The 104,062-nt window shown below is 46.8% G+C and overlaps 2 protein-coding genes across 6 annotated transcripts; both read left to right on the forward strand.

Moving 5' to 3' along the window:
* The first annotated feature begins 24,770 nt into the window (after positions 1 to 24,770).
* On the forward strand, positions 24,771 to 55,028 carry LOC144670437 (integral membrane protein GPR137-like). 4 transcript variants are annotated; one of them, XM_078532927.1, is made up of 9 exons: positions 24,771 to 24,853; positions 31,003 to 31,717; positions 33,060 to 33,488; positions 37,125 to 37,174; positions 46,055 to 46,280; positions 48,580 to 48,726; positions 49,285 to 49,413; positions 50,812 to 50,933; positions 52,133 to 55,028. In XM_078532927.1, the coding sequence occupies exons 3-9, from the start codon at positions 33,117 to 33,119 to the stop codon at positions 52,302 to 52,304; spliced, it is 1,218 nt and encodes a 405-aa protein (XP_078389053.1). In that variant the 5' UTR covers positions 24,771 to 24,853; positions 31,003 to 31,717; positions 33,060 to 33,116; the 3' UTR covers positions 52,305 to 55,028. The 4 variants fall into 4 exon arrangements, with proteins under 4 accessions (XP_078389053.1, XP_078389051.1, XP_078389052.1 ...); XM_078532925.1 differs by having other exon boundaries at positions 31,003 to 31,682; XM_078532926.1 differs by having other exon boundaries at positions 24,784 to 24,853; positions 31,006 to 31,682.
* Positions 55,029 to 61,270: 6,242 nt separating this feature from the next.
* On the forward strand, positions 61,271 to 95,375 carry LOC144670392 (uncharacterized). Of its 2 annotated transcripts, none has more exons than XM_078532876.1 (15): positions 61,271 to 61,341; positions 68,138 to 68,335; positions 70,233 to 70,429; positions 71,199 to 71,314; positions 74,217 to 74,308; positions 75,686 to 75,998; positions 78,400 to 78,602; positions 79,260 to 79,385; positions 80,936 to 81,064; positions 82,447 to 82,569; positions 83,700 to 83,835; positions 84,486 to 87,535; positions 89,214 to 89,385; positions 91,473 to 91,994; positions 93,666 to 95,375. In XM_078532876.1, the coding sequence occupies exons 2-15, from the start codon at positions 68,174 to 68,176 to the stop codon at positions 93,806 to 93,808; spliced, it is 5,484 nt and encodes a 1,827-aa protein (XP_078389002.1). In that variant the 5' UTR covers positions 61,271 to 61,341; positions 68,138 to 68,173; the 3' UTR covers positions 93,809 to 95,375. The 2 variants fall into 2 exon arrangements, with proteins under 2 accessions (XP_078389002.1, XP_078389000.1); XM_078532874.1 differs by lacking the exon at positions 61,271 to 61,341 and adding an exon at positions 65,218 to 65,371.
* The last annotated feature ends 8,687 nt before the right edge of the window (positions 95,376 to 104,062 follow it).

Genomic DNA, 104,062 nt, shown 5'->3' on the forward strand with positions numbered 1-104,062 from the left:
CAGACACACACATCCACTGGGCAGTAACCTGAATTTTAATGTAATTTCCACAAGTTTTTATTCGCACATTGAATTCCTCTGGGAATGCATCAGCACAGAAGTCAAACAAAGAATTAATAAAGGCGCAGATTAAAATAAACCTGATTAAAATAAGCCCGTTTGCTGATTTAAACATTTTGTTGTGTGTTAAACATTATGCTATAAGCCATAGTTGAAGAGGAATCAATACCTTCCACACTGTTTGAGTACCAATTAGTCACAAATCTCTCAGATATATTCAATACAGAAGAACCAAGTGGGATTTATATAGCTGGAGAGATTTGTTAACATTCAGTGTGAGGCAGTCACTGAGGCAGTTTTGCATTTGAAGGCTGTGTATATTTAAAAACTATTATATGTTATTGACTTAAAGGAACAACAATAATTATGATATAAAGCCGTGTTCCCATCAATTCAAGCCTTAATAGGTAAAAAGACACTCTATCCGAGAAATCTCTGTCACTGAACCACTGGACTCTCTCAGTAGGGACACCTGACTTTCAGATGCATCTCCCGAACCACGTTTTGCACATGACCTCCATGCGGAGAGCAGATTTGAGTCTTTGTCTGCTGGCTTTGGTGTTTATGTCCCACTTAAAGCAGAATATGGCTGCTGCCAAGTTCCTGATCGAAAAAGAAAATCCCCAGTGCAGAGTCTTAAACTCATAATCCAGGCTGACATAATCCAGCGCAGTACTGAGGGATAGCTGCACTGTCAGCGCTCTTTCAGTTTAAGCAAGCCCCCATCTGCCCTTTCAGGTGAACACTATTTCAAAGAATAGCAGGGGTGTTCTCCCCAGTGTCTTGGCCAATATTTATCCCTCGACCAACAGATGATCTGGGCCATTATCACATTGCTGTTTGTGGGAGCTGCTCTGCACAAGTTAGTTGCTGTCTTTTCTACATTACAGAAGTGATTACACTTCAAAAAGTACTTCTTTGGCTGTAAAAGGCACAATAAAAAGGAAAGCCTTTTTTTTGAGAAGAGTTAAATTCTTTGCATGAGACAGAGGCAGGTGAGGTTTCCCCATGTATAAAAGAATTGGCCTTGTCAGAAGCAGTCTCGATTATTTATCTCACCGCTGCTCCCAGGGCATGCGGCAGATCACATTACTGACTAGCAATTTCTATCAACATCTCCCCATGCATAAGCACAGGGCAGCAGCCCTAAGACTGCAAAAGAAATTCTTCTCCCAGAGAGCGGGCTACTAGATTCAACCAGGGCAGGTGCAGCACAAAAGCATGTTGCTATTTCAGTTGTTATGATCCCAGGTATGAGAATACTGGCCAAGCCAGATACTTGTTAGGATCTGTGCTGTACTGTCCTGTTGAAAGGAGCAATATTGGTCATTGTGTAGGCACATTGTGAGTTATTATAATGTAGGGACATGGTGCAGCAGTAACAGATAATGTAGCAAAGTAATTCTATTACTGTACTTTACGCACTAGTAATCCAGGGATGATGAATTCAAATCCAATCATAGAGGTTTGCAAATTTGAATTCATTTTTTAAAAAGAGTTGGGAATAAAATGCTGGTAACAGTAAAAGTGACCACAGAGCTGTCAAAACACCAACTGGTTCATTAATGTGCTATAGGGAAGGAAATCTACCGTCATTACCCAGTCTGGACTTTTATGTGGCTGCAGAAACAAATGTAACCTGGTGCTTCATCAACTTCAGGCATCCCTAGATGTGGGAAACTGAAGAAGTGGCTGAGCAAGCCACTAAATCGCTACAAAGTGTAGAACTGCAGCGGCTCAAGAACAACACCTCCTCAGGGCAACCAGGGATGGTAAATGACCATCAACATCCACGCCAAAGAACCAGTTAAAAAAAAACCCTTTGTATGGGAATGGGGGCAAGTACAATACAAATAACTGAATTTAAACCTTTCTCGGGCTGTGAGATTCATTTATGTGATGTTGGGGATGTCAGCAAGGCCACATTCCACACAGGGGTTTGTGCTACAAAAATCTTGGTGGATAATTATTGGGCAGATGGGGTCTTAGTTAAACTGACAGTGCAGCTGTCCCTCAGTACTGCACTGGATTGTCAGCCTGGATTATGAGTTTTTTATTCTTTCATGGGATTTGATGATCACTGGCAAGGCATTTATTGTCCATCCGTAACTGCCCTTGAAGGTGAGTGGCTTGCTCGGCCATTTCAGAGCCAACCACATTGCTGTGGGTCTGGAGTCACATGTAGGCCAGACCAGGTAAGGATGGCAGATTTCCTTCCCTAAAGGGGCATTAGTGAACCAGATGGGTTTTTACAACAATCAACAATGGTTTCATGGTCACCATTACTGAGACTAGCTTTCGATTCCAGAGTTATTTATTGAATTTCAATTCCACCAGCTAGGCATGGTGGGATTTGAACCCGCATCCTGCGGAAAATTAGCTTGGACTAATGGATTAACCAGTCCAAGGTTCAATACCACTACTCCACCATCGCCCAGCAAATGTGGATAACTGGAGTGTGGATGATGGAAATTCTATTATTGGCTCATTGTTGACACTGTGCAGGTTCTGTATTGAACTCTTAAAAATAATTTTATTAATCCTAATCAGGTGCTAAATATTCAGTGATGTGCATGATTTTGTTTTATTAGAATTCAGCTTCATGCAGAGAGGCCGGTCTCTTTCCCCACACCCCTCGACATTTGGGTCACGTCGGCCCTCCTGGATTTGCCAATGGCCAAGGTTGGCTTCAGATCATTTTTTTTTGAATTTGTATTTCCTACCTCCGGTCCTTTGCTTCTGCCAGCCCGCTAATGAGCCGCCCTTGTAGGATCATTATGAGAGATCACAGGGCCTCTTTAGCCCCATAAAACTCGATAACCTGGCTCTCCACAGCCCAGGGATTTCAGGCCAGTTGGAACGGCAGTGAGGCGTTTGGCTCGAACACGAACGTACTTTTTTATGTGCCGATAAAAAGATTACGCGGCCCACTTCTCACACGCTGACAGATCAGATCCCATTGTTTTCCTCAAATTTTTCCACTTTTCAGAAGAATCGAATCCCCAATTCTCTGAGGCAATAATCCTCAGATTTTCCCAGCTGGAACTGACTGGAATAGTCAGAATCAGGTGCGCAGATCAATTACTATTGCTGTGTGTTGGGAGGAAGAAAAGGATTAGGCCAGAATAGGCCTGGGAGAGCTTTGAATGGAATTTCCGGAGCTGGTAGTGCACTGACTTTGTCCTAAAGCTGCCCTTTTACTTCCTTGCTGCTATGGTGAAATCAGCCATACATACTGTGCACAAAAGGCCACAGACCCTATTAGTGAGGCAGAGCAAAAGACACTATCAGCTAGGTCTTGGCTTTTCACTTCCAAAGCCTGGCATTTGAGTAATAACATTTCAGACCACATCCTGCCGCTGTCACTGAGAGTTTAACGCAATTTGGCTATCGCAAAACTGTTTTTCTCCCCTCCGATTCTTTGCCCCTCCACAAGGCTCACGTTTTGATACAGTTCTGTAGACACTGCCTGCATATCAGTACTTTATCACTTAACTGCTAAGAAGCCACTTCAGATATTGATAAGAGTCAACCGTGTTGCCACAGGACTGGAGTCGTGGAGAGGAACTTTCAAGAGGCACTTGGACATGGTTTAGAAAATAACTGATTTGCAGGAGGGTGGCACAGTGGTTAGCGCTGCTGCCTCACAGCTCCAGGGGCCTGGGTTCAATCCTGAACTCGGGGGCCTGCCTGTGTGGAGTTTGCTCGTTCTCCCCGTGTCTGTGAGGGTTTCCTCCCGCCATCCAAAGATGTGCTGGTGAGGTGGATTGGCTACGGTAAATTGTCCCTGAGTGTGTGTCCTGTGATGGACTGGCGTCCCGTCCTGGGGATGTACTGTGCCCATTGCCTGTTGTGATAGGCCCCAACACCCCACGACCCTGAATTGGATGAAGCAGTTCTGCAAAAGTAAGGGATTTGCAGGGTTATGGGTAGAAAACTGGGGCACTATTGGACTACTTTTTTGAAGAGTTAGTATTGACACAACAGGCCGAATGGCCTCCTTCTGTGCTGTAAAATCCGATGTCCAGATTGTGGAAGACAGCAGGTTATCTTTCCTAAACAACGTTAACGAATTAGTTGGGTTTTTACAATAATCTCACAGCTTCATTGTCACTTTTACTGGTACTAGCAATTTTTTTAAATTTCTAGGTTTTAAACTGAATTAAAACACTCAGACTGCTGTGGTGAGATTATACATCCTGGCCCCTCTAGTCCAGCAACGTAACTACAATATTGCATGACCATTGCCATTTAATGATATGCTTCCTATTCAGATTAACTCCAGCTGTCCATTTGAGGCATTCCTAAAGTAAATTCTAAGTTTGCAAACTCGTTTCTTATCTACATAACTGATCTGGATGCAGAAACTAATTAGCAGATAAATGGTGAGTTCACGAGAGACGGAGAATGTAATTAAGATTTGACAGCAGGATAAGAATCAGTTACACAAATGAGCAGATGAATGGAAGATTAAATGCAACACTGAAAATGCAAAGTACTGTACATTAGGTGTACAATCAAGGGAATAGAATTCATAAAGGGAGATCTTGAAAGGGAGCTGGGAGTGACAGCAGGATCACCACTGTCACTGTCAAAACAAATGTGGGAAACGAGTAAAAAAGGATACAGAATATTGACTCAAGTTTGCGGTGCCATAGTCCTACCTTCAACCTGTGCTCACATATACCCCTCACAGCGGTATTACCCTTCAAAATCACCCTTCCTAAGCCTACAGATCTTATGCTATGGTATTGAAATGCACTGGTCAGAGATCACCAAGAGTACTGAGTGTAAATCAAAAGAGATATCTGTGCAACAGAAAGGACGTAGCAAAGAACAAGAGTTGACCCCATGTGCTGGAATGGCCAAGTGTGGCACCAAGCTCCATGAGTTAGATTAAAAACAGAAAATGTTGAAAATACTCAGCAGGTTATGGCAGCACCTGCAGAGAGATAAAACAGAATTAACATCTTTCATCAGAACTGGTAAAATTTCGAGACGTAATAGATTTTGAGCAAGGAGTGGGCAGGGGCCAAAGACAAAGGGAAGGTCTGTGATAGGGCGGAAGACAAGAGAGATCGAGAGATTGAATGACAGAAGAGTTACTCTGACAGGACCAAAGGGAATGATGACGGAACAAGGCAAGAAACTAAGAAGCAAAAAATGCATCTAGAGCTGGTGTGCTACCAAATGAAAGCAAAATTTAAGAGAAAAATCGAAACAAAATGGGCACCAAGGTTATGGACTGAAATTGTTGAACTCAATGTTGAGTCCTGAAGGCTGTAAAGTGCCTCATCAAAATATGAGGTGGTCCTCAAGCTTACATTGGGCTTCACAGGAACAGCGCAGCAGGCCAAGGACAGAGATGTCAGTGTAAGAGCAAGGTGGAGAATTAAAATGGCAAGCCACTTGAAGCTCAGGGTCACACTTGCGGACTGAACAGAGATGTCGTGTTGGACGTTGATATGGATGAGATGGATGTTGGTCTGGGTGAATTGGATGTTGTGTTGGGTGAGTTGGACATTGAATGCCAGCCTGAGCGAGCTGGATCGTTGCCTGGATGTCATAGAGTTTTACAGCACGGAAAGAGGCCCTTCGGCCCATCTTGTCCATGCCGGTCAACAAGCCCCTATTTACTCTAAATCCATTTTCCAGCACTTAGCCCGTAGCCTTGTATGCTATGGTGTTTCAAGTATTCATCGAAATACTTCTTAAATGTTGTAAGGGTTCCCGCCTCTACCACCCTTTCAGACAGTGAGTTCCAGAAACCCCCACTCTCTGGATGAAAAAATATTTCCTTAAATCCCCTCTAAACCTCCTGCCCCTTACCATAAATCTGTGCCTCCTGGTTATTGACCCATCCACTGAGAGGAAAAGTTTCTTCCTATCTATCCTACCTATGCCCCTCATAATTTTGTACATCTCAATCAGGTCCCCCATCAGCCTTCTCTGCTCTAAGGAAAACAACCCCAGCCTATCCAGTCTCTCTTCATAGCTGAAATGCTCCAGCCCAGGCAACATCCTGGTGAATCCCCCTGCACCCTCTTCAGGGCAATCACGTCCTTCCTATAGTGTGGCGACCAGAACTGCACACAGTACTCCAGATGTGGCCTAACTGATGCTTTATACAGCTCCATCATAACCTCCCTGCTCTTGTATTCAATGCCTTGATTAATAAAAAATATTCCATATGCCTTCTTATCTACCTGTCCTGCTGCCTTCAAGGATCTATGGATGTGCACACCAAGGTCCCTCTGATCCTCTGTACTTCCTAGGGTCCTACCATTCATCATGTGCTTCCTTGCCTTGTTAGTCCTCCCAAAATGCATCACCTCACACTTTTCAGGATTAAATTCCATTTGCCGCTGTCCTGCCAATCTGACCAGCCCATCTATATCATCCTGTTGTCTAAGACTTTCCTCCTCACTATTTACCACACCATCAATTTCCGAGTCATCTGCGAACTTACTGATCAAGCCTCCTACATTCATGTCTAGATCATTAATGTACACTACAAAGAGTAAGGGACCCAGCACTGAACCCTGTGGTATGCCACTGGACATAGGCTTCCAGTCACAAAAACAACCTTTGACCATCACCCACTGCCTCCTGCCACTAAGCCAGTTTTGGATCGAATTTTCCAAATTGCCCTGGATCCCATGGGCTCTTACCTTTTTGATCAGTCTCCCATGCGAGACCTTGTCAAAAGCCTTACTGAAGTCTATGTAGACTACATCAACTGCACTACCCTCATCTATACAGTTAGTCACCTCCTCGAAAAATTCAATCAAATTTGTTAGACATGATCTCCCCTTGACAAAGCCATGCTGACTATCCTTGATTAATCCTTGCCTCTCCAAGTGGAGATTAATTCTGTCCCTCAAAATTTTTTCCAAAAGTTTCCCTACCACTGATGTTAGACTCACTGACCTATAGTTCCCTGGTTTATCCCTACCACCCTTCTTGAATAATGGTACCACATTAGCTGACCTCCAGTCCTCTGGCACCTCTCCTGTGGTCAGAGAGGATTTGAAAATTAATGTCAGGGCCCCTGCAATCTCCTCCCTTGCCTCCCACAGCAGCCCTGGGATACATGTCATCTGGGCCTGGGGGTTTATCCACTTTTAAGCCTGCTAAAACTGCTAATACCTCCTCCCCCTCAATGCTAACTTGTACAAGTATATCACAGTCCCCCTCCCTGATTTCTATACCTACATCGTCCTTCTCTATAGTGAATACAGATGCAAAGTACTCATTTAAAACCTCATCTATGTCTTCCGGCTCCTCACATAGATTACCACTTTGGTCCCTACTCTTTCCCTGGTTATCTCCTAATGTACTTATAAAATACCTTTGGATTTTCCTTTATTTTACCTGCCAGTGTTTTTCATGCCCTGTCTCCGCTCTCCTAATTTCTTTTATAAGTAACCCCTTGCATTTTCTATACTCCTCTAGGGCTTCCGCTGTTTAGAGCCTTCGGTATCTATCATAAGCTTTGCTTTTTTACCTTATCCAATCCTGTATGTTCCTCGACATCCAAGGTTCTCTGGACTTGTTGGTCCCACCTTTAACTGGGTGTCCTCGGGCTGGCATGGACAAGATGGGCTGAATGGCTTCCTTCTGTGCTGTAACTTTTCTATGGTTCAGTGGTTCACCTTTATGGGAACATGTTGGCCCTGCACTCTCACTATTTCCTTTTTGAATGACTCCCGCCACTCTGATATAGATTTTCCTACAAGTAGCTGCTCCCAGTCCACTTTGGCCGGATCCTGTCTTATCATATTGAAATTGGCCTTCCCCAATTCCGAACCTTTCTTTCCAGTCCAAATACTATCATAACTACCTTGAATCTTACTGAGTTATGGTCACTATCACCGAAATACTCTCCCACTGACACTTCTACCACTTGCCTGGCTTCGTTCCCTAGAACTAGGTCCAGCACGCCCCCCCATCTCTTGTAGGACTTTTTACGTGCTGGCTTAAAAAGCTCTCCTGGATATATTTTAAGAATTCTTCCCCCTCTAAGCCTTTCACACTTTGTCTATCCCAGTTAGTATTAGGGAAATTGAAATCCCCTACTATTATTACACTATTGCTTTTACACTTATCTGAGATTTGCCTAAATATCTGCCCTTCTATCTCTCCCTGACTGTTTGGGGGTCTGTAGTACACTCCCAGCAATGTGATTGCCCCCTTTTTGTTTTTAAGTTCTACCCATATGGCCTCATTTGAGGAACCTTCTAAGATATCATCCCTCCTTATTGCAGTAATTGACTCCTTGATCGATATGGCGACACCACCTCTTTTACAGCTTTTGAGGGGAGGCGATGATGTAGTGGTATTGTCACTGGACTAGTAATCCAGAAACTCAGGTTCGAATCCCACCACGGCAGATGGTGGAATTTGAATCCAATAAAAAAAAATCTGGAGTTAATAGTCTAATGATGACCATTGCTGATTGTCATAAAAGCCCACCTGGTTCACTAATGTCCATTAGGGAAGGAAATCTGCCTTCCTTACTTGGTCTGGCCTACATGTGAATCCAGACCTACAGCAATGCTGTTGACTCCTAAATGCCCTTTGAAGAAGGGCAATTGGAGATGGGCAATAAATTCTGGCTGCGCCATTGACACCCACATCCCATGAATGAATTAAAAAAAAACCCATCCCTTCGTCTCAGCTGAAGATTCTATACCTCAGAATATTGAGCTGCCAGTCTTGCCCCTTCCTCAAGCATGTCTCTGTGATAGCAATGATGTCATGGGCAGGACCTTGAGGTCGTCGGGCAGGCCCGGGAGCAGCCGGGAAACGGTCTGCTGCCTGTGATTGGCCCCCGACCACAATTTCCTGCTGGCGGGCCAATTAAGGCCCACACAACGTGAAATGTGCCTCATCACTGGCCGGGAAGGGCCAAGCGGGGACGGGTCCAAAGGCAACCTGGCCGGAAGGACTTCTGTTCTGCGTTCCCAATGGAGTCGAGTGTGGCTGGACACGGCAGGCAGGAGGGCAGGCCTGGTGGGCATTCAGCCCCCTGCTATTCCAACAAGTGCCTTGCCGTCCTCCTAGAGGAGGTGGCTGCCAGGAGGGACACCCTTGTCCCCAGCGATGGGAGGAGGAGGCCACCGCACCTCACCAAGAGGGCATGGGAGGAGGTGGCAGCACTGGTGAGCAGCCATGATGTGGTGCAGCGCACATAGGTGCAGTGCCAGAAGCGCTTCAATAACCTGCTGCACTCTGGAAGGGTGCGTAATGTGTTGGCATGGGTCAGTGTGCAGAAGTGGTCTGGCCGTGGACATCAGGGGTGCTAGAGTCTGAGTGCCAACTGTCAATGATGCTTGAGCTGGACAAGGGGGTGAGCCCTGGCTGCTTGGACTGAGTGGCTTGCAGCTCGAGGGCCACAACTCAGACTCACCTGTGAGGTGTTCTTTAGCTGGGGTTGGCCAGGCTGCAATGGCGCTGCAGGTAGAGAGTGGACTAATCAATGCTCCTCTGTACTTTCAGGAAAAGACGAGCCATAGCCAAGCCGAGAGGGCAGGTACAGGTGGAGGGCTGCCCAACCTCCTGCTGCTCAGCAGGTTCAAGCAAGACGCCCTGGAGCTCAAGAGCCGGCACACTCCGCGTGCAACTAGAGTGGAGAGGCAGGGGTGCCAGAGGAAGGTAAGTGTGCAGTGCACAGAGGTGAGACTTTTGGCTTGTGCAACCATTCTAGCGCAGTCACTTCATTGATGGGAGCCTCGAACCTGGAGTCCCCATTGATCATTGAAAGACAATGGCGCCATGATGCAGATCTCCATTGTCTCACCAAGGGTGCCTGGCATGCGCAGTGTCAGTGTGGTGACTTGAACTAATGACATATCCTTGTTCTCCCTTTTAGGTTCACCAGCAGGCGTTCGCTCTGCAGACCCCGAAGGGCCACCCCTAAAGCTGGAGTACCACCAAGCTTCTGTTGCACCTGCCACACCCACTCTCTGAAGCAGGCACCAGCGCAGATACCAGCACCTCAGTGGGCAGTAGACCAGCAGCTAGTATCTCGGTGCACATTGGTGAGGGCACTTCACAGTCGCTTGAGGTGCACGTGGAGGCAGAGAGTGCCCAAGGCACCGGCAGTTGGAGGACTGCTGGAGACCAGGACGATGCCCAGTCGAAGGCCGATGATGAGCCTCTGGAGTCGTCCATTGCTAGATGCCCAGCGAGATGGGCGGGAGGATCTGACGGAGATCCATGAGGGTATGTGTGCCATGGTCTCTGTGATGGAGGAGTCCATGCGGAGCATGAGCACTGTGTTGACCATCATGGCCAAGTGCAATGCTTCCTCCATTGAGTGACTGGCGATTCTCAGGGAGAGGCAGCTCCAGGAACAGGATCAGGGGTTCCTGGGGTTGCGCTCAGGCCAGCAAGCCATCACACAGGCACTGACCTCGGGTGGTCAGTGTCCATGTGGGAGATGGATGAGGCACCCAGTATCTCAGCTAGGTGCCCATCCATCAATGGTGAGCAGGGAGGTCCAGGGCGACCTCACATTGGTGCATGAGCTGCTTGTCGACTCTGCAGGCTCCTCTCAGGACACTCTGGATGACGGCAGTGGCTCCTCCGCCCCTCTGCCACTGACCGTGGCATCTCATGAGGCTGTGATGGTTGGGGAGATGCCTCCAATACTGGTACCAGTAATGGGGGAGCACCTGGACGTAGCACTCGCAAACATAAGTTAAAGGCACCATGAGCACAAGAGGGACAGTTCACGGGTGATTTTATGTACATTTATGTTTACTTTATCTACACGGGTCTGGGAATGAAGACTAGAGAAGTTTACGTAAATAATTTTGAATTGTGAAAATGAAATAAACTTTGTCATCATGGCCTGAGTATGCTTCACCTTTTTATTTTATTGGTGCAGGGTACGCCAGTATGTAATGCTGGACATACGTGTCTCTGAACTTTATTGCACAGGCACTGAGTGTTCTTTGTGTTCAAATGAAAGGGTCATTTCAGACATCCGAGATACAGGCGGCAGCCCTGGTGTGAGGTTGAAGCTGATCTTTGGTAGCCTAGCTGAAGGAGCATTGGATCCCTGCCTCCCTAGAGGTTACCGGGGTCTGCCTCCATGCCCTCAGCGTTCTCTTCACCGTGCTCCTCTTCTGACTCACTACATGACTCATCCTCTGTGACCTGTGGAGCTGCCTCAAGATTCTCTTCCTCCAGTGGGTCCCCCCTTGCCAGTGCCAGATTGTGGAGAGCGCAGCATTCAACCACTATCAGTGACACCCGCTCTGGGGGGTATTGTAGTGCTCCCCCTGAACGGTCCAGGCATCAGAAGTGCATCTTGAGAAGATCTATGGTCCTCTCTATCACTGCCCTTGGGGAGGCATGACTCCTATTATACCGCTGCTCAGCTTCTGTTCTTGGGTGGCGGAGAGGTGTCATGAGCTACCTCTTTAACAGATAGCCCTTGTAACCCAGCAGCCATCCCTCCAGTCAGGCTGGAGCACTGAAGAGCCTCGGCACCTGGGAGTGTCTCAGGATGTACGCGTCATGGGAGCTGCCAGGTTACCTTGCACAGACCTGCAGAATCTGCATCCTGTGGTCACACCCTACCTGAACGTTCATGGAGTGGAATCCCTTCCTATTGACGAAGGCACCCGGCTGACCCACTGGCGCCTTGGTGGCCACGTGTGCAGTGGATGGCACCCTGGACACGGGGGAACCCAGCAATCGCTGCAAACCCTCTGGCTCGCTCAGCCTGGCTGGCCCCGTCCGTACGGTAAAGAATAAAGGTCAGTACCCACCTGAACAGAGCTTCTGTCACCAGCTTGACGCAACTATGGACAGCTGATTGGGAGACTCCACACAGATCCCCCCACTGACCCCTGGAAAGATCCGGAGACATAAAAGTTGAGGGTCACTGTGGCTTTCAGAACCACTGGCATGGGGTGTCCACCCAAACAGTCAGAACTGATCTCAGGCCCAATCATCTGACAAATGGAGGTCACGGTCTCCCTTGAGAGGCAGAGCCTCATTTGGCATTGCACCTCGGACATAATGAGGTAGCTGGATCACCGCCTTCTTCTGCGGCCCCTTCTACCTTGGGCTTCCTGCTGGCCCTGCGCCCCTTGTGCCTGCGCCTCTCCTCCCACTGGTCGTTCCCCTGGAGGCTGCATTGGGACACCCGGCCTCCTCTCCCTTCTGCCCCTCTCTTCCTCCTCAGAGGAGGTGCCACCAGCGGAGACCACAATCCCCATTACCAGGGTGACGGGAGGCTGTCTGATACCTGGAAGGGTCCACAAGGGTCTGAATCCTCCGGGGTCCTGGTAGACAGCAATGAGTCCTGAAATGAAGCCTGGAAATGCTAACAATGAAGCCCTGAACAGAGATGAAGCTGCCAATAAGTCACCTGCAGCAAACTATCTACCAAACTCCTCACCACTCACACTGGCAATGCTGCTGACCCCTTTTATCCCGCCCGTGGGTGAGGCTTTTGAAAATGTTGGCTGGTCACCTGCCCATTTTGCCCGTGTGACGAGGGCGAAATCGCTCGGACAACGGAAAATTGCTGTCAGTTGGACTGTTAATGACCTTAAGCGGCCTCTTCATTACTGGCAGGCGCAGCTCCAGCACCCGCTCATGCCCACTGAGTGAAATATTACGTGCTATTTCACGCCCGATTGGGCTGGGTGCCCGTCCACCTGCGAGACGTAGGATTCTGCCCCATATCCCCATGTGTTATTCAACACCCTCAACCCAGCTGCCTCACTCACAAGACTCCTTGCATTAAAATAAATGCCATCCAGCCTTGCCATACTCCCTTGTGCCTTAACTTGACTATATATGCTCTGCCTTCCAGACTGACTTGGTTTTTCTTCTATACTTGTCTGTACATCACCCCCTACTGTCCCTCCGCTCTGTATCCCATCCCCCTGCCAAATTGGTTTAACCCCTACCAACAGCACTAGCAAATCCCCCCGCAAGGATGTTGGTCCTGTTCCGGTTCAGGTGCAACCCGTTGGACTTGTCCAGGTCCCACCTTCCCCAGAAACAGACCCAGTGATCCAGGAATCTAAAGCCCTCCCTCCTGCATCAACTCTTCAGCCATGAATTCACCTTCTTTATCCGCCTATTCCTATACTCACTAGCACGTGGCACCGGGAGGAATCCAGCAATTACAACCTTTGAGGCCCTGCTTTTCAATCTGCTACCTAGCTCCCTAAATTCTTGTTGCAGAACCTCATTCCTCTTTCTACCTACGTCATTGGTACCAATGTAAACTATGACCTCTGACTGTTCGCCCTCCCCCTTTAGAATGCCCTGCAGCTGTTCAGTGACACCCTTGACCTTGGCCCCCAGGGAGACAACACACCATCCTGGAGTCACATCTGCAGCTGCAGAAACCCCTGTCTGTACCCCTCACTATTGAGTGTCCTACCACTATTGCTCTTCCTCTCTTCCTCCTCCCCCCTTGTGCAGCTGGGCTCTGGCTGCGCTCCCCAGAGGAACCGTCACTCTCACCCTTTTCCAACCCAGAAAAACTGCTCTTGAGTGAGATGCACTCTGGGGCTTTCCTGACTACCTCCCTTCTTCTGACTGGTGGTCACCCATTCCTTCCCTGACTGCACTTCCTTAAGCTGCGGGGTGGTCACATCTAAAACCGTGCTACCCACATAACTCTCAGCCTCGCGAGTGCACCTGCTGTGCCTCCAGCCGACTCTCAAGCTGCGTCACCCAGCGCTCAAGCTGCTCAAACTGGTGGCACTTCCTGCAGCTCTGGTCTTTTTTTTTTGCAAAAATATACTTTATTCATAAAATATCTTCAACCACATTCCAAACCATTTCAAAAACACCATTACAAAGGTACAATCAGGTTCAACTTTTACAACATGTATCACCAGGTGCACCAGTACAAACAATATTACAATCATTTGCAGACATTCATTTTGAGCTGTACAGCCCGAGGGGATTTAAACAGTTCCCAGTCCCTCGGTGTACTGTGGCAGAAAGGTCTTAGGCAGCAACCCTTCCCCATTGGGCCTTTGCGGCAGCTGCCCCAAGCTTTAGTGCGTCCCTCAGCACGTAGTCCTGGACCTTGGAATATGCCAGTCTGCAACACTCGGTCGGGGACAACTCTTTGCGCTGGAAGACCAACAAGTTTCGGGCAGACCAAAGAGCGTCTTTCACCGAGTCGATGATCCTCCAGCTGCAGTTGATGTTTGTCTCGGTGTGTGTCCCTGGGAACAGCCCATAGAGCGCAGAGTCCTGTGTCACAGCACTGCTCGGGATGAACCTCAACAGAAACCACTGCATCTCTCTCCAGACCTTCTTTGCAAAGGCACATTCCACAAGGAGGTGAACAACGGTCTCTTCCCCACCACAGCCACCTCGAGGGCAACGTGCCGAGGGGGTGAGACTCCTGGCGTGTTGGAAGGATCTGATGGGGAGGGCCTTTCTCACCACAGCCAAGCTACGTCTTGGTGCTTGTTGGAAAGTTCTGGCGATGAGGCATTCTGCCAAATGACTTTGACAGTCTACTCGGGGAACCATCCCACAGGATCCACCCTCTCCTTTTCCCTCAGGGCCTCGAGGACGTTATGTGCTGACCACTGCCTGATGGACTTGTGGTCAAAGGTGTTTTTCTGCATAAATTTTTCCACCAGGGACAGGTGGTACGGCACGGTCCAACTACTTGGAGCATTCCGCGGCAGCGTGGCCAGACCCATCCTTCGCAACACCGGGGACAGGTAGAACCTCAGCACGTAGTGACACTTGGTGTTTGCGTACTGAGGGTCTACGCACAGCTTGATGCAGCCACACACAAAGGTGGCCATCAGTATGAGGGCAATGTTGGACACGTTTTTTCCCCCCTTTATCTAGAGGCTTGTACATCGCGTCCCTGCGGACACGATCCATTTTTGACCTCCAGATAAAGCGGAAGATGGCTCGAGTGATCGCCACCACGTAGGAGTCTGGAATGGGCCAGACATGCGCCATGTACAGCAACAGCGAGAATGCCTCACACCTGATGACCAGATTCTTAGCCGCAATGGAGAGGGAGCGTCACTCCCACATGCCCAGTTTCCTTTTCACATCCAGCCTGCCAGGAGCGTCCAAGACTTCCCACATTCTGCAGGGCCATGCAACAGTCAGGACTGAGCTCCTCTGCCACACCTTTAGTTAAAATACTCCTACCCTAAATTTAAGTCAAGTAGAAAATTAATTAAGTTCGTTTTTTTTTTAAAAAGCTAGCACTCTTAGCTTTCCTTAGTGTAGCTTTAAAGTGGAGAAAAACTACTTATCCACTACCTACCAATCAGCTCTCTGCTTTGCGCTGACGACACTTTCGTCAGGCTTTTCGAATTCTGGCGGGGTTCCTGTTGGGGTTGTCTGCTGCTGCTCCGACTGGCTCGATCTGGGCCTTGACCCTCAGGCTTTGATTGAGAAGCTCCGCTGGCTCCACTCCCACTGCTGCTCCGACTGGCTCAATCTGGGCCTTGACCCTCAGGCTTTGATGGAGAAGCTCCCACTGGGCTCGTTTGATGTTAGGTCGGTGCGAATGGAAGGTGGGCCTGAGCGAGTTCAGTCCTGGGCTGGGTGAGCTAGACGGGCTGGAGTACAAGCGGGGCAGTCTCAAGCAGCTGAATGACTTTATCACACATTCTCACGTCCTGAATCAGAGCGGCTTCACACCAGTATATCAATTCACATCTGTTCGGTGCAGCTCCTGCAGGGTGAAGAAGATTGATGTGCATGTGCAGATGAAGATTGTTTTTTTTTTTAAACAGCTTGGTACAAACACATTATTGAATCAGTATTGCTACAGATGGGAAGACTGAGGGACTCCCAGCCTGCCCTGACTGAGGCAAGTACATTAAAAAACTGGAATAGTGTTTTCTGTGAAATTAGGTTTTAAATACTGCATCGTTTGAAACTTGCGAAGAAAGATTTCTCCAGGGAGAGTGGGACTAATTGGATGACACTTTCCAAGAGCTAGCACAGGCATGATGAGCTGAATGGCCTCCTCCTGTACTGTAGATTCTATGCCTCAGCTCATCTGCTGAAACCCTCATCCATGCCTTCCTTACCTCTGGGTTTGACCATTCCAACGCACTCCCAGCTGGTCTCCCACACTCTACCCTCTGTAAACTTAAGGTCATCCAAATCCCTACTGCCCCCAAGCCCTAATTCACGTCACGTCCCGTTCACCCCTCACTCCCTGTGCTCGCTGACCTACACTAGCTCCCGGTCAAGCAACACCTCGATCTTAAAATCCTCATCCTTGTTTTCAAGTCCCTCCATGCCCTCGCCAATCCCAATTTCTAAAACCTCCTCCAGCCCCACAGCCCTCCGAGATCTCTTCACCCATCTCGTTCTGGCTCCTTCAGAATCCTCGGTTTTAATCCCTCCACCTTTGGTGGCTGAACCTCCAGTTGCCTGGGCCACAGACTTTGAAATATGCTACCTCAGCCAGCTCTCCGCCTTTGCCACCACACCTCCCTCCTTTAAGACGCTCCTGAAAACCTCTTTGGCCAAACTTTGGCCACCTGCAGTAACATCACCTTATGTGGCTGTGGGGGGGGTCAAAGGTTTGCTTCATAAGGCTCCTGTGAAGCACCTTTTGACATTTTATTATGTTAACGGCGCTATGTAAATGCACGTTGTTATTGCTGTTGTCACCGAAATTTTTTAAAACGGGGGGAGAAACATTCAGATTCCACGAGAGGAAACAGATGGAAGTTGACGTGAGGTGACTGTCAGAAAACTGCCAATGCCCATAGCACGTGCTTTGTAAGAAGATTTACTTCAAATGCAATTCAGGAAAAATCTTTCAGTGTAAGGAAACTAACGAAAATGGCCAAAAAAATAAATTTGACGTTGCCGCGAGGTTGTGGATAAAGCAAGTGAGTTCCAGCAAGGGGGTGAATTACATTAAGACACTTTGGTACTGACGCTTGTTCAGGTCAGACTGTGAGCAGTTCAGGAGCCAGCTTCCTGCCTTTACAGGAGTCAATCCAACTCCCTTTTATCCTGGTGGTAGAATCGTCGGCCCCTGCAGCAAAAAGTAATTTTATCTCTGGCAACAGGAACGTGTGCACCGGAGCCAATTTTAACGGGATTTCCCCTCCTGCCTGGAAAATCCTCCTCCCACGCAGCTGGGCCAGGCTGTTTCATCTGGCCGGGAAATCTCAGCAAGTCTGTACAACCCGTTTTGGATGAGCAGTGCTTGGAGTGGGACCGTTTGGACAGCCATTTTTAAAGAGACAGTGACAGGCATGAGGGGCCGAATGGCCGCCTGTGCTGCAGGATTCCACGATCCGCGACACTCCCATCCCTCACTTTGATGAGCAGGAAAATTGGGAACACCGTCGCCCGGAAGTTCCCCTCCGAGCCACTCAGCATCCTGCCTTGGAAATATATCGGCCGTTCCTTCACTGTCACTGGGTCAAAATCCTGGAACTCCCTCCCTAACAGCACTGTGGGTGTACCTACACCATACGGACTGCAGCGGTTCAAGAAGGCAGCTCACCACCACCTTCTCAAGGGGCGATTAGGGATGGGCTATAAATGCTGGGTCCAGCCAGCGAAGCCCACATCCCGTGAAATGAATTTTAAAAAGTTAACCCCTCGTACCCGCGCCCCACCCAAATAAAAGCTAAAACACCTGTGCCCCTGGAGTGATTTGTGTCTTGAGGGGGGGGTATGTTGTGAAGAGACTGTGAATTGTATAAGAGTAAACTCTTTACAGACTCCAAGGAAATAATTGGATTCATTCAGGCACAAAGATCATAAATTGGATTTATTTCTTAAACAGTTGTCAAGAATCCTGATGAAAACAACACTCAGCAGAGTGTTACCAGATTGTACTGTGACAAGAATATATTTGTATATGTATGTATATTATGTGCCAGGCAATGACTACAATATAATATTCTTCCTCACAGACAAAAGTAAACACAAAACAATTCTTTTGATGTCTTTCTAACTCCTTAATTATTTCTGATCACCACTAGGTTTCCCTTTATCTTTTACATTTTCTGTTTCCATTGTCTCAGGGACATATGACAGTCCACGTTAACAGTTCAAATTCCCAACTTCAGATCTCAGATTCACTGTCGGAGGGTCACTACTGAGGGAGAACCGCACTGTCAGAGGGTCAGTACTGAGGGAGCGCCGCACTGTCAGAGGGCCAGTGCTGAGGGAGCGCCGCACTGTCAGAGGGTCAGTGCTGAGGGAGCGCTGCACTGTCGGAGGATCAGTACTGAGGGAGCACCACATTGCCGGAGGGTCAGTGCTGAGGGAGCGCCACACTGTCGGAGGGTCAGTGCTGAGGGAGCGCCGCACTGTCGGAGGGTCAGTGCTGAGGGAGCGCCGCACTGTCGGAGGGTCAGTGCTGAGGGAGCGCCGCACTGTCGGAGGGTCAGTGCTGAGGGAGCGCCGCACTGTCGGAGGGTCAGTGCTGAGGGAGCGCTGCACTGTTGGAGGGTCAGTATTGAGGGAGTGCTGCACTGTCGGAGGGTCAGTGCTGAGGGAATGCTGCACTGTTAGACGGACAGCACTGAGGGAGCCCTGCACTGCCAGAGACGCTGTCTTTAAAGCGAGACATTAAGCTGAGGCCCTTTCTTTCCTCTCAGGCACTCAGGTGGAAATAAAAGACCCCATGTCCACTATTTGAAGCTCAGGGGAATTCTCCCCAGTGTCCTGGGTGCAATACTTAACCCTCAATAACATCATTAAAACAGAATGGTTATGGGCCCTTGCTGCATGCAAATTGACTGCTGTTCACAACAGTGACTACACTTCAAAAGCGCTTCAGCAGCTTTATTTACCTCCACCACTGAAGGTGGGTGGAGGTGATGATATCAACCCTGTAAATCTGTGAACAACGTATCTGAAAAACTAATGGATGGATTTCAACAGAACTTGGTAGGGCATGACCCAAGAACAAATTAATTAGATTAGTTCAGGTGAAGATGCAGATCCAGTTCCTTTGAACTGAAAAGAAGGATCCATTCCTTTTAGTGTCCCCTCTGGTACCTCATCCAAGCTCCCATTCTTCGTACATGAGTCCAGGCAGTGAGTGTCGTGGGTTATTCAGCCCAAAAAAGACCTCCCAGCCAGATGCAACCCTGCGCGCACATACCGGTGGGGCGTCAATGTTGTGGATTGCCTCAGCGAAGGAGGTGGAATTTATCACAGCTGTCAAAACGTGAGCAGAGTTTTCGGAGCAGGTTCTTGGACATGGATTGGGCCTGAAGCCTCCTCAGTGAGACGAGAAAAAAAGAAGAGTTAAAAAAAGATTTTTTTTTTGTCTCACCTTTGTCGTCACAGAGCATCGACCAGGCAGGGAAACGCCTCAAGGAAGAGCTGTGTAATTGTAATAACGTCGGGCTAACACAGCGTGGCGGAGATATGAGCTCCGCTGAATGCCCTCTTCACTTGTCTGTAAAGCACTTTGGGATATCTTGAGGTTATGAAAGCCTTTCTTATTTTCTCGTCTTAAGCCATTGGGACAGTTTGACAGCATTCTCTAAATATCACAAAAGGCACAAAGCAAAACAAACTGGGGGGGGTTTGGATGCAACCATCCGATAGAGCTGAAAGATTTAAGAGACGTACATTATCTTTTAATGAGCCAACTTCGCTGGGGCCAGAATCTTTGAAATGCAGCCAAAGTAGTGAGAAGTTAATTTTCCACAGATAATTGCCTTCCAATTCATTTTTATTTAATTACCAGAAGAGTTGGCCACAGCCTGTTCCCTGGGGAGGATATCTCATTCCGATCTTCAGGAACCGTTCAAAGGAACCAGTACCACAAAGAGCATGAGAAGTGGGAGCAGGAGTAGGCCAGGCCGCCCGAGCTTGCTCCGCCACTCAGTAAGATCCCAGCTGATCTACTTCGAATCCACTCTCCCGCCCTATCCCCAATGTCCATTTGAGTTCAGAGAAGGATCCCCACACACCTGATGGTCTGGTGAGTAAAGGCACCATCCCTTCCCCCACCCTCCCCCCCCACTCCAGCCCCCTCCCATCCCCCACCTCCAGCACCCCCACCACCGCCACTGCCGTAACTAATTTTGAACTTTCGTTCTGTGAGCAGTCAGCTGACTTCAGTCAGAGCAACAGGCGAAGTCCCAGAGTCCCTGCTCCTGACCACTGACACCCGCTGGAACGTGCTCACGCGAGCGCAGGGTTGCATTTGGCTGGGAGGTGCTTTTTTTTGGGCTGAATAACCCACGACACTCACGGGCCTAGGCTCATGTGCGAAGAACGGAAGTTTGGATGAGGTACCAGAGGGGACACTAAAAAAGAAAGACTTGCATTTCTGTGGCGCTTTTCACAGCCACCCAGACATCTCAAAGCACTTTACAGCCAACGAAGTACTTCTGAAGGGTGGTCACTGTTGTGACGTAGGGGAACGCGGCAGCCAAATCGTGCACAGCAAGATCCCACAAACAGCAATGTGATAATGACCCAGATCATCCGTTTCTTTGATGTTGATTGAGGGATAAAATATCGGTCCCCAGGCAGAACCCGCCCCCCCCCCCCACACCCACCCACCCCCGCTCTTTTCAAAATAGCGTCACAGGATCTTCAATGTCCACCCGAGAGGCAAACAGGGTCTCGGTTTAACATCTCATCCCAGCGACGTCGCCTCCAACAGCGCAGCACTCCCTCAGTTCCGTGCCAGAGTGAGAACCTTGACCTTGATTGTGGTACTCGGGTCCTGGAGCGGGACTTGATCCCAGAACCCCGTGACCCAATGGCAGGAGTGCTGTTAACTGAGCCACGACACTAACGCTCGTGAAACAAGACCCCAGGAGAAGGGAAAATCTGAAACCATGTTAAAAAAAAAATGAACAATAGCTTCTTTGATCTAAAAAACCCAGCTGGGTTCAATTACCCTCCTTAAAATTTATACTTTAATTCACCGCTGCACACCCCCGCCCCCTTTACCATATCAACTTTGAGATATGTTGGACCAAACAATTAAGGAATGCGAGATGTAAAGAAAGATTAAGAAGGTTTGCAGGTTTCATTGGTTTTCCTTGGAAACAATGTTGATGTTGAAGTGACCTCATTTAAGTGTTCAAGATTCTGAAAGGAAGTGACAAAATTGATTCAGGCAAATTGTTCACTCTGCCTGGGGTTGGAGTTCAAACAGATGTTAAAAATTGGCTTTTAGAAGGGAGGTTGAAATTTTTTCACCCAAAAAGGTCTTTTTCAGTTCAACGTAAATTGGCTGGGGGTTCAGTTGAATGTCTAAAGGGAAGAGTAACGGAAAAATGTGATTATGAGATTTGCTTTGCAGCGCATGTAGCAAACTGCTTAAACTGTTCTATATGGATTTATCATCGTGTTAAATATAGCATATAGGGGAATCGTTCAGGACAGGTACGGCACAGGGTTACATACAGAGTAAAGCTTCCTCTACACTGTCCCCATCAAACACTCCCAGGGCAGGTACAGCACGGGGTTAGATACAGAGCAAAGCTCCCTCTACACTGTCCCCATCAAACACTCCCAGGACAGGTACAGCACGGGGTTAGATACAGAGTAAATCTCCCTCTACACTGTCCCCATCAAACACTCCCAGGACAGGTACAGCACGGGGTTAGATACAGAGTAAAGCTCCCTCTATACTGTCCCCATCAAACACTCCCAGGACTGGTACAGCACGGGGTTAGATACAGAGTAAAGCTTCCTCTACACTGTCCCCATTAAACACTCCCAGGACAGGTACAGCACGGGGTTAGATACAGAGTAAATCTCCCTCTACACTGTCCCCATCAAACACTCCCAGGACAGGTACAGCACGGGGTTAAATACAGAGTAAAGCTCCCTCTATACTGTCCCCATCAAACACTCCCAGGACAGGAACAGCACGGGGTTAGATACAGAGTAAAACTCCCTCTACACTGTCCCCATCAAACGCTCCCAGGACAGGTACAGCACGGGGTTACATAGTGAAGCTCCCTCTACACTGTCCCCATCAAAAACTCCCAGGACAGGTACAGCACGGGGTTAGATACAGTAGATACAGAGTAAAGCTCATTCTACACTGTCCCCATCAAACACTCCTAGGACAGGTACAGCATGGGGTTTGATACAGAGTAAAGCTCCCTCTACACTGTCCTCATCTAACAGTCCCAGGGAGGGTACAGCACGGGGTTAGATAGAGTAAAGCTCCCTCTACACTGTCCCCATCAAAAACTCCCAGGACAGGTACAGCATGGGGTTAGATACAGAGTAAAGATCCCTCTATACTGTCCTCATCAAACGCTCCCAGGACAGGTACAGCACAGGGTTAGATACAGAATAAAGCCCCCTCTACACTGTCCTCATGAAACACTCCTAGGGCAGGTACAGCATGGGTTTAGATACAAACTAAAGCTCCCTCTACACTGTCCCCATCAAACATTCCCAGGGCAGGTACAGCATGGGGTTAGAAACAAACTAAAGCTCCCTCTACATTGTCCAATTAAACACCATCAAAACGTGTCATTGAGTGGATTCACACAGTACTTTCGCCATCATTGCCCAGCCTTGTGGTTGCAGTGTGATTCTATGGGTGCCACAGTTACTCTATATGGTCTGTTATTGTGTCAGCTATGACTGAGTTGGTAGGAGTTTCACCTCTGAATTGCAAAGTTGCTGGTTCAAGTCTCACTCCAGATCTTGAATACAAAAATCAAGGCTGACACTCTGGTGCTGTACTGAAGGAGGTCTGACTGTCAAAGGTGCCGTCTCTCAGATTAGACATTAAACCGAGACCCCGTCTGCCTGCTCCAGTGATGTAAAAGATCCCATGTCACTATTCTGAAGATGAACTGGGGAGTTCTCCACAGTGTCCTGACCGGTATGTATCCTGAACCAGCAGGTCAAAAACGTTATCTGGGTCATTATCTCATTCTTATTTGGTGGGAGCTTGCTGTGTACAAATTGGCTGCTGTGTTGCCTACATTACGACAGTGACTACACTTTAAAATGACTAAAATGCCATATCTGGTGGTCGTGAAAAGCGCTATTTAAATACAAGTATTTTTTTTCTTTATGCTTGCAGAGCTTCATCCCCACCACTAGAGGACAGCAAAGACTGTAAATTTGCTGCATAGCTCTTTTGCCCCATCCAGTAGCGAGAGCTCATACTGCAACAAAACTCCCCCCACAACTACACATTGCTGTTGGATATTTGCTCCCCATATATTATCCTCAGATCATTGCTGACTATCGAATAAAACAACCACAGCTAGTTAATTGTATTCATAGCGATGGTATTGACCTGTTTAAACTATTGGAGTTGAATCCTGAGTTAGAATCATAGAATGGTTCCAGTACAGGAGGAGGCCATTTGGACCATCAAACTCCTGACAAGAGTCATTTAGTTAGTCTCACTCACCCACCCTTTCCCCGGAGCCCTTATACCTTTTTCTTCACTTTTTTTAAAAACAAGGATGTAACATTTGCAATTCTCCAGACCTCCAGCAACCCTTGTGTCCAAGGAGGGTTGGAAGATTATGTCCAGTACCTCTGCAGTCCCCACCCTCAGCATCCTCAGATGTATCCCATCCCCTCCTGGCGACTTATCAACTTCATGTACAGCCAGCCTTTGTCATCCCTTGTCTTTTTCAATTTTTCTTCCAATCGTTATCTCAGCGAATGCAGTCTCAGGACAAGGGGTGATGCATTTAGGACTGAGACGAGGAGAAATGTCTTCACTTAAAGGGTTCTGAGTCTTGTGGAATTCTCTACTCCAGAAGGCTGTGGATGCTCAGTCAGTGTGTTCCTATATTCCAGACAGATAATTTTTTGGACACTATAAGGGAATTAAGCAACATGGGGATAGTGGTGGTAGGTGATCAGTTGTGACTTTACTGAATTGTGGAAGGCTCCAAGGGCTGATCCCGCTCCCATTTCTTATCTTCCAGGTTCTGAATTCCCTGCAAATGCTTTTCCCCTCCCGAGGAGGGGGGTGCCCAGCCTCCAGTTCATTCAAACTCCACTAAAACTGACTGCAGGGCAGCAACCAGAGGGAAGCAATGGGCAGCATTGTTTTGCAGGCTGCAGCCCCAGGCCACAATCTCAATCCAATGAGCTCAGGATCCCTGAGGCTAACGTTAACTCTGTCTTTCTCTCCACAGATGCTGTCAGACCTGCTCAGTTTTTCCAGCATTTTTTGTTTCAGATTTCCAGCATCCGTAGCATTTTGCTTTTATCCCTGAATCTCTGCTGCAGGGATGAAGGAACTACATTGACCAGGAGGCTTTGCGAGAGGCAAGCATGCGCAGTTGCAACACGATTTATTTTTTTTGAACAGCAGAGGAGCAGCTGGTTTCACTCGCTTAGGGATTTTCTGTTCGGACAAAAATGATTTTGTGGGTTTGAAAGGAAAGAAAAACGGAGCGCAATATTTTTGAGGAAAAAAAGGAAAGGTCGGTTTGAAGGAACCCGTTGTCGGTGCGCACGCGCGGAATCCCGATGAGTTGCACGCATTCGCGATCTCCTCTGGGTTGTGCACAGGAGCAGTCTCCCCCCGGCTTGTGCGCAAGCGCGGTCCTCCCCAACTATCCCATGGCTTGTGCGCAAGCGCGGTCCTCCCCACCTATCCCATGGCTTGTGCGCAAGCGTGGTGTCCCCCCCCTTCCCCCCCCAACCCCCCGCGGGTTGTGCGCAAGCGCGGTCTCTCCCTTTCCCCCCCGGCTTGCGCGCAGGCGCGGTACCCCCCCTCCTTTCCTCCGGATTGTGCGCAGGCGCGAGCGCTGGGTCCGGCACCTCCCTCCTGGGATCGAGTGAGGCTGCGGCTGAGAACGGGGTGAGTGGACACTGGGCTCTGGATACTTCCCTCCTTCCCCCGCCCCCGCCTCACACAAAGCAGCGGGAACTCGAGGAGCGTCGGGGGGAGGGACTGCTGGCTGCTCTCAGTTAAGGGCGGGTTTGTTTCTGGCGGCCGGAGATTCCGCTTTAAACGGGGCGGGCGGGCGGGACGGGGTTGGGGGGGGCTTGGGGTCAGGGGTCAGGGTTGAGAGGTCATGGTTATGGGTCAGGATCAAAGCACAGAAGGAGACCATTCAGCCTGTCGTATCCATGCCAGCTCTCTGTCAGAGACCGACCCACCTGGTATCACCCCCTCACCCCCGCTGCTCTGCCAATTGTTTCTTCAGTAAATGATCCAATTCCCTTTTGAAAGTCACAATTGAATCTTCCTTCAGCTCCCTCCCAGGCAGCGCATCCCAGATCCTGACCGTCCACTGCTTCGAACAGCTTGCCCTCATGTCACCTTTGCTTCTTTCACCAATCAGCTTAAACCAGTGTCCTCTGGTTCTCAATCTTTCCACCGGTTTTTCTCTCTCGCTCTACTTCGCCCCGACCCCTCGTGATGTTGAACGCCTCCGTCAAATCTCCCAGGAGAACAATTCCGGCGCCTCCAGCCCATTTATGTTACTGAAGTTTCTTCAGCCCTGGAACCATTCTTGTAAATCTGCTCTGCACTCTAATGCCTTCACACCATTCCTAATGTGCGGCGCCCAGAATTGAACACACTCTGCTTGAAGCTAAACCAGAGTGCTTTTAAGGTTTAACCCCAACTTCCTTGTTTTTGTACTCGATGTCTCTATTAATAAAGGCCAGGAATTCGTTTGCCTTTTTAAATACTTTCTCAACCTTCCCTACCAACGATTTAGGCACATATACCCCCAGGTCCTTCTGCTCCTGTAACCCACTTTAGAATTGTATCCTTTATTTTCTAATTGCCTTTCCTTGTTCTTCCTACCAAATATATCACTTCATGCTACTCTCCATCAAATTTCATCTGCCATATGTCTGCCCATTCCATTATGCCCATGTCCTCATGAAGTCTATCCTTTTCCTCACAGCTCACAATATTTTGGTGTCTCTCCTTTCACTTTCTCCATTTCTCCTTGTGTTTCTGCCCCTGTGTCTCTCTCTGTCCCTCTTTTTTCTTTTTGTTTACAAGTGTCTGTCTCTCTGGCTTTATCTGTGTGTCTCTGCCTTGCCTGTCTGTACATCTCTGCCTGTCTTCCCTCTCTCGCTCTCTTTCTCTGCACCTTGCCTATCTGTGTTGTCTGTCTCCTCTCTCTGCACCTTGCCTATCTGTGTTGTCTGTCTCCTCTCTCTGCACCTTGCCTGTCTGTGCTGCCTGTCTTCTCTCTCTCTCTCTGCACTTTGCCTATCTGTGTTGTCTGCTCTCTCTCTCTCTCTTTGCAACTTGCCTATCAGTGTTGTCTGTCTCTGTCTGTCTTCCTTGCTATGCCCGGGAGTGTGACATTGGCACAGTTCCCTGACTGCAGCCTCTTTGTTTATTTTTCACAGTCCCCTCTCCTCTCCTTAAAGTACTGACTCTTCACTGACGTATGATTTTATGGACATCTGCTAGGTAGTCAGTATAGGCAGACTGTTCATCGTATATAGGTCATTGCAGCTTGAGTCCAAACCTGACGACCAGAAGCTCAGGGGAAATCAGAACCAACCGGTTTATAGAATTATTATTCTTTTCTCCTTCCTGACTCAGGGGTGGGGTACCTTTCTGCTGCCTTAGATCAGCACAAGGCAGAGATCCAAACTGGCATGTTCCTGGTCTGGATGACTTAGTGCCTGATGGCAAGTGCCTGAGACAGAACAAACTGTATCACATTTGACATTGAGGTGAACTCCCAACAACATATTTGTGGCATCGCTTAAGACTGCCTGTTTCCATCTCCATGACATTAGCCACCACCCCTGCCTCAGCTTATCTGCTACAGAAATCCTCGTTCGTTCCTTTGTTGCCTCCGGACTTCACTGTTCCCTTGTACCGCTGACTGCGTTCCCACATTTTACGCTGCCTAAACTCAAGCTCGTGCAAAACTGCTCCTTGTATCCTCCCTCTCACCAAGTCCTGTTTGCCTGTCGCCCCCTGTGCTTGTTGACATACACTGGCTCCCAGTTAAAGAACGCTTCAATTTTCAAAATTTCTTCCCTATTTTCAAATCCCTCTGTTACCTCCCAACCTCTGTAATCTTCTCCAGCCCCACAACCCTCTCTGATTTTTGGGATTGTTTGTGGGACGCGGGTGTCGCTGGCTGGGCCAGCATTTATTGCCCATCCCTAATTGCCCCTGGAGGAGGTGGTGGTGGTGGTGGTGAGGTGCCTTCTTGAACCGCAGCAGCCCATGTGCTGTAGGTACACCCACAGTGCTGGGGGGGCGGGGGGGAGTTCCCAGATTTTGATACCTGCTAACATGAGTTACTGTGTTAAGCCCGTTAAGCCTGTCCAGTGCTACTTCAGGGGAAGTATTGCTTAAAGGATTGAGTAATTCCTGAGCTGAATTGATTTTTCTTTGCACTCACTCTAATCTCTAATGAGAGTTGCAAATCTCTGCTTGGAATAGCTGTTTCCTCTCGTGTCATACATTTGGCAACCAATTCTAAACAAGCTATCTGAAAGTATAAACGCCCAATTCAAGCCCACAACCAAACGGATGTTTTTCTTTCCTCTCCAGCTTTTGGAGAAAGTAACCGGACAGAAAAAGTGCCTGGGTGATTTATCTCTGTTTTGCAGTTGCTGACATTTTCTGCAGCTCTTTCACCTCTCCATTTCATTCAGATGACTTAGGAGCAGGAGTTACGCTGACCCTATTCTTTCTCTTCAGTCCCTCCTAAGCTGCTTGGCACAATGTTCCCTATGCCCTCCCGCTACGTTTTCAAATGACGACGACTAGTTCAATTTATTTGCCAGGGCTTCAGAACAGTAAAACTCCTCGTCTTCCTCGACCTGCGCTGTCTTCCTGCGATCCGCAGGCTTTTAGAACACCGGCTCGATCAACCTTTTAACCTCTCTCCGCCTCACACCGTGGGTCTTGATTTAAAGTTCGCCGCCGTGCGAGGGATTTGGGTGCCTTTTTCGAATGTGCGTGTTTGGCTGAAGCCTGAAAGCTGACCCGAGTGCCTCTTCCAAGTTGTTGATTTGTTTAAGGATCCTGGAAAGCAGTCAGCTCCCCCACCACCCCCCCCCACTTTGAGGTATTGGTGTTCCTCTGTCTCTCTCTGTGTTGGGTTCTCACGTCGTCACAGCTGTTGGATTAAATCGTTTAGCTCTCAGAGAGAGAAGAAAAGGTCTTAATCAGGAAAAGCATCCACGAAGCTATTGGGCTGCGTCTTTTAAAACTAACGAGTTCACCGATGCCCGTTTTTAGGGAAGGAAATCTGCGGCGGCCCTTGGGGACGTTGTGTGTGCTGGTGTACGTTCAGTGATCTAAAGTGGGGAGGCGGTGGTGCGGGGGCTGTTAGCCCTTGGTACGTTACTTGGTGCTGTCGGTGTGCAAAGTGCAGCCACTTGGAACGGCGATTCCCACGGGCTTCAGGTTTTGAAGAAATTAAAGACGAATGCGCAGTGGGTGAATTTGTTTTAAAAGTTTATCCCTGAGGAGATTTGGGCTCGATCTTATTTTCAATCATTTTGACCAGGTTTTTTTTTTTACCCTCTGACGTTGGTTTTCATCGAGCGCCTTTTGTGTTTTTGATTGCTTTTTGTCTGCAGTGGTGTGGTGTGGAGATTGTAGTACTTCCATTCTGGCAGTAAAGGGTAACAGTTCTTGTTGCAGAGAGGAATACTTTTTGTCGAGGGAGCAGTGGTGCAGTTCATGGCTTAAATGTTCATTATTTTCCTCCCGCTTAAATTTCTTGCAATTTGCAAGGCCTCGCCGGGCACCTGACAGTAGATTTCTTTCTTCCCAGTAATTCAATCTAGATTAAATTCCTTCAGTCGCACCGAGAGTGCATCATAGATGGGGTTTGGCTTTATGATTCCATGTTAAGACGGCCATTCTTTGTGTGAGCTTGGGCAGGGAGGCTTGGCAAGGAGGGCAACCTGACCAAAACATCCGCAAGCATTCACTTCCTTACGGAATAGTGGTCAGGTGCACCGGGCCTGGCTGGATTTCGCACCCGCCTCACCCCCGGCGCCAAACACACCCTCTCCTCTGCCCAGGGGACAGAAAGGAATGGCGCTTTTTTTTAAGAATGCAGTTTAGGGTGGAATTCATAGGGAGCAGGACGAGGCCATTCAGTCCCTCGAGCAGCTTAAGTGTTTGGTTCCCCCTCCTGTGTGTGGGGGGAGGCTCCTCACCCTCGTCCCAGTTCCGACTTTGTTTTTCAAAACAACAGCCTTTTGAATGGGGGAATAATGGTGGGTAGAAATACATTACAGAAAGATCTTGTCAGTTCAGATAACATTGTCAGTCTCAAAACATATCAGGAGCTGGCTGTTATCTGGAGCTGTATGTAATGAGATCATGTCTTTGTGATAACTCCTGCCCACTTTGTTTTCTGTCTGACTTTTTTCAGGTTAGCAGTTAGGGAATGGAATATTTTTTATTTCAGGCATGCAGTGTCCCCATCAAACACTCCCAGGGCAGGTACAGCACGGGGTTAGATACAGAGTAAAGCTCCCTCTACACTGTCCCCATCAAACACTCCCAGGACAGGTACAGCACGGGGTTAGATACAGAGTAAAGCTCCCTCTACACCGTCCCCATCATACACTCCCAGGACAGGTACAGCACGGGGTTAGATACAGAGTAAATCTCCCTCTACACTGTCCCCATCAAACACTCCCAGGACAGGTACAGCACGGAGTTAGATACAGAGTAAAGCTCCCTCTACACCGTCCCCATCATACACTCCCAGGACAGGTACAGCACGGGGTTAGATACAGAGTAAATCTCCCTCTACACTGTCCCCATCAAACACTCCCAGGACAGGTACAGCACGGGGTTAGATACAGAGTAAAGCTCCCTCTACACCGTCCCCATCATACACTCCCAGGACAGGTACAGCACGGGGTTAGATACAGAGTAAATCTCCCTCTACACTGTCCCCATCAAACACTCCCAGGGCAGGTACAGCACGAGGTTAGATACAGAGTAAATCTCCCTCTACACTGTCCCCATCAAACACTCCCAGGGCAGGTACAGCACGGGGTTAGATACAGAGTAAATCTCCCTCTACACTGTCCCCATCAAACACTCCCAGGACAGGAACAGCAAGGGGTTAGATACAGAGTAAAATCTCCCTCTACACTGTCCCCATCAAACACTCCCAGAGCAGGTACAGCACAGGGTTAGATACAGAGTAAAAGCTCCCTCTACACTGTCCCCATCAAACACTCCCAGGGCAGGTACAGCACGGGGTCAGATACAGAGTAAAGCTCCCTCTACACTGTCCCCATCAAACACTCCCAGGGCAGGTACAGCACGGGGTTAGATACAGAGTAAAGCTCCCTCTACACCGTCCCCATTAAACACTCCCAGGGCAGGTACAGCACGGGGTTAGATACAGAGTAAAGCTCCCTCTACACTGTCCCCATCAAACACTCCCAGGGCAGGTACAGTACGGGGTTAGATACAGAGTAAAGCTCCCTCTACACCGTCCCCATCAAACACTCCCAGGGCAGGTACAGCATGGGGTTAGTAAAGGCTGATGCCATGAGTTGTGTTTTTTCAATTCATTCACGGGATGTGGGTGTTGCTAGCTAGGCCAGCATTTATTGCCCATCCCTAATTGCCCTTGAGAAGATGCTATTGGTGTTGGTAGCAGCCCATCTTGAGTTAATTGTCTTGTGCAACATAACGATGTACCTGTTGTCAGCTGTGGCTCAGTTCATAGCACCCTCGCCTTTGAATCAGAGGGTTGTGGGTTCATGTCCCACTCCTGGAAAACCAAGAACTGTGATTGTACTCAAAAGAAGTTGCAATCTGTGACTGTTGGTAACTCAAAAAGAGTTTACCACTCCCGGAAACCAAGAACTGTGATTGTACTCGAAAGAGTTGCAATCTGTGACTGTTGATAACTCGAAAGAATTTTTTAACTGTGCATTTTCCCTACAGTATATTGCTTCCAATCTGTGATGACATTTGTTGTACTTGGAGATCTATGACGAGGTGTAAACCTCTGTCCTTTTCTTGAGCAGGTAGAAGAGGAGCGTTCTGTCTGTCAGCTGACTGCCAAAGTCTGACTATGTGCTGGATTAAACTGACCTGTGCCTGGACAGATGAGAAGTGGCTTTGAGGCACCCCAGGAAACATTTCACCCAAGCGTGCACTCGAGGAAGAGGAAGATTCCAGCGCTGGGTTGATGACTGTTCCTCAGCAGTGGGGATGGGAGCAGGTTACACACAGTTAACATTGGTGCAGTCCACCAAAGGAACAGCATCGTTATCCTTTTACTGGGGGTGGGGGGGGTGTTGGGAGGGGTAGAAACTGGAGGCTGATTTAAACCGTGAAGGAAAATAACTTACTCAGTATTTATTAACAAGTTTTAAATTCCGCGTTGCTTTTTTAAATCGAGTGGCTCATACCCAGCAGAGTTTGTTGTCAGCTGAATCGAAGAAGAGAATCTCAAACTGGGAGACGAACCTTTGGCTGCTCCTTAACCTTCAAACCGGACCCTTTTACTGTGGTCCACAAACGCGAGACTTTTGCCGCTGCCGGGATCACAAGCTTTGGTTTCACCTTTTCTCGATCAGAGCTGCCCAGAGGCACTGAAACAAGGCTTTTTTTTAAAATAAGAAATACCGCTCGATTTATGAGGACTCCTGAGTGTTTTAGGCCCACGTAAGCCGCTTTGGACAACTCCTTTGTGGGCAGTGTAAGTGATTGGAATCTCATTAGACTGATGTCAGCGTGAGTACTCACTCGAGATTTATATAATTTTGCTTTTTCAGAGTTTAAACAAGTCCGTTTATCCGCTTTTGAGGGTCTGGTGCTTATTTTAGAATTTTGAAATTTCGCTTTCCCTCCTTTGGCTGGAAATCAGTCCAGCGCAGCCACTTGTGAAGGTGCTGGGGGTGGGGGGGGGGGGTGCAAAACCCTGAGCCGTGTGCTCATTGTTGACAACTGGTAGCATTTGTTGATTAGCTCTCAACAGTCTCGATCCGTTTCTGAGTCAGCATTGGATGCGACACAAAAGCTGTCCCCTTTCCGCCTCAGTCAGCAGTCTCACTCCTGAGGCTGCAGGACAGCTGCCACGGGCTGTTGGAAAACATGGCACTGCTGTCTGCTTTCCAAGTAGATTTTTTACTCAGCATTGGGCTGGTGCCCAGCCTGGGTCCTAAACCAGGTGGCCAAAGTGGGGGGAAATGTTGTGTGTCCAGCACAGGGCTGCTATTTAAGGGGAGGAGGAATTGTCAACCAGGTAGAGACCGTGCGGTGGGGTGACAGGTGGGCAGGGTTGGGTAGAGGGAGTGAACACGCACAATTCTGGCCAAACAGCCAGAGATCTTTTTGCAGGTTAAACCTGGCACTCTGACGTGTACTGGGCTTTATAGCTGACAATACCTTCTCAAGGCGCAAGCCTTGTGCTGAAGATGCACGTTGGCCAAATTTAGCTTTTGTTTTCAGGGAGGTAAAATTGCTCAGTGATAACTGGGTGTCCTCAGCAATGTCACTTTGAAGTTATAAGTTACCCATGAAAGTGTTAAAAGGCTGGGGCGGGGGGAGGTGAGGGGGGCTTGGCTCTATTGTGTGGATTGCCACTCGTTTGCCCTCTGGGAGGCGCCAGGTCACACTGAGACGCCTTTCCACTGGCGTTGGTTAGTGGTCAGTACCTCGGCCAAGTCAATATTCTTCCAGTTTGACTCCTAATGAGGAGTGGAGAGCATTGCAGCTGAACCTAATGCTGCCCTCGCTAAATATCCCCAAACAGGGAATTACTGCACAGCGATTGAGGGCAAGAACCCTTACTGTTTTTTTTTTTCTGTCCCCTCGCCCTTTCGGTTTTGTCTGGATCTGTTGTTGAACCGGAACTCAGACTTCTGAATTTCCACCTCCCCCTCCCACTCCCACTCCAGCAATTGCCAATTTTGAAATTCTCCTGGCAATCTTGGTTAGTAGTAGGATGCTGTACTCTACATGCGTATGTGTTTTAACAGTCCTCTCCATTGGAGGTGGCTGGCTGTTATCTACTAGCTGACTGATTAGTAAATACAATTAAAGGTTAAACTTGATTAAATTTCTCTCTTTTTAGTGGACTGTTCTAAGATCAGTTCAGTGCCTGGTGTCGTCTTGGGCACCAGACCTGAAGATGGAAGGTGTTCAAGTTATGGATGTTCGGTTGAGCACTGTGAGCCCAGAGCCCCTGCAGCCTGCTGTTCCGCCCTCTGTGACTCTGGGACTGACGATCGTCTACACTGCACTTTACGGACTCCTCTTCCTCCTCATCTACATCCAGCTTTGGCTGGTGCTGCATTACAGGCACAAGAAACTCAGCTACCAGACAGTCTTTCTCTTCTTGTGTCTCCTGTGGGCTGGCCTGAGGACTACACTCTTCTCGTTTTACTTCCGAGACACAATCAAAGCCAACACCCTCGACCCCTTTTCTTTCTGGTTGCTCTACTGCTTCCCGGTCTGTCTGCAGTTCTTCACCCTCAGTCTCATGAACATGTACTTTGCTCAGGTGAGTGCGATAAGCCCTCTCACAGCTTGCTGCTGGGAGCACTGATTTTTCATTCCTCTGACCCGCGCAGATAACTGATTTGTAGTGATTATAAGTGGCCTCCCTCAGGCTGTGCATGCCAATATTGACCAAAAAGACTGATGTCGCGTGTGTGCTTTCCTTTTTTTTTGAGCTGGGATCTTTTATTTTAGAGAGTCCTCAAATCATCATCTCTTTTTACCTTGGCTGAACTGGGAGCCCTGTTGCCTCCACCGAAGGTTGTGGATTTAAGTCTTGCTCCTGATCATTTCACCTCAGTGTTGAGGCAGTGCCGCCTTATTGGAGGTGCCATCTTATGGATGAATGTGAATTCAAGGCTTTGTTCAAACGGCTTTTAAAGATCCCATAACACATTCACCCTTTGTACTGGGCCACCATTTAAAAAAAAATCATGTCATCAATCCATTTGTTATTTTGTGGAATCCTGCAAACACCAAATTCGCTCTCAGTCGTGACAGAGCTCCAGAAATCATTGGTGTGAAGCACCTTGGATATTTCTCAGATATGTGATATATGTACACGCGCATGTTTCCTTTTTAAAAACGTTTGCACGTTAAAAGAACCAGGAATACAAGGGGCATTTAGCCCCTGTTGGAATGATCAAGTTGCTCGAGAAGCCCTGGTGTGGTTTACCCCTCCACCCCACCCAATCCTCAGCTGTACCCCTAGTTTATCATCTGCTTTCCCCTTTCCTTTATCCGCACAAAGAAAGACTTGCCTTTCTGCAGCAATTTTCATGACACCTGGAAACCACGAAGTGCTTCACAGCCAATGAAGCCCTTTCAGCGTAGCCACTGTTGTAATGTAGGAAACATGGCAGCCAGAATGCGCACAGCCAGCTCCCACAAACACAGTTGTGTGGTTGGATAATTTGGCTTATTGATGTTGGTTGAGGGCTAAATATTGACCAGAGCTCTCCCTGCAAACTCCACCACCCCCTCCGCCCTCTCCCACCCCCACCCCCCATAGGGACATTGAAGACATCAACAATGCCTCAGGCTCCAGAATCATGGTTCAGGAAACCTCCTGTTCAAAGGTTGAAACTGCAAAATGTCGGTTCAGTGTGACTGTGACCCACAGTGGGTAGTGCACTTGGAAAAAAAAACCAAACTAGCCAGCATCAAGCTGCCGAATCCAGTGCATTATTTTTTTGTAAGCGAGGTAAGCTAATGCTGAGTTCTGGCTTAACTTTTGGTTTCCCCTCACCGGGGAAAATAACTTGCACTTTATTGAAGTCAGGCCACTCACTGGCTTCCTGCCTGTTTTTTTCATCTCTGTGCCTGTTATGAGGATTTGATAACGTGACTATTTGAGGATTTGATGGCTGAATGTTGGGACAAAGGCTTCCGAGGCCGGCATAGAACTGACAGGAGAGAAATTGGCTTACTGCTTGTTATGGGGAAATAGTTCATTCAGATCAGCAGATACCAACCTGGGCTTTATTCCCAGTCGCACAGTCAGGGTTTCTGCTTCTAATCACTGCCGAGTAGATCCGTGGGTCAGCATTGGACCGAGCCTCTGTTGTGGTGTCCTCTCGTAGTTGAATAGCTGGTGTGTAGGTGCACCCATTAAGAAGAGCCATTGGGCGGGGTGGGGAGGGAGGTAAGCAGTGCCTGTGGAACTGTACCCCAAAAAGGAATCACCGTGCTCAGGAGGAGAGCTGGAAAATAACAAACAGCTTACCTTAAAATAAAGTGCCTGTCTGCCTAGCAGCTGTCTAGCAAGTTGAATGCAGAAACCTCCTCTTGCAGTGTTTACTGCTAGAATTGCTCTTGTGGGTGGGGATGAATCAGAGTTTGCCTTATCTTATTTCTTGTGTGGTTGGATGTTGCTGTTTGGAAAGTCCTCTGGTCTACTTGTTACTAAGTGGGTTGTTGCACTGTTTCGAGATCTGATCTGTGATGCTGTAAATCGCACGTTGTCTTAACTCCCTTCTCGAGTGTCTGCGGAGAACAGGCAGGGTAATCAATTACTTTGGTTAAAACTGATTTATTTTTCTTGGTGCTTTCGCTGGGGGTACAGTTCCACGGATGCCTCTCGTCCCCGGGCACTTCACCCCCAGTTTTGTAGGCGATCTTCCTGCGACCCTGGGCGGTGAGTGGGCAGGGCCACCTCGCAGTTCCAGCACCTGCGACTTCTAAATGTGAGCACTCCAGCACGGGTTCCTGAAGAGGGTTAGGAACAGGATGGCTGTCCCTTCTTGCTTTCGCTCCCTAACCCAGCAGAGCTGAGACCAGTGTAGTGGCCCCACCCCACCATCCGCTTACTCAACATAAAAACCAAATGCAGCCTGGGTTCTGATGAAGGATCATCAACCTGAAACGTTAACTCTGTTCCTCTCTCCACAGACGCTGCCAGACCTACTGAGCATTTGCAGCATTTTTTGTTTTTATTTCAGATTTCCAGCTTCCACAGTATTTTACTTTTGCAACCTGAGACCTCCCTATTTTGCACATATGGTTTACTTTATTTTTAAAAGCATTAGGTTCATAGTAATATTAGAATAATGCTATCCTGTCATCATGGCACCAGCGTAATATTATGAAATACCTTGTCCATAATATAACTCGTGCTGCACTATTTGATACTTATGAATTCCAGCTGTCAACACTGGATTGGAAACTGCAGAGCACTGAAGTCACAGGGAAAACCACTGAACACAAACTTTTTTTTCCCTGCACAATGGTTTTGAAGCATTTAGTTCCAGCCAGGAATATTCCGTAAATATAGGAAGCGCTACAATAGTAGCATTGGGATATTTGTTGCATAAGAAACAGGAACAGGAGGAGGCCATTCAGCCCTTCGAGCCCGCTCCACCCTTCAATGAGATCCTGGCTGATCTCCTGCTTCAACACCATTTCCCTGCACTATATCCGTACCCCTTGATGTTTTTAATATGTAGAAATCTATCGATCTCAGTCTTGAACACGCTCAACGACTGGCCCTCCGCAGCCCTCTGGGGTAGAGAATTCCAAAGGAAATTCCTCCTCATCTCAGCCCTAAATGACCTGTCCCTTATCCTGAGATTGTGTCCCCTGGTTCCTGTCTCCCCCCCCCAGCCAGGGGAAACACACATACTGCATCTACCCTATCAAGCCCTGTAAGAATTTTGTATGTTTGAATGAGATCACCTCTCATTCTTCTAAACTCCAGAGAATAAATGCCCAGTCTATTTAATCGTTCCTCATAGGACAATCCCTCCAGCCCAGGAATTAGTTTGGTGAACCTTTGCTGCACCCCCTCTATGGCAAGTATATCTTTCCTTAGGTAAGGAGGCCAAAACTGTACACAGTACTCCAGGTGTGGTCTCACCAAGGCTATTTACAATTGCAGTGAGATATCTTTACTCCTGTACTCAAATCCCTTGTAATAATCCTCTGGTTTCTCCATTTTGTTTCTGAAATGTGAGGATAGGCGTTCTGCATTTCTGTTGAAGACGGTGGTTTTGTGGAGATCTGGTTTCCAGTGTGGGAGAAGATTATGCCTTTTTCCTATGCTCCAGATTGTTCCTGTGTGAGGCTTAAGCAGTATGTTTCAGGTGTGAATTCTGCCACATAACATACACCAATGAGTAACCAAGTGCTTTTTATGTTCCAGGTGGTTTTTAAGACGAAAGCAAAGTATTTCCCTGAGATGGCCAAAAAGCTGTAAGTGACCCTTCTGCTGTAACAAACTCAAGAGTAAAGAGCACATGTCAAATTTAGATAATTTATAAAAAGAAAAAAAAATGTGTTGCTGGGGATCGGTACCATTCCCACTTCAGCACCTCCTGGCATGGGTACAGCATGGTTCCAATTGAAATCAGTATCAAGAGAGTGGAACTGTGGCCTGTGCCCGACACCATCAGAGCAGAAACCACAACAAAAGGGCAACACCACTGATGTAAGCCGCTTAACAATATGTGAGCGCTCAGTGTCCTAATGGCACTGATGCCCTGCAGTGCCCATCAGTTGCATGGTTAGATGCAGGGTAAAGCACCTCCCGCCTGGGCCTCCTGTGGGAGATTGACCATTTTGTGCCGACGCAGGGGTGTTTTCTGTTTTGCGGGGCCCTCGTACTGAAGTCCCACGGCGTAATGTGTAATTCGGAAGATGGAGTTGTGGCTTTGACACATTGTGAACATGTAGATGTGCAACTCACCTCACCCGTGCCAAAGCTTTTTTTGCTAAATGGTTAACTATTAGCCAAACAGTTCACTCGAGGAATGGAATCTCCTGCACAGAAAAGTGACTGTAACAGACAATCTCAGGGAAAGCTGCAAATAAATGAACGCTTTGATCAGTGTGATCAGCCAAAAGAGGAGGCTCTATTTCTGAAGCTCGGTCAAGCTTTATTGGAACGGTTTTGGTGATCAAAGACTGGTGAAGGATGGTGTGTGGCTTGGAGGGGGGCTTGCAGGCGATGATGTTCCCATGTGCCTGCTGCCCTTGTTAGGTAGTAGTGTCATGGATTTGGCAGGTGCTGTCGAAGGAGCCTTGGTGAGTTGCAGTGCATCTTGTAGATGGTACACACTGCTGACACTGTCGGGGTTGAGAACAGGAAAGTGCTTAAGGTGGAGAAGCACAGGATGATTGGGCTCATGCTAGCAGACAGAACTTAGATGTTCATGACAGAGTTATCTGATCTGTGTTTGGTCTCCCCAGTGCAAGGGAGACTGCACCATTCACTGCAAATATAGCATATTAGATTGGAGAAAGAACATGCTGTTTCCTCTGTCCTGGAAAGAGTATGTTGGAACATCGAATAATGGTGTGGAGGAGGTAAATGGGCACATATCGCCTCCCTTATTTTTAATTCTTTCATGGGACATGAGTGTTGCTGCCAAGACCAGCATTTGTTGCCCACACTCATTGCCCCTTGAGAAGGGGGTGGTGATCTGCCACTTTGAACTGCTGCAGCCCCTGTGATGTAGGTACACCCGCGGGGAGGGAGTTCCAGGATTTTGACCCAGCAACAGTGAAGGAGCGGCTGACATATTTCCAAGTCAGGTTGGCGAGTGGCTTGGAGGGGAACTTGCAGGTGGTGGTGTTCCCATGCACCTGCTGCCCTTGTCCTTCTAGATGGTAGAGGTCGCAGATTTGGAAGGTGCTGTCTAAGGGGCCTTGGCGAGTCGTTGCAGTGCATCTTGTAGATGAGACACACACTGCTGCCACTGCCTGTTGGTGGTAGAGGGAGTGGGCTACTTGAAGGAGGGGCAATAGAGGAATGATTACTGTGAAGGGGCTGGGCACTTGCGAAAGTGTGTGAAGGAGTGGAAATGTGCTTAGTGTTGCCTCCTGCTGTAAACGGAAAATGATCTGACAAATATGGAAGATGCTGGGTAGGAAATTGAAGGAGAGGGTAAAGGGACAGCAGGAACAGGAGCCCAGGAAATGGATTGAATCTGGACACGATTCCTGTCTACCTTGTAGATGAGGCCGTTCATTTCATGGGAATGTTCAAACCATCAATCTGGGTTAAATTCAAACCCAGATTCCAGAAGTGACCCACTGCACCACTCTGGTGCACAGGAGCATAGGACTTAGGAACAAGAGTAGGCCATTCAGCCCTTCAAGCCTGTTCTGTCCGTATGCCTTGACTCCCTTGTCTATCAAAAATCTGTCTAACTCAGCCTTGAATATGTTCAATGACCCAGCCTCCACTGCTCTCTGGAGAAGAGAATTCCACAGACTAATGACCCTTTGAGAGAAGAAATTCCTCCTCATCTCCGTCTAAAGTGGTAGACCTCTTAATCTTAAACTGTGCATCCTAGTTCTAGGTTCCCCCACGAGAGGAAACATCCTCTCAGCATGTACCTGATCAAAACCCCTCAGGGTCTTAATAAGCTTCAATAAGATCACCTCTCATTCTTCTAAACTCCAATGGGTGCAGGCCCATCCTGCTCAACCTTTCCTCATAAAATAAGCCCCTCTTCCCAGGAATGAGTGAGTGAACCTTCTCTGAACTGCTGCTAATGCATTTATATCCTTTCTCAAATAAGAAGCCCAAAACAATTTCAGATGTGGCCTCACCAGGGCCCTGTACAGCTACAGTAATATTTTTGGTGACATGGTGGTTTTGTCACTGGAAGACCCAGGGTGATGCTCTGGGGACCCAGGTTCGAATCCCACCACAGCAGATGGTGAAATTTGAATTCAATGAAAAATCTGGAATTAAAAGCCCTACGGTGACCAGGAAACCTTCATCGATTGTTGTAAAAGCCCATCTGGTTCACTAATGCCCCTTTAGGGAGGGAAATCTGCCGTCCTTACCCAGTCTGGCCTACGTGTGACTCCAGACCCACAGCAAATGTGGTTGACTCTTAAATGCCCTTTGAACTACGGCAATTAGGGATGGGCAGTAAATGCTGACCTAGCCAATGACGCCCACGCCCCATGAACGAATAATTTAAAGAAGTACTTTTTTGACTCTAATGAGACCTCACTTTGTGCTTCCTGTGTTCTGTTCAGGTTGACAGCACTGCGCCACTTCTTCAAAGCTGTGGTTTTTATTGTGGCCTCTCCTTTCTCCTGCAGGCTTTGGTTTTACATCCTCTCTTGCCCCAGATGAATTCTGATGTAATTTTTTTTTTTCCCGCAGCTGCAGTTTTATGAGAAAGTGGCTGTTTATTGTGGAGATGTTGAAAGGGCAAGTGAAGCTCCAAGAGCTTACAGGAAGGCCAGTGGAAAATGCGTCACCGCAGAGCAGTGTTTCCATTACCTCAGCCAAGCCTGTATTATGTAGTAAACTGTGTGGCCCTGGTGTGGACTGTTGGCAGCACTGAGAAGTGTTGTGGCTGTGTGACCAATCTGTCAGCCATTTCGCTTGGATCGACTCCATGTTGTTTCTAATGTTTGCACCCTGAGTTTGAGCTTTGTGCATTACCTCCTTCCCAACTTCTCTGCCTTTGCATCCCCTTTGAAGGCATTTCAATGAGGAAGCTAGCAGGAGTCAGCCTTGTATCTCTTTGCAGTTAACTGAGTAGCACAGTTTGCTTTTGACCCCTAGGTTTTGGCTGGGGCCAGTGGCTTTGGAGGGTTGCGGGGTGGTGAAATCAGCCAGGGGTTCCTGCTCCAAATCAGTGCCCAGTGGCACCTGCTGGAATTTGAGATAATTGTGCTTGGCTGCGATGCCTCCTCAGTTGAACAGCTTGTTGGGTTCCCGCACAGAACTGCCACTTGGATGAGTGGAGGATGCCCGGTGATGAGAAAAATTGAGGTAGATGAGGCATCTGGTCCCCTGTTTGTACTCTCGCTCTTGCACAACAGAGAGTTCCTGCACTGAAAGCTTTGAGGCATTAATCACTTCAAAGCAGCTCCGCTGGGCAGGACGTGTCGTCCGTATGCCTGAGACCAGGCTCCTGAAGCAGCTGCTGTACCTCGTAGGAGTATCCCACGAGGTCAGCGGAAACGATTTAGGGATGTCCTCAAAGCTTCCCTGAAGAGGTCAAACACCCCCACTGACTCACAGGAGTCCCTGGCTTGTGACCGACCAAAATGGAAAAGGCACATCTGGGAAGACACCGAACACGTCGAGAGACTCCATTAGGAACACGCAGAGGCAAAGTGGAGGCATTGGAGAGAGTGCGCAGACCTCCCAACAACCCGTCTACCCAACCCCCCCCAAGCACCACTTGCCCCGCATGTAGCAGAGTCCATGGACTCAACAGTCACCTCAGAACCCATCGAACCGGAGAGGAAGCAAGTCACCCTCCACCCCGAGGGACTGCCTGAGAAGAAGAGCTTCTGTCTTTAGCTGCGATTTGTCATCCATCTCCACTGAGTCCCAGAATTATAATCAAACAGTATAATCAGCTGCGTGATTAGATGCAGAATAAAATAACTGCTACCTCCTGGTCCCTTGTGAGAGATTGACCATCTGGAGCTGAATTAGAGGCGTGTTTTCTATTGTGGGCCAAAGTTAATGTTTTGTAACCCTGGAGAAGGTTTTAGGAATATGACTGGTTGCGGTGCGGCGAGCACTGGTATTTTTCTGTCATTGCCATGCTGCCCACCCTGCTCGGGCATCTAGCAACCACTGAACTCACCCACCAGAGGATGTTCTGTGAGTTTTTATGCTGATGCCAGGCCCAGGTTCATTTGTGGCTTTTTCCTTTTTGGATGCATAAAGCAGAATACATGCCATGATACCTTGTGCGTTGTGCCTGCGTGCCAGTTTTGACCCCTTCAGGACCAACCTGACATTTACAGCTCCCGCGCAAGCTGTCAGAGTGAGATTTGCCAATTCTGTAATGATTTATGGTCTGCCCAGGGCTGTCCTGCCTCACAAAGATCTGGATCAAAGTTTGGCTGGAACTTATTTCACCTGGCGCTTGTGCAGCAGGCAGAGAGAGCAGCTTTTCAATCCACTCGGTCGGGCTGGATTCTGGCCACCGGCCTCCGAGGGGAAAGTATAAAATGTGGTCCCCCCCCCACTCTGTCTCTTAGCTCACGAGATCTTTTCCTCTCTAGCCATTTTATTTCCAGCAGGCACAAACTATCAGTTAATCTCCTTCCCCTGACCCACCTTACCCAGGATAATTTTTAAAGTATCATTTATAAGTAGGGTGTTTTTTTTTTATTCACTCTGTCTCGTTCTGAGAAGGAACCTCCTTTTACTCTGCCTTCTACTTCCGGTGTGCCCTCAAAACGTTTTCATCATTGTGTTTTTACAGCTTTCAGGTTTTGTTTGCCGTTCTGTAAACATTCCTTATTCACCATCCCCTGGAACACTCTCCGTTGACAGGGTCCCTGCAGCAAAAGCGATTTTTTTTTTTTCTCTCTCTGCAGGAATTGCCGAGCGGGATGTTTGTTTATCTGGTAATGGGCTCTTTAAACCGGGGGGGGTCGCGATAAAAGCCCAGTGTGTGAAATGGTGGGAACTGATTGCTTTTAAATACAGAGTAGTGGCCGGTGGGTGCGATTATTTGCATTGTAATCTCACGCAGGGGTTCAGAAGGGTCTCATAAAACTGCCAGGGAATAGAGCATAAAAGTGATTTGTTGTCTTCTGGATCCTGTGACGATTTAATCACTTCAGCCCATGCTCTTCTAATAATCATTTCGTACCAGTGTTGGTTTGATTAAAAGTTAAATCCAAGCTGCTGGTGTTATCTGTGGAAGGTCCTCGCTCTGTATTTTAAGCAATCAGTTCCCACCATTAGGTCTCCATATTTAAGGAAGGATGTGCTTGCACTGGATGCAGTGCAGCGAAGGTTTGCTAGATTGGTCCCCAGGATGGGATGGGGTTTTTTGATTCACTCATGGGATTTGGACGTCGCTGGCTAGGCCAGCATTTATTGCCCATCCCTAATTGCCCTTGAGAAGGTGCTGCTGAGCTGCCTCCTTGAACCTCTGCATTCCAAGTGGTGTAGGTACACCCACAGTGCTGTTAGGGAGGGAGTTCCAGGATTTTGACCCAGTGACAGTGAAGGAACGGCCAATAAAGTTCCAAGTCAAGATGGTGAGTGGCTTGGAGGGGAGCTTCCAGGTGGTGGTGTTCCCATGTGTCTCTTGTCCTTCTAAATAGCAGTGGTCGGGGGTTTGGAAGGTGCTGTCGAAGGAGCCTTGGTGAGCTGCTGCAGTGCATCTTGTAGATGGTACACGTGACTGCTACTGTGTGTCGGTGGTAGAGGGAGTGAATGTTTAAGGTGGTGGATGGGGTGCCAATCAAGTGGGCTGCTTTGTCCTGGATGGTGTCGAGCTTCTTGAGTGTTGTGGAAGCTGCACTCATCCAGGCAAGTCATTCCTGACTTGTGCCTTGTAGATGGTGGACAGGCAGTGGGGAGTCAGCAGGTGAGTTATTTGCTGCAGGTTTCCCAGCCTCTGACCTGCTCTTGTAGCCACAGTATTTATATGGCTGGTCCGGTCCAGCTTCTGCTCAGTGGGTTGTCCTGTGATGCGAGGTTGAGTAAATTGGGTCTAAAATTCTCTGGAGTGTAGAAGAATGAGAGGCGATCTCATTGAAACATACAAGATTCTGAGGGAGCTTGGCAGGGTAGATGCTGAAAGATTGTTTCCGCTGGTTGGGGAATCTAAAACGTGGGGCCACAGTCTCACGATCAGGGCCCGATCACAGCACTGGGATGAGGAGACATTACCTCACTCACTGGGTTGTGAATTTTTGGAATTCTCTACCTCAGAGTTGTGGATGCTCCATTGTTGAATCCATGTAAGGCTGGGAAAGACAGATTTGTGGTGTTTTGGGGGAACCAAAGGATATGGGGAGCGGGTGGGAAAGTGGAGTTAAAGTCCAAGATCAGCCATGATTGCACTGAATGTTGGAGCAGGCTGGAGGGGCCATGTGGCCTACTCTTGCTGCCATCTCTTGTGGGAGAGGTCAGGTGTCCCATATAATCTGAGTTCAGATACTGAGGGCAGAATTTTGCCCTCGGTGGGCGTGCGGGCCCCACCGGCTCGGCGGCGGACGGACAGCCAACCCCCACCACCGAAATGGGGCCCGCCGCCATTTTGAGACACAAAGTGCTGTCTCAGGGAGATTACTGACAGTGTACAAAAGTTAAAAAAACAGTGAAATAAAAATATTATTAACATGTCCCCCTCATGTGACAATGTCACACGAGATGGGACATGTTAATAAATATCACATTACAATTATTAAAGTTTTTAAAAAGGAACATGAAACCTCATCCCGCCAGTGGATGAGGTTTCATGTGTTATCAGGAGCCCGCTGGGGCTCCTGGCCTGCCCGCCAGCCTTAAGGTTGGATGGGGCAGGTCTTTAACAATCTTAATTAGCCTGTCAATGGCCTCAATTCGCCATTGACAGGTCGGCGGGCGGACAGCTGATTTCACTGTCCGCCCGCCTTCCTGAAAATTTAAAGGGACCGGGATGACGTTCGGGATTCCTCCCGATGTCATCCCGCGTCATTTTCCCCTCGGCGAGCGGGCCCCACCCCCAAATCGCTGACGGGAAAATCCTGGCCTGATGGGGGGAGAGGTGCATTGCTGCTGAACCTGTTTATTTTTTTTTAATTACTTATATGCTTACAATAGATATATTTCTGGGGAACAAATATACAATCAAGGCCATTATGCAGCTAAACCAACTTGTGTTGACATCTTCTCATGCATGTTCTTAAAAATTCAAGAAACTGATCACCTTCTCGAAAATAATTTTCTATAATCCACAAGAACAAGGCAATAAATTGAATTACACATTGAGTCCATTTAATAAACTTACAGCTTGCTACTGTCTTTCTTTCAATGCAGTATTTATCTAAACAGATTTCCTCCTTAGCTTATTGAAATTCCACTACACAATTGGGTCACTGTAATAGTTGCACCCTTAGTCGCTGGAGAAGCATGGTGACGTTGGCAATTTGCAGTTAGAATCCTTTTATTTCTTCTGTTGTTTCACTCTGTAGTCAGCCAGAGCAGCTTTCATTGCATCTTCTGCCAGCATTGAGCAGTGCAATTTGACTGGAGGAAGACATAGTTCCTTAGCAATGTCTGTGTTCCTAATCGCCAAGGCTCCAACCGTTTTCCCTTTGACCCATTCCCTAGCCAGTGAGCTAGAAGCAATTGCAGATCCACGACCAAATGTTTTAAATCCTGCATCAACTATTTTCCCGTTATCGTCTCCTTCAGTCTGTAGTTTCATGACATCACCACAAGCTGGTGCACCAACCAGGCCTGTTCCGACATTCTTTGAATTCTTATCCAAGGATCCAACGTTTCTGGGATCCTCATAGTGGTCCGCTACCTTCTTGTGATAAGCAGCAGCAGCAGCGAGCGGTGCCTGGGCCTGGAGTACAAGCCGCAGGAGAGACCCCGAGTTTGCGGCCGCCATCGCCGTCTGTTGTCCTCCACAAAACATCTGCACCGTATTACCTAGTATGGGTTACCGGGTAGCGATGAGAAGCGGTTTCTCTCTGACCAAACACCACAAAAAGCTGTGTTTCCTATTGCAAAGTTTCACAAGGTTGATGTGAGATGGAATTAAAAACAGAAAATGCTGGAAATACTCAGCAGCTCTGACAGCGTCTGCGGAGAGAGAAGTAGAGTTCCAAGGTTTCAGGCCCTGATGAGAGGTCACAGACCTGAAACGCGAACTCTGTTCCCACAGACGTCCGGAGCGTTTCCATCATTTTCTGCTCTTATTTCAGATTCTAGCATCCGCGGTATTTTAAAAGCAAAATACGACGGATGCTGGAAATCTGAAACAAAAACAGAAAACGTTGGGAAACCCCAGCAGGTCTTGACAACGTCGGTGGAGAGAGAAACAGTTAACGTCTTGAGTCCGCATGACCCTTCCTCAGAGGAGGCCCTCCTGGAGAGGAGCCGTACAGACTCGAAACGTTAACTCTCTCCCCAGACACTGTCAGACCTGCTGAGTTTTTCCAGCATTTCCTGTTTTTGTGTCCTCAAGTGTTTTACTTTTGTTTAATCTGTGGTGGGTTGTTAGTTAAAAGCAATGTACTTTAAATGTGACCTGTGGAAGATTGGAGCATGTAGAAGGATTCTTCTTCTCCTCTGGCTTCCCCTTTTTTTTTGTTTTGTAAAGTAAAAACCGATGTTTGTAATTTCAGGCTTCCTATCCGATTGGTCTTCCTGGTTGCTAGCCTGCTGTTTCTGATGGTGAATTTGACCTGTGCCTTGCTTGTGAAGATTCAGCATGCAGAGACCAAAAACATTGTCTTGGTCCGGGTGATCATCAACGACTCCCTCTTTGTCGTCTGCGCCATCTCGCTGGCGGCTTGCCTCTACGTCATTGCTAAAACGTCGCCTTCTACCAGCATCTACTTGGAATCCAAGGTAATGCCGTCGGCACACGAGCGATGCAGGGCGCACCGAGCTGCCAAGAAGTGCGGCTCAAGCGGTTTCCGTGTCTTTCACATTCAGAGAGAGATAATGGCTAAATGGAGATAAGTGGCGCCTGCACTCTCGGCCGTGTCACCTTGTCCGTTAGCACGGACGAGATGGCGTGAACTCTGTGTGAGTGGCCAAGCCTGGGTTTGGAACCAATTAAGACCCCCCACCACCCCGACTCCCTTTGCCTACTCCAGTGCAGTAATTTGAAACCAGTATTGTTTCTTTGTAAGAAATGCGTAAAGGTAGGGAAGGATTATAAAGCTCATTCTTTGTCATTTTAAAAATGTTGTGACTCAGCATCTCTGAAGCAGCTGATAATTATGTGTCTCCACTGTAAACTGTGTGGAGATTGGATGGGGCTCTGTTACCGGCGCAGTCAGATACTCTGTTTACATTTGTTATTCAGGCAAAAGGAAGACTTGCATTTGTACAGTACCTCTGGATGTCCCAAAACATTTTATACAAACATACGAATTAGGAGCAGGAGTAGACCATTCAGCCCCTCGAGCCTGCTCCGCCATTTAATAAGATTATGGCAGATCTGATAGTAACCTGAAATCTGCATCCCACCTACGGCCAATAACCTATCACCCCCTTGCTTACCAAGAATCTATCCACCTCTGCCTCAAAAATATTCAAAGACTCTGCTTCCACCACATTTTCAGGGAGAGAGTTCCAAAGACTATTGACCCTCTGAGTGAAAAATGTTCACCTCATCTCTGTTTTAAATGGGCAGACCCCTTATTTTTAAACAGTGACCCCTAGTTCTAGATTCTTTCAAAAAAGGAAACATCCTCTTCACATCCACCCTGTCAAAACCCCTCAGGATCTCATATATCTTATATGTTCCAATCATGTCACCTCTTACTCTTCTAAACTCCAGTGGATACAAGCCTAACCTGTCCAACCTTTCCCCATAAGACAACCCACCCATTCCTGGTATTAGTCCGGTAAACTTTCTCTGAACTGCTTCCACTGCATTTACATCCTTCCTTAAATAAGGTGACCAATACTGTACACGGTACTCCTGATGTGGCCTTTACAGCCCATGAGGTACTTTTTGAAATGCAGCCATTGTTCTGGTGTGGGAGAGGTAGCAGCCAATTCACACACAGCAAATTCCCACAAACAGGAATGTGATAATGACCAGGTTATCTGTATTAGTTATGTTGGTCAAGGGATTAAATATTAGCCAGGACAGCGGGGAGGAATCCCCGGTTCCTCTTCGAATAGAGGCTGTGGACTCTGTTATGTCCTCCTGAGAAGGCAGAAGGGGCCTCAGTTTAATTTCTCATCCAAAGGATGGCACCTCCACAGTGCAGCAGCACTCCCAAGTCCTGGCACTGGGAATGTAGGCCTGGACTATGAGTTCAAGTGTCTGGAGTGGGATTTGAACCACCACTCTTCTGACATGGAGGTGAGAGTGCTACCCACACAGCCACAGCTGACAACATTAGGTGAGATAACACCAGCCCCCATGGGGCCATGCCCCATCAAGGGGCTGCTGCAGCGGGTGGGAGAGGAGGAGGGTACAGGGGTAGGTGGGTTCAAAGTCATCCCTTGATGTAGAGTGATGTCTGCACTCTACAGACAAATGGCCAATGAGTTCAAAACTGACTAATTCGTATCAACTCTGGCTGGTGAACTCAAACTCTTCACTCCTGGCAGTGGAGGATCAAAGGTTACGGGGAGAAGGCGGGAGAATGGGGTTGAGAAACTTATCAGCCATGATTGAATGGCGGAGCAGACTCGATGGGCCGAGTGGCCTAATTTCTGCTCCTAGGTCTTATGATCTTATGGTCTTATAGGATGATTGCTTCATTTCGGAGCGTTACAGAGGTGACCCTTCCAATATTGGCCTTCAGAACCAGCTATAAGCTGCCTTCTTTAACTGCAACAAGGGTATCACAATCTTACTAATCTTGCCCAGCATCTGCCTCCTGGCGATAATTCCAGTTTTAAGGAATTTAAATCATCATCTGGGAATAATTTAAATTCCCAATTCTGTCGTTATGAGGAAAGGTTAAAGAGATTGGAAAGTTGGATGGAACCGCTTGGAATATGTTGCACTGAAGCAGTTTGATCCAGATCGATGTGTTTTTGGAGCGACACTGGATAAATGAGGCTGATGTGTCAAAAGGGATTGGCCTGTTCCTGTTCTTAATATGTGTTCTCTCGTTTGTGGGACTGAAATAATTTTTTTTTTTTTCAAACGGACTTTTCCGCTGTTTTTCTTTTTAAGGGAACGTCGGTATATCAGACCACGGCCGTGGGAGCATTGGTAATCCTGCTGTATGCCAGCAGAGCCTGTTACAACCTGGTCGCTGTAATGCGTTCACCGGACTCGCACGACAGTTTTGATTACGGCTGGTACAATGTCTCTGACCAGGTAAGTGTGGAATCAGAATGTTTTAAATTTCCATTACTGTGTGTGGTTTTGCTGTTTACTATACCTTTGTGACCCAGCTGGTTAAGGCAGTGAATGTCTGACTCCCCCTGGGCTAGGAGCACAAGAGGAAATAAAGCATTCGGTTCCAGGATGCCGAGCCCCTGTCGTGGATGATTAACGTTGGGTGGGGGATCTGTCCTGGTTAGTGCCTCCCCGAGAATTGCAGTGGAACGTCAGCCGAGATAGCGCCCTTCAACCTCGAGCGGGGCTTGAACCCACAACCGCGTGACCCTGGGGGAGGATGCCGACATGAGAGATGGGAGGAAACGTTCATTGTCCCTGCGTGGCTGAGAGGTCCCGGGCATGCTGGTGAAACAGAATGAGACTGTGCAAAAATATTGGAATACCACATTCCGGCACAGATCCACACACACTTGCGGGCGCATTGCCAATTTGCCGACACGTGTTCCTGTGTGCGTGGGCGGGTGTTTTCCTTGAAAAATAAAACATTTTTTTCTCTCCCCCACCTCCCCCCTACCTTGCTTTTGTTTCCTGCAGGCTGATCTGATGTCGAATCTCGGGGACAAAGGTTACCTTGTGTTCGGCTGCATCCTTTTCTTCTGGGAGCTGTTACCGACAGCCCTGCTGGTGCTGTTTTTCCGTGTTCGGAGACCAGCTCAGGACCTGGTGAGGCGGGTGGAAAGTTGCGCCGCCATTTCCTCTCCTCCACCTGTGGCGAAAACCAGCGGCCTGCGCCCCCCCCCACCCCCCCACCGGGTGCTCCAGAGGCCTTCGAGGATTAGCTGCGATTGGTTGCTCACGACCTTCCATTCGATGTCCTCCGGTCACAAGACCGACACAAATGAGGAGTTCGACCCACCCCCCCACTCACCTATCCAGGCAAAGCCTGCAGTTACTTAGTATTTACAGAAACAAGCCATTCAGCCCGACAGGTCCATGTTAGTGTTTATGCTCCACAAGCTTCCTCCTGTTTACTTGACCCTAGCCCCCATCAGCACATCCCTCCGTTCCTTTCTCCTTCCTACTTGACTACCTTCCTCTTACACGCAGTTTCCCCTCCACTCCACCGGCCCCCCCAAATCACGGTTTCTTAAATGAATCCAGAATTAGGCGTCCCCGGCCTGGCCACCTGTGGATCACTCTCTGCCAACTATCGCGTCGTCAAGCACCTCGTGGTGCAGCCGCTTTTATGAATAGCCAAGCATGTCGGCAGCCACTTGGCGTGTGGCGACAGTAAATAGCTGAGTGACTGGGGTTACCTGTTTCAGGTGATCTTACGGGATTGCCGAAGGCCAGGGATTTCTTGGCAGTAGCGCTGCGGGATCTTTAGCAGCCTAGGTTATCAGTTTGAAAGTCCCCTGGAGTGGGATTTGAGCTCAGTCTTCCGACTTGTAAGTGAGAATGTGACCCCTGTGCGTTTTTCTTTCGTGTGAGACGTTGATTATCGAAACTGAAAGTGGAGAGCAAGGCAGCAGCAGTGATGCTGAGCCTGTGTTGCGCACTGGTAAGATCACATTGGATTGTTTATAGAAGAGGGTGCGTTTTCCAAACCCTCTGGTGAATTTGTCCCTGAAAATTGCAGGCACGCGAGATGAATTCAGTGCTCTTATTGGAATCTTTACCACCTGCTTGAACAGATGAACCAACCCCCTGTTAATTTTGATGGATTTAAAAATCACTGATAATGTAATCTGTAACGATGCCCTGTTTGCCACTGGTGTGGACCTGGGAACTGTAGGTATGTGTGCAAGCAGCTGATCCACCTTAGCTGTCTCCTGAGCTGAGCTAGACCCTAGAAGCACACTCCGGACAGTTTCTCCTTTCCCAGTGACGTGAACACTGGCAGAGAGGTAGGCAGCGAGCACAATTAAACAGTATAATTTGAGTGAAATGGTGCAGGAGAGGTTGCCTTAAATCTGATGGGGGGGGTGTTCAGGATAAAGAGTCGTCTACAATCCTAGGGTATTAAAATGAAAGTCAAGTTGTATTGAAATTTGGACCGTGTGATGATGTGTCAGGGTGTGGGCTGTTGTGGGCTCTGATGTGCTTTGCTCTTTCTTGCAGGCTGTAACTGGTATAATTAACGGCCAGAGCTTTGCTTCCCGTTCATATTTCTTTGACAACCCTCGTCAGTTTGAAGGCGATGACTGTCCTTGGACAATGGGGTCACAGAATGAACACGGCAGGTATAAAATCCCTTTTGCATTCATTCCTGCCTTTTGGTTTTGTGAAAGGGAAATCATGTTTGTCCAATTTATTAGAGCTCTTTGAGGATGTGCCAAGCAGGGTAGATAAAGGGGAACCAGTAGATGTAGTGTATTTGGATTTCCAAAAGATGTTTGATCAGGTGTTTTTTTAAAAATTCTTTCACAGGATGTGGGCGTCGCTGGCTGGGCCAGCATTTATTGCCCAACACTAATTGCCCCTTGAGAAAGCGGTGGTGAGCCACCTTCTTGAACCATTGTATAGTATAGGTACAACCACAGTGCTGTTAGGATGGGATTTCCAGGATTTTGACCCAGCAACAGTAAAGATGCCACATAAAAGGTTGCTGCACAAGCTAAGAGCCCATGGTGTTGGGGATGATATATTAACATGGACAGATGATTGGCTAACTAACAGAAAACAGAGTTTGGATAAATGGGTCATTTGTCAGGTTGACAAACTGTATCTTGTGGGGTGCCGCAGTGATCAGTGCTGGGACCTCAACTATTTACAATCTATATTAATGATGACTGAAGGAACAGACTGTATTGTAGCCAAATTTTCTATGATGCAAAGAAAGGTAGGAGAGCAAGTTGTGAGAAGAATATAAAGAGTCCACAAAGGGACATGGATGGGTTAAATAAGCTGGGGTGGGGGGGGGAAATTGGCAGATGGAGTAAAATGTGGGAAAATATGAGGTTGCCCACTTTGCAATACCCTTCATGCCAAATCCCCAATGGAGAAAGGAAGGATTCCCGCACAGAGAGCTTTCCACCGGGAATCCCTGTCTCTTCCGGAAGGCAGGGTCCAGGCGAGGGCGAGGAAGTGGAGGATGTGCAGCAGCAGCCCATACAGGAAAGCCCTTCACTCAGAGTGGAATGACACAGAGTGGAAGTCTTCCTTTATACTCTTTTGAGAAAATTCAAATAAACAAAAATGAACCGCCCCTTAAAAGGGCAAAGTTTTTTCCTTATCGACTCTTTCGAATCAAACAAATGATCAAAAAATCAAACTAACTGAAAAGGGCAGGGGGGTGGTGTAAACAGCACGTGGTGGGGCACAAGTTTTTCTTTATATTTGCTCAAGGTACTTACTCAGTCAATGCCCTTCACCTATGTGTCTTTAACCTTGATAATGCAATTAACACAGCATTAACATCACCCTCTCTTCCTTTTTCCAGTTTATCCAGCAGCCTCCAGCGTAATGGCTGGTACGGCACTGATAGGAGCAACGCTGAACCATCCTGGTATGAGGGTGTATCCCAGAGCACCACTGCACCTTTACTCTTTGCCAGAGACCACATGCAAGGCACCAACTATTATCACACCTTCTACTCCACTCCACAGACGTAGACTTTCGAGGCATTCCATTGGGACACTCCATAATCCTCTTAATTCGATGAGCAGCTTGTTTTATTTATTACTATTGTAAAGGAATCAGCTTCTGGAGGAAACAGGGACTGCTGATCGACTCTAAGCTAGTTAGCCAAACACATATGCTGTTTTACCAGGTTTTTAGCTGACTGCCTAAGAGACCAGGCACCACACTGAGCGCACCCAATAACTCACGGATATTCCTTTTCGAAAATACCTTTGTGTTGCTACTGAATAGAGGCCACCAGTTGCTAAAGTTCCTCCGCTGAGGGAGTTGTAGCTGCATAGGCTCTGTCTCTCATGCCCATTTTCTGTCTGTCAGGCATCTTGGACTGCTTGGGTTAGCTGCTTCTCCCCGGCTCGGTCTCGATCTTGAAGCCAGTGACCTGTGCTGGGATTTGGCGCCACATGTACCCTAATGAACTGGCCGTTTTGTGTAGGAGAACTGACAAGTGAAAATTATGAAGGGTGAAAGTGGACACAAGCAGAACTGCTTTTTTTGTCCTGCTGTACAGTATGATACAGCTGTGTTGAAGTTAGTGGAAGTGAATATTGGATGGGCTGGTTGGCTGGCTGGAGCAGTTTCGCATTAACCCTGCTTGTGTCCTATTTCACACGTTACGGTCAGTGATTGTCCCCTGTGGAGTGCTACAGCTCACTGGAAATTGATCATGAACCCACCTGTAGTGAGTCTGCAGAACAACACAAGGCCTCAGTTCGCTTAGGGCAACGGTTAACTTCTTCACATCTGTTGGACCACTCACCTGAGAGTTTTGATGAGCAGTTGATCTAAAGAGATTAAAAAATACTCGGGACCAAAATATTGTTAAACTTGCCAGACCATGTGTCAGAGTTACAGGGAAATGAAAGTCCAGACTGGGAGAAGGGTTGGAGGCAAGTGGGGTTTAACTACCAGTAAGATTTGCACCACAGCTAGTGACCTTGCAAGATTTGACACTTTAAGGAGATACGTTAGGATCAGCTATCCAGAAAAACACCAGCTAAGGGGCTATTTAAATTTGAACTTAGTATAAGATTGGTATTGATGCTGTTTGATTGTGGAGAAAATTGTAGCTAAATCTGATGCCACCTTTGCCTGAACCCCCCTACTGCATTTTTCATGCACGGGTAGCTGGCGGTGGGGGGGCCACTGGATTGGAAGAAGGTGCCAGAAGCTTGTAGGTCCTGTGTTCGTCCCGCCCCGTCCTGTTCCCCCAGCCCCCGACTCCACAAGCCCGGGGAATGTTAAAAGCAATGGCAACGTGCCCCCCCCTATCGCTGTCCCAGTTAAAACCTGCTAACTCCACACGGACCAGGGCGCGACCTTTTTGGGCCTGCCTGCCTGCTTTGGGTGGCTCACCGGCCCCCCCTACTGGCTGACCTACGTACACACTCAGCCAGCAGGGCTTCACAGTGGGGCCCAGGTATGAGAGGGCGGGTGAAGAGGAAGCCTTATCATCGGTCTTGATATTCCAGCCTCGTGATTCTTTTTAAAGCTCTGAGCCACTTCACATCACGTTGCATATTTGACAAACGCCCGTACGCTTACATGTAGAATACAATCGAACCAAACAATAAGGATTTGACGGATGGAGCCAGGTACCTTGAAAAGTGATGACGCTTTTGATGAGCGCCCTAAATACTGCATAGATATATTTTCTAAATCAACTGTTTTCTCATTCATTATGGGGCCACACTAGCGGCTTGTGTTGATGTCTGATCAAATCTGTATGAAGTTTGCACTGTTTTTTCTTCCTCCATACAGTGGCATTTGCACTCGCCTCAACTCTTCCAGGCTTCAACTTTAAAGGGTAGTGCTCAAATCGAGAAGAGAACGCCCCTATTTATTTTAAATGTTATTGTCTGCTCAACCTTTTTGTTCCTGAGTCTCTCCAGCTCCCTCACTGTCAAGAGTAAGCAGTTGATTTTTTTTTTGTTCCAAAATGAGTGCGAACTTAATTTCATCACCACCCCACACCAACCCAGTTGTCCTTGTGTCTCCCCAGAAGCATTAACTGATGCCTGGGGTGGGGTTATACAGTTCCTCAGGAACTGGGCCCCACCCTGGCACCTCGCCTAAGCGATCGTGCTTCACGCCTGAGCTTGGGCGAGAGCTGCTGGATAACCATCAGGAATTGGACACTGGCTGCTTTATGTCCCCCGCCCCGCCCTCCTAGCTGCTGCCTGGACTGAGATCCAATAACTTGGTACAGACGGTGAACTGCCCGTGGGGCATTTCCGATCTGTACACGATCTGTGCCTTCACTTGCTCTGGTCGCAGAAAACGCCCAGAGACCCATCTGGAGCTTGTTTTACAACCTGGTACGTAAGAGGAATGAATATAGATTAATTTACTAATGTTTTATATTTAGATTTTATTCTCATTCCACCCCCCCCCAGTAGTTTTTATATCTGTAGTCCTATATTGGCACAGCTGAAATGAGGAACTCTGTCTTGGTGGAGACCACAGATGACATAATGGGCTAGCACTTGTGACCTACTGCTCTATGGCACAGTGAGTTGAAGTAAAGCACTGATAGTACTGTGTTCCGATATTTTATATCTGACTACGTGTAATGCAACCTTTTTTGATGAGTGTCTTAACTGACCTGTCAGAGCACAGTTTTTTTTTTGAATTTGTAATGGTTACTGAGCTATAACTCCTGGAAGGTATTTTAATAAAGATTTCTTCTATCAACTGCCTGTGGGGACAGATCATTGCACTAATGAGCCCTAATCCCTGGAAGTGTACCATTTATATTACTCTAACTTGCCTCTTAGCTCTTTGATTCGAGTGCAGAATGTCCACTTATTTAGATGTTACTTAGGCACTTTCTTCCCATGCCCCCTTACTGTTGCCAGCCTGTGGTAAATAGTCAACGCTCTCCTCTGTAAAATGAATCCTCTCCAGGTGCCTACATTGTCAGAAATTTAAGATGGTTACTCAAACCGAATTCACAAGAAATAGGAACAGGAGCAGGCCATTTGGCCCCTCGAGCCTGCTCCACCATTCAATAAGATCGTGGCTGATCTGATTGTGGGCTCAACTCCACATTCCGCCTGCCCCCAGTAACCTTTGACCCTTTTGTTGATCAAAAATCTGTCTAACTCAGCCTTGAGTATAATCAACAAGTGAGCCAGCCAGCCTCCACTGCTCTCTGGGGGGGAGAATTCCACAGACTGACGACCTCCTGAGAGAAGAGATTTCTCCTCATTTCCGTCTTAAACTGGAAACCCCATATTTTTAAACTGTGCCCCCTAATTCCAGACTCCCCCCCCCCCCCCCACAAAAGGGGAAACATCCCCTCAGCATCCACCCTGTCAAGACTGGATCTCGTGTTTGAATAAGATCGCCTCTCATTCTTCTAAATTTAGAAAATTATTTGACCCATTTGATTGCTTCCTGCTTGTTGCCAGTTTGGAGTTGGAACGTTTTTTGGCAGGGTTGGCGGGGGGTGGGGGGGAAGAGGGAAAATAATTTTCTCCGCGTCCTGCAATTTCCTCTGCTTCTTATTGGTGCTCACTGGCTTTGACTCCTTCACATTTAACCAATGGGATGTATGATTGGTTAATTAGCAGATAAATCTTAAGTTAACCGCTAATTTGGACAATATGCCTGAGAGGGTAATAGTTTTTGCGTGTGGTACCTTTCAAGGGCATGACGTAACAGGCAGAAGACTTCTAATTATGTAAATGGATAATTTCGAGGATAATTTTAGCTCGCATTATAAAACCATCTATAATCATCTTCCTGAAGTGTCTAATGACTCCAATCTGCTGATGGCTTTGACCCTGCCTGTGACCTTCTGATTGTAAATAGTAATTTTCTGTTTTAAGGAGAAAGTGGTTGTGGGGGGGTGGGGGGGTGGGGGGGAAGTGGTTGGGGGAACGAGAAAGTGCCCTAAAGAAACTCCCACATCTGTCCTCGGACTGCAGGTTCTCGAGCCCAACCCGCCGCCTGAAGGCTTAAGGTTATCTGTGCTTGTACTTGCCCCCGTTCTGGACAGTGTGTCCCTCGATCCAATATACACGGTGAGGGTGTATCCCCTCTAAAAGGTCAGAACTATTTAATAACAGAAAAGGTCATTAGCATGAGAGGACAAACTGAGTGAGGCCACGCTTTTAAATCCCTGGCCAAATTTAGTGCAGTCTTTAATTTAGTTTGTCAATTCCTCTCTGCAGAGAGACTGGGAGGAAAATTGTGTTGGCTCACTCTTATCCCTCAAAAACCATGCAAAATTCCTCGTCTTTCTCTTTCCAACTGACAAAATATAATCTTTTAAATATAATTGAGGGCCTGCCTGAGTTATCCATCATCGGAAAACTGAACGACCGCCAGTTTGAGGAATTTAACAGCAAAGGACACTTTGTGTGAGGCTGTGATCGAGTAGAAGTTCGATGAGGAATTAAACGCTGTTACTCAAAACCAGCAGGTGCTGATTTCTGCTCCAGCAGAGGGTAAGTAAATGTGATAATGCTGCTCAGGAAAGATTTTTTTTTATAAAGAGGCTTTTCAGCAGAGCCCCTTGCGAAGAGAATGTCTTATCGCCCAAAACGTTTAGGGAGCCTTCCTGTGAGGACACTTTTTTCCACACGAGAAAACAATGATCTGCTTTATGCATTATTGCCATTTTCAATTTTCTTTTGTAATAAAATATCTTCGGCTTGAAGGACGAGCGATGACTCAATCGGGGAACTTTTTCTTGGAAGAAACTACCAATAGGAGTGGGAATAATTGTCACGTGGCCATCACGTTAGAATGACACTGGCTATGTTAATCAGAACACTTGGAGCACGAGCGCGCACAGCACCAGCACTCCCAGTGATACCGTTCAATTTCCAATCCTCGGAATCACAATGTTTACAGCACAGGAGGAGGCTATTTGGCCCATCATGCTGGCTCTTTGAAGGAGCAATTCACCAAGTGCCCCCCCTCCCCCCGCCCCGGTCTTGCACATTCTTCCTTTCCAGATAATGATCCAATTCCCTCTTAAATGCCTCGATTGAACCTGCCTCCACCACGCTCTCGAGCAGTGCATTCCAGATCCCAACCACTCACTGCGCGGAAAAGAGTTTCTCCTCGCGTTGCCATTGCTTCTTTTACCAATTACCTTAAATCTGTGCCCTCGTGGTCTCGATCTTTCTGCCAATGGGAACAGTTTCTCCTTATCTCCGAGGTCCAGACGCCTTGTGATTTTGAATACCTCTTATCGAGTTTCCTCACAACCTTCTCTTCTCCAGGGAAAACAGTCCCAACCTCTTAATTCTTATCTACATGACTGAAGTTCCTCTTACAAGACTTTGTCTCTGGGTGGGATGTCCGGTAGAGGCTAAGGTGGTGCTAAACAGCACCAGAAAGTCCTCCGAGTTAATATCGAGGGAATCACTAAACCCGCGGTTTGCCACCTTGCTCGACATGAAGGGGTTAAACACACTCGAGCCTCGTTTATAAGGAAACTCGCGGGTTTCTGGAGGTCGTCTGGGAATATATCATTTTGTGAATCCTTTCTGCGCTCTCTCTGACATCTTCACAACCTTCTGAAAGTGCAGCACCCAGAACTGGACACAAGAGTCCAGCGAAGGCAGAACCAGAGTTCCTTAAATCCTGATCAAACTCCTAACAGCTCGTTGATTTTTAAATTATGGATACTGATTTTAAAGAAAAAAAATCCTTTTGAAATGAGAATTTTAAATAAAAACAGATGAGCAGACAATTAACAAAAAGCTTTGGAAAGAACTTTGGCCGATATTGTCACAAAAAAAATCTTGGATGATTTCTTCCACACATAAACCATAAATGTTTTAGGCAGGAACTCTGCATGCCTTTGAGGTAAAATTGTCTTGGTGCGTGCGGTTTCCTGCATGCCATGTTCACAAGTGTAAAAATATTATTTAACCAGAACAGGGACTGGGGTACACGTCGGATAGAATAGACAAGACTGACAAATGAACGAGGAAGATTTTTCTCATTCTTTCATGGGGTGTGGGCATCACAGACGAGGCCAGCGTGTGTTGCCCATCCCTAATTGCCCTTGAACTGAGTGCCTTGCTCGGCCATTTCAGACGCCAATTAAGAGTCAACCACATTGCTTTTGGTCTGGAGTCGCATGTTGACCAGACTGGGTGAGGACTGCAGATTTCCTTCCCTAGAGAGCATTAGCGAGCCAGATAGGTTTTTGACAATAATCGACAATAGCTTCATGGTCACCATTATTGAGACTAGCTTTATACTTCCACACAGACAGACTCTCTCACTCTCTCAGACTCTCACACGTACGGGCCCACGCGCGGACTCTCTCGGACCCGCATGCGCAGACCGCCACCTGGACCCGCACGCGCGGACCACATGTCACACCACGCGTGGAACATCACCCGGACCCGCACGCGCAGACTCTCTGACCCGCTCGCACGGACTCTCTCTCCGACCCGCACACACGGACTCTCTCTCCGACCCGCACGCACGGACTCTCTCTCCGACCCGCACGCACGGACTCTCTCTCCGACCCGCACGCACGGACTCTCTCTCCGACCCGCACACACGCACCGCCACTTGGACCGCCTCCTGGACCCGCACGCGCGGACCGCCACTCGGACCTGCACAGGTGGGCTCTCTTTCGAACCCGCACGCACAGACTCTCTCTCGGATCTGCACACGCGGACCGCCACACGGACCCACATGCGCAGACCGCCACTTGGACCCGCACGCGCGGACCCTCTCTCCGACCCGAACGTGCAGACCACCACTCGGACCTGCACAGACTCTCTCTCAGACACACACGGACTCTCTCCACCCGTGCCCATGAGGTTTGGACGCTTTACTTCGGGAAAGAGTCAATCAGCAGATGGTGGTTGTGTCCTGCTCCGACTCGGTGGGCATTCCCGACCTTCACCGGCTCCGCAGGCCGTGTCGTTGCTTCCCACCTCCACCCGCTCTGCGTACCTGTCCGCCACCACCTGCTTCACGGACATTCCCTACCCCCACCCGCTCTGCCGACCTTCCCGACCTCCTCCTGATTGCTGAACATGTTGCTTTCTGCCTGCCGCCCTTCTCACCGCCCCGCTCCTCACCGCCCCGCTCCTCACCGCCCCGCTCCTCACCGCCCCTCTCCTCACCGCCCCGCTCCTCACCGCCCCGCTCCTCACCGCCCCTCACCGCCACCCTCCTCACCGCCTCGCTCCCCACCGCCTCGCTCCCCACCGCCTCGCTCCCCACCGCCCCGCTCCCCACCGCCCCGCTCCCCACCGCCCCGCTCCTCACCGTCCCGCTCCTCACTGCCCCTCTCCTGAGCCCTTGCTTGGGACGGCCCTCAGAGCAATCAGCCGATCAGCACCGACACAGAGCGGCTCAATTTCATCTCATTCTCAACCAGCTCAGCCAGTGTGTACTTTCCAGACTTTGATATTTTATTTCAGTTCTTTCTAAAACAAAAACATATGAATTTGTTTTTCCTCATGTCCGCCTCTCCTGCTCCATCATCTTGGGCTCTGTGGTCCTTTAGGGGCCTGCGCAGGAGGGCGAGAGAGAGCGCGCACCCTGAAAACAATGGGGCAGCCGCTGACCTTCACACTGCTCGCCGCTCCTCCAACCAGAGGCTTGATCCTCTCTCGAGTTTGCTGCCATTGTGCAGGGGAGAAACGGCCTGGGATTGGAGGAGCAGCTCCTTTTGCAGATCGTTCATTCGACTTACCCGCAGTTGGAACGGTGAGTCCACGAAGCAGATACAGAGGCTTTGGTGGGGGGGAGGGGGTTGGGATGTGGCCCACGGACCGGGGCGTTGGACCAGCCTGCTTTAGCACCACCAGGTGTCACAGGTGAAAAGCTTCCTCTTTGTCGCAAGACACTGTGGGGACAGTGGATAATTTATTGTGATGAGAGACCACAGAATTGTTACAGCTCAGAAGGAGGCCATTCGGCTCAGCGTAGCTGCACCTGCTCTCCGGACGAGCTGTTTACCTCCTGCCACTCCCTGACTCCCCCTCCCTCCACCCCCACACCCCCCACAGCCCTGCACACTCCTCCTCTTCAGATCGTCATCCTATTCCCTCTTGAAAGCCTCGATGGAACCTGCCTCCAGGCTGTTAAGCCAAATGAACTGATCTCCCTTTCATTATTCAGCGCCCCTTCAACATACTTCCCAATTCTCCATTTCTTCGGAATTCCGTACAATTGTTTCCCTGTTTTTGTTGCCTGCTTCAATGGCCTTCCCAAGTAACCTAAACCACACTCTCGGGCAATGCATTCCAGATCACTCGCTGTGCGAAGAGGGTTTTTCCTCATGTCTCCTTTGCTTCCTTTGCCATTTACCTTAAATCTGTGCCCTCTGGTTCTCGGTCCTCCCGCCAGCGGGAACAGTTTTTCCCGGTCCACCCTGTCCAGACCCCTCATGGTTTTGAATACTTCTGTCAAATCTCCTCTCAGCCTTCTCTTCTCCAAGAAAAAAAAGCCCCAACCTCTCCCAATCTTATCCAGGTAACTGAAGTTCCTTGTCCCTGGAACCACTCTCGTGAGTCTGTAGGTCTTTAACCACAGCACGTACAGGGGCTGAGTCTGCTGCACAACACTTGCTGTTTAGCCTCACACATGAGGGATGGCCTTGACAGAGTCAGTGAGATTTTGCAGAGCTCTGGAACTGAGCCCCAGCGAGGAGTCAACACCTTCAGGGGAGGAGAAAACTGGGATACTTTTTTATATTTGTACACATGCCCATTATAACTAGCCAAACCAGTTTGGGTTGTTTTTTTTAATATTATCCAAGTTTCCTACTTTTCTAACACACCCGTGTTTTGGCAGAATCTCTCATTATTGGATGCTCCCCAGAGCTTTATCTGTCCCCTTGCCTGCTCAGGTTTGCTGATAATTCCTTGGCAAGCGATTTGGAAAATCAGGCACGTAATCCTGGATAAGTGGAACTTTACTCAATCTTCCCTGGGGATGAGGAGATTAAACTGATGCAAGAATCCAGGATAGTGCAGATTGTACACTCTGGAAGTTGTACTCAATGCGTCTCTGTCTAAGGTATGTGTGAGAGGGATGGGCTCCCTCAATGTGTACTTTCTAGTATTTGCCGCAGAACCTGTATGTTTGCCTTTACCTCCCTTGAACTGCTGCTTAAAAACATGGTCTGTTTATAAGATAGAAAAATGAGTTTGTGAGTAGTGTTGGGATCAGGTCACAGTCCTTTCCCAGAGTCAGCTGGCTTGAGGGTTGGGCCACAGTAATGATTTGAAACATCACAGTATCTTAACAGTGCAGAAGGAGGCCATTCGACCCACTGAGACTGCACTGGCTCTCTGAAAGAGCATTCCACCTAGTCCCACTCCCCTGCCTTATCCCCGTAACCTTGCACACTCTCACTTTTCAGGTAGTAATCCAGTTCCTCTTTCAGTGCCTTGATCGAACCTGCCTCCACCACCCTTTCAGGAAGTTTGTTCCAGACTCCAACCACCCTCTGGGTGAAAAAAATTTTCCTCATCACATTTACTCCTTTTGCCAATTATTTTGAATCTTTGCCCTCTAGTTCTTGATGCTCTCTCAAGTGGGAACAGTTTCTCACTATTTACCCTGGTCCATACCCCTCAGAATCTTGAATACCTCGATCAAATCTCCTCTCAGCCTTCTTTTCTCCAGGGAAAACAATCCCAACCTCTCCAATCTATTCTCATAGCTACAGTTCTTCATCCCGGGAATCATTCTTGTGAATCTCCTCTGTACTCTCTCCAATGCTTTCACATCCTTCCTCAAGTATGACACCTAGAACCGGGCGCAGTGCTCCAGATAAGGCCTAACTAGTGTCTTATACAAGTTCAACATGACCTCCTTCCTCCCCCCTCTGTGCTGCTCGGAAGTTGCTTTTAGTTTTCAGCGCCTCAGTTTTGGACTGACAAGTGTTGCGCTGTCCTGCAACCACTCGTCACATTTACACTTTCACCCAGTTGTTCTCCATCAGGTGATGGGCTGAAGTGGAGCCAGATACAGCTCAAATCCCATAACAAATTCGCCTCCACTGCCCCTGGAACAAAGGAAGCAACAACCTGTTGAAAAAATATACACTTTCAAATACAGAAGTACCTTAATTTACCGATCCTAGTTGCTAATGGGCACTGGTCAATCGATCTTACCAGACTAATTACTTAGTGGGTACTCCAACCTGGAGATGCAAATGTCACAGGATGGCTGGTACAGGAGGGGGAATCTAGTAGAGGCAGTTCGACTCTATCTCGGAAAGCAAAACGATAGCACATAAGAGCATAAGAAATAGGAGCAGGAATAGACCACACGGCCCATTGAGCCTGCTCCGCCATTCAATACAATCATGGCTGATCTTTGGCTTCAACTCCATTTTCCTGCCCACTCCGCATATCCCTTAATTCCCTGAGAGAGCAAAAACCTGTCTATTTCAGCCTTAAATGTATTCAGCGATGAAGCATCCACAACCCTCTGGGGTAGAAAATTCCAAAGATTCACAGGATGTTCTGAAACAATTTAAAGGCCATGGTTCCCTTTTGAAGCATAATTCAATTTGTGTCAAACATGGAGTGCTTTAAACCGGGGACAACAATTAATTTGAAAGGGAATTGGTAACTACCTGCAAAGGAAGAATTTGAGGAATGAGCAAAGGATTTGGGATCAGAGTTTGTTATGACACAGCAGTTGGTAAAGGCTGAGTTGTTTAAAATCCCAGAGGGAAATTTTAAACAGCTGTCATAACCTATATTTTCAATTGGTTATGTTTGAGATGCAACTCTGAATTCAGAAATGAAACCACCAAGCCTCCAGAGGTTTTTTTTATATAAACTAAATTAAACATTTATTTTCATTTACAAGGAATTAAACACATACACATGTCTACAAATTACTACCATAATAACTTTTAAACAAATCTCCAAATTAACCACTCCCAGGTAAATATCTTTACCAAGGCAACAATAACCCATAGACTTAAACAGACACCTGGCAAAGCACATTTTATCTTATGAATTCAAAATGAGGTTCCTTTCAATTTGTTGTCGGCTTACAGGCGGCTTAGATCTTACATGCCCATGACTGACACACACAAAACTCTTTTCTGTATATACCTTGCCTTCCCTTTGAATGCAAATTCTCATTGTATCACCAGGCCCTTTGAACTCCACCTCTTCTAACAATAAAACCCCTTTCATAATACGAATTTTATTAGTAATATAAACATATTGCTTGGAGTCTCCTAGCTGGGTGCAAGAATTCACCCCCAGTCTCTGAATGGTTTATTCAACAAAATATAAATGTACCCTTTACCGTAACTTCCTTAACACCTCAGAACTGCTATACATCAAAGCACCCAGACTAGCTGGCTCTAATCCAATTAAGACACACACATTCACACCCACAGACATAGACCCTACTACAAGTCCAATTTAAAATAATTTCCAATAACAAGTGAATAACTCCAATTGCCAGCACAGGCAAGATGGTCTGAAAGGCTTCCCTTTTGTTGTAATTGCTATGATTATTTAAGAATTAAAAAATTGTAAATGCTTTTCTGTTTTTTTCTTTTCTGCTCACCTATCTGGGTTCCATAAGAATACAAGATTATCTTTGGGAATAGGAACAAGAAAACGTAATTAAGCCAAATAAACTGATCTCCCTTTCATTGATCAGCATCTCTTCAACATACTTCTCAATTCTTAATTTCTCCAGAAATCCATACAATTGTTTCCCTGTTTATATTGTCTGCTTCAGTGGTCTTCTAGAGTAACCTAAACCGCAGCCCAATTGCTCTGAGGATTTGATTAATGATTATTTGACTTGTTTAAGCCACATTTGAGCTGAGAATCTAGACAGTACTTTTTGAGCTGTGTAACCGAGGCCCCATCTGCTCTCTCAGGTGGATGTAAGATATCTCACAGCAGAACTTGAAGAGTGGGTGAGTTTCCCTGGTGTCCTGGGCAACTAACTAACGTCACTGAAACAGATTGTCAAGCTATTTATCACATTGCTGTTTGTGGGAGCTTCCTGTGCACAAAAAGGTAACACTTCCACAAAGAAAGGAGGGTGGAGGTTTGGAATGTTCTTCCGCAAATGGTAATTGAGGCCGGTCAGTTGTCAGATTTAAAATTGAGGTTAAACAAAGGAATGGGCCATAGATGGATAGTCGCAGTTAGGTCACGGATGAGCCATGATCTCATTGAATGGTGGGGGATGGGCTGGTGAATGGGCTGAATGGCCTCATCCCTGCCCCCGTGTTTTAAATGGACATGCAATCCGGGTGATGCTCCACCCAGTTGAATTGCCTGGTTTTGGGCAGTCACTTGGGGAGGGGAGAGGAGGGGTTTTAAGGTGAGATGTGTTTTTAAAATATTTTAAAAATCTATTGCTTTGCATTTTATTGCATAACGTACAATTAGGATAAGACAAAAACAACAAATAAATCAGGGCGTGTGTGTTTAAGGTCTGGCCCTGTGGGCCGTTGCCATGGCGAACTAGTTTGGCTGGGATGGGATGGGATGGGGAGAGGGGCGGGGCTCCGCCTTTATCCAATCGGCACGCTCCGGTTAAGAAAGGGGGCGGGGCGATGCCATCATTCAATCAGCGCCCTTCAGTTGAGGAAGGGGGCGGAACGATACCGTTATCCAATCAGCGCTCTCCATTTGATGGATTTTTTTTTATGTGGGGGTGGGGATAAGCCAATATCCAATCAACACGCTCCAGATGATGACAGGGCCAACCGTCACTGAACTATAGTTCTCCGTTTGAGGGGAGGGGCTATACCGCCATCCAATCAACGCACACCAATCGAGGGGTGGGCCTGTACGGCCATCCAGTCAGCGCGTTCCCATTGAGTGGGGCGGGACGTGGGCTGTACGGTCATCCAATCAGCGCTCTCCACTAAGCGTCATCCAAACTGGAGGGGGCGGGGACTGACGGTGACGTCATCCAATCAGCGCGCGGAGGTTGCGGGAGCGCGAGCTCCGAGTGAGCGGCGAAATAAAAATCAGAATTTGAAAAAAATTCTTTAATTTCCCAATTTTGTCAAAAAGTCTGAGGGAAACCCGGCTCTTTTTCTTCAGTAAGTATTCAAATTTCGAGTTTCTTTTAAAAAAACGAAAAATTTAAGTTAAACGTTTTTGTTAAAGCATTTGTTTTTATGTTAAAGCATTTTGCTGGCTTTAATGTTGCTTTTTCTCTTCCCGTTATAAAGGAAACCTATGCAAATGAAATGAGGAAAGTTAAAACGGGAAAGCGAAACATTTGTTTTATTTTGGAATTAAAAGCAGAAAATGGCTTTTATTGTTTTTAATTTTTGTCCAGGGCCGCGGCCAACCTAACGTGATGGCGGCGAGCGTGCCAGCCTCGGCGCTGATTGGCTGCCCGGCCGTAGGAGGCGCTCTCTGATTGGCCGGCGCTTCCTCGGTTGTCAATCAAAGGGGCACGTGGCACATTCTCCCTGAGGGCAGGTTCGGTTGCACTGTGGCCCTCACACGTGATGAACAAAACATGAGTTGGGATCCAAGGGATTTGGCCCTGCATCCACATCCAGAGAAACTGCAGGAGGTTATGCAAAAAAATAATTCGCCCAGCATCAGCTCTGTTTATTTAAGAAGAAAACACAGTATGCAATTGAGAATTAAAAAAAAAAGCTTGGGAGAAAAGCCACCCAGTGAATTTTTAAAACATTCATTTACAGTATGTGGGCTTCACTGGCTGGGCCCAGCATTTATTGCCCATCCCTAATTGCCCTTGAGAAGGTGGGGGTGAGCCGCTGCCTTGAACCGCTGCAGTCCCTGTGGTGTAGGTACACCCACGGTGCTGTTAGGGAGGGAATTCCAGGATTTTGACCCAGCGACTGAAGGAACGGCCGATATAGTTCCAAGTCAGGATGGTGACTGGCTTGGAGGGGAACTTCCAGGTGGTGGTGTTCCCATCTATCTGCTGCCCTTGTCCTTCTAGGTGATAGTGTTTGTGGGTTTGGAAGGTGCTGACAATGGTAACCCCTAGGATATTGATCGTGGGAGATTAAGTGATGCTAATGCCATTGAACATCAGGAGGCGATGGTTAGATTCTCTCTTTTTGGAGATGGTCATTGCCGGCCACTTAGGTGGGGCGAATGTTTCTTGCCACTTGTCAGCCCAAGTCTGAATATTGCCCATGTCTTGCTGCATTTGGACATAGTCTGCTTCAGTATCTGAGGAGTTGCAACTCTTTTGAGTACAATCACAGTTCTTGGTTTCCGGGAGTGGGACATGAACCCACAACCTTCTGATTCAAAGGCGAGGGTGCTATGGATTGAGCCACAGCTGACACCTCCTGAGGAGTTGCAAATGGTACTGAACATTGTGCAATCATCAGTGAACATCCCCATTTCTGACCTTATGATGAAAGGAAGGTCATTGACAAAGCAACTGAAGATGGTTGGGCTGAGGAACTCCTGCAGTGATTCTGGTGAATGCACAACATCTGTAAAGATTGATTTAAACATCAATAATGTTGTTTTGGTAGCTTGGCATTTTAGTCAAATTTATAAGACAGTTTAATTTTCAGGTTCCGGCACCGTTCTTTCACATTCAGGTACTGTTAACCTCTGGGAAAATATTGAACGCAGTGTTTTGACTCTCGGTTTTTATCGTATTCTTCTTAAAGACCAGAGAGACTTGCCTTTCTGTGATGTTTTTCCATGGGTGCCCACTTGGGACATCCCAAAGCACTTTGCGGCGAATGGAAATTGTAATTGCTGTTCTAATGGAACTAGGGCAGCCAATTAGTGCACAGCAAGCTCCCACAAACAGTAGTGTGACAGTGGCCAGATTTCATTGTTGTGAACTGAGGCATAAATATTGGCCAGTACATAGGGCACAACCCCCCTATCCGTCTTTGAAATAGTGCCATAGGATCTTTTAGGCTCATTTGAGAGTGCACATGGGGGCTTCACTTTAATGCTTCATCCAAAACATGCACCCCTAACAGTGCAGTACTCCCTCAGAATGGATTTGGAGAATCAACCCATTTTGTTTTGTGTTCAAATCTCTGGAGTGGGGCTGGAACTAGCTGCTTTCTGGCTTGGAGGAAGAGTGCTATTATGTGTGACTATTTTTTAAAAAATAAAAATTGAATGTTTACTGGAACTGAACTGAGAACCAGCCCAATAGTTTCAATTTAAACCAAAAACGTATGGGACAGGACAAAACCTGTGCATGTATAAAATCTTCATCAGAAGTGTGCTAAAGTTCAAATGGATCATACAATGGAGGTTTTGTGTGTGTGTGTGTGTGTGTGTGTCCCTTTTTATTTTTAAACAACCCATTGATGCCAAACAAGCATTCAAAATCTCTCAATCCCTGCCTATCCTGTACAAGACCATTGTGAATTCTGGCTGGCTTGAAAGCTGTGCGACCCTTGGAAATCTACTACTGCACTACTGGCCGAGTGCAAATTCAGCATAATTTGGGTAAAATGCCTGGCGACTGGGGATGGTTGGCCAAAGAAATCAGCTTCTCGTGTTCATAAGCTGTTATAACACAGGCCCAACAGGTAAGACAGGATTGAGCCCCAATGGTGAAGCCACTTGGGGTCAGATGGAGCGATTGTAGGCATCAGATCTGAAGGATGGCCATTATGAGCAGAGCTGCCAACGTTAAACTATCCCAGGATCAGCTTAAGAGGGGAGGTGAAAGTGGAACGGAAAAATGAGCAAAATGTGGAAGCATTAGAGAGTGTGAAGGAGTGAGCCATTACTCTATTAGCGTGCTCTGGGATGAAGCTTTCCAGTGTGAATATTGTCTGCTTCTGTGCCACTTATGGTTCTGTTTTTGTGACCACCATTTTGCTTTCACCTAGGCCTGATTGTCGATCGAATGTTGTATCCTGGTTATCATGAGTTGGGCATTGGAGGAATGGAAATCCGAACTACCCAGCAGAGCCCTGCAGAAGATATCCGAGTACGAGAGCCAGCTGGAGAAACTGAAGAAAGAGCGACAACAGAAGCAGCTCCAGCTGGATAGTTTAGAAGTTGCATTCCAGAAACAAAACCAAAAGGTGATTTCCCTCTTACTCCCTCTTCAGCCCCCAGTTTTTGGTGAGCTGCTGAAAGCACCGACACTCATTGGGTATGAGGGAAAGTAAGAATCGTGGGACCCAAAAAAAAACAACGCCTACCATCCTGGTAGTCGCGTGATACAGTAATAATGGAGTTATTGACTAATCACAGTGACTGATCTCGGTCGGTTAGTCTGCAGCAGCCCCAGACATGAGGTGAGGAAACCCCACCTCCCCACCCCCTCCCTCAACCTCCATGGCGGAGAGAACCACGGAAACCATAGGCCCAAAGTCACCTATACCTCTCATACACGCTACACTCACCGCATATCATGTCTTAAATTACTCATAGTGTTTCACAAAACATGTTGTTTTCTGAAATAATGAAGGTTTTCCTGTAGATCTATTTATCTGGCATGCGTGGGGGAATAGGTGGTACTGGTTATCAGAAATGCTGATAACAGTGAGTTCTGTTTACCAGTGGAATTCAGTGCATAAACTTCAGCATTATCTAACATGCAAGTACTCAGGAAGTAAAGAACAGTATTCTTTTTACTTCTGATCTTCAACAGTACATTAGAACATGCTGTATAAAATAATACAGTTTATGGGTACGAGTTCCATAAGATATCTTTGCAATTGCTTTCAGTTGGTGAAGTGATGATTGATGTTAGGGGAACATCAGAAATTGTGGTTGGTAGAATGCTGGGTAACACAAAGTTTACTGTGGTTTGTATTTGAATTGATTCCATATCTCTCTCTGTTTCTCTCATGGGCCTCTTCCATAGGTTTTTCATTTAAAACTTTTTCACTCTTGATAGCAAGGTTAGAGTCGCAGATATACTTTTGCATCCTCCAACGGGGTGAGGAATTTATGTGAAAAGAGGAGAGAGAAATTTTGCCAGTAGCATTTAAGGTGCTAGTTGAGGCATTTGTCTGAGTGATAGGTTTTAGACATGTCATTGCGTGCTTGAATCACCAATGGGCTTTACACCAATTGCATTAACCCTGCGCGATTGAGAAGTGTGATGGTGATGTTATGGTTCTTCCACCTCTGGGCTGAGAGAGGGGGAAGCTTTGGTGCATGAGGGCAAAGACATGGGAGGGAGAAGGATGAAGAGAAAGAGGCGCTGTTATAGTTTCTGGCTTGTGGCCTTGTTGGCTTGAATTATTTTTATTTCATGGGCTGTGGGTGTTGCTGGCAGGGTCAGTATTTGTTGCCCATCCCTAATTGCTGATGAACTGAATGGCTTGCTTGGCCTTTTCAGAGGGCAGTTAAGAATCAACCACATTGCTGTGGGTCTGAAATCACATGTAGGTCAGACAGGGTAAGGACGACCGATTCCCTTCCCTAAAGAGCATTAGTGAGCCAGATGGGTTTTTACAACAATTGATGATAGTTGGCATGGCCACCGTTATGAAACTAGCTTTCAATTCCAAGATTTGAACCGCTGTCCCCGGGGCATTAGCCTGGGCCTCTGGATTACTAGTCCAGTGACATGACTCTGCCACCATCTACCCCAAAATACAGCCTGTTCTGTGTACACCACTGTGTTTGGGGAATTGTTTCAAAGAAGCTGGTGTTACATGAACGCTCATGGCAGATACAACAACAGCCTGCGTTTATATAACACCTCTAACACAGTAAAACAGCTCGACATTTTACATTCTCCATTGGACAAAAATTAACACTAAGCAAAAGGAGGAGATCTTAAGAGGGGTGACTAAAAGCTTGCTCAGAGATTGGTTTTAAGGACACCTGTACGGAGGAGAGTGATGGAAAGGTTTAGAGAGGGAATTATTTCTGTACGTGCAGCTTGAGTGGCGCTTCCCTGCCCATCTGGGCACATCACCTGCAACCTCGTGCTGACTTTGTGCCACTTGTGTCATTTTTAAGCTCGAGGGTGAACGCGATGAGAATGCAACCTTGAGGAGAGAGACGCAGGGCCTGACGGAGGCACGTAACAATCTGGAGAAGGCACAGCAGAGGCTGTGCCACGAGATTCAGGTGAAGGAGGCCTTGGTATGCAGTCTGGAGGGGCAGCTGTTGGCCACAAAGAAACAGATAGACAGCCTGGAGCAAGAGCTAAAAAGGTACCATCTCGGCTTCTGCCAGCTCCTTTGCTATACTGGTTATTGGGGTGCCATCAGGGGAACAATAATGGGATGAGATGAGGCAAAGTGGGGGTGGAGGGGAGCCTAAATTTGAATCTGGGCGTTGTGAATGTTGGCCTTTAAATGGTGCGCAATAGCCTGCAGCATTTTTTTTCCACAGTGACGAATCAAGGGTTCAGGTGAGTGGATATGGAGTGTGCGTGATGTTTTGTGATTTGTTATCTGGGGCTCAGCTGTTGTGCAGTTCGTTTGTGATTGTTCTGATGAAAAGTTGGTGATAGAAGGACATTTTGTTAAGGATAAGTTAAACATCATCTCGACCTTTGCTCTCTCTCTTTCTCTCTCTCTCCGTTACAATTTATCCTGCTTTTCCTGCTGCTGCTGTGATTGCTGCTGCTCTGTGCAGTTTTTGTTTCTGTCCGTAATAATCTGCAGACAGTTGTGGGATTCGCACTTACTCTTAACTCATTCATTGCTAGGGCTGCAGAAACTGTTGAACTTCTCGCCGCTCTCGGCCTCCTTCCTGCTACAACATACAGACTTTTAAAACCCCAGGGTTTTAATCAATTTCCTGATTATTTTTTTTTCGCTTCACCTCTGCTCTATCCAACCTCAGTGGTGTGCCCTTGCACCCATGGACTTTACCCCTTCACCTCGGGGTCTCAATCATGATTTTAAGGTTTTTTTAAAAAATATTTTTTTAAAAAAAGGCTTTTTAATGCAAAGTAAAACCGTGGAATAATTTCAGGCTGGAAGCAGAGCTTGAGCGAAGTCGTAGAGCCCCAACATCAGCAGAATGCCAGCTCCACCTTACTCCAGCTAGGATCTATCCTGCGTGTACCACGCTGAGCACCACTAATGAGGGTAAGTTTTATAGCTCAAGACTTAGCGAACCTGGTTGGAGTTTTTTTTTTAAGGTTCTGTTTTGATCTTGAGTTACCTCAAGATATCTTAGTTACCTGATGTAGGTAACAGATGGGAACATCAACTTTCAAAGGGGGAGTTGGATAATTATCTGAAAGGTTTTAAGAACTGCAGGGGAAGAGAGCTGAAATGGGTACAGTGGGCCGAATGGCTGCATCCTGTGCTATAACCGTTCCATGACTTCATTGATTTTTTTTTCTCTCTGTGTTTTGTACAAACAGCATTTGCACCGAGCATCCCACACATCCACCCAGGGACGGAGGGCAAATTCTCTTTCACCATCCCAAAATTGTGCTTCAGCTCCCACATCGGAAGGGTGCTGTCTTACTGCACGAGTGTAGCGTGGTTTGTTGAGCCAAAGCGCTCTCCATGTTGGTTCTTTGGAATTGACACCTTTGAGCAATTTCAAGGCACTGCCCATCAGGGGCGAGACTGACAACCACCCCCCCACCCCCCCCACCCCAAAATCTCTTGTAGCGTTTTTTTTGCCAGGAGACAGAAGGCAATCGTCCTATGGATTCAGATATTCCTTCCAAGCCCTGGTTGGCTAGAAACGTTAAATTAGTTGTAATTGTAACTTTATAAAAACCTCATTGTAATTTTTGCCCCATATCCAATTTTAAAAAATCTTTATTCAGTCCCTTTAGGCACCAGGTGAACTAATAGCAGGTTTGTCTTTAAGTCTGACGGGTAAGGAGTGCCACACGCTCCTTGACAGCTTGACCTAGATATAAGTTGAGGGGTTTATGTCCTGGTTCAAAAGGTTGAGCTGCTGCACATTCCTTGTCCTGTTTACCGTACCGTTTTTGACCCCTTTTGCTTTTATCTGCCCCCCTCCTGAAGACAGAATTCACTGGCAGGCTTGCTGTCGATCCTCGCAATGCCCTGCCTAAGAGACCACATTGCGTGTGAGGGGTAGACCATGGTAATCACCAGACTGTTTGACTGCAGGAAGTGTCACACTGAGTATGGCCTTTTGCCTTCACTGGATATGCATGTACGTTTTCAACCTCGTGATTCAGGTTTGGGTTCTAACATTTCATCCCCAATCTGACCAGGGTTACTGAGACCATTTGTTGATCATCCAGGCTAAGGGAGAATTCTGCATAACATGGTTCAGCTCAGGAACCCTGTTGGTCTGAGTGACCCTGTTCTGTGTTCAGAAAGACATTTGACACTGGAGCCATGAGTGAATTGAGGTGGTGGTGGATGTTGGTGTAAGGGAATTAGCACTTGTTTTGCTTTTTATACCAGTGTCGGCAGCAAGCATTCCTGGATTGGGTATGGTAGAGATTAAAAACAGGGGTTTTTAATCCACTGTTTCATCAGGCAACAGCAGTTGGGGTTTGGGAGCTTGAACCTAGGCAACTGAGGGCATGACCACCAGTGATGGAGTGATTAAAATCACAGATGCTGAAGAAGCCAGAATTAGAGGGGTGCAAAGATCTTGGAGGGTTGTAGGGGCTGGAGGAGGCTACAAAGATGGGGAGGGTTTGAGGAGGCCACAGAGATAGGGATGGTTGGAGGAGGCTACAGAGATAGGGAGGCTTGTAGGGGCTGGAGGAGGTTACAGAGATAGGGAGGCTTGTAGGGGCTGGAGGAGGTTACAGAGATAGGGACAGTTGTAGGGATTGGAGGAGGTTAGAGATTGGGAGGCTTGTAGGGGCTGGAGGAGGTTACAGAGATAGGGACGGTTGTAGGGATTGGAGGAGGTTAGAGATTGGGAGGCTTGTAGGAGCTGGAGGAGATTAGAGATAGGGAGGGTTGTAGGAGCTGGAGGAGATTAGAGATAGGGAGGGGTGAAGCCATGAAAGGATTTGAAAACGAGGAAGATAATTTTAAAATCAAGGCATTATTGGACAAGAAACCAGTGTAGGTCAGTGAGCATGGGGGTAATTTCTACATCTTGGGTTAAGTACGAGGCGTAGTGGTTTAAGGAGGTGAAGACCAGGTGTTTAAAACTCTGGAGAGGCCATGAGAACATGGGTAGAGGAAGTCTGTTAACGTGTTCAGGTTCTGCTTGGTAATCCTCGGTGGGGGAAGGGAAGGCCCTCTTGTGTCCTTGCCAACCTCCAATGGCTCCCATGCGCCAACAACCAAATCCCAAATCCTTGCCCTTGCCCCATCTCTGCAACCTTTGACCTGCTGTCTCAATGCGCAGGCAAAAGGGGAAAAAAAGAAACCTGACACAGAGTTTAAAAAACTACACTGTGGCTTCTCACTATACCTATATCTGTTGGGAACTACAAATGTGCTGTGTTAACCAGAAAGTGTAGCATTGTTATAAAAACAGAAGATGCTGGAAATACTCGGCAGGTCTGGCAGCATCTATGGAGAGAGAAACGGAGCCAAAGTTTCAGAGCAATGTGGATGCTTCCGCTCCTGAGGCTTTCGAGTTTCTTTTATCTTGATGCCGTTTCACTTCGGTTTCTGGGGAGCCAGTGTGTCGCTGAGCTACTCAGTGTTTTATGTTGCTAAATCAGCTCCCTTACCTCAGCGGCAGGTTGTCAGACCCATGAAAAACTGGCTCTTTGAGTCTGCTGCTGGGGTAGGAGAGCTAGAACTGGTAGTGTGAATGTCTGGAGCTGGCATTTGGTCACTCTCAAGATGTGAGTGTTGCTGGCCCTTGTGGAGATAGTGGGCTATCTTATTGAACTGCTTCAGCCCGTGTGGGTAGGGTGCCCTAGGCTTTTGCCCTAGCCACAATGGGCTGGTGTTCCCATGCTCCTGCTGCCCTTGCCCTTCCATGTGTTGGAGGCTTTGGAGCTTGTGAGGGTTTCATGTTGTGGTTCCTAAAATACTAACACATTGTAATGTTTGCTATTCTGCTCTTGATATGCAGGTTCGAAATGGGATGAACTGCAAGAAAAATGCAACCGAGAGGTAGAGGAGAAGAAGAGGCTAGTCTCGGAAGTGAAAGCTCTGAAACTGCAGGTCGGTATGAACTGGAGGTTCGGGTGGCTCTATAATCTAATGTAGCATTTGATTCTTGTGTAATTTTAGGGGTGCTGACGGACGCGACCATGGCGAGACATTGCAGATGGTGTTTATTTCTCCCCTGTCACATCAGGTTTCATTTTCGTCCCCCTCTACTGAGAAAGCAGGTCAGAGATTGCAAAGACAGGGACAAGGATTTGGTCTCGTTTTTTTTTTGGTAGCGGAGGAGCCAATGGAGGTTGGAAAGGATATAGTGACCTTTCTTCCCTCCTGAAGATGGGCAAGTAAGGCCTTGGAACATGTTGGCAGTCCTCCTACAGTTGGGTCCCCATGGTAGTCTCCAGACTTCTGGTCCTATCCTCTGGAGCCCTCTTCCCATTTCCTAGACAGCCTCTCTTTGCCTTTAGTAGCCTCCTTAATACCATCAAGTTTGATATCAGTCAACTGTCCTAATTCTCAGTCATGGATCTCCCCTCTTTGAAGCACCTTTGACGGCTTTACATAAATCCATGATGATGTTGCTTTTGGAGCCGAATGTTTCATTTGCTTCCAATGTAACTTGAGGAGAAATTCCCACTGCGATTTTTCTGGCCCAGAGTTTTCCCCGATTAGCTTTTCTCCTCTTCCAATAAGATGATTAGAATTGCCAGTCTGTGACTGTATATTGGTATGCTGTGGTACAGAGAATCTCACTAACTGTCAGTGGAAGTTCATCAGAGTGAGCTAACTCAGCAGAAAGTTTGTTCAGTTTGAAGTGTCACCTTCAATTGCCGGTAACGTTTTTTTGTGTGTGTGTCTGACTGTAGTGAATAAAATCTGGTTTTATTTGGCTGGTATTTTCTCATTCTGCCCCTGCCAAAGCTGCACAGTTTGAATACTTAACTCTGCATCATCAGAGTATGACCAGCTGTGAGGGAGAGTTACTGATCCTGTTCCCGCTTTTCCCTCACTGTTCGAGGAAGGCTTTTCGCCCCTGCCCACAGAAGTACTTTTTAGTCTCCCCCCACCCCCCCGCCCCAAAACAACCTCTACAGGTGCTGCATTATTCTCCAGCACCTTGCCAGAGGAGCGGTTTTTTCACGAGTGGGTATCTTCGGGCTGTGGAGGGTTTAATAGTTGAGACTGCTTCTCACTCATAGTTCATGCATTTTTGGAAATTTTGCCCTAGTGGGGACAGGATGCTGCTTGTTACGATGCATTCCGCAGTGGAATAACCAGTCAACAAGCACTGTTAATACCTATATGGGCAATTTATTGCAGCGCTCCAGTTGCCACCGTGTCCCTTAAGTCATCACCTTCAGGCTGGGGGTGGAGAAGGTAGTCTCCTGCTGCAACACGAGGCATGGTTGCTCACTAAATGTTCTTTGGCCCAAGGTTCAACAGTTGCAATTTAGCAGCAACAAGAGTCACCGAGAAAGTGCCCCGCAGCAGATTAGAGCCGCCACGTTCTCGTGGCAGCAGGAGAAAACGCCCACTCGTGTGCCGGAGAGCCCCGTTGGACGAGGGCCGCCTTCCTCCGTATTTCCATGGGAGCAGCCGAGGACACCTCCGCACTACAATTCCAGAAGCCCGCAGCAGAATGACAACAAAACCAGTAACCTTGGACCGGGGTCCGGGAGCAGCCAACTGGGTCAGTTTGAGGAGCCTGGAAATGCGCAACTGCAGGAATTGAGGAAAGAAAACCAAGGTACTGTGACGCTCTGGTGCTTTGTGTTGACATTTGGATTTCCACTGTCCTCTTTATCTCGCAGATTTTGCCCACATTCCTGCTCAGGCCGTCTAGCGACATGCATAATTAAGAGGCGCAGAAAGAGGCTCCTAGATTGTAGAAATTTGGCATCTAGAAGAAGCTCCGATTCAAACATCAGTCCAGTGGTTAAAAACAAAATGCTGGATAAGAGTCAGCCAGTATCTGTAGTGAGAAAAATAGGATTAACGTCAACAGTACGATGACCTTTCTTGAGGAAGTTGGAGATTTAATGGTTTATAAGCAGGAAAGGTGGGTGAGAGGAAAGAACACGAGGGAAGGACTGTAATGGCGGGGGGGGTGCAGTTATGATGGTGTTTGGCAAAAGGGTGCAGTAAATGGGACAAAGAAAAGAAATAAATGATGCGCCCTCAAGAGGTATTAATGGAAACAGCAAAGCCATCACTGCCTGCTGTCTGAGAAAATGGGAGCATTGATTATCATCAGAAATTGTTGAGCCAGGAAGACTGTAAAGTGTCTAATCAAAAGATGAGGTGATATTCCTTGAGCTTACTTCAGCTTCATTGAAACAGTGCACAAGGCCAAGAACAGAGAAGGAATGGGATGGAGAATTAAAATGCCAAGTGACCGGAAGCTTGGGGGGGGTCACGCCTGTGGACTGAATGTAGCTGTTCAGCTAAGCGATGGCCCAGTCTGCGTTTGGTCACCCCGATGTAGAGGAGACCACATCGTGAGCAGCAAATACATACCAAGTTGAAAGAAGTGCAGCACAAGCAAACCTCTGTTCCTCCTGGAAAGAGTGTTTGGGATCCTGGGAAGTGGGGGAGGTGAAAGGGCAGGTGTTGGATTTCCTGCAATTGCATGGGGAGGTGTTGAGCGAAGGATGGGAGGGTATGGGTAATTGAAGAGTGGGCCAGTGTCTGATGACTACTAGGCTCTCCCTTTGTTTTCCCCATTCCTCACTTCAACTTTTTTTTTACTCCATATATGTGCATTCTTTTGGGTTGGAAGCTGGAAAAAATTGATACCAGATCAGTGTGTATTCATCGTGGAGCTCTGTCTGTGCTGCTGATAATGTACTGCAACTCACCAAACACATCAATAGCAGATCACCAATGTTCATTGTAACTTGTTTAATTTCATATGATATGTAAATTGAAGTGAAAGAGAGAAACTAGGTAAATATTACATTTGAGTTTTGTTTTCTTACATTTGGGTGTGGCTGAACATGCTATTGTGATGAAAGTGAACGAGTAATAATGGTTACGGGGACGATAATGCCAAAAGGCACTCGATAAGGTGCCACACAAGGTCAATAGGCAAGATAAGGGCTCATGGAGTTGGGGGTAATATGGATAGAGGATTGGTTACAGACGATGAGTAGGCAAAAAATGTGGCATTTCCAAGTCAGCAGGCGGTGAATAGCAGAGTGCCAGAAGGATCAGTGCTGGGCCCTTGGCTATTTACAATCTATAATAATGACTAAGAGACGAAGATTAATGTATCTAAGTTTACTGACTATACAAAACTAGGTGGAAAGGTAAGCTTTAGGGAGGGCACAGAGAAACTGCAAAGAGATGTAGATGTTGGTGTAGCAAGCAAGTAGGAAGGCAAATGGCACGTTAGCCTTTATTGCAAGGGGATTGGAGTAGAGGAATAAAGAAGTCTTGCTACAATTGTACAGGGCTTTGGTGAGACCACACCTGGAGTACTGTGCGCAGTTTTCGTCTCAATATTTAAGAAAGGACATGTTTGCGTTGGAGACGGTACTGCGAAGGTTCTCGAGATTAGCCCCTGGGATGTGAGAGTGTAAACTGGGCCTATACTCTCTGGGAGAAGAATGGAAGATGATCTCATTCAAATGTACAAGATTCCGCAGGGGCTCGACAGGGTAGATACTGGAAGGTTGTTTCCCCTGGCTGGGGAACCTAGAACGGGGGCACAGTTTCAGGATAAGAGGCTGACCGTTTAGGTCTGAGATGAGGAGGCATTACTTCACTCAAATCGTTGTGAATCTTTGGAATTCTCTACGCCATAGGGTTGTGGATGTTCCAGCATTGAATGTGTTTAAGGCCGAGATAGATAGATAGATTTTTGGTGTCTCAGGGAATCGAGAGATATGGGGAGCAAGCAGGAAAGTGGAGTTGAAGCCCAAGATCAGCCACGATCATATTGAATGGTGGAGCAGGTTTGACAGACCGCATGGTCTACTCCTGCACCTATCTGTGTTTTTGTGAAGTTTAAAACTAATTATTGGAATATGCAAGTATGAAGCAGGTTTCAGATGATGTAGAATCTCTCTTCTATGTCCCTTGCTGTTTTGCAGTGTGAGAGATCTTAGAATATGATTTTCTTTCTTGTCTTCTCTCATTTGTTGCAGTGCTGCAGTGTACAATGTCTGAGCTGGAAGTTTGGGTTCAGTCGCAAGAGAAAGAGATTAAAAATCACCTGAACAAGTTGCAGGAAGTGCAGTCGAACCTGGAGAAATCCAAAGCAGAACTGTCAATGAAAGAACAAGCTCTGAGTAAGAGCAAGGATGAACTAATGAGAGTAACTGTGCAGCAGGAGCAGACCAGCAACAAGGTTTGACACTTCTTGGGAGTTGAGTTATACTTAACCGTTGCATTCCCATGAGCTCTGAGTGCAGACCCATTAGTATAAAGGATAGGGGGCAGGGCCAGTGGGTGACGTACAGGATTAGATGCTGAGCTTTGATCTTTGGGAATTAGGTTCAAAACCAGTTTATACTCACTGGAATGAAAATTTTCCCTACCAGTCTTCTCCATTTGTTGCTGCAGGAGCTCATTACAAATGTGTTTGGTTCAGTCTCAGTGCAGTTCTGAGTGAACATGGAGCCACACGCGAGCCATTGATGTGTCCTTAAGTTTAAACTAAGTTGGCGATCTTGGTGAAAGAAGCCACAGGAATGGTAATTGCCAGATGTCATGTGGTTACATTAGGGGTCGCTCTTTTGAAGTTGGGGGATGAGACACTTTATTTCGGCAAAGTAGAAGGAGTTTCACTCTGCATGTGGTTTGTGCTGTATCTCATTCAGTTGAAGGTATTTGATGTAACTGTGTGGAGGGAGCTTTACTCTGTACCTAACCCCCTGCTGTACCTGTCCTGGCAGTGTTAGGTGGGGACAGTATAGAAGCAGTATTATTGATACAAGTCATGTGCTGATATGGCGAAGGTATAGGGTAATGAAGTTGGTGATTTATTTTTCTTCTATCTTGCCAGTGTGCACTTCTGGAGCAGAAGCTGAAGCAGGTTTCCGAGGAGCTGAGCTGTCAAAGGCAGAATGCAGAAAGTGTTCGACGCCTGATGGAGCAAAAGTCTAAGGACAAGGAGAAAGAACACCAGCAGGTTAGAATAAACAGGGTGGTGTAGAGTCACTTACACAAATGCATCCTCTAACCCTCCCATGGCTGACTGCTTCACTCTCTTGCAGTGCATTGCAATTGTCTCCAATTTGCAAACTCTTCATTTTGTACATAGGTGCATGACCTGAATTATGACGTGCAACTCCTGTACGTAGACCAGAGGGGTCTTTGTGGCCCCTTGCAGACATGGCCTGTCTTTTACCAGGACCTGATCAAAGTCTGGAGCATGGTTGCCTTGCGACACAGCTCTCTGCCGTCAGGAGAGCGGCTATTGTCAGAGAGCTGCTGCTCAGGAATCTGCACCTCCGCCATTTTCGGTGGCTGGTGGAGAGAAGGGCTGTGGCTGCCGGGGTTACCAGGGTCGTGGATGTGTTGGGTGGCAGATGAGTGGGCTGGATGCTTCCACAGGAGTTGTCGTGCATTGGTGGATGTCCAGCTCACGGCCAATGCCATTTAGGACCTTAGGAAAGTCGTGCTTGGCCCTGACATCCATACTGGGGCTCAAGGTGGCACAGGTGCACAGTGTCTTCCGTCCGAGCGTACCCCTGTTCGGGCAGCATTTCACATTGTCCCTAAGCCCTGAACCCTCCCTGGGGGGCTAGAGCCCCGCAACCTGAGTCGCCTTGTGGAAATGCCCTCCATGCCCTTTAGCACGGTGTGGAGGGATTTCCTGTATGGGCTGCTGCTGCACGCCCTTCACTTCCCTGCCCTCACTCACCGCCTGGCGTGCCTTGTTGCCTCATTTAATGTTTGTAAGTTTCCTTTCAATTTTGTCTTTTGTTTTTGCAGTTTCCCTTTAAGGGGCTGCCTTTTAATTTGTCCCCTAATTTGTTAATTTAGTTTATTTGGCTTGACTCGAAAGAGTTGTATCCATTTCCAGTTGAGAGCCAGCACCTGGACAACTGCCTCACTCTTCACCGATTCCACTTGGGATGTGAGGAGGCAAATAGGGTTCAAGAGTTGGTTCCAAGATGACACATCTGGTGCTGGGATATGGTCCCACTAGCACCAGCAGTTCTCTGCTATCTCCCACTGTTCATGTGGGAACTAACACTGAGCGTAGCAGTGGGCTGTTAATCCATGAGGGCACAACAGCCAAGCCTGATGCTGCAGTGCAGAGATGCACAGATTTGTACTTTGCAGCACTGGGTGGTGATGGGGAGCAAATGTCCCGGCTGATTTTTTTTTTTTTGCCTTTCCCCACTTCCTTCCTGATCCTTCCTAGATCTAAGTGCAGTTCTAGTGCCCCAGCTAATATACAGGCTGAAATTAGGTTTTTCACAACAGAAGGACTCTGATACATTGCTTGTGGGGAATCGTACGCTGGACTGCTTTTTGAAGTGTAAGTACATGCCTTATCAATATTGGCAGCTTGCCTTCTTGGATGACAAGTACCCAGGAGGCTGGAGTTTGCTCCTCGTGGTACGGTGCACCAATTACACCTATTCTATTACTCGGCATTACTTGCAGAAAAGTTAACTGATGAATCTGTTAATAAAAGGTGTTTTGTGGTTTTGCCCTACCTGATTATAGGAACTTTCAGACCAGCAATGTGCGTACCGTAACCTCGAACATCAATGCAAGCAAGAGAAAAACCAACTAAATCAGGAGATCCAGAAACTCAAGACTGAGCACCTGGCTTTACAGTCTGCAATCGATAAAGTAAGAGAAGCTAATTTTTGTCCATGAGTTTGAGAGGAAGCTCGGGAAGATATTCTGTTATGTTCATCAGAAAAAACTTTACCCAGATAGTGTTAGGACTGTGGAACTCGCCACCATTGAGGGACACGGTGGCATAGTGGTAATGCCACCAAACTAATAATCCAAAGGCCCAGGCTCATGCTCTGGAAGCACAGGTTCAAATCCCACCACAGCAGCTGGGGGAATTTAAATTCAATTAATAAATCTGGAATATAAAGCTGGTCTCAGTAATGGTGACCATGAAACTATCATTGAATGTTTTTTTTCAAAAAAACCTATCTGGTTCACCAATGCTCTCTAGGGAAGGAAATCTGCCGTCCTTTTCCGGTCTGGCCAACATGTGACTCCAGACCCACAGCAATGTGGTTGACTCTTAACTGCCCCCTGAAATAGCCCAGCAAGACACTCATTCAAGGGCAATTGGGGATGGGCAACACGCGCTGGCCTCGCCTGTGATGCCCACACCCCATGAAAGAAGAAAAAAAAATCTTCCTTGTTCATTTGTCAGTCTTGCCTATTCTATCTGATGTGTAGTTTAATAATATTTAACCAGAACCATGTTCGCACTTGTGAACATGGCATGCAGGCAACTGCATGCAACAAGACAATTTTACTTCAAAGGCATGCAGAGTTCCTACCTGAAACATTTATGGTTTGGGTGTGGAAGAAATCACCCAAGAATTTTTTTTTGTAACAATATTGGCCACAATAGCAAGCCACACACACCAAGGGCAATCAGGGATGGGCAACAAATTATGGCCTTGCCAACAATGTCCACATCTCATGAAAGAGTAAAGAAGAAAAAAAAATAAAGAAACATGGAGTAGTTGAGACCAAACAGCTCAGATACATTTGAGGGGATATCTGTTGCAGGGAGAAAGGAAGAGAAGAAGCTTATGCTAATAGAGGTAGGAGGAGGCTGCCGTGGAACATAACCACCACTATGTACCAGTTTCAGTGCTGCACAGTCTGCAATTGGTTTGGCACTGTAAACGGAGTATGTAGCTTTGTGTGGAACTGGGGGTGAGCCTCCAACCTGGTCTGGACTTCGTCAGATGATCTCAGCTGACCAGCAGGGCGGGAGCTTTTTTTTCCTTAAATTACCATGTACTGTTTAATGGAAAACAACTAGCAATTAGCACAGAACCTACACGTAAAATGCTGGTCGTGGTTAAGTGTTTGCCGGTTTTCTTCAGATGTTATTGATAAATGGGCTGGGTGAAATTACCTGGGATTTTCAAATTGTGTAGATGTCCTGACCTCAGCGACATGTTTTCTCGGCCGTGTAGTTCTCTGTGTTTGCCGGGATGGTGCTCTGAGCTTATGAAGCTTCTTTCTGACAGATGGCAGCACAAAAACAGCTGGTGGACAGGGACTTGGAGGAAGTCAAAGCTAAATTTCACTGTGCAGAAAAGGAACTTGCAACTCACCAGAGGAAGGGGGACAATCTGCAGGAAAGTCTCCAGGTGATGTTTAATGTGGGTGTTACATATTGAAACAAACCTGTCTTTTGATGTTTCTGGGTTCCCTGCTGTTCGGAACTGGAGAATGCCAATTAGCTCCTGGAATTAGTTACAACATTCAATTAGATATGTGACCTGGACCCATACTGTCTGCTTTTGCCCCATATTCCTTAATGGTTTTGATTAACAATGATCTATCTGTCTCAGATTGAAAATTTAACAATTGACCTATCATCAGTTGCTGATTGTTGAAGAATTACAAACTCCTGCCACCCTTCACTCCTGAAAGGTCTGGCTCTAATGTGTCCTGTATTCCTAGACTCCCCAGCCAGCGGAAATAGTTTCTCTCTATCTGTTCCCCTTTCACTATTGTGAAACCTTCAATCAGATCACCACCCCAACCTTCTAAATTCCATGAAATAAAACCCTAATTTGTGTAATCACACCTCAGCAATTTAACCCTTGGAGTCCAAGTATTATTCGAGTAAACCTATGCAATATTACATCTTAAGATGTGTTGTGGTGACAATAATGTTCTGGACTCCAGGAATACTTGATGCTGGGTGGATACGCAGCATGTAAAATCGGTTGGATATCTGTGTATTGGTTCAGTTGAACCACGTGAGATGCTTCCCCATCACTGATAGCATCACAATTAACTTGGCAGCAAGGAGATCTTATTGGATGGATATCTACTGGAGGCAGAAAATTGATATCCCCTTCTCTAAAAACAGAAATGCTATTCTGATACACTAGAATTAGAGAGCAGTAGGACATGAGTTTTACATAGCTAGCCCTCGAGGAAGGGACTGAGGAGGAGGTTAGATTATAGAGCAATGTTGAGAAGAATTGGGAGCAGGTCTCGGGCCTGTCCTCATTGTCCAACCAGTGGTGCAGGGGACCAAATGAAAGTAGGGTGAGAAGAACAAAGGGAGTGGTCTGACAAGCAGGCAACCTATTTGACTGAATCCAAGATCATGTGCTGGTTTCTAATGTTCCAGTGTTGCTATAACGTCTAGGTTAGGTTATTGGTGTTTGGGGACTGGTTGCTGTTGGTGCGTCAACAGCAGTTTCCAGAGTAACCTTGCTTATCTTATTCACTTTCTGTTTGTGACTCTTTTTTTCCCTGTCAGGAAGCGCTGAAGGAGAAAGACCGCATCAGTACCTGGCAAGACCAAAGCACTCAGAGAATCGTGCACCTAGAAGCACAGATGAAAAGGCTGGAGAAACAGCTAAACCTGAGTGAGAAAGCAAGGGAAGCAATTAAAAGTGAGGCTTTTATTTAAACAGCATCTCCTGTGCTGTAGTTCTCCCCTGATGTTTGTTCCCAGTAAAGTTATTGAATAAGAGTAACAGTAATTTAGAGTGTTAAACTCTGACTCTTCAAAATGAATTGAATGTTGGGCTCTCTTCCCGAGTGGCTAGTAAAACGGTTAGCTTAGTGTTATGCCCTCTAATTGGAGCTCGCCTCAGTCCCTCACTGGTGCTCACACTCCAGGTCTCCCAAGGACCACCGTTTGGAGGTTTCATCCAGTTGAGCTGGGATAGGACAGGGTGGACTTTTGTGAATGGGTACGAGCTGGTCAGTCTGCTATTTGCAGCCACCTGTCCATTAACATGCTGACTCTGTCTGATTTTACAAACCCTGTGCAAACAAAGCAATGTGAGGAAAGTGGGAAATAGTGTGTAAGCAGCCTTTCAATTATAGTAGACTGAATCATGAGTTGTCTATATTACAATTAACAGCGTGTTCATGAGGTTACTAGCTACTGAGACATTGGTCAATTGTATTGATCATTTGGGCAATGCCATGGCAGTAAGGGCAGGTGATAAAGGAATGTTTTTGCTATTCTGACTTTGAGCAAGAGACATAGTTATGTCATCATATACAAGCCTAACAAAGTTTTTTTTAATTTTAGCTGAAAACCTGACTCTTGCATCTAAACTTAAAGATCTTCAGCAGAAACTGGAACATGAATTCCACCTGAACTCCGGGAACGCTGGTCTTGCTGCCATGGTAAGCGAATTGAGTAACACGGATCAGAACGAGGTCAACGAGTGTGAACTAGGTGAAGAGCAAGAGAGCCATCAGTCAAACGATGGGCAGTTTGATGGTACAGACACAGTTGTGGGATGGCCAGTGAAAGTCGGAGAGAAAATGTTGGACTCTATGGAAGGAAGTCAACTTGGAGAATTGGAACTCCTGGCGAAGCCTATTACCTTGGACCAAGACAACGGGACCAACATCAAGGAAGATCCAAGTTTAAACACTGAAGTAAAACTGGAAGCTGTGCAAAGTGGAACATGGACAGAATCCCGAAGCTCGGAAGAAGCAAGGAATGTGTTCCCAGATCCTGAAGAGAAAGCAGGGACACAACTCCAGGAGTTCGACAAAGAAACGAAGAAAGAATTCAAAGTGGGTGGAGCAGAAACTGCAGTCGGACCTAGTGACTCTGTAGAGAAGGGTCAGGCAATGACTGACTGGCTTGACAAACCAATCACAGTGTCTGTACACCTAAGAGAACATGAGGTGGAATTGGACGAAGTAAAAACGAAAAATCAGATGTTACAGCGAGAGCTGGATAACCTGAAACAAATGCTTGACAGTAAAGTGGTCGAAGGCCAGAAAAACCAGCAGATTGTAGCAGAACTGAGGCAGAAGCTGAAGCAGGCAATGCAAAGATGCGCTGCAGAGGCTGAGTACTCCACTACACTGGTTACTCTACAGGCAGGGCAAATTAGTACCGTGGAAAAAGACCTGGAGCATGAGAGAGTCAAAGTGGCAAAGCTGCAAGAGACCAATAAGATGCTGGAGCTTGAGTGCAGCAAATTCTCAGAGCTAACCAGATCCAAAGCTGGCCACAAGAGATCAGATGAAGATGAAATTCAGATTCTGCAGAATGCTGCATCTAAGAAGATACAGCAGCTTGAACAACAGATTGTGGAACTTAACAGTGAAAAGAGTTGCATTGAGGCGATCATAAAGGCAGATGGCAGGCCAGTTGTTGTTGCTGGTGAGAGCAGTGACCTCCTTCTGGAATGCCTGGAACACAGAGATGCTCAAAACCTTGAGCTTAGTGAGATGTCTTTAAATCAGCCCAATCACGTGTGTTGTGACCCGAGAGAAATGCTGGAACAGAAGCTGAATGAGGAGAAAACTTGTTTTATGGAAATCATGAAGGGGGGTGATGGGAGTGGTCATAAGAAAGACAATCGAGAGCTCTTCCTGGAGTACTTAAAGCACAAAGTTGTTGAGCGCCTCGAGTTTGATGAGCAGTTGCTAGAGCATCGGAAACATCTCGTCGACCTTCAGCAAAAGTGCAACGAGCTGACCATAGAGAAGGAGCAAGAAGAGAAAGCAAAAAGACATGCTCAGGATATGTTTGACAATCTACAGTCCAAAATTCACAGGGAGACACAGCAATTAACAGTGGCCCTGGAAGCCCAAAGTAAGAACATAGAGGGTCTTCTCTTGAGCATGGAAGAGAAGGACCAGACTATTCTGGTTTTAAATGAACGTCTGCAAAATTCTTTAAAGGTGCTGTCCTGCCTTCGGACAGAGAATTACGAGCTGAAAACTAACTTGAGGACAAGTTTGGACTTCTCCAAAAGGAAGTGTGTTGACAATGCAGATTTCCCCAGGGACACCGTGCTGGAGCAAACCAACGGTGGGCAGTTTTCTCAGGCCAGCCGAAAGGAGCCTGAAGATGGCGGCGTGCTGTCCGTGGGTGAGCAAGCCCCCCCGATAAATGGAAGAGCGGTGCCTGCTGATGGAACTGTACAAAATTCAGACCCCGGCCATGGTGAGAACCTGTTTGATCACTCATTGCTCCTACCTAAAGATCAGGCAGTCCACTTGATCCTGACTCGGGAGGATGAATTAGTAGAACTAAAGGTGCCCTCGCTAATCAGTTCAGCTGTGCAGAAGATGCCAAAACTGGAAGATGATCCTGTAAAGCAGGCGCAGCAGATAACAAAAGCCGAAGCCAACAGTTGTGAAAAGGTGTCAGATGTACCAAAAGGGCAGAGGGCAGGTTCTATCCCACCTACAGGAGCTCCCTCTGGCGAACCGGGGATGACCACGGCAGGAAATTCTGCACGGCAAAATATAATTCAGTTGACGCAGGGCATTGAAAGCCTAAGGCAGTGTAAGGAACTGGGTTATGTGGAGAGCGATGGTAGTGACATGACCCAGCATTGGCAGAACGTCAGGTGTTCTGATGGTTTGCAGATGAAGATTGGTGAGTTGGAGGAGGAGATGACCCTACATACCAAGAAATCCCAAGATGAAGCGGAAACACTAACTGAGGAGGGAACAGCAGAAATTGCTGATTCTAAATTTGCCCTTGGTTTAGAAGGAAAGCGGGCAGTTGACGAATTGAGAACGGAGGCAGAGCTGATTGAAGAAGTGGAAAGGGTGACTGGCAAATTGAATGAAGCCTTAAAGGTTTCAGAAGAGGAACACCGAGTAACAAAAGAATTGAACCAGAAAGTGATTCATGCTTTGAACGAGGAATTGAACTCCTTGAATGAAAAATGCACAATTCTAGAACAAGAGAAGGAACAGCTTTGTTTGGAAGTTCAGAAAGCCCAGGAGGCAGCCAGTGACATGCAGTCTGAGAAAGAAGACTTACTGAACACAATCCAATCCAGCGAGGCTCTGCTGAGAGGGAGCACTGTAGAGAGAAACTGCCTTGAGCGAGAGTTGGAGGCACTGCGAGAGTGGAAACAGAAGGCTTTAGAAGGCACTACTTCCGGCACTACTTCCTGTGAAAGTGGAAAGAAAAGTGGCCAGGTGGAACGGCATACATTGCAGGAGTCTATGCTGGAGATGCAAAACCAAATGCAGGAACTGGAAGAAGAATGTAAGGCATTGAACAGCACAGTCACAAGTGCAAAGCACTCCCAGGCGCAGCTTCAGGAAGAGTTGGAGCAAACCCGGTCTGAGAAGTCTGAGCTACAGAATCAGGTGCTGTACAGTTATTTTTCTCCCTTATCTTCCAATATACCCCCCTCTTTTCCTGAAGGTGCAAAATGTTGCGGTAACTCTGTGCAGGATTTAAGAGAGGCCATTTCCACCTTTTTTATGTTTCATAACAGAAAGTATTTACATAGCACCCTTCCGTGACCACGGTGTCTCAAAACACTTTACAGCCAATGAAGTACTTTTGAAGTAAATGGCCTCTGTAATGTAGGAAATGTTAGTATATTTATTATCCTACCTGTCTCCACTTGCCTGTGATCAGACTATTTTTATGTGACCGGTTTGCACTGCCCTGGGGTCAAGTCAAGAGTCTTAATTCCAGAGCACTAAGGGATCCGAGGGATTTTGTGGCTGGTGCTGGTAGCAGCTAGACTGGCTGTGGGAGTCTTGTGATAGACAATGCAGGGTAGTAGTTATGACCTTTATGAATCTTGAATTTTTGTCATGTTGGAGGGGTTTACAGAACCATAACGCAGGTCGACATTTGGACTTTTTAGTGCAGTAATGCAGGAAGTTAAAATGAGGACACGTTTGTCTGCTTGGGTGGATGTGAAAGATCCCACGGCACTCTTTCGTGGAACAGAAGAGTCATCCCCATTGCCGTGGTCAATACTTAACCCTCCAGTGCCTTCACTAAAACAGATAATCTGATCATTAGTTTATGGGAGCTTGCTATATGCAAATTGACTGTCATGTTGCCTACATTACAACAGACTGAATTTCAGGAGCACTTCAGTGGCTGTTAACTGCTTTGGGGTGTCTTGAGTTTGCGAAAAGCGCTATATAAATGCTGGCCTTTTTATCCTCTGAAGCAAACTTTTGTTAGAATGGTTACACTTTACAGTTAAATGCTTTGGTACTTTAAAAGACAGGTATAACTTAACTTCTCGTGTGGAAATGCTGCAAAATTGAGATTGTGGCTTTCTTTCTAACCCCACGTCAAAATGTGATTTGCCTTTCTCTTCCTTCTCCCTGCACCCTAACTTACTCTGCCCTGCTGAATTTTCCCCTAGCATGGTTCCATAGATGCTGATAGCTCTCTGGAGCCTAGCCATGATTTTATTCTTGATGTGTGCAGTGGGACAGTATCCTCTCCTCATTGAACTTCCCAGCCAGGTAGCAATTAGGAGGTGAAATTTGACTGATTTCCTCTCCCTAAGGCAGAGGCACTGAGGACAGTTTAGCACCCCAACTTCTCTGCTATTGAGATCCGCTAACGCGGCAAAGTTGAAAGTTCTCTTGCGTCTCAGTTCCACACTAGCTGAGCCACCGGGACCTCTTCCTGTTAAGTCAGATTCCCTCTTTCTGGAGATTTTTTTCGCCCTGTTTATCTATGCTTCTCAAAGCCATGCTTCAAGCCCTTGCAAAGGTAAAAACATAAGAAATAGGAACAAGAGTAGGCCATTCGGCTTTGCGAGCCTGCTCTGCCAGTTAATAAGACCATCGCTGTCTTGACTGTGGCCTTAACAGCACTTTTCCTGCTGCCACCACCCCCACCCCCATAACCTTTGACTGCCTTGACATTCAAAAGTCTTTCTGATGTGCAGATTTTGACGTAGCATGCAGCGGAACTTTGAATTGCTGCTGTTGCTCAAACCAGCCTGACAAGATTAGTCTCTCAGGCTCCAGAAATACGTTTGACCTATTCGAGTACTGCTTGCAGGTTGACCATCTGCAGAAAATAGCTGTTGAGCTGAACAAAGAAAAGGTGGAGCTGCAAGCCAAGTTGAAGCAGTGGGACCGAAGCCCGGCAGGCAAAGAGAAGATTCCTGGAGATGTTATGCAGGCGAATGGTCTTTGTGAGGACCTCCTGCCGGAAGGCAGCCAGCAAAAAGGTACCATGTGAATTACCTTTCAGACGTATTACTCATTATCAGTTTTGGTGGTGCAGCAGTTGTGTAGAAAGACAGGATTTCAGAAGTGGACATGTGTTTTTGTTTTGTTGGTTTGAATGTGCTCCCTCGTCTAAAGGCGATGTATGATGCTGATTTGCACAGGAAAGCAGATCCCACCTTTGGTCCTGGGCCCACTTGCTTTTATTTTTAATTCATTTTACGGGATGTGGGCTTCGCTGCCTAGGGCCAGCATTTATTGCCCACCCAGAATTGCCCTTGAGAAGGTGGTGGTGAGCTGCCTTCTTGAACTGCAATAGTCCATGTGGTGTAGGTACACCCACAGTGCTGTTAGGGAGGGAGCTCCAGGATTTTGACCCAGCGACAGTGAAGGAACGACTATATATTTCCAAGTCAGGGTGGTGAGTGGCTTGGAGGGGGAACTTCCAGGTGGTGTTCTCATGTGTCTGCGGACCTTGTCCTTCTAGATGGTAGCAGTCGTGGGTTTCGAAGATGCTGTCTAAGGAGCCTTGGTGATGCAGTGCATCTTGTAGATGATACACACTTCTGTCACTGTGTGTCAGTAGTAGAGGGAGTGAATGTTTGTGGAAGGGGTGCCAATCAAGTGGGCTGCTTTGTCCTAGATTATGTCGTGGACACCATCCAGGACAAACTAATGCAGTAGTTAGGGTGTTGCAATAACTCCAATGTTCCCAGTCAGTAGATGGAGAGGAATTGTTCAGCAGCCATGTTCCTGACCCATAAGCTGATTGTAAAACGTGGTTGTCGTGGTGCCATCTGTCAAAAAGCTTCTCGCTCACCGACTCACTGGTCTTGTGGATGAAGAGCAGTCTCGTAATTGAGGCCAAAATTTCTTGATGGAAACTTTGGGATCTCCCGTTTCTCTGGAGAACGTTCCTTTCGTTTGCAGGGTGTTTATTTAATCCGGAAAATAGATGTCCCTATCCCTGTTTTATAGTGAAAGTGATTTGGATTTCACTCCAAAGGGTTGTAAATTTTTGGAATTCTCTACCCCCAAAAGAGTTGTGGATGCTCCATCATTGAGTACGTTTAAGGCTGGGATAGACAGATTTTTGGTGTCCCAGGGAATTAAAATCCGCCATGATGGTATTGAATGGCAGAGCAGGCTCATTGCGTCATGTGGTTTACTCCTCCTCCTACTTCTTGTGGATCTGGAATGTGTGGACAGTATGTGATTACCTTCAGATTTACTTAGCTGAAGTTTCTGTAAGTTAGCCTAAACATTTTTTTTCTGCTAACTGCATTTAAAATGAAAATGTTTGATTTTATGACTGGCTTATATTTGTTAGAGGGTGTGCGCTTGTACGTCTTGATAGCTGAATGTTTTCTTGGTGCTAAGTCTTAGCACCATTTTCAGATGTCGCATTTTTGCACTACCGGAACTTGAGCATGTTAATCTAGGTGAATACTTCTGAGTTGTGAGAGTGTTTCATCGTGAGATGTGTAGCCTTTGAGGCCCTGTCTGTTCAGGAAGGCATTGCGCAATTCATAGGTAGTTCTTCCATTGGCCGACCAACTTTTATCCTTCAGCTAACCTATTTGAAAGACAGCGATGCTACTGTTTGTGGGACTTTGCTAGTGTTCAAAGTTAGCTGCAGCGGTTGCCTACATAACAACTCTAGCTGCCCTTCATTAAGTAATCAGCTGTAAATCAACCTGGAATGTGAAAGCCACCAGATTAAGACAGATTATTATTTTTTTCCAGGGCGTCTTGACTTGTAACTTGTCCCATTCTGCTCCTGTTTGTCATTGTACTAGGCCAGAAGTTATTGAATAGGAAACCAGTCAAGAGGTTTCTGAAAGAGGGAGGTGGCAATAACTTTCTTGAGAATTTACCAATTCACAATATTCCAAAGTGGACTTAATTTTCACAAAAGAACGTTTTGCATCCGTGGTGAAAATGATATAAAATACAGCAACTGCAAAATGGAAATCCAAAACAAATTTTTCATTAAGCTCGTTCAATTGGGGATTTAACCTCAAGACGCTGTCTGATTTAACACAGTCAGAAGCACTTTTTAATGTAATATTCTTGCTATTTCTTTAAGGTACTGCGCAGACCACAGCAAGCAAGCTGGGTGCTGACCTGGAAGCTTTGCGACAAAGCCTTCAAAAGAAAAGTGAAGAGGTTGATCGCAATCTGCTCAACTATTCTGATCATCTGAGCAAGCGTCAAGAGCTAGAGGCGTCTAACAAGATCTTGTTTAAAGCTGTCAATCACCTTTATGAGTGCAAGGCTGAAACTCTCAAGTGTGACCAATGGAAGGCGGCTGGCTCAGAACCACGGACATCAATTGAGGACAGGAAGCCTGTGGCTGGACAGCACATTGGTGGTGAGCCTGCCCAGGCAGGTGAATGGGACCAGATTGAGACCAGCCAGAGGTCAAAAGGACGTGCCAATCTTGCAGGACATTTAAAAAGGTTAAATCCTGCGGAGCTCGTGATGAAAATCAACACTGCTGAACTCGCTGCAAGAATACAGAAAAATCGGCAATTCCGGCATCACCTGTCTGTGGCGTTTGATGAAACGGAGTATGAACCATATGGACTACCTGATGTGGTGCAAAAGGGTAGGTTGCTAGCCACGTTTCAGGACAGGTACAGCACGGGGTTAGAGCGAGTAAAGCTCCCTCTACACTGTCCCCACCAAACACTCCCAGGACAGGTACAGCACAGGGTTAGATACAGAGTAAAGCTCCCTCTTCACGACCCAACAAATGCCCAAACCCATGCGGTCCTGATTGCACTATTTTACTGCTTGTATTATCTACGATATCAGATATTTATAACCTCTTTAGGTGTGATTTCTGTAGAAAGTAAATCTGATGACTTGGAGGAATTCGAGAGCAGACAATAGGCGCAGGAGGTCACAGAGCAATGAGTGGGGAGAGGGGGGGCTGCGAATGGCTGCTTACAATATGATGGGGACCACATTACAGATCTGGCAGAACACTGATAATATTCAAAAGGGAATTGGAGAAATACTTCAAAAAGAAAAAAAAAAGTTGCTGGGCCGTGGGGAAAACGCAGGAGGGAGTGGGACTAACTGCAAAGAGCTGGCACAGGCACAATGGACGGAATGGCCTCTTTCTGTGCTGTGTGTTGCTGTGATTATGTTAGACGTGTTTCTTACTCCTGGTTCTGTCAGGCCCAAAGCAATTCAATTAGACACTGCTCTCTTTCTAGTTTGGCTACTTCTTAAACCCCTGCATTAAATGGCCTGTGGGTTTGTTTGCAGAAACAGCAAATACTTAAGAGAAAGCAACCACAGGCTTTCACAAAATAATGAAAATAGTATGTGACAGCTGCTGCTGTTATTATTGCAAGTGAGAGCAGATCATTTTCCTCTACATATGAAGGAGCAGTTCCCCACCCCCCGCCCCCCCAACCCACCATTTCAAGTTGCTTCCCAATATACCGATCTGTCTGAACAGTTGGTAGGGGGATGGTTTTTACCCGTTGACTCCCTTCTCCCTATGGCTGTCACTCAGTCCCCACTGCAACATTGCAAAGTTCAGAAACTTAAATGGTCTGTTGAAGTGAAGAATGAGGGCACATATCAAGCCAGTCCTCGATATTTCATATCGATACCGTCAATAGAATATTAAGTTGATTTACAAAAAGTGTGCTAAACGCCTCGGGTATAGTATCCTCTTCGGCTTGAGGGTTTACATTACCAAATTCTGCTAAAACTAATTTGCCTAATGGCAAAGTAAAACGCGAATGTGATTTATTTCTCTTTACGCTTAAAAGGTATTAATTTATTCTTTCCGGGGGTGCGGCAAGACTAGCATTTGTTGCACATCCCTAATTGCCCTCATGGCTTGCAAGCCCACTTCAGAGGGCAGTTAAGAGTCAGCCACATTGCTGTGGGTCTGGAGCCACCTGTAGGCTAAACCGGGTACGGACGGCAGATTTCCTTCCCTAAAGGATGTTAGTGAGCCAGATGGGTTTTTACAACAATCGATGATAGTTCTTTGCTCACTGTCACTGAGACTAGCTTTCAATACCAGATTTACTAATTGAATTCAAATTCTGCCAGCTGCAAATTTCCCTGACGTGTTGTGCTGGTTTGGCAAATTCTGCTGAATTGGACCGATGATAACATGGAACCAAAACTTGATCCTAAGCCTGTGTTCTTTTTCTTTTCCTAACAGTTTTGTTGGTTGCAGTTTTTTTTATTCTCTTTTGAAACCTGTACATTGACTGTGGAGTTCTGATGTTAGTCTCTCTATTTACAGGTTTTGCAGATATTCCTTCTGGAACTACCTGCCCCCACGTCCTACGCCGAGCAACTCTAAACGCCGCACTTTGTGCCCAGCAACAGGGAGAAGGGCAGTCTCTGCTTAGCTTCTTCAAGGCACTAGGTGGTAGCAGCAAATAGTAGCTGCAGTACAATGTACCCTAACCGGCAGCAACAGAAAGTTTCCAGATGAACGTTTCATGGTATTTTCTAAAGTAGGAATCCGCTTGCAGTTCTTGGCTCAGATAAAAAATCTATATTTAGAATTTTTAAATGGTGAGTGCAGCTGATGAATGAGACTGTCCAGGTGTATGTGGGTTCACTCGATCTTAGTTTAATTTATTTGAGTCTTAAGAGGATGTGTGGGTGCAGCACATTTGATGCATTGAAGTGCCAGTGCCGCTTGTTACGGGTTGGGTTCATGTTCAGTTTCACGCCTGCGGCTCTCTACGCAGTTGATTAAGTCTTTGTCAAGGTTTTGTGTGAGGTGTTGTGAAGAGTTTGGCATTTCCTCACAGTTGGCAAGGGAGATCAATCCCCTGGATTGCCCATTGCATCTTCTGACAGTGATGGTAGAAAACTCCTGGCTGTAGGTCTGATGTTAGCGAGTCTGGTCAGTTTGCTTTAGTTACAGTTGTTGAAACCATTCTGTTGATCTTGTGAATAATAGGATTGTTTTTCACAGAGAGAGGAATGTTGGACATCCAACTTCTCCAAGGAATTGAAACCTAAGAAAGGAAAGCTTTCCAAGTTTCTGCATTATGTATCTTGTTTGTACCATTGGTGCTGGGATCCTGTTGAAAGGTTTTATTTATTGATATTTTTATTTGAGATTTTGGTACATGTGGAGGGCACTTTTTGTATTCCTGGGTTTCATGAGGACTGTATCCAGGCTTCTATGTTGTCATTTTTAAAATATTCTTAATATGGATGGAGAATTGTATTATATTCCGGGGCTGTTTTGTTCCCTAATATTGTTTCTATTTTGATTCAATTACTCTAAGCTGACAATGCACTAATGGCTATGTTACCCTGGATACGTTAGTTCTTTATAGAGCAAGACTGCAGATGCTATATTACATCTGTAAAATGCACAAACAAATCAGATTCTGCTGTGGTTGAAAATGTCATGTTACACTTTCTACATCATGGTGAAGATACTTTTAAAAAAATTTGTGTTCCAATTTATATGAGCAACAGCACGGCAAGATTATTCGGTGCCTTGTATCCACTCAGAGATCTGACAGGGTATTGAGTGATTCCAGGATGTGCTGTATTTTGTCCCCTTGTTGCAGCCAGTTTACCAGAATGGTAACAGACATTCGTACCCAGATTGGAGCAGCTGGAGGAATCTGAAGCAGCTTTGCTCCCTCACACTTCCTACACGAGCTCAGCAAACTGTTGTCACAATTTTACCACAACTTAGGAAATAGATTGTTCAGTAAAAGACAGCAAATTAACTGCAAGGAAGTGTCTCAAACACAGTGGAATGCTTTCGGGGAGAAGTCTTGTTTACAGTGGGCCGACGCTACTAGAGTTTGGGATTGCAACGTTCAACATCGAGTTCAATTACACTAAACAATTTCACGAGAAACTGCTGGTCTTTTTTTTTGACGTGGAACCGAAGAATCGCAGGCAATTGGATACTCTGCATTCTCCATAGCAGGTTGTGTGCCAAAAGATAAAACTAGCTGCATACTTTATATTTAAACAAAAAAAAAATCCCCTTTGGATGAACTGAAATAATTTTTTATTAAGATGGTTGAATTGAAAACAGTTACAGCTTGGAGGCACAAATTTTCACTCATTTGTGGGATGTGCTAAAGTGGAACGTGATTGTTGTTTCATTCACTTAGTGAATGAATGGGGCTATCCACATTTTTTAACACTATAGAATTTTTTTTCGCTTTTGCGTTCAAGGCATTTTACCATAGCCACAGCACAGAATCGGGTCACTCAGTCCAATAGATCTCTGCTAGTGATTATGCTGCACACGGTGGCAATGTCACTGGACTAGTAATCCAGAGGCCCAGGCTAATCCTCTGGGGACATGGGTTCAAATCCCACCGTTGAATTTAATTCAACTAATTGAAATTTGGAATTGAAAGCTAGCCACGGGTAATGGTGACCAGTCCAAAACCACAGCAAATGTGGTTGACTTTTAACTGGTCTCTGAAATGACCTGACAAGCCACTCGGGTCAAGTGCAATTAGGGATGGGCAACAAATGCTGGTCTTGGCAGTGACACCCACATCCCATTTTAAAAAAAAAAATCACCCTTGTCTTAATGAAAGGATGATTACCATACAAGTATCCATTTCATTTCAACATTGGGGCCTACAAGTGTATATTCCTGAAGGTGTGATCTTTTGGCAATTACTCCTTCACTTCCCAGCAGTGCTGATGCCCATTTAGCAGCTGGATAGACCCGAGCGCTCTTATTTGTGGCTCTGAAACTATTACTTGTGGAGAGTTTCAGCAGGCAACCTCTGATTGGAGTCTCCCAATGGTGAGCTGAGTGCATAGGAACCATGCGTTGGGATTTCATTTATATTTCGCATTAAGTTTCACTAACTCTTCTGTCTGTTAAAGTGATGCTCGAGTCCAGTCGGTTGCTTTTGATCGATTTAAAACGCCCTGATATTTGGCCCAAGCCACTGTTAGTCGCGGTAGCTCTATAGGAATGTTTGGAATTCTGTAATAGTTTTGCCGTCCCGTTTGTTCTGTGACCCTTCAAGTTTTTGTTAGAGCCTTAAGCATTGTCTCTGTCCCTTGTACCTTGCTGGTGCAAGAGATTCCGGCATATGAGTGCCATCAGATGTCCTGAAGTCCCTATCAACTAAAACCAGGGGTGATCGATGAGATCTGACAATTCGTAACTGTGGTTTGTGTTGCCGTTCCAAAACTGTGCTTGCTTTTAAACCTTGTGTTTGAGACTTTTGATCATCTGTCTTTGTAGAAATCTTCCTCATGTCCAATTGTTCACTGTTCTTTAATATGATCTTCAGTACAAAGTTCTTTTCACTTGCGAGTGTTCCATATGATTTACGAAGGATGGAATCCTTGAGTTGTTCACTCCGTCAGCTGCTAACATTTACTTCCTCATGGGTGATAAAATGACTGATACTGTTTGGGGGAGAAAAAAAATAAAACCACATAATGGTACAGCCAAAGATGTGAAGTGGTGCATGATGTTTTTCCTATAGAAAGCACAATGCAACAAAGGGTTTCTAATTTGATGAAAAGTGGTCTGGACATACCAACCCTCAAGGAGGGTCTATAGTTCAAAAATTTCACAAACCGCATGCATGGTTGTTTGCATTCATGCTCCACATGAGCCTCCCCCACCTTATTTCATTTCTCAGCCTGTCAGTATATCTTTCTATTCCTTTCTCCCTCATGTGCTTATCTAGTTGTGCCTTTAAATGCACATATGAGATTTGCTTTGATTGCTCCCTGTCGTTGAGAGCCCACGTTCCTCAGCACTCTGCAGGTAAATAAGTTTCTCCTGAATTCCCCATTGCATTTAGTATTAAAATTCTTGATTTATGATGCAAATGGGCCAGGGCAGGGATAGCTCCAGTATATTAAAATCAACTGGAATGGGTTCTATATTAAGGTATGAAATCAGTTTCAACAAACTGATCTGTAGCTGAGTTCTGATTTCTTTATTTTGTTTCTTTTTTCCAAAAATGTGCTCTTATAATTTTTATGGAGGACTCTGTTACATGACTGTTCAAAGTTGACATTTCCTGAGGTGAAAATCAAATCAGTTTCTTGCAATACATTTACAAATACAGTTACTCATTACATGTTGAACATACAGTCCAATGGGCTTTCACCGTTGCCATCCCTTGGATGGCCTTATATAGTGACCTTTCCCGTTGAGCCTTTGCAGCAGCTGCCCGAAGCTTTAGTGCATCCCCTTAGCATGTAGTCCTGGACCTTGGAATGTGCCAGTCAGCAACATTTGGGTTGCGGGCAACTCGTTGCACTGGAAGACCAGCAAATTTCAGGCAAACCAAAGAGTATCTTTCACCTGAGTTGATGGTCCTCCAGCTGCAGTTGATGTTTGTAGAGTGCACGTTTAAGCAAAGGCATATTTGGGAAAGATTATGCAGTACAGATGCTGCAGAAGAAGATATGAATGAGGCACTCTGCCAAATGAATTTGACAGGATCTACCAACTCCTTTTGCTGCAGAGTCTCTATGACAGGTGTGGACCACTGCCTGATGGACCTGTGGTCAAAGGTGTTTTTCTGCATAAACTTTTCTACGAGGGATGGTTGGTAAGGCATGGTCTGACTGTTTGGAATGTTCCGTGGCAATGTGGCCAGGCCTAACCTTTACACCACTGGGCACAGTTGCACGTAGTGACACTTGGTGTTTGTGTACAAAGGATCTACGCACAGCTTAATGCAGCCCCACACAAAGGTGGCCTTTGGGATAAGGGCGAGGTTGGGTATGTTTCCCCCCCCCCCCTTTGTCTAGAGATTTGTACATCATACCCCTGTGAACATGGTCCATTTTCAACATTCAGATAAAGCAAAAGATGGGTCAGGTGATCGCCACAGCGCAGGAGAAATTTCTTTACCCGCAGACCTGCAACAACGAGAGCACCTCTCGCCTTCTGAACACCTTTGAGGATGAGAAGCCTCTTGATGTTCTCCTTGATTGCTCCCACGAGTGCATCTGGGACTCAGGGGGGGTTTCATGGTTCTCCAACCTTTGTAATCCTTTTTGATGACTTGGTGTGTGGGCAAGAACCTAGTTTTTGTTTTACCATAGCTACTCCTTCCAGTTTTTAGCGCATGTCTGAGTCCCTCCGCCCCATATCCCCAATATCTTCAGGTAGTCTGACCTGACAGCGAAGGGGGACAAAGGATTGGTCTACCCGTTTTGCAAAGAACATAGCATTGCTCTTGCCACGATTTACCTTGTCTCCCGAGGCCAGTTCAAACTGGTCGCAGATGCTCATCGGCCTGTGTACTGACAGCGGATCCGAGCAGAAGACGGTGACAATGTCCATGTACAGGGAGGCTTTGACCCAGGTGCCTCCACTGCCGGGGATTGTCACCCCTCCTTTGCCCGCATCCTTCCTGATGGACTCGGCAAAAGGCTCAATACAGCCCACGGACAGGGAAGAGAAGGCAGCCCTGCCGGACTCCAAATTAGATCAGAAAGCTTTCCGATTCCTAACCATCGATTGAGATTGCGCCACTGATGTTTGTGTAGAGGACTTGGATCCAATCACAGATTCCCTCCCCAAACCCCATTTTGGAAAGCACATCCATCATGGAGGTGTGCAATATTCTGTCAAAGGCCTCCTCCTGGTCCAGGCTGATGAGGCAGGTATCCACCCCCTGTCCTACACACAGGCAATCTTATTCCTGAGTAGCACGGGGCTCTTTGAGACCTTCCTGCTGGATACAGTGCAGGTTTGGTCAGGGTAGATCACCAACTCCAGAGCAGACTTGATCCAACTGGCAATGACCTTGGATAGTGTTATGACACAGCAGATGGTAAATGCTGAGCTGTTCAAATCCCAGAAGGAAACTTGAAACAACTGTCACAACTAATTTTCAATTTGTATAAATTTCGAGATGTGTGCCTTGAATTCAGAAGTAATAAGACCACCAAGTCTTATAGGTTTTTATAAAACTAAATTCAACATTTAATCAGAGAAATAATTTTTAAATTCATACATAGATCTACAAATTACTACTATAATAACTTCTAAATCCCCTAATCAATCTAACTCCTGGTTACAGTTTCGTTATGGCACATAGATTTTAAAAGACCCAGGCAAAGAAACATGATACCCTCAACAAGTCAACTTCCAAGTGAGTTTTCTTAATTTCAGTCCTTTGAAGACAGCAGCTTGAGGCATAGATGCTGAAGGCTTTTTCACACTTGTTAGATTTTAAAATGCCTTCCTTACACACAGCCTTCACTCCTTTATATATATTTTACCCTATGAATGCAAATATCCATTGTTTAATTATGTCTTTTGGACTTTATCTTCCTGATAATAAAAATCTCTCATAGCACTAAATTTTACCAGTAATATTTGGGAAAAATAAACATACTGTTTTTTTTCTTCACCTGGCTAGGTGATACATTTCACCCCTCCTTTGAAAACAATCTAGTCTGGTTTACTTCAAAATGCAAACGTTGCCTTGACACCTATGTTTCTAAACTTCCCTATGTTTACCTAATTAACATTTCAAACTTAACATTTCTTCTTACATCAAAGCACCCAGATTAGCTTCCTCTCAAACACACAGATGCATATAGACACATTCCACTATTACTCTATTTTACAATAAATTCCAATAATATTACAAGAATTATTATATCTTCCTGACAACGGAAATTTGTGATCCACATTCGGCAGTGAAATGGGCTGCCAATTTCTGATTTCCTCCCTCTCCCACTCCCGCTTGTAGATGAGGGTGATGATGCCTTTTTTCATTGATTCTGATATGCTGACAGCCAGAAGCAGACTCCCATATCCCTACAGCAGGCCTGGGCCAATCCAGTTCCTCAGATTTGAATACAACCCAGCCAATAAGCCGTCACTTCCTGGAGTTTTACTCTTTTCCAAGGACTTGACAGCCTTTGTCAGCTCGTCCAGAATTAGCAGTTTATCAAGACACTTGCCAAATACTGTTTTCTAAGACCTCTGTGATAGAGGACTGGGAGGCTGTGCTGTCTGTGGGCTTCAGATCATATAATCCAGCATAAAAGGATTTGCTGATCCTCAAAATGTCAGACTGTGATGTCGCTACCAAGGTGTCTACTTCAGCTGCTGATCTCTCTGTGTACCTTTTGAAAGAAGCAAGGTGAGCACGTTTTATCCTGCTCCACGGAGTGGACTCATGGACCAGAAGATGAACATGGAGGCCTCCACAGCAAAGAGTGAGACCTGCTTGCTCTTCACCTCTTGGAGATCCTCCTTGACATCTACCCCCCGATATCTGCTGCCGGAGCAGGTTCTGCATGATTTCTGGAGTTGGAACATTTTCCCCATCCCATATCTCTCCCACCTTCTGAACACCTTTGAGGATGAAGAACTTCTTGATGTTCGCCTGTGCATCAGAGACTCAGATGGGATTCACGGTTCTCCAACCTTTCTAATCCCTTTTGAGTTCCTCGATACTTTCTAGGGTCAGCAAACTCATGTTCAGCTTCCGCGTCCCCCTGCTGACCCTCTGGTCTTCCTGTAAGTGACAGCCAGTAGGAGGCAGTGGTCAGAGGAGAATACCAGCTTGACGTTGGTGGATCTGACCATGAATGCTCAGGACGCAAACAGGACATTTAACCTGGGACAACCAGGTGTATCTTGCAGTATGTCAACTGCAGTGGTTGCTGAAGACGTGCAGCTTGGTATCTTTTACTATTTCCACTAGGAGTCTGGACGTGGCGTCCAGTTTGCTTTCGGCCCTGCTGGATTGTCTCAGCCACACCAATGATACACTTGAAGTCACTGCCCAGGCCTTGTCCTTCTTCATCCGAAGAGCAGCAGTCCCTGTCATCCTGTGTCCGATGGGAGGCACCTCTTGCTGCTGGTCTGGAAAGTGGCTTGATCCCTTCTTGGCCTCCTCCTTTGAATTGATCTGCTGAGGAATGGGAGCTTTTGGGACACAGTGCTGTTATTTGGCAGTCTAATGCTTTACTCATTTCCTTCCTCTTGACAGTCCCTGTATCCTTCTTTGCCCCATTCTGCTCAGTAGAAGGCTTGGTGGGTGGAGGGTTGCAGGTCTCCTGAGGGGTAGTCACACTTGCTGTTCCGTCCACATGCCCCTCTTTTGCTCTCGCTACCTGTGCATAACTGAGGCAGGGTATAGGGCAAGTCTTGTAGAGGTTGCCTGCCCCACCAAACAGGTTGCAACACTTAGTTCTTTGTCAGATGGCGTTCCTGCTTGCAGTTCTTGCAGCTGACAGTGCTGCAGTTGGCCACCACATGGCTAGATTTGCCGCAGGAGCAATAAACCTTTGGGCTGCCCTATGTAGACAAGGTAGCCCTGGCTTCCTCGATAGCTAAGCTGGAGGGAAGGTGGAGGATTGCTCCCTTACCATCCATTCCGACCTACTATTTGCTGTTCAAATTTCTCTCTGGAGTTCCCAATGGTGTACAATGTACCTGGCAAGGAAGGTAAGCACATCTACGAGAGGAACCATGGGGGTTGTAGATACCCACGGACACCACCTGGTTCCGTTGCGGCAGCAGAGTAAACAGGAGCTCTGCTGTGAGGATTCTCAGCTGTGGCGGGTTTCTCTTCTTGAACACCTTGAGGAATTTCATCCATGTTGTAACGTTCCTGAAGATCACATCAAAGTACCCAGGCCAGGGAAATCCTGCAGACAGAAGATATCCACAGCTTCAAATCCCCAGTATTCCAAGGAGGTTCTCTGAACGGAGAAGGCACGGTTAATGGGTGTACCTCCCTTCACTGTCTTTCACCTATCGCTGTTGTGCATCCCCTGGTTTGGGGCTCTACTGGTTGCAGGAACTCTTGAGTTCCCTTTGTTAGGCACAAAGCCCGTCCATAAGAAAATAAACAAACACGGTAACGTTTCCAATACCGAAGGGAAAAAGGCCAAAGTGTTTATTGAAGAAAAAGTAAATGAAACCCTAAAAAAACAGGAACTTGCGCACACCCAGCAAGGTTCATCATCATGGTTTCTCCACTCCCAGGTAAGTATCTTTTCTTCTCTTCTACCTTTTCTCCTGTGAACCTGTACAACTATGTGCTGGACCCCCTCTGGTTCTGGTATCCAGGGTTTCTCAACCATATTTGGTAAAAGCATTTGACTTGCACCATTCATACACCACCAATATGATTGATACACCATTCAAAGTTATGTCAATAGATTATCAATACACCATTCACAGTTGCGTCAATGGATCATTGATAATCAACCACTACATCCTGAACTACAACTAACAAAGACTAAGGAATACAGATGATTTGGCAACTAAATTGGTCTGTGGTAACACAATTACAATCAGAGTTTAGCAATACAATCAAAAATGCAAACAACCTAGTCATTTCGAATCATCCTTTTCCCATCTTATTGTTAAACTGTACATTTCACAGACTCAATCATTTTAAACTGTTCTAATTTCCATTTAATCATTCTGAATTGTTCTAACTTCTTACCCTTTTGTTATCCCTAATCATCTTGTGACATCCATTTATTTATGCCTATCCTAATCAATGCACATAGCTCTTCACGTACCAGCAGTTAACTCTTTGCTTACCAAAAGCTCATGCAAACATTTATAAAGTTCAGTACCATAGTACAAGGAAAAATATATAAAAACCCATATTTCTTAGTATTCCGACATTGTGATAATTAAAATGGAAATGATAATTTTTTAACTGAAATATAGGTATCTGTAGTTGCTAAGGCTTAATTAGAACATAAGAAACAGGACTAGGGTTGCCAACTATGATCAATTGTATTCCTGGAGGTCTCTTCACATGACTTGCCCCCACACTCCAGCAATTAGTTGGCCAACACAACCATCCTTGTGATGTTCTGCCTTCCTACGCCAATTGGAAAGGAAAAAGACTTATTACCCATTTTGTTGTTTGGTAGGACAGAACTTGAGTGTTGCTTGAAAAAAATAGATGCTCTTTTGTTGAAGCATTTCGTCTTGCACTCATCAGGTTGACTGTGACTGACAGTTAACTGCCAAGTAATTTTTGAAATTTAAACCAGGCAGCTTGACTCTGGTCAAGGCATTGTCCTTTCCTCAGGAATGCATCAACTGGTGTGTTCTCCATGGCAATGCCTCTACCAATCCATTTGCCAACCAATCAGCACACTCTTCTCACACAATATAAATTGTTGTTCCCTTTACATTTGGTATTCTTGCGAATTGTCCTGATGAGTGCAAGACTAAAAGCTTTGACAAAAAAAGTCTCTTTTTTTCCAGCAATACTTATTACCCAATTGGATATGCTCGACTGTCAGCCCAATTGGACATGCTCGACTGTCAGCCAAACAGTTTTTTTTTGCTCCCGTTTTCAATATTTTTATATCTGGTAAAGAGAAATGTTCAAAAGAAATTTTTTTAAAAACCCACCTTATATTTAATGTGCTGATGATTTTTCTACAGGATTGCGCACAATAGCATCCTAGAGATTGATCTTCAATTACTGGGGATTTTAGGCCAATCCTGAAGGGTTGGCAACCCTAAGCAGGAGTAGACCATAAGGCCCTTCCAACCTGCTCTGCCGTTCAATGTGATCGTGGTTGATCTTAATTATTTGGGTAACAACTCGGCTTGTTGACTGCCAATTGATGTAGCTGCTGTACTGTTGACTTTTGGTGAGATGATCCAGTTGCTTGCTTCATACTGAATTGTTACACCTTGTACGG

This window comes from Cetorhinus maximus, chromosome 31, assembly GCF_964194155.1.
Source record: "Cetorhinus maximus chromosome 31, sCetMax3.hap1.1, whole genome shotgun sequence".
Taxonomy (NCBI): domain Eukaryota; kingdom Metazoa; phylum Chordata; class Chondrichthyes; order Lamniformes; family Cetorhinidae; genus Cetorhinus; species Cetorhinus maximus.

What these genes read in the sequence shown, in the direction of transcription:
- LOC144670392 (XM_078532876.1), top strand. Translation starts at nt 68,174, where the DNA reads ATGAGTTGGGCATTGGAGGAATGGAAATCCGAACTACCCAGCAGAGCC. An exon ending in CTGGAGCAAGAGCTAAAAAG is followed by an intron (nt 70,430 to 71,198) that starts GTACCATCTCGG and finishes GAATAATTTCAG; the next exon opens with GCTGGAAGCAGAGCTTGAGC. An exon ending in ACCTGATGTGGTGCAAAAGG is followed by an intron (nt 91,995 to 93,665) that starts GTAGGTTGCTAG and finishes CTCTATTTACAG; the next exon opens with GTTTTGCAGATATTCCTTCT.
- LOC144670437 (XM_078532927.1), top strand. Translation starts at nt 33,117, where the DNA reads ATGGAAGGTGTTCAAGTTATGGATGTTCGGTTGAGCACTGTGAGCCCA. An exon ending in CCTGAGATGGCCAAAAAGCT is followed by an intron (nt 37,175 to 46,054) that starts GTAAGTGACCCT and finishes TTGTAATTTCAG; the next exon opens with GCTTCCTATCCGATTGGTCT. An exon ending in GGAGACCAGCTCAGGACCTG is followed by an intron (nt 49,414 to 50,811) that starts GTGAGGCGGGTG and finishes TCTTTCTTGCAG; the next exon opens with GCTGTAACTGGTATAATTAA.